The sequence below is a fragment of the Lithobates pipiens genome, unplaced genomic scaffold, assembly GCF_037356315.1.
Source record: "Lithobates pipiens isolate NorthernLeopardFrog02 unplaced genomic scaffold, aLitPip1_a1.2 Scaffold_1, whole genome shotgun sequence".
Lineage (NCBI taxonomy): Eukaryota > Metazoa > Chordata > Amphibia > Anura > Ranidae > Lithobates > Lithobates pipiens.
This window is the reverse complement of record NW_027507685.1, coordinates 234,202,708-234,324,603: the sequence shown is the minus strand read 5'-3', so window position 1 is coordinate 234,324,603 and position 121,896 is coordinate 234,202,708. Positions and strand designations below refer to the sequence as shown.

The 121,896-nt window shown below is 47.4% G+C and overlaps 2 protein-coding genes and 1 non-coding gene across 3 annotated transcripts; all 3 read right to left on the bottom strand.

Annotated features, from left to right (window-relative positions):
* Positions 1-206: 206 nt before the first annotated feature.
* Positions 207-21,326, bottom strand: LOC143987739 (zinc transporter Slc39a7-like). The gene is made up of 5 exons (XM_077486728.1): positions 21,176-21,326; positions 20,937-21,071; positions 17,408-17,539; positions 12,252-12,448; positions 207-5,807 (listed from the first exon to the last, which is right to left on the bottom strand). Exons 1-5 carry the CDS (start codon positions 21,324-21,326, stop codon positions 5,556-5,558), a joined length of 867 nt encoding a protein of 288 aa, XP_077342854.1. The 3' UTR covers positions 207-5,555.
* A 5,956-nt stretch (positions 21,327-27,282) lies between these two features.
* LOC143989834 (small Cajal body-specific RNA 16) lies at positions 27,283-27,440 on the bottom strand. Its single transcript, XR_013277085.1, has one exon.
* Positions 27,441-28,748: 1,308 nt separating this feature from the next.
* On the bottom strand, positions 28,749-78,942 carry LOC143984962 (major histocompatibility complex class I-related protein 1-like). The gene is made up of 3 exons (XM_077484681.1): positions 78,680-78,942; positions 49,716-49,989; positions 28,749-29,103 (listed from the first exon to the last, which is right to left on the bottom strand). The coding sequence occupies exons 1-3, from the start codon at positions 78,891-78,893 to the stop codon at positions 29,100-29,102; spliced, it is 492 nt and encodes a 163-aa protein (XP_077340807.1). The 5' UTR covers positions 78,894-78,942; the 3' UTR covers positions 28,749-29,099.
* Positions 78,943-121,896: the final 42,954 nt, after the last annotated feature.

The following is a 121,896-nucleotide window of genomic DNA, read 5'->3' as shown; positions in this document are numbered from 1 at the left end:
CCTCACCCAGGAGAGCCAACCTACCGCAGTATAACTGTGGCGGCTGGTCCGGAAGCGGTTAAAGGTGGAAAAAGTTCTGAAAAGATTTATCTTCGTCTCATTTTTTTACATCACAAAAACCTGATATTTTAAAGAGTTGTGTGTAGACTTTTTATATCCATTGTAGATTACCAAGAGCAGAAAGAGATACACAAAAGGGACTGAAGCCATTTTCATTTTTTATTCAATTTTCTGTCCTAGTTACTTAAAAAACCAACAAAAAACAAAGATAAAATCCTCCAAAGAACCAACATTAAAAGCTTCCAGCAGCCCATGGAAAGCACTTGTGCATACAGCTGCAATGTCACTGCATGTGAGCCAGGAGGCGCCACCTCTTCATATCACATGTAAGTTCTGTTACCTTTCAGAACAAAAGGACATTGACAAAAAACATACATATAAAAAATAAAAACAGAAAGAAAACAGGTTACACTGTAACGGGTGTTCAGACACTAGCTTCTAGTGCATTCCCTTACTGTTTACAACAGTAGTACAATTCCCTTCAGCTGTTGCTGAACTACAAATCTCAGCAAGCTTTAATGTGACTAAATAGTTCCTCTACAGCTGAATGGGCATAAGGTTTCCATGTCTGGTAGAGACACTTGTTACACATATATATATATATATATATATATACGCATTCTATCACCCCTCCCATCACCTCTAATACCATACAGAATAGAGCAGTTGTGTGACAATTCTTCAGTTTAGTGTCCTAAGGCTGTCTGACCCTTAAACATAATGAACATTGTCTGCTCTCTATCACTTTGTAAACTAAAAAAAAGAAAGGAAGACACACCAATGAAATATTTTATTAATGCCCAACTGAACATTCAGTTTAGATCTGCAAAATACATTGCAGGTGCAAGGTGTGCAAAGTCTCTCACTCTTTTGTATTTTAGAAAACAGCTGCAGCATTAGTAGAAAAGCCTGTCCCCCCACCCCCCGCCAGCATGCTGCAGAGAAGGACCCTTGTTTTCTGTGGGGAAACAGAGCTCTCTAATCAGCAGGGAGCGTGAGCTTTGACGATTGCAGCTATAGGACTGACTCAGCAGGGAATGTTTCAGTCTTCTGCAGTGAGACCGCTGCTTCCAAAGAGAGCGAGGGACCTGCTCTACAGCATGCTGGTAAAATACAGGCTTTTCTGCTCAGGCTGTAGCTGCTTTACACACACAAAAAAAAACCTAAGATTTTACACATTTGCTTTAATGCACTTGGAATATTCTTACCAGATTTAAACTGAAAGTTCAATTAGGCTTTAAAGGAAACCTGTATTATGCAATGGACGGGGGTGTATTCCTAAAAATAAGATTTGCCTGGCCATCTCTAGCTTGAATAATTTGTTGCTTTCATCAGGAATGAAAGTGCTCAGGAGTGTTAAAGGGCTACAACAGTTACATTGTGTATTTTATTTATTTTTAAGATTTTAATAACATTTTCCTGTTTAGTAAAATCACATTTTTCCCCATAGCTCAAATTATTATTATACAGGATTTATATAGCGCCAACATTTTGCGCAGCGCTTTACAAATCTCTATTTTCTTCCTTACATTGGCAACATGTCCCCTATAACATACTGGTATATTCCACTTTCTACATGTGCCCTGCTGTGCCTTGCATATCTGCCGCAAAGTATTATTTTTTTTTTTTAATGCCTCTAACAAAGAAATAATAAATATACCCAACCCTTCCCCACCTGCAGTGCCTAGTAAGGTTGACATCAACCTCTGTCCAGCGAGACGTGGGAATGTAGAGTTCCGCAAATCTGGCCAAGAAGACATTCCCAGCACGGTGTTGGAAGATTTGGCGTAGCATTCACTGGGGCCTTGTTAAACCCTAGAGTGGCATTGCCTATAACAGTGATGGTGAACCTTGGCACCCCAGATGTTTTGGAACTACATTTCCCATAGTGCTCATGCATTCTGCATTGTAGTTGAAGATCATGGGAAATGTAGTTCTAAAACATCTGGGGTGCCAAGGTTCCCCATCACTGCCCTATAACCTCACTGGATCTTGGAGTAGCATTTCCTAAGACCTCATCTAAGCTTGGAGTAAAAGTCCCTTGGACCCTCTACGCCCATGCTGTAGCAAGCTCTGGGACCCTTAGCAGACTTTGAGCCTTGGTTCAATTGCACCCATCCTAATCAGTGTGGTGCCGCACCGATTCCCAAAAGTAGTTTCTGTACTGCTTTTGCTGATTTTGGGGGTGTGAATACCATTGACATCTGTGCAGAAACCCACACAGATATCTCTGAAATCGCCCCCGAAGTCAGGACTGACATGCGAGAATGAAATTGTGCGCGTTCAAATGAACTAGCAAAATTTCATTTCCGCAGTCAGTGTGAACCAGGGCTAAAGTAGCATTCCCTGGAGCCTCCTCAGGGCTTCGAGTGGCATTTCCTAGGACCTCACCAGACCTTGGAGAAGCATTCCCATGGACCTTATAGTACTATACCTAGGATCTCTTTGGAGCAAGATTCCCCTAAGACTTTGTAGCAGCATCCCCTATGACCTTGTCAGAGTCTGGGGTAGCATTCTCAATAACTTTGTCAGATCTTGGAGTAGATTTACTTGGAACCCCCTCAGACCATGGAGTATCGATCCCTAGGACCTTGTCAGACCCAAGAGTATCATTCCCTGGGGCCTCATGAGACTCAGGGGTAGCATTTCCTGGGGCATTGTCAGACCTTCAAGTAACATTTCCCAGGACCTTGCCATAGCATTCCCTTGGACCCTGCAGTAGCATTCCCTGGGAACTCACCAGTTCTTGGAGAAGCAGTCTCTTGGATCAAAGTAGCATTCTCTGGGACCTCACCAGCCCATTGAGAATCATTGCCTTGGACATTATAGTAGTATACCTAAGATCTCCTTGGATTTTGGAGTAAGATTCCCCTAGGACAGTGATGGCGAACCTTGGCACCCCAGATGTTTTGGAACTACATTTCCCACGATGCTCATGCAGGGAAATGTAGTTCCAAAACATCTGGGGTGCCAAGGTTCGCCATCACTGCCCTAGGACTTTGTAGTAGTTTCCCCTAGGACCCTGTAAGACCTTGGAGTAGCATTTCCTGGGACCCCCTCGGACCATGGAATAGCATTCCCTATGACAATGAACTAACATTCCCTGGGACCTCATCAGACCCGGCAGTAGTATTCTAGGACAATGGTTCTCAACCTTATAGTGCCGTGACCCCTTGATACAATTTCCCAAGTTGTGGGGACCCCCAACAGTAAAATTATTTACGATTATTTTCGTAGTGTGGGTTGTCAACACCCAAGGCAAGACAAGTAATTTGTGCCCCTAACACATGGACATTTAGCGTTCCCAGAGTCCCTTCCACTCATACAGTATTAAACCCCCTTATGGTACATTTTAGGATGTACCACTCTCTTTGTTCTCCTTCCTTTCCCTTTTATCTCTCTCTATCCCAATTATTTTCTGCCCCCAGTTTTTATGGCAACTATAATCACAGGTAGTGTTACTCACTGTGTCCCGGGATTCACTGCATCTCCGACTTTGTGGAGTTTCATAGCAGTGACACCTATGCTGAAATCAGGAGATAGGGTCTCCTGACAGCCCCTCCCACTTCACATTCCTCCCCAGTCAGCTGACCTCTAGTCTCTGCCCCCCAGCCATAGGTGGCTGCAAAGAGGCTGAGTGGGTGGCCGTGGGCTCCAAGAACAGCCCAGCTAGGTGGCCACAAAAAGGCTGGGAGAGTGGTGCGGGCTTCAGGAACAGCCCAGGATTCTGTGACCCCTGCCGAATTGTAATTTGACCCCCAGGTTGAGAACCACTGCCCTAGGACCTCATCGGGCCTAGGGGTAGCATTCCCTGGGACCTCATCAGATCTGGGAGTAGTATTCCCTGGGCCCTCTTTGGACCTTTGAGTAACATTTTCCTAGGACCTTGTACTAGCATTTCCATGTACTCTCTTGGACCATGAAGTAGCATTCCCTGGGAACTCGCCAGTCCTCAGAGAAGCATCCTCTTTGACCAAAGAGTAGCATTCCCTGGGACCTAACCAGACCTTGAAGAAGCATTCCCTGGGGCCTTATAGTAGTATACACACTAGGGCCTTGTCAGAATCTGGAGTAGCATTGCCAAGAAATTGGTCAGACCTTGGAGCAGCATTTCCTGGGACCCTACTGGACCATGGGATAGCATTCCCTACGACCTCCCTGGATCCTCGAGTAGCATTCCTAAAACTTCATCAGACCTGGGAGTAGCATACCCTGGAAGGATGAGGATTTCACCCCCTGCACCATGGAAGATGGAGGGAAAAGAAATAAAATGTATTTTTCCCCCATTATAGGTATTTATTTTTTTTATAGCTTTATTTAGAGCGTTTTAGCAAGGTGGTTGGAGCAGCAAAGGTAAACAGCAGACCTTACATACAGTGCAAGGTCCATATAAGTTCACTTCAAGGCATTCTTTCTCATGCACAGCTGTGTTTCCACAGCACCATATAATTCTGTGCCCATGGCCCCTGGTGTCCTCTTCATTTTTGGCAGTTTGATGGGTATAACAACCTGGCCTCCCATCCAAATGGATCTATCAAGCGCAAACTACCATTATCAGGTTTATCTCTTAAGTCTTTTACAGAAAACGGTTTTAATGGCCATTTATGAGACAATCTAGCTGTAGTGTACTTCAACACTCCTGATCATTCACATGCCCTTAAACCAGTGTCAGTTCTACAATTTTATAACTAGGCAAGGACTCTAATACAGTCTGGTCTCCTGTACAGCATTTTGGATAGAGCGGCGAGGGATTCAAATTCTTGTCAGTTTTTATTGCGCTCTGTGCCCCTATTAAGTAGATTCACCCTATTTGTCCTGTTTACCATTATCATTGAAATAAAAGTAAAAGAAAAAGAAAATCCCAAATTTTCGTTTGTCCCCAGAAAAGTAAAAGAGGAGTATCTTCCAATGAGTACACTTCTGATGACCTGGGGGTGCCAAAAGAATTCCCTTCATTTACAGGGATTTCCTCTCACTTCCTGTTTGGCTATGGGACAGGAAGTGAAAGAAATCTCCACAATGGGACAGTACTGAAAAAAATATAAAAAAATCTGCCAGGGGTTATATATGCGAAATGAAAAAAAAAAAAGTTTGGTCTATAGTTCTACTTTAATCTTAGATAAGTGGTAAGCCATGGAATAGCATGAGAAGAAGAAGAAAAAATAAATAAAAAATCTGTCTGGACTGTAGAGCCACAAATGGAAGGTGATTTGAGTCAAGGATATTATGGAAATTCATGTTTAGACAATTATTTGGTCCAGAAGAAAGGAAATCCAGCCTAAAAATAAAGTGTGCAGACCATGATATCATAAACGCCATTGGGGTGAGATAACAAAGTGAAGTCACTCTTGCTCCATAGTGTTGCAAGAGCACCAGGACACCACTAGCATCTGACAATGGCCCCTGGGCGCTCTATTATGTTGCTATTCACCGCGGCACCATGCCCAGCTAGATGACACGCCCAAAATCCTACTCAAACTGTGCAATGCAAAATCCTACTCAAACTGTGCAATGAGGACCATCATGGCAACCCCAAGAAGCAGCCCAATTGTCTCCTTAATGGACTGAGAGGGGCGAGAGTCTTGGAGCAGTTCAGGGATGACGGAGACCGTTGCGATGTAGATAAATCCACCAGCAGTGAAAGGCAGAATCCACAGAGTGGCCGCTTCACCGATGCCTTCTGCCAAGAGGGAGCAGGCAGTGCCTGCCAGAGCACCAAGTGCCGTGCTGAGCTGCAACATCATCGCCTGTAATGGAGAAGAAGCTTAAATTCAATGTGCATCTACAAAACCAGAGACTGATGGGCAGATTGGGTTTGGAGGCAACCTATTCCACCCTCCAGGTAGGAGTGGGATTGTAAACAAAAAAATGAGAGAACCATGGCAAATTAAGTTTAAAAGGTACTGGAGTAGGTGGTGTGACAGAGCGAGGCTCTGTCCCTATGAAATTGGAGGAAAACGAGACGCAGACACAGAGTTTGCATATCTCCAGCCCTGTGTCTGGGTCTTGATGTTAACGAGCAGGGTGTGTGCCCAGCTGCATATAAGCCATATAAATGAAGGGCTGTTGGTGTGGAAGGTGGAGGAGTGTGAACAGCTTGCTGCTGGCTGAAGAGTGGTTTGCCCTGTGGGAGACTGTAGTCCGTGTAAGGGACTGGGAAAGGCTGACAACCTTGAGAGTCAGGAAGACTAAGGAAGCCGGTGAGTCCAGGGGGCTGGAAAGAGTTGACAAATCTGTTGGGAGCAAGCAGAGGAACTGTTGACAATTGAGAGCCAGGTGGCTTGGTATGTTCATTTGTGTACTGAATGAATTTAAACCCCTGCGTGGGATTACTGGATGAACTAAATATTTTTGTTTTCTTATAATAAACGTGGGCTACCAGGCCCTTAACCATAAAACGCCTGCCTGATGTAGACTAAAACGTGCATCTACCAATTGTGCTTAATCACCCCAACATTACAAGTGGTGTTCGAATGCGGGCATGTAGACGGTGGAATCCGGGTCCTTGCTCTATGGTGAGTCGCATCAGGAACTACTGCTAGCTGTGTGTGGCAGCCAGGCGAACAGCATTGCGTATACGTTTATTTGATGGACTGTGTTGCATGCAGGTTGTGTACCTGTGAAGGAAGAATTAAACATCAGATTTTTTTTTTTTCCCTTTCTCTGCTGAGAACTGTTACAAGCTGCTGTGTGCATGTGATTGCAAGGATGAGGCAGTCAAAAAGCAAGAAGTTCATGTTTAATCAAGTTAAAGAGGATGTTGTTCCTGGCAGCCTGAGCCCAAAGGTGCCACAGCATGACGCAAGGAGGCCTCTGCGCTGCATCCGTTGTAGTGAGTGGGGACATGCTGTTGCCCATTGCCCCTTGTCACAGGAATGTTTGTGGAATAACCAAGCTGGATGGGAGGTTGATGAATTCTGGAGCTCATCTACTAATGATTGTGATCAGCTGTGTCCTCAGAAGTGGTATCCAATGGCAACGAGTGAGAGCCAGTCATGGAGGAGATGCCAAGAAGTGAGCTCAGCATGGTCTGAGAAGATGTCTCCACCTTGTAGGACCAGTAAAAAGGGGCCAGTGACATGTGAGACAGCGAATGAATGGTTCAAGCGGAATCGCAAAGAGTCGGGTGCACTGCAAGGGGCTGAGATCTTGGCCTCTGACTATATGCAACCCATGCTGCCTACAGAGGAGGTGGGAGACTTCCTTGTAAGATTTGAAAAAGTTGCTGTAAAGAGAAAATGGCCTAGGGACCGGTGGCCAAAACTGCTGCAAACCTTATTGCGGATAGAGTTCCGGTCGGTTTACCATTTGATGGATGGGGGCCAGGATGACTATCGCAAGTTTAAAGAGGAAATCCTTCTTAGAGGAGAGTTTCATCGTATCATGGGCCGCCAGCAATGCTCCAGGATGGGAGAAGTGTCGCCGGAAGTCCTAGGAATTGGAAATCCAGAGAAAAGTAAGGTTTTCTGTCATGGCCACTTAGGCAAAGGGGTCAGTCCAGAAAGGAGAGTATATCAGCCTGAATCCTGCATGAGGTATAGCCAACCAGCTTTGGAGCGCAAGTCTGCAGTTACCCCTAGCAACAAGGATCTTGTGTTACCTACAGGGGGCGTCAGTGGGTCCAGAAAGGCTGCAGTTTTGCTCCCTGGCCACATGGGGGAGTCAGCCTGTGGAGACACCACACCAGTGAGACAACGCACTCAAGTGAAGGCTATGACATCAGCTGCAGGAACTGGTAAGACTGTTTCAGTTTATGATGCTGAATCCAGTGAAGTGGGAGTATGTCCAGTGGGGAGATCCGCAGTACAAATGGACATAGACTTTCTGCATTGTGCTACCCAGAGCAGTGGGGAGGCGCAGCGTAAAGCCCAACTAGACGCAGGGCTAAAGACTGAAAAGGACATGGGGACTCTGCATATGCCTGCTATGATCCAGCAGATGGCTGGGAAAATTGAGCTAGGGGTGACCAAAACAGTGCTGGTACCATGTTCCCTAGTGACAGCTGCTGCAGGGTTGCCCAGGGAAACTTCCAAGGAGCTTGCAGTGTTGGAGCAGAGAGTTTCCCAGGTCAGCTATGGAGCTGCCCAAATAGGCAAAAGTGCCCCTTTACAGAGAGCAGGTGCTGTGAAGAGTCGCTCAGAGGTTATGGTGACTCATAGACAACCCACAAAAGCAGGAGCTATGTCTACACATAATGAGAATGTTGATGGTCTTGCTGACAATAGTGTTCGCCAATGTGATGTGATTGGTGATTATGATGCTGAGAAATGTGTTTCCTGTAATGTTATGACTGAGCCACACAGTGAGAGAGTGTGGGCGCAGCCCCACAACCCTACGTGTAGCCCAGTGGGCAAGGGGTTAATTCAGCCTGCAAAAGCTGAGTGTACAAAGCTGGATGTGTCTGTAGTGCCACCAGAAAAAGGTGTTCAGAATGATGTGCTGCACCAAGCTTTAGGTGAAGCAACGTTGATAAAAGTGTGGTGTTACAAAATGATGTATATAGAAGTGAGGAATGTGCAGTTGAAGCTAATGAATCCCAGGTTTCTGTGCGGCTTTCTACAGCAGGTGATGCAACGCTGTGGAACGCCCATGGTGGAACCACAATGGACTGGGACAGCTGGGCCAAACAATTGCTAGCCATGCTGGGTAAGGCTAGCTTAAGTAACAAGGGTGTGGACACAACTGCTATGCCAGACAGGGGGATCGCAGAGCCGCCGGTGGTTGAGGGCGTCCTGGTCCCTGCAAAGGCTGCTGCCCTCCACTCTGAAGAAACAGTTCAGGGCACTGGCATCGCAGATGTGTTGTCCACAGCCCCACAGCTAAATGATATTGAGTATCAAAGTGACAGTGTGACTTGTAATGACCTGCAGAGGCTCACCAACACTGGTGCAGAAAGGATAAGTGTGAGACATGTGTCTGACAGCTCTCCAGGGGAGCAACAGGCCGTGATGAGTACCTCCAAGGAGGATGAGGTCTCTTCAAATGTCTCACCCTCTCAACCTGCAGTTGCTGAGCCCCTCCATGTCTTGGACAGGGTAAAGGACCCTAGAAAGTTTTGGTGTTTAGACATTGGATGTTTAGAGATGACAGAAACTTTACTGGAAATGCTAGAGTTGGTAAAAATGAACTTGCTGTATACTTGGGTATCTCCACCGCAGTTGGACCAGGTGGTGCTGCGTAGCACCAATGGGTGGAGCCAAGTGGTACAGGCAGTGCTGGGAAACCTTGACCAACAGTGGAATTGGTGGGACCAATGGTTACCCATTTGGCACAGGATCTCCAGATTCTCTGTGAGCGTACTTCTAGTTATTGATTGGTATGGAAGGCACGCGAGAGAACTGCTTGAGATATCAGAGGTCTCTCCGTCTGATGTGATGACTAGAAACATCTCTGCTGGTGTGGTCCGAGGTGTGGCGGAGCAGTTGTCAGTAGAGGGCGCAGATACTGCCTTACCCGCTAGGCCTCATGAGAAAGAACGGCCCAGAATGGACTCAGCAGTAGCAGAGATGCTTTCTGTCACTGGCCCAGAGGTACAAGTTAAGGTGCCTGGAGACACTGTGGAAGAAAGTGTTAATATTGGTTGCCATAACAATGTAATGTGTATACCTGAAAAAAATGGTTTATGCTTAGGTCAGGGTAGTTTGTTAGAACAGGTACCCATGGAGTGTTGGACAACGGGTGAGATGGAGCTGTGCTATGGTCCCGTCGGATGTAGTCCCTCCTCAGGTCTTCTTCTAACAAACACTGAATTGGAAAGCTGTGATCTGTTAAGAGTTCGTTCTGTAAACAATGATTTGGTTGCAGTGGGTACCAAGAGAAACTGTTTTAAACCTGAAATACCGATGGTGAAGGGTAAAATGGGTATTTGTAAGGTGAAAGGAGGGCTCAAGGAAGGCAGAGTTCCCCCAAGAAAAGTGAATAAGCCCAGGGACCCCAAAAGAAGAGGAAGGCTGAGTATAGGAAAATATAGGAACCTGTTAAGATCCAGGGGGGAATGTTCCTGGAAGCGCACCCGGAAAAAAGGTTGGGCCTACGTGGCTGACAGCCAGCACAGAGGTGTCCCAACCATCATGATGGGTGCTGGTGTTCCTCCCTCCGGATTGAAACAAAGGGGGGGGATATGTGACAGAGCGAGGCTCTGTCCCTATGAAATTGGAGGAAAACGAGACGCAGACACAGAGTTTGCATATCTCCAGCCCTGTGTCTGGGTCTTGATGTTAACGAGCAGGGTGTGTGCCCAGCTGCATATAAGCCATATAAATGAAGGGCTGTTGGTGTGGAAGGTGGAGGAGTGTGAACAGCTTGCTGCTGGCTGAAGAGTGGTTTGCCCTGTGGGAGACTGTAGTCCGTGTAAGGGACTGGGAAAGGCTGACAACCTTGAGAGTCAGGAAGACTAAGGAAGCCGGTGAGTCCAGGGGGCTGGAAAGAGTTGACAAATCTGTTGGGAGCAAGCAGAGGAACTGTTGACAATTGAGAGCCAGGTGGCTTGGTATGTTCATTTGTGTACTGAATGAATTTAAACCCCTGCGTGGGATTACTGGATGAACTAAATATTTTTGTTTTCTTATAATAAACGTGGGCTACCAGGCCCTTAACCATAAAACGCCTGCCTGATGTAGACTAAAACGTGCATCTACCAATTGTGCTTAATCACCCCAACATTACAGTGGATTGATGGAATGTACCATATAGTAGTATGTAGGGGGCTACCAATGGATTGTACCATGTCACTATGTAGGGGGGTGATAGATGGAATGTACCATGTCACCAAGTAGGGGTGCAGTAGAGGCGGTTTGGAATTTCACATGTCTCAGTGACATCAGAGAGGGGTGGAGCAGGGGATGATGTCTCCCCCTGGTGGTAGAGGAGGAAGTACACAGGACACACACTGACCTGCTTGTCTCTCTCTCTGGTCTTCTCTCACATCTTCAGCACACAAGAAGCAGAAATATTAATCCCATCCTCTCCACAAACACTTTCACCTCGAGTCCCTGCCTCCTGTCCTCGCTTCATGGGTGCTACTGTTCTATTGAGAAATGCCTCCCTTCGAAAAATGCCAACGATGGATCTGCACATGTGCAGTACCAAGTGTCACTCCAGCCAATATGTTGATCTGTTGGCGTAACGGCAACACAGCGCATGCGTAGATTGTCTGAGGCATTTTTAGACTGGAGACAGTATTCAAAGCTATGCAAACAGTGGAGGGAGAACGTACTTGTCAGATTGTGCCTCACTGTTGCGGGGCGGGTGCTGTGTGTGCTACAGGGCGGGTTTGGTGTGTTTAACATCGGGTTTTGCCTGTGTCTAAGGGCAGGTTGCAATGCGCACAAAACCCGACCCGCAACAGCGAGACTCAATCTGACAACTACATTCCCCCGCTGTTTGCATAGCGTCAGATAATGCCTTAGACTATGTGTGCATTCGCTGTGTTGACGTGATCAACATATCAGCTGGCGTGACATTTGATACCGTGCATATCTATCAGGGGCATTTTTTGACGGGAGACATATCTCGATAGAACACCGCCATCTTTTCGGCTCCCCCTATAGGGATGAATGGGGGTTGGACTCAGGAAACATGGCAGCTCATCTCAGCTAGGGATCCAGGCCTTCCCAGGACCCCAGCAGACAACGGGGGTGTCACCCTGGTGCGGTCTGCACCCCCATAGTGATGCCACTACCATGAGAATCCTTTATTGAGGAGGTGTGTGTGGCACTTTTACCAAGTAGTTCTCATCAGCTGCCAGGGACACCTCCTAATACATGTGCTGGTGAAGGATTTGTAGTTTTATCACAGGTGGATAGCCAAGGTTGCTAGCCCCTGCCTCCTGCTGATAAGTGCATGATATGGTAGTTTGACAGACAGATATGTTTAATTCATTCAGAAAGAGGAATGGTATTGGATCCCAGAGAAAGTCTGTCTAAGTTGTCACCACCCCTTAGGATAGGGATATGCAATTAGTGGACCTCCAGCTGTTGCAGAACTACAAGTCCCATGAGGCATAGCAAGACGGACAGCCACAAGCATGACACCCAGAGGCAGAGTCCATGATGGGACTTGTATTTTAACAGCTGGAGGTCCGCTAATTGCATATCCCTGCCTTAGGAGAAATGTTCTCTCCTTCCTACTGAAGGAGAAGTGAAAATCATTAGAAGCAGAAGTACAATCTGTTCCTGCATAGCAATACAAACCTTCTTCTTGGTGCAGCCGCTCTGTACTAGGATGGCAAAGTCTCCGATCTCATTGGGTACCTCGTGCAGCAGAATGGTGATGGTGGTAACAATGCCAACGTTGGTGTTGACCAGGAAAGAGGCTCCGATGGCCAAACCATCTGTGAAGTTGTGGGTGAAGTCAGCAGCAAGGTTGAGGTAGCCAGAGACAGTCATATCTGTATGGGGCAGAGGAAAGGGTTAAAGCAGACTTTAATAGAGAGGAACAAATAAACAGGCCAGTCCTAAAAAAGTAAAAACGTTTCTGCTGACCTGCTCAACCTTAAAGTGCAAGTTCCCCTTCACAGAAGATCTGTAATCTTACACTAGGCCCCCTCCCCATCGGGGATCCATTGTAAGTTCACCCTACAGATTTTCTGTAAAGGTGAACTTACACTTTAATTAGGCACTGTTTTGTACAGAAAGTCAGTAGATGGAGCTTCTATTCTAGGTTGAATGTCATGCAACCCACTTACTGTGAGCCCAGGCTGTCACAGACCTACACCCGGGAGGTGTGTCATAAAAAGCTGGTTTCAGTACACACAGCACACCTTTTTGTTTTAAAGAAATAAGTCATCATTGGGTCATTCTGCAGGTCTTTTCTCCCCAGTAAAATGAAGTATGGTGGGAAGGGGTGTGAAGGGCTGGCGGGCTCCTGTAACTGCCACAGCACCCGGTCTCAAGCTTTATATGAAAGAACAAATGCCAGATATCCTTTCAGACATGTTTCCTTGCTGGTCACTGGGTGATGAAATCTGCAGATTTGCTTTGCTTCAGTCTAACAGAGTAACTCAGCAACCAATCAGCAGATTGCACAGATAAAACTGCACCACCTAGTAGCCAGCAGAGATGGACATCCAAGGCCCCTTTCACACTGGGGCGGTGGTGGTGCCAGCGAGAAAGCTTTACCGTCAATTTTGCAGCTCTATTCGGCCACTAGCGGCCGAGAAAGGGTTAAAACAACCACAATGCTGGCGGTATAGCTGCACTGCCCAATTCATTTCAATGGGCAGGAGCGGTGAAGTAACAGTATACACACCGCTCCAAAGATTCTGCTAGAAGGACTTTTCTTAGCGTCCTGCCAGGATCAGTTCTTTCAGGGCGCTTTGCAGGTGCTATTTTTAGCTCTGTTGCGCCTGAAAAGCACCCCAGTGTGAAAGGGGTCTAAAGGAACGCCGAGGATAGGTTCTTTAATATAATGCTCAGGAACAGCAGTACAGTGACTGACACACCCATACTTGCTGAAGAGCAAAAGTAATCTATGGTAGAGAAAGACAATAGCTGGGTGGAGGGGGTCAAGAACGGTCCGGATCAAGTGGAGAGGGGTTTGATCGCTTTTTAAGCAGCTCAGATAGAAAATGAAGGCAGGCTCAAGATAGCTGCTGCACCTTTAAAGGGTTATATTGTAGAGATGTGATTCTGCAGGGGATTGGGAGGAATCTGATTCAACACAGGAGAGGACTTGGTACAAGTGTGGGGGAAACAAATGGTTGAGTTGGAGTTCAGTTTTAAGATAGCCGAGGCTCAGAATATTACAACAATGAACAGCACTTAAAAGAGGAAGTAAAGGCTATTTAAAAAAGATAAAATAAAAATATGCAACCTGCAAGGCAAAGGCATAATGAGCGAGTATGCATAGCAAACTAGCTCATTATGAATAACTTACCTGAGAACGAAGCCTTCCTCCGTCTTCATCTTCACCGCTGCCATGTATCCTGGAGCGACTTCCGGGTCTCGCTGCTCCGGCGCTGTGATTTTCCGGAGCCACGATGACGTCACTCTCGCGCATGCGCACGGGAGCCGACACGAGCGGCATATCGCCGTGATCTGCGGCCTGCCCATTGCACATGCGCCGTTGACAGCGGTGCCTGTCTTTTTGTAAATATCTCCCAAACCGTATAGGTTTAGCAGATATTTCTTGGACCTACAGGTAAGCCTTAATCTAGGCTTACCTGTAGGTCAAAGTGGTTTGTAAGGGTTTACAACCACTTTAAATGCTGCTGGCATTTGATGCATCGGAGATAAACACAGTGCATGAGGCCTTAAGCTGGGAATTGACTATAAAGATAAAGTTTGCACCAGGGATTTTTTTCTGCCTCCACCAGAGCACTCCCATGTCCAAATCTGTGAAGCCTGCTGCACTGCCATCTGTAATAAAGCACTGGCGGCCGTATCAAAGGTGGAGGTACCGCTGCCAGAGCACTCACCGCCGCTAGGGCACCTTCTTGCTGGACAGGGCTGTGGCCATCTCTTTGCTCAATATATGGGGGGGGGGGGCTGTTGATTGATGCTGGAGGGATCTATTCTTGCTGTAGTGGGTCTATTATTGCTTTTACTGCAGTAAAAAAAAAAAACTCACAGGGCTCATACACATGGGCACTTAGAGCTGTACAGTAGCGATGAGCTCATGTATGTTCGGATACATGTCCAAACTATATGACAAGGATGCTGAAAGTGTCTCCGAGCTCACTTTGGCAAGTGTTGGATATTTCAAATTTTTTGCACATTTACTGCAATGCTTTTTATTAACAAATTCTATACAAATTTCTTGCATAGGCTGGAGCTGCACGATTTTGGCTAAAATGAGAATCACAATTTTTTTTGCTCAGAATAAAGATCACAATTCTCAAGGCATAACATCATTCACAATATACAAAGATTGGGCTAACTTTAATGAATTTAAAGGAAAAATTATACAGTAAAGTGTAGAAAAAATAAATAAAAAAATTGTGTTTGAAAGACCAACGTGCAAATACAGCGTGCCATAAAATATTGCAACAACCACCATTTTATTCTCTAGGGTCGCTGCTAAAAAAAAAATGGATATAATATTTGGGGATTTGAGTAATTTTCGAGCAATAAATAATGATTTTAACTTTTAAGCAATAAGTGCCAGAAAAAGGTTTAGTCTTTAACCACTTAAACTTCCCTCATCTACAGGCAGAAGATGTTCATTCCTTTGATCTAAGAAGAAATGTTACTTTGTTTATACTTATTGGTGATGTTGTGATAAAACATGCAAGGCTGCCTGGATTTTTTTCCACAGCTGTGAGAACTCTCTGCACTTATTAGAAAGAATCGTGAAATGCCGTTTTGAAGATCGGGAAGGGAAAAGAACTGCAAATTCAATTCTCAACAATTGTGCAGCTCTAGTATAGGCCCCCAAAATATACTTGGTTCCCTGTTCTCTAAAGGGGCGGTTCTATGGGGTATGTGTCTAGTAGGGTTCGGTTCTATGGGGCAGGACCTGCGCTTTTTTCTGCCCTGCTTTACACAAATATAAAAGCACCAAAAATGTAAAATACATGTAAATATATGTAGAAATTAAAAACATATACAAGTTTTTATATTCAACTAGCATAAGTATCTGAATCTAATGTACAGACATTCAGGAGATGCTGCCACAAATACAGTGCCTTGTGAAAGTATTCGGCCCCCTTGAACTTTTCAACCTTTTGCCACATTTCAGGCTTGAAACATAAAGATATAAAATTTTAATTTTTTGTGAAGAATCACCAACAAGTGGGACACAATTGTGAAGTGGAACAAAATCTATTGGATAATTTAAACTTTTTTAGCAAATAAAAAACTGAAAAGTGGTGCGTGCAAAATTATTCGGCCCCTTTACTTTCAGTGCAGCAAACTCACTCCAGAAGTTCAGCGAAGTTCTCCAGAAGTTCAGCGAGGATCTCTGAATGATCCAATGTTGTCCTAAATGACTGATGGTGATAAATAGAATCAAGTCTCTGTATAAATGCACTTGCTCTGTGATAGTCTCAGGGTTCTGTTGAAAGCGCAGAGAGCATCATGAAGACCAAGGAACACACCAGGCAGGTCCGTAATGCTGTTGTGGAGAAGGTTAAAGCCGGATTTGGATACAAAAAGATTTCCCAAGCTTTAAACATCCCAAGGAGCACTGTGCAAGCGATCATTTTGAAATGGAAGGAGTATCAGACCACTGCAAATCTACCAAGACCTGGATGTCCCTCTAAACTTTCAGCTCAGACAAGGAGAAGACTGATCAGAGATGCAGCCAAGAGGCCCATGATCACTCTGGATGAACTGCAGAGAACTACAGCTGAGGTGGGAGAGTCTGTCCATAGGACAACAATCAGTCGTACACTGCACAAATCTGGCCTTTATGGAAGAGTGGCAAGAAGAAAGCCATTTCTCAAAGATATCCATAAAAAGTCTCGTCTAAAGTTTGCCACAAGCCACCTGGGAGACACACCAAACATGTGGAAGAAGGTGCTCTGGTCAGATGAAACCAAAATCCAACTTTTTGCCCACAATGCAAAACGATATGTTTGGTGTAAAAGCAACACAGCTCATCACCCTCAACACACCATCCCCACTGTCAAACATGATGGTGGCAGCATCATGGTTTGGGCCTGCTTTTCTTCAGCAGGGACAGGGAAGATGGTTTAAATTGAGGGGAAGATGGATGCAGCCATATACAGGACCATTCTGGATGAAAACCTGTTGAAGTCTGCAAAAGACCTGAAACTGGGACGGAGATTTATCTTCCAACAAGACAATGATCCCAAACATACAGCAAAATCTACAAAGGAATGGTTCACAAATAAACGTATCCAGGTGTTAGAATGGCCAAGTCAAAGTCCAGACCTGAATCCAATCGAGAATCTGTGGAAAGAGCTGAAAACTGATGTTCACAAACGCTCTCCATCCAACCTCACTGAGCTCCAGCTGTTTTGCAAGGAATCGAGAGAATTTCAGTCTCTCGATGTGCAAAACTGATAGAGACATACCCCAAGCGACTTGCAGCTGTAATCGCAGCAAAAGGTGGCTCTACAAAGTATTAACGCAAGGGGGCCAAAAAATTTTGCACGCCCCACTTTTCATTTTTTTATTAGTTAAAAAAGTTTCAAAAATCCAATAGATTTTGTTCCACTTCACAATTGTGTCCCACTTGTTGGTGATTCTTCACAAAAAATTAAAATTTTATATCTTTATGTTTGAAGCCTGAAATGTGGCAAAAGGTTGAAAAGTTCAAGGGGGCCGAATACTTTCGCAAGACACTGTATACACCTAAGGGCAGTACTTTAATCTCAGTTGGCTGGTGCCACTTGGTGAACATTGGAAGATGTACAACACATAATGAGAAGCAGTGCAATCACCTGATCGGGGCTTCTCCTCCTTTCCTTTCTTGCCGCCATTATTCTCCGTCTTTCTTTTTCTCACTCCCTCCTTCCCTTCCGATTTCTCATCTTCTTTATCCTTTGATTCACTGGCCTTGGCTTCCTTTGGAGCTGTAACAAAGTAGAACATCTGAGGTCTGCAGTCTGACCTTGTACAATAAAGAGCAATGTGGAAGGACTCAGGGAAGCCAATACGAGTATAGTATACTGAAACCTAACTGGCTTCTAGTGCAGATTGGAAAAAAAAATGAATGATATAGTGTATACAATTACGACACAAATCCTACTGTTATTGAATGTTATTAAACCTGTTGCCGCCCGAACTATAGCTTAATGACGGCTACAGCATGGGGGTTCATTTGCCGGGAGGGCATCTATTGACTTTCTTCTGTAATCACACTTCCTGCACACCCCCCTGCAGCACGCAGGCGGTGCACTGTGATTGCCGAGTCCGAAGGACGCAGCTGATCATGGTAAAAGGGCCAATCACAGCGGCCCTTTACCATGTGATCAGCTGTGTCCACTGACAGCTGATCACGGCTGTGAACACAAGCCGGTTATCGAATTTTTACTCCTCACGCTGTTAGCACGAGGAGAAAAGAATAAAGCCGATAACCGGCTCGTGCTAAAAGGGACATCAGCACTAATTATCAGTGCAGTCCCACCAGTGCCCTCCTATCGGTGAAGTAGAAAAAATGTTTGCAAAATTTTATAACAAAACTATGAAAAAAATATATATTTTTTTTCTTTTTCCCAATTTTCGGTCTTTTTTAGTTTGTTTAGCAAAAAATAAAAACCCAGTGTTGATCAGATATCACCAAAAGAAAGCTTTATTTGTGGGAAAAAAAAAAAAAACTTGCTTAGGGTGCATGTCCGTGCAATTGTAATGAACGCGCAAGCTGAAAATTGGCCTGGGCAGGAAGTGGGTAAATGTGCCCAGTAAGCAAGAGGGTAAAATGACCTTTCCTTTTCAATTTGTAGCGCTGTCATTTTCTGTAAATGCAAGATGGCAACATTTCCCCATTAGGGCCCTGCAGGTGCAGCAGCTGATTGATAATTATGAAACCACTACCATTAGAATAATTTTCCACATGGACACAAACAGGGATTTCTTCAGAATCTGCAATAATGTTTGTTAAAATCCTTGCAATGTACAGAGATCACCCAGATGGGAATTTTTTCTCTCAACAAAAGTAGAGTTACGTGACTTTTGATATCAATGCTTTGTGTACGGATTTGTTACTCCTCTAATTGATCTAAGATAAGCTCCAGTAAAAACATTACATCTTCACAGATCATTTTACAGTGTTTATTGATACCAGTTTGTCTTATTTTTGGATCCATGTATTTGGCTTACTTTCTCTGTACCCAAATTGCGAACTGTTTGATCTGTACCAAATGCTTATACCAACATAAATAATAAACGCATTGAAATAAAATGTGGAGTTACTCTTTAAAAAGGAGTTGTGAACCCTTAACCACTTCAGCCCCGGCCCATAGACATATGACGCCCACAGATGGGATCCCCCATCCTGGGTGGGCGTCATATGACATCCTGATTCCCGGCTGTCTAGGCGACGCACACACCCGCAGCATTGCTCGGAACCCCGGTGCGTGTGCCCCGCGGCCGCGATGTCAGCCGGGCACCCGCGATTGCCCGGGAACACAGCAGGACCGTTGATCTATGTATGTAAACACGCAGATCCACATGCTGTCAGAGGAGAGGAGACCAATGGTGTGTTCCCAGTACAGAGGAACACTGATTGGTCTCCTCCCCTTGTGAGTCCCCCCCCCCCACAGTTAGAATCACTCCCATAGGGAACATATTAACCCCTGCATCGCCCCCTGGTGTTAACCCCTTCCCTGCCAGTCACATTTCCACAGTAATCAGTGCAATTTTATAGCCCCGATCTCTGTGTAAATGTGAATGGTCCCAAAAATGTGTCAAAAGTGTCCGACGTGTCCTCCATAAGTTCACATATGTATGGTGCCCTTTCCAAGGCGATATTTCAAAAGCAGTCCGATGCGTTGTTGTCCACAAATTCAGGTGCAAATTTTTTAAGTGTAGGACACTTCAAATCACACCTGAACCAGACTGAAAATGGCACATATGTGAACTGATAAGCAAAAAATTTGGACTAAATGGGAACCCCACCTAATGTAAATATGTAGTACTCGCTGAATAAATATCGGGAGGGGGGTTTAGTTGCAGCCCTAAAAAGGTGTCTGCTTTACTACTTCATCCAGAATGCAGACACTTCAAGAAAGGAAGTGTGTTACTGGCCAGATCACCAGGTGAGATAAAAAGGAAAAAAGCCAAGAAAAAAAAAAACTCACATTCAGCCACCACATCTAAGGTTTGGTAAGCTGCAATATATTACATTTTTGGTTTTGGGCTTAATACCGCTTTACATTTGTATGAAAAAAAAAAAACTTGCATCACTAAAGTTTCAAGGATTTTGGCATTTTGTGCACTCGGGAAGTTTTTCTATACACTGCCTGCAGGTGGCACTGTCCTCTCTGAAAAAAATGGGGATTTGAAAATGATGCCCAAATCATTTATTACAGCGATTTCTACAGCAATGACAATTTAGGCTCCATTCACACCTGAGCATATAGATTTACTGGCTTTTCAACTTTTTACAAACTTATTTTTAAAGCGTTTTAGAAGCATACTACAGTACAAGCATTTTACAGCTTCAGGCGTTTTTGTTTAGCTAATAGAAAGCAGTAGGGAGAGGAGAGGGAGAGGAGATCGGGGGCGGAGAGATGCTTTTTGAGTGTTTTTCTGCCCAAGTGAGGAGTTTCTATTGAAGTCTATGAGGCTAAAAACGCTTGTAATATGCCAAAAAAGAAAAGCTTGTGAACTTTGAGCAACAGGCATTTTGCTTCAGACGACGGAACGCTCAGATGTGAACAGGGGACATTCATTGAATTGATTACGATTTTAATTGTTGGGCATTTTGGAGCTTCAGAGCTGAGCGTTTTACAAGCTGGAAAAAAAAACCTCTCAGGTGTGAACAGGGACTTCTGCATTATAAAATATTGTACAGTGGAACCTTGGATCACAAGCATAATCCCAGGAGAATGCTTGTAATCCAAAGCACTCTCATATCAAAGCGAATTTCCCAATAGAAGTCAATGGAAACTAAGATAAATCATTCTGCATTGACTTCTATTTCATACAATGCCGCATGTGGCCAGGAAGGAGGGGGGGGCGCAACGGAGAGCCTTGGAAATACTCAGGAACGGACTATGTACATCTGCCCTCATCTTCTTTATCTTCCATACATACACATACTAGGGGGCCAGAGGTGCCAGCAGGGGCCCCCGAGAAGAGGAGGATTGGGGCGTAAGGTAAGTATGACGTGTTTATTATTTAAAAAAATAAAACTTGAACCTTTACAATCACTTTCAATGTGTTACTGGCAACAAAAGCAGGGAGGGCTTGCTGACACTTGTAGTTCCTCAAGGCTGCCGTGATCTAGAAGCTTTGACGCTGACTTACCGTGGGTGTGACCGTGGCTATGGCCATGTCCATCCTCTCCTTTAAGGTGGCGTACAAACTTCTCTACGACCAGGAAGGCGATGATTCCTGCCAGCATCCAGAGGCCGACGGACATCATATGGGCGTGGCTGTGATCTGCCAGAAGAGCACACAGAAACATGGAGAGTCAATACTGAGAAAATACATCACAGCTAGGTTTTGTGTTTTTTTTTCTTCTTTGGGGTAAATCTGTAACCCACCATTGCTGACCTCCTTCTGAACCGAGCTTGTAGCCTGGCTGTGCTGCTGATCCCTGACCAACAAGCATGCAGCAAGTGAAGTCAAATCTCCTGATTTCCATATTTCTCCTGGGTCAGCGACTGAAATTACTGAAGCCAAAAGGACCAACATGACAGTCAGGCAACTAGTGTTTTCAGGTGGTCAGCACCGCCAGCTTACATATGTATTTTAGTACAGGTCATATTTAATTCTTACATTTATTTCGACTGCAACTGACAAACCATATTTCTTGTGACAATTAAAGCAGAATTAAAGTGTTACTAAACCCCCAACAGTAAAATCAGACTGTTTATTGCAGTGAAGCTCGCTTACTATACTCACAGTAGAACCTAAGGTGTTAATCCTCTGCATTGTGTAAAAAGGCTGTTTGGTCCTGTCTTCTCTGATCCTCCCCTTCTTCCACTGTTCCAAATCCATCTCCTGATAAGAGAGAGCTATGGGGGCACTCTGCACATGCTCCCTTTGGTGCATCTTGCTAGAGTTTTTTTTTTTTTTCTTGGGAGAGTGATCAGCACAGGGCCAATCAGCACTGTCCAGACAGAGGGTCAGAGGTCCCACATCCTCATAGGACAGTCAGAGGAGAATGAAAACTCCTCCTACCAGCTTTAACCAGACACTGATAGAAGTTACAAGACTGCTATATACTGCTGATGAGAAAAGGCTTTTAGCAGTTTATATTTACTAAAATAATTTCATTTGCATGTTCTGTGACAGACCAGATATAGTGAATGCAGAGTCCTGGGTTTAGTAACACTCTCACAATCAACATTGAGAGCCGGTTCACACAGGGGCAACTCAGATCCAACTTCAGGTCGCCCCTAGTCCCACCACATGTAAAAATCAATGTAAGTGAATGGAGCCGTCTTAATGCACACTACTGAAGTCGCTCCGACTTCAGAAAAGGTTCCTGTACTACTTCTATCCGACTTGTAGGCGACTGGTACCCGTTGATTTCAATGGAGGTCGCCTCCAAGTCGGATCTCCGTCTATGCGGAGGCGACTCTCACAGAATTATCAGCTCTCAAGAGGGAACTCCACGCCAAATTTATTTAAAAAAATTGGCGTGAGTTCCCCCTCCGAGAGCATACCAGGCCCTTAGGTCTGGTATGGATTTTAAGGGGAACCCCCTACACCGAAAGAACGGCGTGGGGGTCCACCCCAGATCCATACCAGACCCTTATCTGAGCACGCTACCCGGCCGGCCAGGAAAGGTGGTGGGGACTCTCACAATCAACATTAAAGAGGATCTTCACCCTCCATGACAAGTTTACTCCCATCCAAGCCTCCTCCCTTCCGCTGCACAGTATGGGACTTCTTTTGTTTTTCCTAATATTAAAAGCTCTGGTCCGCTCAGAGTAAAGATCAGCTTTAACCAATTTTTAAACCTAAAGCTAGGGCTGGGGGAAAAAAAATCGATTTAAATCTTGAATCGAGTTGAGAGGTCAAATAAATTAAAAATTTAAGCAAAACTAATTTAGATTTTTTTTTTCACCACCGTGCCGGTCCTGATGTGCTGCGGGCAGGAGTTTTTAGGCGAGGCCGCGGCTTCGGCCTAGTCCGCGAGGCTGGACGCCGCGGACTTGCCTAAAGACTCCTCAGGACCGGCAACGGTGTCCATAAAAAAATAATAATATTATTAATAATTTAATATTATTAATAATAATAATAAAAAAAAACTCGATTAGAATCGTGAATCAAGTTTTTTTTTTTCAAAATCGCCCAGCTCGTCCTAAAGCTCCATACACACTATCAGATTTTCTGCTGATTGTTGTCTTCAGATTTACCAAAACCATGTAGTAGAAGGGCCTGCCTGATTGCATACACATTGAAACTTCTATGGTTTGACCTCATATTATATGGTTTTATTAAATCTGAAGGTGGAAAAAAAAAAATCAGCAGAAAATCTGATAGTGTGTATGGAGCTTTATTCTGCTAGTCTTAGTAAATAGATATAGTAAGGTATTTTATAGGGATTGACTGATTATTGGCGGCTGATATTCACTTTAGAAGTATCTGTAAAAATACGGACTGATATTTGCAATATTGCTTCAAGGGGTTGTAGCGGGTTTGATGCCCGCAGCTGCATGCATCACCCCCCGGGACCGTTCTTTAGAGCGCACGGTCGGCTTTATAGTAATAACCAAAGTGGCTCAACAGAGCAAGGGGACTTAAAAATATATATTTTTTTTAATGTACAAAATATCGGCTATCGGCAGGAGAGGTGGTCGAAATATCGGTATCGTATCAGCACCAAAAAACGTTAATCGGTCGATCGCTAGTATTTTATATTTACTTTTTTAACTTATTTTTTTTTCCTCCCGTTGCTTCCTCATTTCGGGCCTAGGCCAAAATTATCTTCAATTATTAAATTGTTATTTATACACCGAATTTCTGCAGCTTTTTAGCAGCTCAGACTTTTTGAATGATAACATTTGAGGCGCTAAAAGTCCAGGACAGTAAAATACCCCCCAAATGACCCCTTTCTGGTAAGTAGATATCCCAAGGCATTTGCTGAGAGAGGCATGTTGAGTCCATGAAGATGTTTTTTATGCCATACATTTTTAAAAATGACAAGTTATTTTAATCACATACAAAGATGTCACGTTACTGAGATATTTCTCACACAGGCCAAGGTTATACACTATATTACCAAAAGTATTGGGACACGTGCCTTTACACACTCATGAACTTTAATGGCATCCCAGTCTTAGTCCGTAGGGTTCAGTATTGAGTTGACCCTCCCTTTACAGCTATAACAGCATCAACTCTTCTGGGAAGGCCGTCCACAAGGTTTAGGAGTGTGTCTATGGGAAGGTTTGACCGTTCTTCCAGAAGCGCATTTGTGAGGTCAGGCACTTATGTTGGATGAGAAGACCTGGCTCCCAGTCTCCGCTCTATTTAATCCCAAAAGTGTTCTAATGGGTTGAGGTCAGGAATCTGTGCAGGCCCAAAACTCGCTCATCCGTGTCTTTGTGGACCTTGCTTTGAGCATTGGCCCAAATCATTTGGTGGAGGGGGGATTATGGTGTGGGGTTGTTTTTCAGGGGTTGGGCTTGGCCACTCAGTTCCAGCGAAGGGAATTCTGAAGGCATCAGAATACCAAGACATTTTGGACAATTTCAGGCTCCCAACTTTGTGGGAACAGTTTAGTGATGGTCCCTTCCCAACATGACTGCGCACCAAAGAACAAAGCAAGGTCCATAAAGACATGGATGAGAGAGTTTGGGGTGGAGGAACTTGACTGGCCTTCACTGACCTGAACCTGATAGAACAGTTTCCGAGGCCCTCCACTACCAGGCTACTACAGACCAAAATGACCCCTTTTTGAAAAGTAGACACTGCAAGGTATTTGAAAATAGGGCGTGCTGACGTCACCGCGTTCTACGCCTAACCCGGAAGTGCGGGCGGCATACGAGAGCCGGCCGGCTCGTTTTCTATTTACACGATTGTTTCCTTCTTTATACATGTGAGTGCAATATTATTTATTTTATTATTTATTAAAGTAAGAGGTTTTACGCTATGCGAGTGCCTTTCTGCTTCTTTATATGATATATGACACCTTCGTTCCGAGTCTGGAGGCTTACATCAAGGATAAAGTTTACTGTGGCTCATGTGACGGCTCATCCAGAACCCCTGTGCTTTTGCCTTGTTGATCTCACTGATACTGAGATCTTAAATTCTGGTAAGCGGCCCCCTTTCACTGGTGGAGGTGATTTCTTGGATTTCTTTTAACACAGAATATTGAGGGTGCCCGCTCCATATCTTCACTTTGGACGAATCCTCACCATCTTTTGATTGTTTTCTCTGGGACTTTTATTGACTTTATTTCTATTATTTTTTTTAAGTCTTTTGTACATTCATTATAATCAGTTGGTGTTTTGTGCTTTATTAACAATTTATGCAATTTTTATGCACAAGGGACATATAATTTATGCTAATTATATTATTGGCACTGGTGATTTTTAATTCTCACCTATACATTTAAGATATTATTCACTGATATAATTATATTTATTTAACATTTTTAAGTAATATTTTTAAGCTATCTTTGCATCTTTTTTGTCACTAATTTCCTTTTGGGATTATAGATTTTTCAATATGCGTGTGATTTAAGTTTTTTGAGTTGAGGTTATTTTTTTTTATTTTTTTTTTGTTTTTTAGCGCAGCTCACCTTTTTCACTTATTTACCGTATATACTCGAGTATAGGCCGACCCGAATATAAGCCGAGGCCCCCAATTTACCCCCCAAAAAACTGGCAAACTTATTGACTCGTGTATAAGCCGAGGGTGAGACATGCCTGTCCATCCCTGTGTGTGTGTCCGTCCATCCCTGTGTGTCCGTCCGTGTGTGTGTGTGTGTGTGTCCATCCATCCATCCATCCCTGTGTGTGTGTGTGTCCATCCATCCATCCATCCCTGTGTGTGTGTGTGTCCATCCATCCATCCATCCATCCCTGTGTGTGTGTGTGTGTGTCCATCCATCCATCCATCCATCCCTGTGTGTGTGTGTCCATCCATCCATCCATCCCTGTGTGTGTGTGTGTCTCCATCCATCCATCCCTGTGTGTGTGTGTATCCATCCACCCCTGTGTGTGTGTGTATCCATCCATCCCTGTGTGTGTGTGTGTCTCCATCCATCCATCCCTGTGTGTGTGTGTGTGTGTGTGTGTGTGTGTGTGTGTGTGTGTGTGTGTGTCCAGCCTACCTGTGTCCCGAGCCTCCGTCCCGTGCCTTGCCTCCGTCCCGTGCCGTGCCTTGCCTCCGTCCCGTGTCGTGCCTTGCCCCCGTCCCGTCCCGTGCCGTGCCGTGCCTTGCCTTGCCTCCGTCCCGTGCCTTGCCAGGATCGCCGCTCTTCGTCGGCGCCTCGGCGGCCATTGTAAAATTCAAAAGCCGCGCCTCCGGCTCCGCCTTCGCCTGTGATAGGCGGAACACTGAATTTCCCAGCAGCCTGTGTTCCGCCTATCACGGACATCGTCTCATCCTCGTCCGTAGTACGAGGATGAGACGATGTCCGTGATAGGCGGAACACAGGCTGCTGGGAAATTCAGTGTTCCGCCTATCACAGGCGAAGGCGGAGCCGGAGGCGCGGCTTTTGAATTATAGAATGGCCGCTGTCTGTCTGCTCGACACGCTGATCGAGCAGGCAGACAGCGATGACTCGAGTATAAGCCGAGGGGGGCACTTTCAGCCTCAAAAAAGAGGCTGAAAATCTCGGCTTATACTCGAGTATATACGGTAGTTTATTATATCGGAGTATTACGATTGGAGTTGCTGCTTGTAGGGAACCTATATACATTTTTGAAAAAAAATAATTTTTTCTGAATAGCGCGGTTTACTTTTTATATCTTATTTGAAAATAGGCCTGGTGAGTATTTTGTAGATCTCATTTTTTTGTCACACAATTTTTTCGTTTTCAGTTTATGTGGCAATAGGGGGTGTTTCAACTGTCCCGGCATTTTTAAGGCCTCAAAAAAAATAAAAATGACGTTTAGGCCCCAGTCACACCTGAGCGTTTTATAGCTTGAAGCCTGAATTCTCTATGGAGAAGGTTCACATCTCCACTCCAAAATGCCTGAAACTTAAACAAGTTCTGGAACTTTTTTTTCTTTTAAAGGCAGATATGGGAGTTTTTCTGCTTTTTACATTGGGGTCCTTTTGACCTACAAAAAATCACGGCAAAAACACAGCAAAATAGCGTGACTTTCTGCTGAAAATGCTACACTCAGGTGTGAATGGAGCCCTATGCCCAGCATTAGGAGTTTCTGCCACACTCCTGATGTTGGGCATACATGTAATGTTCTTTTTTTCGTGAAACGAAAAAAAACAAAAAAAATAAAAGGAAGAGCATAACAGATTCCTCCTTTCACATCGATGTGAATGAAGAGAGCTTTACCAGAAAAGCCGTATGCACAACATTGGAGGAGCCTGTGTATTACCCCTGCAATACAATGATCCCGGTTACAATGCTCTGCAGGCTTTAAACACAAAAATGTATTACATTTTTTAAAAAGGCGGACTATGCCTTTTAAAGCCCAATTGTCGTTTATTTTCTTATTTCATTTTTTCAGATTGTGTGCAGTATTATACATGGACATTAGTCTCTGGGGAATGCCCACACCTGTTACTGCTCAGGGTTCCTCAGTGAAGAGGATCACACCTCAAGGATTACTCTTGGTCACGGCAAGGCTGGCAGATACGTCAATCTGGAGCTGAAACCAAGACCGGTAGCCTGAGGCCGAGTACACACGAGAGGATTGTCCGTCCAACTTAGTCCGCTGAACCGTGTTTCAGCGGACAATCCGCTCGTGTGTGGGCTTCAGCGGACTTTTTCAGCGGACAGTCTGACGGACTTAGTCTTTCGGAATTTCCGTAATTTTGTCCGTCCAAACTTGGTTTCAGCGGACAATCCGCTCGTGAGTAGGTTAGTTCGACGGACTAAGTATGGAGCATGCTCAGAAAGGATTTACACGGCGAAGGTTGCATTGCAGTGTATTGGACGTCGAATTTCTAGTCCCGTCGTACGTGCTGTACACGTCATCGCGCAAGCTTTCGGCGGACTGTCTGTTCATCGTGTGTGGTCAAGTCCGTTCATTCGAAAGTTGGACGGACTGTCTGTCGGATTGTCTGACGAACTTAGATGGGCAGACAATCCGCCCGTGTGTACGCGGCCTTAGGGCTCATTCACTGCGTTTTGTGTCAATCTAAATGCAGCACTATAGTAATCAAGGAGCCCATACTACACACAGCTGAGCCTATCTACAAAAATATGTGCTGTGAAAAAAAAAAAAAGAAAAAAGTAGGCCACCTCTGAGTCCAGGGACGCACAGATCCGCTGATTTTTTGTGTACATGCATACATGCATAAATGTGTATCCATTAAATTGAATGGAATTAGAACTGTACATATCTAAATGCAAGTACTTTAGATACGTGTTGCAGGATTTCCTGCCAATGTGAACCTGCACTCATGTGGAAAAATACGCATATACCCGTGTGAATGGACCCTAGTTGTCGGTTACCCCTGAATATGAAAATGGAGTTGGGATGGGTCAAAAAGGAAAATAACTAGCTGTCTTTTTTTTAACCCGCATGCCAACCGTCTGCCAAAGTTGTACTACGACAGCATGGTTCGGCTGCGCAAATCGCCGTTATGCTACGTCGGTAGCATAAACAGCCACTAGGGAGCGCTTGCGAAGCCGGAGGCGCATGCCCCCCCATGGTGATGAAAGTGCCCAGCGGTCTCAATCGCCACTGGGCTCTTGCGATTGCCCGGGGCACATGGAGTACCAGGAGCTGTGTGTGTAAACCGTCTGTCAGTTCACTGCACAGTCCTATCCCCCCTTCAGATAGAACACTCCCTAGGATACATAGTAACCCCTTCATAAATAAATATATATCTATATATATTTTCCTATTACCCCCCCTTGAGTTATGCTCATAAAAAAAGGGGGGGGGGGGGGTCACACTTACATAGGTCCAGAGTGTCACAGGATCCAGCTTCTCTTTTAACCACTGTGGTGGAGAAGGTGGGGATGGTGGAGCGTCTACGTTGGCCTCACTTTTAGCAGGCTGTTAAGCGGCCTCCTGGGGTAGTGCATCTCCAAACTGCCAGCAGGTTCTGAATGCATCAAGATCATCGTGACCATGACCGTGGTGATCGTGCCCGTGATGGTCCTTGTGGCCGTGCGCATGTCCATGCTCGTGGCAGTGGGCACGTCCGTAGCTGTGCCCATGATGACCTTCATGACTGTGGCCATGGTGAACATCTCCGTGGCTGTGCCCGTGGTGATTCTGAGCCAATGTTGTACACAGCAGATTTACCAGCACCAAGGCCAGCAATGTGGCACAGGACACTCGCTCTCCTTTCTTCCAGATGCGACCCATCTCACCTAAAGGGACAAAAAAAAGAAACGGTGAGGATAGAAGAGAGAACCTCATAGGAAGAGCAAAAACTTTGTTTCTTCTGGGTTCTAAAGCATGACCACTGTGTGAGGGCCTCACTTCACCACCAGACTTTCTAATAAATGTACATGACTGGAGGAACGAGAGAGTCCGTGGGAATGCTGGCTCAATGACCTCAACTGGGAGATTTCACCACTCGAGTCCCTCAAGAGACACAAAGTTCCAATGAGTGAATAATCTACCTGCATCCACCCAACAAATAATTTTGGGTTGACTGGCATATAATTAACCACTTCAGTACTGGGTACTTTCCCCTCTTCCTGCCCAGGCCAATTTTCAGCTTTCAGCTTTGTCGTACTTTAAATGACAATTGCGCGGTCATGCAACGATGTACCCAAAACATTTTTCTCATTTTCTTCCCACAGATAGAGCTTTCTTTTGGTTGTATTTAATCACTTCTGTGTTTTTTTTTTTTTGCTAAACAAACTAAAAAATAAAAAAAGACAGAAATTTGGGGAGGGGGAATTTTTCTTAGTTTCTCCTTCACCGAGGGCACTTATGAGGAGGCACCAATATGTATAATTAATGGGCACTGATAGGCTACACTGATATGCTGCACTGATGGGCACTAATAGATGGCATTGATGAGAAGGTACTAACAGGCGTTACTGATGGGCACCAATTGACATTGTGGTGGGCACCTCTGATGGGGCTGCGCTGATAATCAATGTGTTGATTACCAGTGCTCACCCCACTTTGACAGGAGACCCCGCCGATCGGCATTCCCTGTCCGACCAGAAACTTATCTGTCTTTAAACTTTAAAGCAGAGTTCCACTTTTTTAGTTTATTAAAAGTCAGCAGCTACAAAAAGCAGAACGCTGCTGACTTTGAACGGTCCAGCGATGCGGCCGCATGGAGCCTCGTTCCTCTCCATGGCACCATTATAGGAACTGTGGGCACCCCATCGTGACAGCTGGCGGCTGCTCGGCCAGGCACGCACTACGCATGCGCGAGTTGTGCTGTACTCTGCTAGTGGCCGGGCATTCTTCTGGGACCTGTGATGTGATCCAACAGGATGCCCTTCCCGTTGGATGACAGAAGTGACACCAAACGTCACTTCTGCCCAATGGTCTTAAAATTGACATTTTTTTTTGTTTATTGAAAAAAAAAAAACATTTTTGTATGATCAATAAAAAAGTTTGACAAGGAGAAAAATAAAAAAAAAATATTTTAAACATAAACAATATAAATATATATGACCGGCCGCGTCCAATCACAGCCGGTCACATGTACTGTGCACATTCACGGTGCCTAGGGCGCGTGCAGAGCGGCGATCAGGGATGCCGCTTGTCACCCTGACACAGCCCAAACACGATCGCAGTAAAGAGCCAATGAAATTGGCTCTTTACCACGTGTCCGGCTGTGTCCAATCACAGCCGGTCACAGAATGTAAACAAACCGCGGTAACTAGGGGTGCAACGGATCGTCACCACGTTCGGATCGGTACAAGCCGCGATCCACGGAGCGCTCCACGGTCTCGGCCTTAGGAAAGGCCGCTGCTTCAGCCTAGTTACGAAGTGGCAGCCATCTTGGTGCACCTGTTGGGATTTACAATGTGATCGCTCCGTCCAATGACGGAGCGATCACTTGTAAACAAACCAGTGTGATGACGCCGGTTCCTCTCTCCCCTCTGTGTACAGATCTGTACAGTGGAGGGGAGAGATCATATGGAAGCAGCGATGTGGGCTGCTCTGTGACAAGCACAGTCACAGCCATCCCTCAATACCCTGCCAATACTCTGCAATGCAATACCCTGCCAATACTCTGCAATGCAATACCCTGCCAATACTCTGCAATGCAATACCCTGCCAATACTCTGCAATGCAATACTCTGCCAATACTCTGCCAACGGTACTCTGCAATGCAATACCCTGCCAATGAAATACTCTGCCAATACTCTGCAATAACCTGCAATGCAATACCCAGCAATAAGCTGCCAATACTCTGCAATACCCTGCAATACTCGGTAATACCCAGCCATACTCAGTGATAGCCAGCCGTACCCAGCCATCATGCTCAGCCAATATTACAATGGGGGAGATGACGTGGATATTACAGTGGGGAGATTGTGGATATTACAGTATGGGACTATATGGTGGTGGAATTTTCACAGGTTTTTGCAAATTCAGTTATTTGCTGATCCGAAAAATGATCCGATCCATGACTCTGATCCGAGGAATGATCCGATCCGTGAGTTTTTTGATCTGTTGCACCCTTAGCGGTAACGAGATGTTACCGGGTTCTCCTCCTCACACACTTTCTTGACTACGCTGCTATGGGCTCTAGCCCCAGATCTTTTGCAGACCTAGCAATGCCCCTGGTCAGGAGTAAAGGAGACAAAGAACTTTACTCCAACATTTCCATCCAAAGAAAACATGCGCACTTTACACGTCTGCCCGCTACTGAAAAAAAAGTTTTTGTATGGTGGTCACCGATAGAAAATGGAAATATGGCGGAACACGGCATGCCGCGGTGACAACTTTCCACCATATCAGTCTCCGGTCACAGCTGCGTGTTCCGGTAATGCGCACAGAAATGGACGTTTCCACGCAATCCTGGAACATGCAAAAATACGAGCCTTGCACTTGTAGTGCCATTTATTGTAAATGCCCCCCCAAAACGTGAGACCCCAAAACAAGAAATGTGGGCAAAATGCGTGGGATATAAATCAAAGTGAAACGCGCCATCAGATACTTGTGGGGCACAGGAAAACACACTGAAATCAATTGTGGGGCGCTATGCTTGTTGGGTGTTTGTGAAATTAAGAAAGGTCCCGGTCACACCTCTGACATACACCTTGATGGCAAACTATGGAATGCTGGGAGAGCAGGAATCAGCAAAAATCACCAACACTGAAAGGGTTCAAATGACTAGCTGAGCGCTCACCCCTCCCCCCCATAGCCCCCCATGTGTAATGTGTTTCACTCTTGATTATACCAAGTCCCCACCATCCCCCGCATACCAGATAAAAGATAAAATAGGAATAAAGACCAACTTTTTTTTTCCCATTTACAATAGAGGTGAGGGGGACTATAACCCCTGTCAGGTTTTATTTGCCATCTGTGTCCCCATTGGGGGGGATTTCCCTTCACTTCCTTTCCCATAGACAAAAAAAGAAGTGAGAGAAATCCTCCCAAAGTGACATCACCCCTGGGTGTCACCAGAACTAGTGTCCACATTGGAAGATTTCCCCTCTAATTCCTGTTCCGTGACAACCCAACACCTGGCATTTTCTTTCACTTTTGTTGGTAAATAGAGAGACTGAATCTCCCTAAAGGGGTGCAGACAGCAATAAAAACCTGACAGGGGATCTAACCCCTCTCCACTCCATCCAACACTAACAATAAACGGGATTTCCTTTAGTTATACTGAAAAGCCGAGTTCTGAGCAAAATTTTACTTTTAGATAAAAATCCCCCTATAATCCTCATGCTTGATGTATTCTAGTAAAGGAATGCTGCAAACGAAGGTCTGTTTTGTATTTTTGCACCATTGATTTCTTACTTTTGTAAGTCCCAGCAGGCCGCAGCCATCTCATGTGTGGGCATCTGAAGCCAGACTGTATCTCTTCCTGTATTCCATGCATGCTGGTTACCCAGAATGCACCTCCAGATCTCGCACATGCTCAGAGCAGCACGAGCAGTGTAATAGGTTGTCGGTTGGGTTTCCATAGCAACAGCAGTCTCAGACGAAGTTGTCAGTTATTTTGCAATTCACAAAGTTGACAAATAAGGACGTGGCCCCTTTAAGAAAAATTGTCAGTTATTTTTTCAAAAAAAAAAAAAAAAAACTCTGCCGATGATGTCATCGACTGGGCCACTATATATGCAGACGCACGGACGTCAGACAGCAGAATCTCATAGGAGACTGAGCGTTGAGGACGTGCCTCTGATCTCTCCTGAGATTTTTCTTGCAATTTGATTGGATTTGATTTAATTCAATTCAATTTCTTTGCGATTTCTATAGTACATTTAAAGAGTGTTTCTTTATTCTTAATAATGAACCGATTTAAATGTAATCAGCTTCTTTCTCTGAAAAACACCAAAGAGAAACCCAGCGAAGGAAGGTCAGCTATTGTAGGAGGTATCGGTGACCAGCCTGCAGATACTCCAATCACAATGAAGAGGACCCGGACGTTTGTACGCCGCTGTCTCAGAGCCCTTGTTGGATGTTTCGGATTCGGCTGCAAAACCAATGGACATCACCAGGAGACCGACACAGAGACTGGTGAGTAATATTGATAGTGATAGATACAAAAAGTACACTGGAGAAGTCACCTACACTCATGGGGCAGAGCAGTGCTGCCAACCTACCAGATTGAGATTTACTGACACAACACCCAAAATGTACTGGCACAGACACGTGTTTACTGACATTTCCAAAAGTTACAAAATGACAAAATGGCAGTTTTAAGTGCAAACTAGAAAATGCATTTCCTGGAGAAAATGGGTGGGAATGCTGAATAGCATGAAAACTGCCCATCATATTCCTCTATTATAAATCAGTACATGGTGTGTCTGTGCCCTCCCCCACTGCCCATCACTGTGTATAAGACGTGTTGGTAACCATGGAAACAAAGCAGACAACAAAAGCCTGGCTGCCCTAAATTTAACCACTAGGCGTCCGCTCTATAGCCGAAAGACAGCTGAAGCGTGGACGCCAATTGCCGAGAGGCCGTCCCTGGACATCTTCCTGTTTACTTCCGCAATGCGCGCTCCCGCGAACGCACATCGGGGAAGTTCTGTGCTGGCCGTGTCCCCCGGACACAGCCAGTCACAGATCGCTGTAAACGGCCAATAACAGCAGCCGTTTACAGAGCGATCGGCGTGCCCAATGAGAGATGATCTCATATGTTTACATAGCATGGCATACATGGCATGGCTTACATAGCATGTTTACATGTTTACTAGCAGCTGCAGCGGCCGTAAGTATTGTCCCCAGTGTGCCATCTGACCCCAGTGTGCCACCTGTCAGTGCCCTCTGTCCCCAGTGCCACCTGTCAGTGCCATCTGTCCCCAGTTTCATTTGCCCCAGTGCCACCTGTCAGTGCCATCTGTCCCCAGTGCCACGTATAAGTGCCATCTGTGATCAGTGCCACATGTCATCAGTGCCACATAGTGGCATCTTTCATCAGTGCCATATCACTGTCATCAGTGCCACATATTAGTGCCATCTGTCATCAGTGTCATGTGTCAACAGTGCCACGTATCAGTGGCATCTGTCATCAGTGCAGTGTCAAAGAATTGTGGGAAAAAAATGACAACACCAAAAAGCTCCCCATGCCTCTTACTAAATACCTTGGAATGTCTACTTTCAAAAAAGTGGTCACTTAGGGGGTATTTGTACTTTCCTGGCTTGTTCGGGTCACAAGAAATGTGACCAGTACATGAGATCTGATTAATTTTGTATGATTTGCACCATAGCTTGTAGACTCTCTAACTTTCACAAAGACCAAATAATATCCACTAATTTGGGTTATTTTTACCAAAGATATGTAGCAGTATAAATTGTGGCCAAAAATCATGGAAAAAAATATCATTTGCAAAATTTTATTACAGAAACAAAGAAAAATGCATATTTTTTTCAAAATTTCGGTCTTTTTTCTTCATTTATAGCGCAAAAATTAAAAAACCCAGAGGTGATTAAATACCACCAAAAGAAAGCTCTATTTGTAGGGAAAAAAGGGCAAAAAATTCATTTGGGTACAATGTTACATGACTGTCATTCAAAGTGTGAGAGCACCAAAAGCTGAAAATTGGTCTGGGTACGAGGGGTGTTTAAGTGCCCAGTTGTCAAGTGGTTGACGTCATTTTCTGCCGCGATATTGCGGCGGACAGATCAGACACTTTTGACACCATTTTTGGGACCAGTGACATTTATACAGCAATCCGTGCTATAAAATGCACTGATTACTAGGGGTGCAACGGATCAAAAAACTCACGGATCGGATCGTTCCTCGGATCAGAGTCACGGATCGGATCATTTTTCGGATCAGCAAATAATAATTTAATTTGCAAAAACCTGTGAAAATTCCACCACCATATAGTCACCACTGTAATATCCACAATCTCCCCCGCTGTAATATTGGCTGAGTATGGCTGGGTACGGCTGAGCATAGCTGAGCATAGCGGAGTACGGCTGGGTACGGCTGAGCATGGCTGAGTACGGCTGGGTACGGCTCAGTATGGCTGGGCACAACAGAGTATGGCTGAGTACGGCTGAGTACAGCTGAGTATGGCTGGGTACCGCAGGGTATCGCTGTGTATTGGCAGGCAGGGTATCGCAGAGTATTACTAGAGTGTTGGCAGGGTATCGCAGAGTATTACTAGAGTGTTGGCAGGGTATCGCAGAGTATTGCTAGAGTATAGGCAGGGTATCGCAGAGTATTGCTAGAGTATTGGGGTATTCCAGAGTATTGCTAGAGTATTGGCAGGGAATCGCAGAGTATTGGGATATTGCAGAGTATTGGCAGGGATGGCTGCTTCCATCTCAGGATCTCTCCCCTCCACTGTACAGATTAATACAGAGAGGGAAGAGAGGAACCGGCGTCATGACGTCGGAGCAAACACAGTGTAAACAGCATGGGTGTAGAAAGATGGCTGCCGCTTCGGAGCTAGGCTGAAGCCGCGGCCTTTCCTAAGGCCGAGACCGCGGAGCGCTCTGTGGATCGCAGCATGTGCCGATCCGAGCGGGGTGGCCCGTTCGGATCACGGATCAGTGACGATCCGTTGCACCCCTACTTATCACTGTATAAATGTCACTGGCAGGGAATGGGGTTAACTACTAGGGGGTGATCAAAGGGTTAAAGCGAGAGTTTCGCCAAAGAATAATTGCTCTCGCTCTAACGATCGTGGCGATACCTCCCATGTGTGTGAACACCGGTTTCATATGCGGGCGCTGCTCACGTATGCGGTCGCTTCTGCACGCGAGCTCGGCTGGATGGGCGCGTTTTTTTTTTTATATTTATTTTAGCTTTTATTCTTAATTTTCCCACTGTGCTCTAAAAAAATTAAAAAAAAATTGTGTCACTTTTATTCCTATTACAAGGAATGCAAACATCCCCTGTAATAGGAAAAAAAAAAAAAGCATGACAGGGCCTCTTAAATATGAGATCCGGGCTCACATCTCATATTTACACAAAATGCAATAAAAAATAAAAAAAAACTTGTTTGAAAAAAACTAAATAAATAAAAAAAGTTTCTTTAAGAGCTATGGGGGGGAAGAGACGTTTTGATGTCACTTCTGCCCTCCAGTGGTATGGAGACGGGTGGGGGCCATCTTCCCCTCACTCAGCTCCATACCACACACGGTAGCAGAAGCTGCCGGCGGCTCCGGTAAGCGGTGGAGGGCATCGGAGCATGGCAGGAGGGGGGGTCCTCTCCCGCAGCCAATAAAAGGGATCTCATGGCAAATCCGCCGCAGAGACCACTTTTATCTGACCGCCCGCTAAAGAAAAAAAAATAGCGGGGTTATGGTAGCTAGCTCTGCCATAACAACGATATTCCTCTTCAAAGTACTGGCGTATAACGACGGCCGGCGGTCCGTAATTGGTTAAAGACAGAGATAACAGCAGAAATAACCCCTTGCCAATAGTGATGGAGTTCAGGACATCTCCATAACATATGTATTAAATTAGCCAGCCCAATATTACATCTACGACAAAGAGGGGTATCTTTACGCTGCCATTTAAACAAATATCTTAGAGGTATTATAAGTCCTGTGTGAAATGAATAGTTGGTTTACTTTCTGTGTGGAAGATAAAGAGACTATGGGCAGTGTGGGCAATGCCGCCTCCCAATCACCATCCGATATGGACCCAGATCTCTTTTACATGGAGGAAGTGGCTGCGACTGTGCAGCTGTACGTTCTAATCATTTTCAATGGACTGCCTGCATGTAGCACCTGAAAGTTACAGATGCTGCAAAAACGCTCCGTTCATGCTATATGGGCGTCATCACCCTTATATTCACGGCCAGACAGACAGACAAAACGAATGCAAATAAAACAGTGCTAATTAATTATCCATGAGCGTTTTATTATGCACTATCCCTTTCACCTAAGTGTCTGTGCTCCTAAAGCCGGCAATACACAGAATTTTGGCCAGTTCAGCAGGGACCAGCCGAGATTCTAAACATGTGCAGGCTGATTACATCAGATGTTTCATGCGATTATTGCCAGCTAGTGGGTCGGGATGAGTGGCAGGCAACCAGCATCTTTATAGGAAGGCCAACAATAGTGATCCTTGTGTCCCTGTCATGTCAAGTTTATTCATTGTCCCTGGCACAAGATTTTTGAACTGTTCTCTCTATAATTTGAAGTTAAAAAAATATATGAAATGTAGGTGAAGGTGCTAAATCTAATTCTTCTTTTTTTTTATTGAAGATGTATGCGGTATTAACTGCAGACAAGGCTCACACAGCATGCCTGTCGTCTATTACATTCAGACTCCACCAGAGTGCTCCGCAGGCGATGCCGCTCCACCAGAGCGCGCCCCAAGCGAGGCCGCTCCACCAGAGCGCGCCCCAAGCGAGGCCGCTCCACCAGAGCGCGCCCCAGACGAGGCCGCTCCACCAGAGCGCGCCCCAGATGAGGCCGCTCCACCAGAGCGCGCCCCAGACGAGGCCGCTCCACCAGAGCGCGCCCCAGACGAGGCCGCTCCACCAGAGCGCGCCCCAAGCGAGGCCGCTCCACCAGAGCGCGCCCCAGACGAGGCCGCTCCACCAGAGCGCGCCCCAAGCGAGGCCGCTCCACCAGAGCGCGCCCCAAGCGAGGCCGCTCGACCAGAGCGCGCCCCAGACGAGGCCGCTCCACCAGAGCGCGCCCCAAGCGAGGCCGCTCCACCAGAGCGCGCCCCAGACGAGGCCGCTCCACCAGAGCGCGCCCCAGACGAGGCCGCTCCACCAGAGCGCGCCCCAAGCGAGGCCGCTCCACCAGAGCGCGCCCCAGACGAGGCCGCTCCACCAGAGCGCGCCCCAAGCGAGGCCGCTCCACCAGAGCGCGCCCCAAGCGAGGCCGCTCCACCAGAGCGCGCCCCAAGCGAGGCCGCTCCACCAGAGCGCGCCGCAGTCGATTCCGCTCCACCAGAGCGCGCCCCAAGCGAGGCCGCTCCACCAGAGCGCGCCCCAAGCGAGGCCGCTCCACCAGAGCGCGCCCCAAGCGAGGCCGCTCCACCAGAGCGCGCCCCAAGCGAGGCCGCTCCACCAGAGCGCGCCCCAGACGAGGCCGCTCCACCAGAGCGCGCCCCAAGCGAGGCCGCTCCACCAGAGCGCGCCCCAAGCGAGGCCGCTCCACCAGAGCGCGCCCCAAGCGAGGCCGCTCCACCAGAGCGCGCCCCAAGCGAGGCCGCTCCACCAGAGCGCGCCGCAGGCGATGCCGCTCCACCAGAGCGCGCCCCAAGCGAGGCCGCTCCACCAGAGCGCGCCCCAAGCGAGGCCGCTCCACCAGAGCGCGCCCCAAGCGAGGCCGCTCCACCAGAGCGCGCCCCAGACGAGGCCGCTCCACCAGAGCGCGCCCCAAGCGAGGCCGCTCCACCAGAGCGCGCCCCAGACGAGGCCGCTCCACCAGAGCGCGCCCCAGACGAGGCCGCTCCACCAGAGCGCGCCCCAAGCGAGGCCGCTCCACCAGAGCGCGCCCCAGACGAGGCCGCTCCACCAGAGCGCGCCCCAGGCGAGGCCGCTCCACCAGAGCGCGCCCCAAGCGAGGCCGCTCCACCAGAGCGCGCCCCAAGCGAGGCCGCTCCACCAGAGCGCGCCCCAAGCGAGGCCGCTCCACCAGAGCGCGCCCCAGACGAGGCCGCTCCACCAGAGCGCGCCCCAGACGAGGCCGCTCCACCAGAGCGCGCCCCAGACGAGGCCGCTCCACCAGAGCGCGCCCCAAGCGAGGCCGCTCCACCAGAGCGCGCCCCAGACGAGGCCGCTCCACCAGAGCGCGCCCCAGACGAGGCCGCTCCACCAGAGCGCGCCCCAGGCGAGGCCGCTCCACCAGAGCGCGCCCCAAGCGAGGCCGCTCCACCAGAGCGCGCCCCAAGCGAGGCCGCTCCACCAGAGCGCGCCCCAAACGAGGCCGCTCCACCAGAGCGCGCCCCAAGCGAGGCCGCTCCACCAGAGCGCGCCCCAGACGAGGCCGCTCCACCAGAGCGCGCCCCAGACGAGGCCGCTCCACCAGAGCGCACCCCAGACGAGGCCGCTCCACCAGAGCGCTCCCCAGACGAGGCTGCTCCACCAGAGCGCGCCCCAGACGAGGCCGCTCCACCAGAGCGCGCCCCAGACGAGGCCGCTCCACCAGAGCGCGCCCCAGACGAGGCCACTCCACCAGATTGCGCCCCAGACATAGAGAAACCAAAACGTCATGTTCGCTTTACGCTTCCTCCAGGTCATGAAGATGATAATAGACCAAGGCGAAAGCACTTCTACATAAAAAAAGTAAAACGTCATGTTCACTTTTTGCTTCCCCCAGAGCCACGAAAAAGCCAGAAAGACATACAGAAAAAAAACCTAAGACCGCGAAAGCCATCACCCCCCCCTCCCTGCAGGACTACCCTCGATGTTTATGAACCAAAGAAAAAGAACCAAAACAACAAAAATAGAAAAAAAAATAAAAGACAGTACGAGTTGGAGTAGCTGTGAAGGGAGGACGGAAGCCAGTACATTTTTTCTTTCCTGCAGTCATGTGTTGGACCAGCTTTGAGGGGAGGTTGGAGACAAGAAGACTTATTATTTTCTACAGGCGTGTGTTGGATCGGCTAAGGGGAGGTTGGAGGCCGATAGACCTTTTCTTCACGAGAGTGTGCCCCAGGCGAGGCCGCTCCACCAGAGTGTGCCCCAGGCGAGGCCGCTCCACCAGAGTGCGCCCCAGACGAGGCCGCTCCACCAGAGTGCGCCCCAGACGAGGCCGCTCCACCAGAGTGTGCCCCAGGCGAGGCCACTTCACCAGAGTGTGCCCCAGACGAGGCCACTCCACCAGAATGCGCCGCAGATGAGGCCACTCCACCAGAGTGCGCCCCAGACTTAGAGAAACCAGGCATGTGTTGGATCGGCTAAGGGGAGGTTGGAGGCCGGTAGACTTTTTCTTCATGAGAGTGTGCCCCAGGCGAGGCCGCTCCACAGGAATGTGCCCCAGGCGAGGCCACTTCACCAGAGTGCGCCCCAGGCGAGGCCACTCCACCAGAGTGCGCCCCAGGCGAGGCCACTCCACCAGAGTGCGCCCCAGGCGAGGCCACTCCACCAGAGTGCGCCCCAGGCGAGGCCACTCCACCAGAGTGCGCCCCAGGCGAGGCCACTCCACCAGAGTGCGCCCCAGACGAGGCCACTACACCAGAGTGCGCCCTGGAAGACTTTTCTTTTTCTGCAGGCGTGTGTTGGATCGGCTGTTAGGGGAGGTTGGAGGCCGATAGACTTTTTCTTCACCAGAGTGCGCCCCAGGCGAGGCCAGTACACCAGAGTGCGCCCCAGGCGAGGCCAGTACACCAGAGTGCGCCCCAGACGAGGCCACTACACCAGAGTGCGCCCCAGACGAGGCCACTACACCAGAGTGCGCCCCAGACGAGGCCACTACACCAGAGTGTGCCCTGGAAGACTTTTCTTTTTCTGCAGGCGTGTGTTGGATCGGCTGTTAGGGGAGGTTGGAGGCCGATAGACTTTTTCTTCACCAGAGTGTGCCCCAGGTGAGGCCACTCCACCAGAGTGTGCCCCAGGCGAAGCCACTCCACCAGAGTGTGCCCCAGGCGAGGCCACTCCACCAGAGTGCGCCCCAGGCGAGGCCACTACACCAGAGTGCGCCCCAGGCGAGGCCACTACACCAGAGTGCGCCCCAGGCGAGGACACTACACCAGAGTGCGCCCCAGGCGAGGACACTACCTTAGAGTGCGCCCCAGACGAGGCAACTGCACCAGAGGGCGCCCCAGACAATGCCACTCCACCAGAGTGCGCCCCAGACGAGGCCACTCCACCAGAGTGCGCCCCACACGGGGCCACTCCATCAGAGTGCGACCTAGACATGGCCACTCCACCAGAGTGTGACTTCTACATAGAGAAACCAAAATGTCATTTTGGCTTTACACTTCCTCCAGGGCATGAAGATGATAATCAACCAAGACAAAGCCACTTCTACATAAAAAAATAAAACGTTGTGTTCGCTTTATGCTTCCTCCACAGCATGAAACTGATACGACGAAAAAATGGCGCTCGCTGTCAGAAAGATAAAAAGAAAGAAATTCAAAGACCACGAAGATCACCCCCTCCCCCGCAGGGAGATCCCCTGCTTGCTGTCACAAGGAGGGGGTGGATTGGGGGGAAAGAGGGGGCAGATATTGAACATGTTATACCCTAAATATGGATGTTCAGAAAGGTGAACTTATCCCTTAAAGTTCTGCTTTTTCAGAATATCTAATATACTTTAGTGTTCATGAACTGGGTATTGGCTCACTTAAACTGTATTAAACCCCAAAACAAAAAAATTAATATATTGCAGCTTACCAATCATTAGATGTTGTAGCTGCAATCATTTTTGGATAGGCTTTCCTCCCTTTGTTTTAACCTAGTGATCTGGCCAGTAACACACTTCCTGTATTAGAGCACCCCTACTCTGGATGAAGGAGAACAGGGGGGCACATTTGGACAGCTGCACTGTCAATCCTGGGAAGGCGAATGTTAAGCCGCGTACACACGGGCGGACTGTCTGGCCAACTTAGTCCGTCGAAACACATTTCAGCAGACAGTCCGCTCGTGTGTGGGCTTCAGCTGACTTTTTCAGCGTGCAGTCTGGCGGACTAAGTATTTCGGAATTTCCGTAATATTGTCCGTCGTACTTTGGTTTCAGCGGACAATCCGCTCGTGAGTAGGCTAGTTCGATGGCCTAAGTATGGCGCATGCTCAGCAAGGATTTACACGGTGAAAGGTTGCATTGCTGTGTATTGGACTTCCTATTTCTAGTCCCGTTGTACGTGCTGTACACGTCATCGCGCAAACTTTCGACGGACAGTTTTGCATCCGTGTGTGGTCAAGTCCGTTCATTCGAAAGTAGGACGGACTGTCCGTTGGATTGTCTGACGGACTAAGTTGGCCATACAGTCCGCCCGTGTGTACGCGGCTTTAGATGGACTAGGCCAGTTTAAGGTGGTGCAGGCCACAGGAGGTTCGAGGATGGGATTTTTGTTGTTTTTCTGGAATAATAAAGCTTCCCTTGCATTGGATTTTATGGTGTGCCACCGGCTTATTTGTTTTGATTATACAAAGAGATGTTTTGGATCCTTGTAGATTTTTAAAAGCTGTGCTCCAATTTAACCAATTGCAGACCACCCACCATACATACAGTATCTCACAAAAGTGAGTACACCTCTCACATTTTTGTAAATATTTTATTATAACTTTTCATGTGACAAACTTGAAAAAATCACACTTTGCTACAGTGTAAAGTAGCGAGTGTACAGCTGATATAACAGTGTCAATTTAGGGTCCCCTCAAAATAACTCAGCACACAGCCATTAATGTCTAAACCGCTGGCAACAAAAGTGAGTACACCCCTAAGTAAAAATGTCCAATTTGGGCCCAATTAGCCATTTTCTATCCCCGATGTCTTGTGACTCGTTAATGTTACAAGGTCTCAGGTGTGAATGGGGAGCAGGTGTGTTAAATTTGGTGTTATCGGTCTCACCCTCTCATAGTATTGAATAGGAATAGTCAGAGCACATTGAGATAACCGCCATTTCCTTTGAGAAAAATTCCTAAAACAATTTTTTTTCAGTTAACCCTTGACAACTCTTTAAACAAATGTCAGTGGAGCCCAAATGCATACATTTTAATACTTTAAGGCTGGTTGCACACGGGAGTAAAAAAAAAAAATATATGTTTTTACTGAGATACATTGTGGTCTATGGGACAATGCACACAGTAAAGATCAGCAATACAGCGTTGAGTACAGAGCAGTAAAACAAAAATAAAATGTTACATTTGAGTGCAGTAATATACTCGTGTGTTTACTCATTCCATGTTTTTTTATTTTATTTTTTTTTTTATTTAAGTATAAATTGTTTTCAATCAAAATGTATTATTAAGGTTTTCTGATGTAGAAAAGACAGGGCTTAAAGTGATTGTAAATGATCTCCTTGTAAAACAACTCATTCACTTGAAAATAGAAATGAAAGGCAAAACATTTGTGTGTAGATATAAAAAATACATTACACAGTGCCTTGAAAAAGTATTCACACCCCTTGACATTTTCCACATTTTGTTATGTTACAACCAAAAACATAAATGTATTTTATTGGGATTTTATGTGATCGACCAACACAAAGTGGCACATGATTGGGAAGTGGAAGGAAAATGATAAATGGTTTTGAACATTTTTTTACAAATAAATATGTGAAAAGTGTGGGGTGCATTTGTATTCAGCCCCCCTGAGTCAATACTTTGTAAAACCCCCTTTCGCTGCAATTACAGCTGCAAGTCTTTTTGGGGGTGTCTCTACCAGCTTTGCACATCTAGAGAGTGACATTTTTGCCCATTCTTCTTTGCAAAATAGCTCAAGCTCTGTCAGATTGGATGTTGAACGTCCGTGAACAGTAATTTTCAAGTCTTTTACAGATTCTCAAGTGGATTTAGGTCTGGGCTTTGACTGGGCCATTCTAACCTATGAATATGCTTTGCTCTAAACCATTCCATTGTAGCTCTGGCTGTATGTTTTGGGTCGTTGTCCTGCTGGAAGGTGAACCTCCGCCCCAGTCTTAAGTCTTTTGCAGACTCTAATGCCGCGTACACACGAGCGGAATGTCCGTCAGAAAAAGTTAGACGGAAGCTTTTCATCGTATATTCCGATCGTGTGTATGCCTCATCTGACTTTTTTTTCCGAAAACTCTGATGGACCTATAAATAGAACATGTTTTAAATCTTTCCGACAGAACCAATTCCTATTGGGAAAACCGCTCGTCTGTATGCTGTTCCGACGGACCAAAAATGACACATGCTCTGAAGCAAGTACGAGACGGAGGCTATTGGCTACTGGCTATTGAACTTCCTTTTTCTAGTCCCATCGTACGTGTTCTAGACGTTCGGACTTTGGTGTGATCTTGTGTAGACAGAGTTTATTCCGACGGGGAAAACCGGTCGTGTGTACGCGGCATAACAGGTTTTCTTCCAAGATTGCCCTGTATTTGGCTCCATCCATCTTCCCATCAAATATGACCAGCTTCCCTGTCGCTGCTGAAGATAAGCATCCCCACATGATGCTGCCACCACCATGTTCCACGGTGGGGGTGATGTATTCAAGGCCCTCTGAGGGCTTCACAGAACAGCTGTATTTATACTGAGATGAAATTACACACAAGTGGACTCAATTTACTAATGTAGCACTGACCCCCGAAGGAGCTCCTGAGTTTGTTTGGGCCTGTACTCTGCTATTAAACCCCCACTGAATTCGCTCAATCCCCTTGACACAGCTATGGTGCGATGTTGGTGTGAAGCGAATAACCCCACAATCTGCAGTATAAACACAATATACCTTTGTTATTACCTGGGTATCACCTGCTGTAAAGGAAACAACACTCCACACCAATGTTACTTAAAGGAGAACATATGTTTACTGAAACCAGTGTAACTTTCTGAGAAAGAGTCCACAGGGGAATCTCCCTGATGTTTTAAAATGGCGGATTTTGAAGCGCCGACAACACCAGGTTCAAATCCCATGGGGGTAATGGTGGACACACCGGAGGGACTACGTGTCGTACCCCCTGAACGAAGGTACTCACTAAGGCATCACGAGTGTGATGCCAGGGGTCATTGAAAAAAAAGACAGCCAAAGCTGAAATTTGCCATTGATGGTGCTTAATGCCAATCTCTTGCTGGAGAAACAGCAGGATCCTGGATATGGAAAAGGAGCGTGGATGCCATCCTTTCTCCTCACACATGGAGATGTAGGCTTTCCAGTTACAATGCTATTTCTTCCGAGAAGATTTCCGTGCCCTCAACATAGTTGGAATCACCAAGTCCGACAGACCCCGGTTCCTCAACACCTGGCTCTTAATAGCCATGCCGTTAAAGCCAGCGATGGTAAAGCAGGATAAAAGATTTGACCTTAAGATAGAAGGTCCTTTCGCAACGGCAGTCGTCAGGGAACATCTGCCACCAGACGCACCAGGGCCGCTGAGGCCAATCTGGGGCAACCAGGATTAGTGGAATCCCCTCGGCTTCCCCTCTGCGAAGCAGACGTGACAACAGTTTTAGTGGAGGTAAGGCGTAGATCAGCTGGTACTGATCCCACGGAGCCACCAGCGCATCTGACGCATCTGCCCACGGATCTCTTGTCCTGGACACGAATCTTGGCACCTTCCGATTGAGACGGGAGGCTAATAGATCCACATCTGGTGTGCCCCACTTCAGGCACAGCAGCCTGAATATCTCCGGATGCAACGCTCATTCTCCTGGGTCCAGCATCTGTCGACTCAGATAGTCCGCCTGCCAATTTTCTACCCCTGGGATGTAAATGGCCGACAGGGCCAGTAAGTGCCACTCTGCCCACCGAAGTATGTGAGCGACCTCCCGAGCAGCGGCTGAGCTTCTGGTTCCCCCTTGGTGATTTATATATGCCACAGCCGTGGCGTTGTCCGACTGGATCCTGATCGGACGCCCTTGAAGACTCATCGACCATGTGTGGAGGCACAGCTTGATCACTCTCAATTCGAGCAGATTGATCGACAACTCGGATTCCTCCGTCGACCAGAGTCCCTGAGCCGACTGAATCCCCATCACTCTACCCCAGCCGGATAGACTGGCGTCCGTAGTGATCACCGTCCATTTCAGAGAAAGGAACGATTTTCCGGACTGAATCACCGGGGACCTCAACCACCAGATCAGAGAGTCCCTGACTGGCTGGCTCACCTGGATCTGTTGATCCAGGGACAACTGAGATTTGTCCCATTTCAACAAGATCTCCTTCTGCAGTACTCTGGTGTGGAACTGAGCATAAGGTACTGCCTCCAAGGAGGCTACCATGAGTCCCAGTACTCGCATGCAAAAGCGGAGCAACGACCACTTGCGGAACAACAGTAATTTGACCGCAGATCTGAGAGTCTGCAATTTGTCTGAAGGGAGAAAAACTCTCGCTTCCCTGGAGTCCAATAGCAAACCAACCTAGGTACTCCAGACGCTGGGTCAGCACAATCATCGACTTCTTTAGGTTCAGCAGCCACCCAAATTCTTGAAAGGTCTGCATGGTGATCGCCACATCCTCCTCTAATTCTGAGGCAGAAGGTGCTCTCAGGAGGAGATCGTCCAGGTAGTCCACGATCGAGATCCCGCGTTGTTGCAGCAATGCCAATACTGGAGCCAGCACTTTGGTAAAGACTTGGAGGGCTGATGCCAGGCCAAAGGGAAGAGCCACAAATTGGTAATGGGCTTCCCTGACTGCCAAACGTAGAAATTTTTGATGCCAAAGGCATATGGGTATGTGCAGTTACACATCCTGGATGTCTAAGGATGCCAGGGAGTCCCCTTGATGGAGTGCAGCGACTACTGAGCGATCTGATTCCGTTCTGAACCTCTGCACTGTTATAAAGTGATCGAGGGCTTTCAAGTCCAAGATTGGACGTATCCCTTCCTTCTTGGGAACCACAAACAGATTTGAGTAGAATTCCTGGAAGCGCTCCAATTCCGGAACTGGTACAATCACCCCCTGATTCAGCAAGTCCTTTACCGCCCCCAACAGGGCCTCCAGCGAACCGGGGATACGGGTATGCTGGAGGGGAAGAATCCATTTGGTGGTCAAGAGAGAAACTATCTTGTAGCCTGTGGTTTTTATTTTTTGTGCTATAAAACTAAAAAAAAGCGTCAATTTTGAAAAAAAACGCATTATTTTTTGCTATAGTAAATATCCCCCAAAATGATATAAAAAAAACTTGTTTTTCCTCAGTTTAGACCGATACGTATTTTTCTACATATTTTTGATAAAAAATAAATTCAAAATAAGCGTTTATTGATTGGTTTGCGCAAAAGTTATAGCGTCTACAAAATAGGGGATAGTTTTATGGTATTTTTAATAAAAAAATCTTTATTAGTAATGGCGGCGATCAGCGACAATTTTGGCATGATTTTGGGACCATTCACATTTATACAGCAATCAGTGCGATTAAAATTGCATTGATTACTGTGTAAATGTGACTGGCAGTGAAGGGGATAACACTAGGTGGCGCTGTAGGAGTTAAGTGTGTCCTGGGGAGTGTTTGTAACTATAGGGGGGATGGGCTAGCTGCAACACATCACTTTTCATAACGCCCGATCACAGGGAGCTATGATCAGTGACACTGTCACTAGGCAGAACTGGGAGATGCTTGCTTACATTAGCATCACCCCGTTCTTCCTCTCCGTGAGACAATCGCGGGTCTCCCCACGGATATCGAGTCCAAGGGAACCGCGACCCGACACACAAAGCTCCCGGCCGGCGGCGCACACGCAGGCAAACTTAAAGGGATGTATAGGTACGCCCATTTGCCCAGCCGTACCATTCTGCCGACGTACATCGCTGTGCGCCGGTTGGGAACCGGTTAAACTGACGCAGTGCCGTATCGCAAAAAATTGCCTGGTAAGCAGCCAAATCTTCCGGTCTGTAAGTGGTTAATGTGGGAGTAAACTCCCAGGTATAATTTTTACCTATAGGCAAGCCTTATTATAAACTTACCTATTAGGTACTGTAAGTATATCTCCTAAATGTGAACTGTTTAGGAGATATTACATTTAGATGCAGCTGGTGATGTCTCCAGCACATGCTCTCTGTAGTAATGGCATAACCGTGCCGTTTTTTCAGAGCCACGCCATAAACAGCAACTCCCGAGTACATGCATCATCGCCGGCTCGGCCATTCATATAGCAGAAGCCCGTGAACCCGGAAAAAAGACCAGGTGAAGATTGAAGCGCGTTCAGCGGTGACACGCACCTCTGGAGGGCTTTGTTTTCAAGTAAGTCCTGAATAATGTGCTAGTAAGCGATGCATACTAGCACATTAGGACTTAAAGCGGTTCCAAAGGCTTTTTATCTTAATGCATTCTGTGTGCAGCAGTCCCCCTAATATTTACCTGAGCCCCATCTCGATCCAGCGATGACGCACGAGAGACTAGGCTGTCTGGGACGCTCTTGCCACTCAAAGTCGCATCGCGCTTGCTTTACCATTCGTACACACGTGCGTTTCCAAACGCATTGACAACTTGCAAGAAATTGCTTTCTTTCGCCGCGCATTTTTAAAACGGACAGCAATGTGCGTCACCTTTGCCTTACCATCCAGGCTGCATTCTCATTTGCGCTTTTCCAAACCCACAGCAGCCTGCACAGAAGTTGCGTGCTTTGCCTTGAGTTTTGAAAAACGCAAAGCAACGTGCATCATGCTTGCAATACCATTTGTTTGCATCTGCACATTTCTGAACGCATGACAACTCGCAAGTAAAATGAATGCTTTGGCATTCGTTTCAAAAACACGTGGCAACCCGGACCAAAAGACACGCACTTTGCCTTACATTTCAAAAACACGTAGCAATGTGTGTCACGCTTGTGTTACCATTAATTTGCTTCTGTCTGTTTATAATCGCATGGCAACCCACATGGCAATGTGAGTCACACTTGCAGTACCATTTAGGATGCGTTCTCATCTGCGCATTTCAAAACACGTGACAACCCGCACAGAAAACACGTGACAACCCGCACAGAAAACACGTGACAACCCGCACAGAAAACACGTGGAAATGCGCTTATGTTACAATTAGTTTGCATCTGCGTGTTTCAAAGCGCACGGCAACCAGCAAGAAAATGCATGCTTTGCAGTGCGCTTCACATGTGTTGCACTTGTGTTACGATTTGTTTGTATCTGCGTGTTTACGAGTGTTGGGTGGAGTGACACTTGTTGGACATTTCTAGGATTGGGTTGTTATGTATTGTATGGTGTGTAGATCGCACACATTGTATGGTGTATTATACACTCAGTGTTGGACTTTCTCCTATGACATGTAGAAATCCTGAGAACTCTCCCAGTATCGGGGTGCAGGGAGTGGATCATACTGGGGGGTGAAGACTCGGTGGGACACGTGTGATGGAAGCAGTCATAGGAAGAGAAGATCTATAGAGGTGACTGATCTCTGAGGAGAACCCCGAGATCCTGGAGGAGTCATTGCGGGGGAGGGGAGATTATTCTTACATCACCCCAATACTTACCGATGTGACCGGACAGATCCCGACATCTACACACTGGAAGACATGAATGGACACAGACTGGGATGGACAGACTGATCATCGCTGACAGACAGATTCTCAGGATGAATCCCTATTGGTGGGATGAGAAGAAACGCCCACTTCACAAAACCCCACCCACTTCTAGGCCAAGGTCTCTCCAGGCTGTATTGGGTCCTATTAGAAGGAGTGGGTGTGGTTTCAGGTGTCAGTGGGTGTGGTTATCAGAGAGGTGGGAGGAGTGTGTGATGATGTAGGAGGTGCTGTGTATACAGATAGAATGTATAGAGAGTATACAGAGGATGTATATAATACAATGTATATATATAGTGTGCGCTCACCTCTCCAGATCTCCTCTCCCGTACTCTATGGATCTCTTCAGGTATGGAATACAGAGATTCTCCAGATAATTCTTCTGTCTCTCCCCCCATCTCTCCTCCGGACTGTCCCATCTCTGTGTGGAGATCTGAGCCTCATTCATGGTCGGGATATAGATCCATCTCTGTGTGTCCAGATATATGAAATCTCTCCCATCATATCCGAACTGGAAATACCCCTCAGTGGTGCCGTCATCTCTCAGCTCACAGCCGGACATCACCTGGAAGGAATGGATCCCTGCAGAGAGAAGAGGAAGATGTGACCTGGGATCAGAGGAAGTGATGTGTGTAATGTGTGATCACATGACATGTATAGTACAGACACTGAGCATCACTCTGTATATTTCTATACTCACCATCCTCCTAATCATCTGTAGAGCGGGGAGAACTACAAGTCCAAGCAATCCCCCTCAGACACATCCTGAGGAGCAGAGGAAGAGGGATCCGCCATCCTGCTCCCCCCTACCGCTGTGTACAATCACCCCGGGGTGGAGCGCTAATCCGCCTGAGGAAACCGGGTCACATGACCGGAAGAACCAATAGGAATGGGGAGAAAACACATCATGGGAGAAATCTGTACAACCAGGAGATCGCTGAGAAGCTGCTGATCGCTGATTGGATGCTCAGAGCTGTCAATCACCCCTACATCCAATGAAAGGTCTTCATCCAACTTATTAGCTAATGTTTCCCCTCAAACACCAAGTCTGTCAGAGAGACGAGGAACGTTCCATCCTATAGGGGGGGGGGGGGATGAATTCATTATACAACACTGATCGTGCTGATCACCGACGGACACCAACCAGGAAAGGTCATGTCATACCGAGTGTATACTGTCAGTGCACACAGCGTTCAGGGAGAGTTCAGGAAATACAAACTTCATTCCAATCCTACAGAGAACACTGAGGACTTTATATAGAAATGAGGAGAGGAGAGGAGAGGAGTGTACATTGTGTGTTATCAGAGGTCATCTCATACCATCCCCCCATCATCTCATACCATCCCCCCATCATCTCATACCATCCCCCCATCATCTCATACCATCCCCCCCATCATCTCATACCATCCCCCCATCATCTCATACCATCCCCCCATCATCTCATACCATCCCCCCATCATCTCATACCACCCCCCCCATCATCTCATACCATCCCCCCATCATCTCATACCATCCCCCCATCATCTCATACCACCCCCCCATCATCTCATACCATCCCCCCATCATCTCATACCATCCCCCCATCATCTCATACCATCCCCCCATCATCTCATACCACCCCCCCCATCATCTCATACCATCCCCCCATCATCTCATACCATCCCCCCATCATCTCATACCATCCTCCCATCATCTCATACCATCCCCCCCATCATCTCATACCACCCCCATCATCTCATACCACCCCCCCATCATCTCATACCATCCCCCCATCATCTCATACCATCCTCCCATCATCTCATACCATCCCCCCATCATCTCATACCACCCCCATCATCTCATACCACCCCCCATCATCTCATACCACCCCCCATCATCTCATACCATCCCCCCATCATCTCATACCATCCCCCCATCATCTCATACCACCCCCATCATCTCATACCACCCCCCCATCATCTCATACCACCCCCCATCATCTCATACCATCCCCCCATCATCTCATACCATCCTCCATCATCTCATACCATCCCCCCCATCACTCATACCACCCCATCATCTCATACCACCCCCCCATCATCTCATACCACCCCCCATCATCTCATACCATCCCCCCATCATCTCATACCATCCCCCCATCATCTCATACCACCCCCATCATCTCATACCACCCCCCCATCATCTCATACCACCCCCCATCATCTCATACCATCCCCCCATCATCTCATACCATCCCCCATCATCTCATACCATCCCCCCATCATCTCATACCATCCCCCCATCATCCTCATACCATCCTCCCATCATCTCATACCATCCCCCCCATCATCTCATACCACCCCCATCATCTCATAACACCCCCCATCATCTCATACCACCCCCCATCATCTCATACCATCCCCTTTATCACATACCACCCACCCCCCATCATCTCACCATCCCCCCATCATCACATACCACCCCCATCTCATACCATCCCCCCATCATCACATACCACCTCCATCTCATACCATCCCCCCCATCATCTCATACCATCCCCCCCATCATCACATACCATCCTCCATCTTAATCCTTATACCATCCCCCTCATCAGCTCATAACCTACCCCATCATCTGATACCATCCTCCCCCCATCATCACATACCACCCTCATCATCACATACCACCCCCCCATCATCACATACCACCCTCCATCATCTCACCATCCCCCCACCATCACATACCACCCCCCCATCATCACATACCTCCCCCCCATCATCACATACCATTCCCCCATCATCATATCATAGCATCCCCCATCATCTCATACCATCCCCCCATCATCTCATACATCCCCCCATCATCTCATACCATTCCCCATCATCTTATACCACCCCCCATCATCTCATACCATCCCCCCCATCATCACATACCATCCCCCATCTTAATCTTATACCACCCCCCTCATGAGCTCATAACTCCCCCCCAGCATCACATACCATCCCATCCCCCCCATCATCTATACCATCCCCCCATCATCATCTCATACCATCCCGCCCATCATCATCTCATACCATCCCCCATCATCACATACCACCCCCCATCATCTCATACCATCCCCCCATCATCTCATATCATCCCCCCATCATCTATCATCCCCCATCATCTCATATCATCCCCCCCATCATCTCATACCATGCCCCCCATCATCTCAACCATCCCCCCCATCATCTCATACCATGCCCCCCATCACTCATACCATCCCCCCCATCATCTCATACCATCCCCCCCCATCATCTCATACATCCCCCCTCATCATCTCATACCACCCCCCATCATCTCATACATCCCCCATCATCTCACCATCCCCCCCATCATCTCATGCCACCCCCCATCATCTCAAACCATCCCCCACCATCTCATACCATCCCCCCATCATCACATACCATCCCCCATCATCTGATATCATCCCCTCATCATCTCATACCATCCCTCCCATCATCTCATACCATCTTCCCATCATCTCATACCACCCCCCCATCATCTCATACCATCTCCCCCATCATCTCATACCATCCCCCATCATCTCATACCATCTCCCCATCATCACATACCACCTCCATCATCTCATACCATCCCTCCATCATCTCATACCACCCCCCCATCATCTCATACCATCTCCCCCATCATCACATGCCACCCCCCCATCATCACATACCATCCCTCCCCTCATCATCTCATATTATCCCCCCATCATCACATACCATCCCCCCATCATCTGATACCATCGCCCCCATCATCTCATACCATCCCCCCATCATCTCATACCATCTCCCATCATCACATACCATCCCTCCATCATCTCATACCATCCCTCCATCATCTCATACCATCCCTCCATCATCTCATACCACCCCCCCCATCATCTCATACCATCTCCCCCATCATCACATGCCACCCCCCCATCATCACATACCATCCCTCCCCTCATCATCTCATATTATCCCCCATCATCACATACCATCCCCCATCATCTGATACCATCGCCCCCATCATCTCATACCACCCCCCCATCATCTCATACCATCCCCCCCATCATCTCATACCACCCCCCATCATCTCATACCCTCCCCCATCATAATTTCATACCACCCCCCCATCATCTCATACCATCCCCGCATCATCTCATACTATCCCCCCATCATCTCATACCATCCCCCCCCATCATCTCATACCATCCCCCCCATCATCTCATACCATCCCCCCCCATCATCTCATACCATCCCCCCCATCATCTCATACCATCCCCCCCATCATCTCATACCATCCCCCCCATCATCTCATACCACCCCCCCCCCCATCATCTCATACCATCCCCCCCATCATCTCATACCATCCCCCCCATCATCTCATACCATCCCCCCCATCATCTCATACCACCCCCCCCCCATCATCTCATACCACCCCCCCCATCATCTCATACCATCCCCCCCATCATCTCATACCATCCCCCCATCATCTCATACCATCCCCCCATCATCTCATACCATCCCCCCATCATTTCATACCATCCCCCCATCATCTCATACCATCCCCCCCAACATCTCATACCATTCCCCCATCATCTCATACCATCCCCCCATCATCTCATACCATCCCCCCCATCATCTCATATCATCCCCCCCATCATCTCATACCATCCCCCCCATCATCTCATACCACCCCCCATCATCTCATATCATCCCCCCATCATCTCATACCATCCCCCCCATCATCCTCTGTACAGTGATAGGATCCTCCAAACAACACTGGCCACTTACCTCTGTACATTAACAGGATCCTCCACACAGCACAGCTCCAACTGCTGGGGAACTACAAATCCCATCCCTGCCCCACACTCAATGAGGGAAGAAAGTCACCAGGGAGATGGCAATGCCTGCTGGGACTTGTAGTTCTACTGCAGCTGGAGATCTGTTGTTCTCCTATCACTGATATAAAGGAAATGTCTGCTGTCACTGGGATTCCTGTCTGCTGGGATCTGTTTATGTAATAACTGTCCTGTGCAGCTGACGGGTTTTACTAGAACCAGGACCTGTTATCCCGGATCACATCCATCACTATTCATAGGGAGATCTGTATTGTAGAAGGAGCAGAAAATACATTGGAGGACACTTCATCTGAATGGTCAGACTTCATGGAAACCTCAACTCAGGGGAATATGGCGGCTGCCATTGCTGACCTCCTGAGCATACCATCTGCCTGGCTGTCACTGGGCTCAGTGCTTTCCAAGTCCCTGACCTGGAAGAAGCATGCAGCAAGTAAAGTGAGACTTTCTACTTTCTGCAAACTTATTCTGGGTCAGTGATTTATATAATATGAGCTCCATTGGATCAGCATGAAAGCCAGGCAATCAGCATTTTCTAAAGTAAATCACACAGAATAGACAGCAGTCTGAGAGGTAAACCGCAGCGCTCCATCCTGAGTGCAGTAGGGGGCGGTGCGGTGCACAATTCGGTGCATCACACAACATCCCTTTTTTCATCACTGAACTTTATTTGAAGTGGACAAATGTACACCTCATTCATGTCACTGTTCAGCAGCTTGTGATGTGATCCTGTACAGTGACATGCGATCCTCTACGGGGACATGCAATCCTCTACGGGGACATGCGATCCTCTACGGGGACATGCGATCCTGTACAGCGACATGCGATCCTGTACAGTGCACTGTAATAAAATACAGCATGCCTGCATTTTATCACAGCCCACTGAAGCAAAGCTTTAGGGTGCATTACAGTGTGAATGAGGTTCACAGGTAACAATTGTGGTGTGTGTCATTTTACAATGCAGAAAAACGCAAATCACTGCACTGTGTGAGTCTAAAGATCAGAAATGCCGACATGTTTCTTATTGTAAATATCAGATATTGAAGCCTTAGGCTCGGGTCACACCGATGCAGTTTACTTTTGATCTCTGCAGTGCTTTTGTGGTGTGTTTTACATTTTTGCACAAACGTTTTTAAAGCATTTTTCACGTTTTCATGTTTCAAGTTTCAAGTTTTTTTTATTGCGTTTTGCATTCTTTATGCTTTTTATTGAGCAGATAAAAAAAAATACGCACTACACGCGTTTCTGATGCTTCTCAAATTAAGTCCACTGAACTAAAAATGCACAATTTTGCATTTAAAAAAAGTCCTTGACCCTTTTCAAAAATGTGGTGACTGAAAAACGCACAGATGTGATCGTGTCCCATAGGAATCCATGTTATATGGACTGTAGGGCGTTTCTGGAAAGAAGTACTAAAGAACACAGAGGTGTGACCCAGGCCTAGAGCCGGCCATAGACATGGGATGATCGTCACCCGATCGTTCTGTTAGTTGTCAGATTAATAAGCTCAATTGATCTAATAGGACGATTGTGTTCCCATAATAAGAATTCCATTCAATGGGGTCCATGAGAACTGCATTGATCCCAATAATCCCGGCAATGATCCTCACTGCGATTAGTAATTCATAGGATTGATCCCGGGATCACACTGAGCTGCGGGAATGAAAAGGGGCGGGTTCAGCGATTTCATTCCGCATGTCAGTCCGATGATTTCAGCGACATCTCTGCGTTTTCTTGCACAGATGTCTATTGAAATCACACCTAAAATCGCCAAATCTAGCACAGAAACTACTTTTGGGAATCGGTGCAGCACTGATTCGGAGGGTGCCATTGCCGGAAATAGCTGCCGATTTGGCATGCGATTTGACATATCAATGTGAACCAGGGCTGAAGAGCATCTAATTAAATAATCTCTGAGATGTCTGCTGTCCATCTGTCTACCTTCTCTTCATAGATCCGAATCTTCCATCCATATCATCCGGGGGGGGGACAAGGAGGGGGCAGGGCCCGGGGAAGCTCTATTATAGGGCCCCATTCACATCTGAATTACTGGCAGAGTCGTACAATTCTGCTACACTGGAAAATCGAACAAAAATGTGCAACATGCGTTTGGGAGCCATTATTCTTAATGACACTCAAAAAATTGGGCATTTTGTCACATGAAATATGCTCCAAAAAAGATACAGAAGATACTTTGTCAGAACACAATAGCTCAGCGGGGGAGATCGCTGTACTAACATTAGACTGTTAGTACAGGATCTCCTCCTCAGCTCTTGAGGGTTTTTTTCATTTAGCCCACTGGGTTTAACAAGAAAACTGATAGTGTGTTCTTGGCTTTATACTCGATGTGAGTGATATCTCACTAATTATGCTGATTTATAAAGATAGTGCAAACTCTAGCTAAGTCTGGGTTCACACTATGAAACCGCACAGGAATCACCTATGAATCGCAATTCCTGTGCAATTCAAATGCGATTCAGTGCAGTGCGATTTGAGTCGATTCATTTTGAATAGGCTGAAAATTGCACTACATCGCATACAAGTAGGGCATGTACTACTTCTGGAAGCGCAATGCAACCGGATCGCATAGTAGTTTTATACCGTGTGATCTGATGCAGACAAATGCACTGCGTTTGTGACCTGCGTTTGCGGTGTCATTATCATAGCACTGACACCCGCTGCAGATCACAAGGGCAGTGCAATCTGAACTCAGTGCGGGAAACGCAAACGGATTGCTGTTTTCTGAGCCACGTTCAGGTGTGAAGTCACAAGCCGATTGGCTGAACTTAGGGTCGCAAGCCGATTGGCTGATCATCAAGTCGCAAGCCGATTGGCTGAACATCAAGTCGCAAGCCGATTTGCTGAACTTCAAGTGGCACGCCGATTGGCTGAACTTCAAGTCGCGCGCCGATTGGCTGAACTTCAAGTCGCGCACCGATTGGCTGAACTTCAAGTCGCAAGCCGATTGGCTGAACTTCAAGTCGCAAGCCGATTGGCTGAACTTCAAGTCGCAAGCTGATTGGCCGAACATCAAGTCGCAAGCCGATTGGCCGAACATCAAGTCGCAAGCCGTTTGGCTGAACGTCAAGTCGCAAGCGATTGGCTGATCATGTCGCAAGCCGATTGGCTGAACTTCAAGTCACAAGCCGATTGGCTGAACTTCAAGTCACAAGCCGATTGGCTGAACTTCAAGTCGGAAGCCGATTGGCCGAACAAGTCGGAAGCCGATTGGCCGAACAAGTCGGAAGCCGATTGGCCGCACATCAAGTCGCAAGCCCATTCGCCAAACATCAAGTCGCAAGCCCATTGGCTGATCAAGTTCCAAACATATATTTTTTTTTAGCAAAGACCTTCAGAATACAATGGCGGTCGTTGCAACTTTGTATCTCGTGCGGTATTTGCGCATCAATTTTTCAAACAAGCTTTCTTTTTTAAACAGTTTTGTGCTAAAAAAACAAACAAAAAAACAGTAAAGTTAGCCCATTTTTTTCGCATAATGTGAAAGATGAAGTTATGCCGAGTAAATAGATACCTAACACGTCACGTCGCAAGCCGATTGGCCGGAACTTCAAGTCACAAGCCGATTGGCCGGAACTTCAACTTGCAAGCCGATTGGCCGAACATCAAGTCGCAAGCCGATTGGCTGAACATCAAGTCCCCAAACATATATGTTTTTTTAGCAAAGACCCTAGAGAATACAATGACGGTCGTTGCAACTTTGTATCTCATGTGGTATTTGCGCATCAATTTTTAAAACAAGTTTTTTTTAAAACAGTTTTGTGCTAAAAAAACTAACAAAAAACAGTAAAGTTAGCCCATTTTTTCCGCATAATGTGAAAGATGAAGTTATGCCGAGTAAATAGATACCGAACATGTCACGTCGCAAGCCGATTGGCCGAATGTCAAGTCGCAAGCTGATTGGCCGAAACTTCAAGCCGCAAGCCGATTGGCCAAAACATCAAGCCGCAAGCCGATTGGCCGAAACTTCAAGCCGCAAGGCGATTGGCCAAAACTTCAAGCTGCAAGACGATTGCCTAAAACTTCGCTGCAATCCGATTGGCCGGAACTTCAAGCCGCAAGCCGATTGGCCGAAACGTCAAGTCGCAAGCCGATTGGCCGAAACAAGTCGCAAGCCGATTGGCCGAAAATTCAAGTCGCAAGCCGATTGGCAAAAAACAAGTCGCAAGCCGATTGGCCGAACAAGCCGCAAGCCGATTGGACAAAACTTCAAGCCGCAAGACGATTGCCCAAACTTCATGCCGCAATCCGATTGGCCGAAACGTGAAGTCGCAAGCCGATTGGCCGAAACTTCAAGTCGCAAGCCGATTGGCCGAAACTTCAAGTCGCAAGCCGATTGGCCGAAACTTCAAGTCGCAAGCCGATTGGCCGAAACTTCAAGTCGCAAGCCGATTGGCCAAAACTTCAAGTCGCAAGCCGATTGGCCGAAACTTCAAGCCGCAAGCCGATTGGCCGAAACTTCAAGCCGCAAGCCGATTGGCCGAAACTTCAAGCCGCAAGCCGATTGGCCGAAACATCAAGCCGCAAGCCAATTGGCCGAACTTCAAGCCGCAAGCCGATTGGCCGAACTTCAAGTCGCAAGCCGATTGGCCAAAACATCAAGCCGCAAGCCGATTGGCCAAAACTTCAAGCCGCAAGCCGATTGGCCGAAACTTCAAATCGCAAGCCGATTGGCCGAAACATCAAGCCGCAAGCCGATTGGCCGAAACATCAAGCCGCAAGCCGATTGGCCAAAACATCAAGCCGCAAGCCGATTGGCCAAAACATCAAGCCGCAAGCCGATTGGCCAAAACTTCAAGCCGCAAGCCGATTGGCCGAAACTTCAAGTCGCAAGCCGATTGGCCGAAACTTCAAGTCGCAAGCCGATTGGCCGAAACTTCAAGTCGCAAGCCGATTGGCCGAAACTTCAAGCCGCAAGCCGATTGGCCGAAACATCAAGTCGCAAGCCGATTGGCCGAAACTTCAAGCCGCAAGACGATTGGCCAAAACTTCAAGGCACAAGACGATTGCCCGAAACTTCAAGTCGCAATCCGATTGGCCGAAACGTCAAGTCGCAAGCCGATTGGCCAAAACTTCAAGTCGCAAGCCGATTGGCCGAAACTTCAAGCCGATTGGCCGAAACTTCAAGCCGCAATCCGATTGGCCGAAACGTCAAGTCGCAAGCCGATTGGCCGGAACTTCAAGTCGCAAGCCGATTGGCCGAACATCAAGTCGCAAGCCGATTGGCTGAACATCAAGTCCCCAAACATATATGTTTTTTTTAGCAAAGACCCTAGAGAATACAATGACGGTCGTTGCAACTTTGTATCTCATGTGGTATTTGCGCATCAATTTTTAAAACAAGTTTTTTTTAAAACAGTTTTGTGCTAAAAAAACTAACAAAAAACAGTAAAGTTAGCCCATTTTTTCCGCATAACGTGAAAGATGAAGTTATGCCGAGTAAATAGATACCGAACATGTCACGCCGCAAGCCGATTGGCCGAATGTCAAGTCGCAAGCTGATTGGCCGAAACTTCAAGTCGCAAGCCGATTGGTCGTAACATCAAGTCGCAAGCCGATTGGCCGAAACTTCAAGTCGCAAGCCGATTGGCCGAAACTTCAAGTCGCAAGCCGATTGGCCGAAACTTCAAGTCGCAAGCCGATTGGCCGAATCTTCAAGTCGCAAGCCGATTGGCCGAACAAGTCGCAAACCCATTGGTTGAATATCAAGTCGCAAGCCCATTGGCTGATCAAGTTGCAAGCCCATTGGCTGATCATCAAGTCGCCAAACATATGTGTTTTTAGCAAAGACCCTAGAGAATACAATGGCGGTCGTTGCAACTTTGTATCTCGTGCGGTATTTGCGCATCAATTTTTCAAACAAGTTTTCTTTTTTAAACAGTTTTGTGCTAAAAAAATAACAAAAAAACAGTAAAGTTAGCCCATTTTTTTCGCATAATGTGAAAGATGACGTTATGCCGAGTAAATAGATACCTAACATGTCAGGTCGCAAGCTGATTGGCCGAACAAGCCGCAAGCCGATTGGACAAAACATCAAGCCGCAAGCCGATTGGCCGAAACATCAAGCCGCAAGCCGATTGACCGAAACTTCAAGCCGCAAGCCGATTGGCCAAAACTTCAAGCCGCAAGCCGATTGGCCGAAACATCAAGTCGCAAGCCGAATGGCCGAAACTTCAAGTCGCAAGCCGATTGGCCGAAACTTCAAGTCGCAAGCCGATTGGCCGAAACTTCAAGCCGCAAGCCGATTTGCCGAACTTCAAGTCGCATGCCGATTGGCCGAACTTCAAGTCGCAAGGCGATTGGCCGAACTTCAAGTCGCAAGCCGATTGGCCGAAACATCAAGCCGCAAGCCGATTGGCCGAAACTTCAAGCCACAAGCCGATTGGCCAAAACTTCAAGCGGCAAGACGATTGGCCGAAACGTCAAGCCGCAAGCCGATTGGCCGAAACGTCAAGCCGCAAGCCGATTGGCCGAAACTTCAAGTCGCAAGCCGATTGGCCGAAACTTCAAGCCGCAAGCCGATTGGCCGAACCTCAAGTCGCAAGCCGATTGGCCGAACTTCAAGTTGCAAGCCGATTGGCCGAACTTCAAGTCGCAAGCCGATTGGCCGAAACATCAAGCCGCAAGCCGATTGGCCGAAACTTCAAGCCGCAAGCCGATTGGCCAAAACTTCAAGCCGCAAGACGATTGCCCAAAACTTCGCCGCAATCCGATTGGCCGAAACGTCAAGTCGCAAGCCGATTGGCCGAAACTTCAAGCCGCAAGCCGATTGGCCGAAACTTCAAGCCGCAAGCCAATTTGCCGAACTTCAAGTCACAAGGCGATTGGCCAAACTTCAAGTCGCAAGCCGATTGGCCGAAACATCAAGTCGCAAGCCGATTGGCCGAAACTTCAAGCCGCAAGCCGTTTGGCCGAACTTCAAGCCGCAAGCCGATTGGCCGAAACATCAAGCCGCAAGCCGATTCGCCGAAACTTCAAGCCGCAAGACGATTGGCCAAAACTTCAAGGCGCAAGACGATTGCCCGAAACTTCAAGTCGCAATCCGATTGGCCGAAACGTCAAGTCGCAAGCCGATTGGCCGAAACTTCAAGCCGCAAGCCGATTGGCCGAACTTCAAGCCGCAAGGCGATTGGCCGAAACTTCAAGCCGCAAGCCGATTTGCCGAACTTCAAGTCGCAAGGCGATTGGCCGAACTTCAAGTCACAAGGCGATTGGCCAAACTTCAAGTCGCAAGCCGATTGGCCGAAACATCAAGTCGCAAGCCGATTGGCCGAAACTTCAAGCCGCAAGCCGTTTGGCCGAACTTCAAGCCGCAAGCCGATTGGCCGAAACATCAAGCCGCAAGCCGATTCGCCGAAACTTCAAGCCGCAAGACGATTGGCCAAAACTTCAAGGCGCAATCCGATTGGCCGAAACGTCAAGTCGCAAGCCGATTGGCCGAAACTTCAAGCCGCAAGCCGATTGGCCGAAACTTCAAGCCGCAAGCCGATTGGCCGAAACTTCAAGCCGCAAGCCGATTGGCCGAAACTTCAAGCCGCAAGCCGATTGGCCGAACTTCAAGCCGCAAGGCGATTGGCCGAAACTTCAACCCGCAAGGCGATTGGCCGAACTTCAAGTCGCAAGCCGATTGGCCGAACTTCAAGTCGCAAGCCGATTGGCCGAAACATCAAGCCGCAAGCCGATTGGCCGAAACATCAAGTCGCAAGCCAAAACTTTAAGCCGCAAGCCGATTGGTCAAAACTTCAAGCCGCAATCCGATTGGCTGAAACATCAAGTCGCAAGCCGATTGGCCGAAACATCAAGTCGCAAGCCGATTGGCCGAAACATCAAGTCGCAAGCCGATTGGCCGAAACTTCAAGTCGCAAGCCGATTGGCCGAAACTTCAAGTCGCAAGCCGATTGGCCGAAGAATACAATGACGGTCGTTGCAACTTTGTATCTCATGTGGTATTTGCGCATCAATTTTTAAAACAAGTTTTTTTTTAAAACAGTTTTGTGCTAAAAAAAACTAACAAAAAACAGTAAAGTTAGCCCATTTTTTCCGCATAATGTGAAAGATGAAGTTATGCCGAGTAAATAGATACCGAACATGTCACGTCGCAAGCCGATTGGCCGAAACTTCAAGTCGCAAGCCGATTGGTCGTAACATCAAGTCGCAAGCCGATTGGCCGAAACTTCAAGTCGCAAGCCGATTGGCCGAAACTTCAAGTCGCAAGCCGATTGGCCGAACAAGTCACAAACCCATTGGTTGAATATCAAGTCGCAAGCCCATTGGCTGATCAAGTTGCAAGACCATTGGCTGATCATCAAGTCGCCAAACATATGTGTTTTTAGCAAAGACCCTAGAGAATACAATGGCAGTCGTTGCAACTTTGTATCTCGTGCGGTATTTGCGCATCAATTTTTCAAACAAGTTTTCTTTTTTAAACAGTTTTGTGCTAAAAAATAACTTCAAGCCGCAAGGCGATTGGCCCGAAACTTCAACCCGCAAGCCGATTGGCCGAACTTCAAGTCGCAAGCCGATTGGCCGAAACATCAAGCCGCAAGCCGATTGGCCGAAACATCAAGTCGCAAGCCAAAACTTTAAGCCGCAAGCCGATTGGTCAAAACTTCAAGCCGCAATCCGATTGGCTGAAACATCAAGTCGCAAGCCGATTGGCCGAAACATCAAGTCGCAAGCCGATTGGCCGAAACATCAAGTCACAAGCCGATTGGCCGAAACTTCAAGTCGCAAGCCGATCGGCCGAAACTTCAAGTCGCAAGCCGATTGGCCGAAACTTCAAGCCGCAAGCCGATTGGCCAAAACTTCAAGCCGCAAGCTGATTGGCCGAACAAGTCGCAAGCCCATTGGCCGAACATCAAGTCGCAAGCCCATTGGCTGAATATCAAGTCGCAAGCCCATTGGCTGATCATCAAGTCGCCAAACATGTTTTTTTAGCAAAGACCCTAGAGAATACAATGGTGGTCATTGCAAATTTGTATCTCGTGCGGTATTTGCGCATTAATTTTTCAAACAAGTTTTCTTTTTTAAACTGTTTTGTGCTAAAAAAACAAACAAAAAAAAGTAAAGTTAGCCTATTTTATTCGCATAATGTGAAAGATGAAATTATGCCGAGTAAATAGATACCTAACATGTCACGTCGCAAGCCGATTGGCCAAAACATCAAGTCGCAAGCCGATTGGCCGGAACTTCAAGCCACAAGCCGATTGGCAGAAACTTCAAGCCGCAAGCCGATTGGCCGAAACGTCAAGTCGCAAGCCGATTGGCCGAAACAAGTCGCAAGCCGATTGGCCGAAAATTCAAGTCGCAAGCAGACTGGCAGAAACTTCAAGTCGCAAGCCGATTGGCCGAAACTTCAAGTCGCAAGCCGATTGGCTAAACAACTCGCAAGCCGATTGGCCGAACAACTCGCAAGCCGATTGGCCGAACATCAAGTCGCAACCCCATTGGCCAAACATCAAGTCGCAAGCCCATTGGCTGATCAAGTCGCCAAACATATATTTTTTTAGCAAAGACCTTCAGAATACAATGGCGGTCGTTGCAAATTTGTATCTCGTGTGGTATTTTTGCATCAATTTTTCAAACAAGCTTTCTTTTTTAAACAGCCCATTTTTTTCGCATAATGTGAAAGATGAAGTTATGCCGAGTAAATAGATACCTAACACGTGACGTCGCAAGCCGATTGGCCGGAATTTCAAGTCGCAAGCCGATTGGCCGAAACTTCAAGTCGCAAGCCGATTGGCCGAAACTTCAAGTCGCAAGCCCATTGGCCGAATCTTCAAGTCGCAAGCCGATTGGCCGAACAAGTCGCAAACCCATTGGTTGAATATCAAGTCGCAAGCCCATTGGCTGAATATCAAGTCGCAAGCCCATTGGCTGATCATCAAGTCGCCAAACATATGTGTTTTTAGCAAAGACCCTAGAGAATACAATGGCGGTCGTTGCAACTTTGTATCTCGTGCGGTATTTGCGCATCAATTTTTCAAACAAGTTTTCTTTTTTAAACAGTTTTTTGCTAAAAAATAACAAAAAAACAGTAAAGTTAGCCCATTTTTTTCGCATAATGTGAAAGATGACGTTATGCCGAGTAAATAGATACCTAACATGTCAGGTCGCAAGCTGATTGGCCGAACAAGCCGCAAGCCGATTGGACAAAACATCAAGCCGCAAGCCGATTGGCCGAAACATCAAGCCGCAAGCCGATTGGCCGAAACTTCAAGCCGCAAGCCGATTGGCCGAAACTTCAAGCCGCAAGCCAATTGGCCGAACTTCAAGTCGCAAGCCGATTGGCCGAACTTCAAGTCGCAAGCCGATTGGCCGAAACATCAAGCCGCAAGCCGATTGGCCAAAACTTCAAGCCGCAAGCCGATTGGCCAAAACTTCAAGCCGCAAGCCGATTGGCTAAACTTCAAGCCGCAAGCCGATTGGCCGAAACTTCAAGTCGCAAGCCGATTGGCCGAAACTTCAAGTCGCAAGCCGATTGGCCGAAACTTCAAGCCGCAAGCCGATTTGCCGAACTTCAAGTCGCAAGGCGATTGGCCGAACTTCAAGTCGCAAGGCGATTGGCCAAACTTCAAGTCGCAAGGCGATTGGCCAAACTTCAAGTCGCAAGCCAATTGGCCGAAACTTCAAGCCGCAAGCCGTTTGGCCGAACTTCAAGCCGCAAGCCGATTGGCCAAAACATCAAGCCGATTCGCTGAAACTTCAAGCCGCAAGACGATTGGCCAAAACTTCAAGGCGCAAGACGATTGCCCGAAACTTCAAGTCGCAATCCGATTGGCCGAAACGTCAAGTCGCAAGCCGATTGGCCGAAACTTCAAGCCGCAAGCCGATTGGCCGAAACTTCAAGCCGCAAGCTGATTGGCCGAAACTTCAAGCCGCAAGCCGATTGGCCGAAACTTCAAGCCGCAAGCCGATTGGCCGAAACTTCAAGCCGCAAGCCGATTGGCCGAAAACGTCAAGTCGCAAGCCGATTGGCCGAAACAAGTCACAAGCCGATTGGCCGAAAATTCAAGTCGCAAGCAGACTGGCCGAAACTTCAAGTCGCAAGCCGATTGGCCGAAACTTCAAGTCGCAAGCCGATTGGCAAAAAACAAGTCGCAAGCCGATTGGCCGAACAACTCGCAAGCCGATTGGCCGAACAACTCGCAAGCCGATTGGCCGAACAACTCGCAAGCCGATTGGCCGAACAACTCGCAAGCCGATTGGCCGAACATCAAGTCGCAACCCCACTGGCCAAACATCAAGTCGCAAGCCCATTGGCTGATCAAGTCGCCAAACATATATTTTTTTTAGCAAAGACCTTCAGAATACAATGGCGGTCGTTGCAAATTTGTATCTCGTGTGGTATTTTTGCATCAATTTTTCAAACAAGCTTTCTTTTTTAAACAGCCCATTTTTTTCGCATAATGTGAAAGATGAAGTTATGCCGAGTAAATAGATACCTAACACGTGACGTCGCAAGCCGATTGGCCGGAATTTCAAGTTGCAAGCCGATTGGCCGAACTTCAAGTCGCAAGCCGATTGGCCGAAACATCAAGCCGCAAGCCGATTGGCCAAAACTTCAAGCCGCAAGCCGATTGGCCAAAACTTCAAGCCGCAATCCGATTGGCCGAAACGTCAAGTCGCAAGCCGATTGGCCGAACTTCAAGTCGCAAGCCGATTGGCCGAAACATGAAGCCGCAAGCCGATTGGCCGAAACATGAAGCCGCAAGCCGATTGGCCGAAACATGAAGCCGCAAGCCGATTGGCCGAAACATGAAGCCGCAAGCCGATTGGCCGAAACTTCAAGCCGCAAGCCGATTGGCCGAAACTTCAAGCCGCAAGCCGATTGGCCGAAACATCAAGTCGCAAGCCGATTGGCCGAAACTTCAAGTCGCAAGCCGATTGGCTGAAACTTCAAGTCGCAAGCCGATTGGCCGAAACTTCAAGCCGCAAGCCGATTGGCCGAAACATCAAGCCGCAAGCCGATTGGCCGAAACTTCAAGCCGCAAGCCGATTGGCCAAAACTTCAAGCCGCAAGACGATTGCCCAAAACTTCGCCGCAATCCGATTGGGCGAAACGTCAAGTCGCAAGCCGATTGGCCGAAACGTCAAGTCGCAAGCCAATTGGCCGAAACTTCAAGCCGCAAGCCGATTGGCCAAAACTTCAAGCCGCAAGCCGATTGGCCGAAACTTCAAGCTGCAAGCCGATTGGCCGAACTTCAAGTCGCAAGCCGATTGGCCAAAACATCAAGCCGATTGGCCGAAACTTCAAGCCGCAAGCTGATTGGCCGAACAAGTCGCAAGCCCATTGGCCGAACATCAAGTCGCAAGCCCATTGGCCAAACATCAAGTCGCAAGCCCATTGGCTGATCAAGTCGCCAAACATATGTTTTTTTAGCAAAGACCGTCAGAATACAATGGCGGTCGTTGCAAATTTGTATCTCATGTGGTATTTGCGCATCAATTTTTCAAACAAGCTTTCTTTTTTAAACAGCCCATTTTTTTCGCATAATGTGAAAGATGAAGTTATGCCGAGTAAATAGATACCTAACAGGTGACGTCGCAAGCCGATTGGCCAGAACTTCAAGTCGCAAGCCGATTGGCCGAAACTTCAAGCCGATTGGCCGAAACTTCAAGCCGATTGGCCGAAACTTCAAGCCGATTGGCCGAACTTCAAGCCGCAAGCCGATTGGCCGAACTTCAAGTCGCAAGCCGATTGGCCGAAACATCAAGCCGCAAGCCGATTGGCCAAAACTTCAAGCCGCAAGCCGATTGGTCGAAACTTCAAGTCGCAAGCTTATTGGCCGAACAAGTCGCAAGCCCATTGGCCGAACATCAAGTCGCAAGCCCATTGGCTGAATATCAAGTCGCAAGCCCATTGGCTGATCATCAAGTCGCCAAACATATGTTTTTTTAGCAAAAACCCTAGAGAATACAAATTTGCAATGACCACCATTGTATCTCGTGCGGTATTTGCACATTAATTTTTCAAACAAGTTTTCTTTTTTAAACTGTTTTGTGCTAAAAAAAACAAACAAAAAAAAGTAAAGTTAGCCTATTTTTTCGCATAATGTGAAAGATGAAGTTATGCCGAGTAAATAGATACCTAACATGTCACGTCGCAAGCCGATTGGCCAAAACATCAAGTCCCAAGCCGATTGGCCGAAACTTCAAGCCGCAAGCCGATTGGCCGAAACGTCAAGTTGCAAGCCGATTGGCCAAAACTTCAGTCGCAAGCCGATTGGCAAAAAACAAGTCGTAAGCCGATTGGCCGAACAAGTCGCAAGCCGATTGGCCGAACAAGTCGCAAGCCGATTGGCCGAACAAGTCGCAAGCCGATTGGCCGAACAAGTCGCAAGCCGATTGGCCGAACATCAACTCGCAAGCCCATTGGCTGATCAAGTCGCCAAACATATATTTTTTTTAGCAAAGACCTTCAGAATACAATGGCGGTCGTTGCAAATTTGTATCTCATGTGGTATTTGCGCATCAATTTTTCAAACAAGCTTTCTTTCTTAAACAGCCCATTTTTTTCGCATAATGTGAAAGATGAAGTTATGCCGAGTAAATAGATACCTAACATGTCACGTCGCAAGCCAATTGGCCGAACAAGCCGATTGGCCGAAGTCGCAAGCCGATTGGCCGAAACATCAAGTCGCAAGCCGATTGGCCGAAACGTCAAGTCGCAAGCCGATTGGCCGAAACGTCGTCGCAAGCCGATTGGCCGAAACTTCAAGTCGCAAGCTGATTGGCCGAAACTTCAAGCCCCAAGCCGATTGGCTGAAACTTCAAGTCGCAGGCGAGGCGAGGCCGCTCCACAGGAGTGTGCCCCAGGCAAGGCTGCTCCACCAGAGGGCGCCCCACACGGGCCACTCCACCAGAGTGTGACTTCTACATAGAGAAACCAAAATATCATTTTGGCTTTACACTTCCTCCAGGGCATGAAGATGATAATCAACCAAGACGAAGCCACTTCTACATAAAAAAATAAAACGTTGTGTTCGCTTTATGCTTCCTCCAGAGCATGAAACTAATATGACGAAAAAGTGGCGCTCGCTGTCAGAAAGATAAAAAGAAAGAAATTCAAAGACCACGAAGATTGGGGGGGAAAGAGGGGGCAGATGTTGAACATGTTATACCCTAAATATGGATGTTCAGAAAGGTGAACTTATCCCTTAAAGTTCTGCTTTTTCAGAATATCTAATATACTTTAGTGTTCATGAACTGGGTATTGGCTCACTTAAACTGTATTAAACCCCAAAACAAAAAATGTAATATATTGCAGCTTACCAATCATTAGATGCTGTAGCTGCAATCATTTTTTGATAGGCTTTTCTCCCTTTGTTTTAACCTAGTGATCTGGCCAGTAACACACTTCCTGTATTAGAGCACCCCTACTCTGGATGAAGGAGCACAGGGGGGCACATTTGGACAGCTGCACTGTCAATCCTGGGAAGGGGAGTGTTAGATGGACTAGGAGATTTAGATACACTAACCATTTGAAGCCAAACTCCTGCTAATACATTAGAAGATGATTAGCCCAGTTTAAGGTGACGCAGGCCACAGGAGGTTCGAGGATGGGATTGTTGTTGTTTTTCTGGAATAATAAAGCTTCACTTGCATTGGATTTTATGCTGTGCCACCGGCTTATTTGTTTTGAATATACAAAGAGATGTTTTAGATCCTTGTAAATTTTTAAAAGCTGTGCTCCACTTTAACCAATTGCAGACCACCCACCATACATACACTATCTCACAAAAGTGAGTACACCCCTCACATTTTTGTAAATATTTTATTATATCTTTTCATGTGACAAACTTGAAAAAAAATCACACTTTACTACAGTGTAAATTTAGGGTCCCCTCAAAATAACTCAGCACACAGCCATTAATGTCTAAACCGCTGGCAACAAAAGTGAGTACACCCCTAAGTGAAAATGTCCAAAATTGGGCCCAATTAGTCATTTTCAATCCCCGGTGTCTTGTGACTCGTTAATGTTACAAGGTCTCAGGTGTGAATGGGGAGCAGGTGTGTTAAATCTGGTGTTATCGCTCTCACTCTCTCATACGGTCACTGGAAGTTGAACATGGCACCTCATGGCAAAGAACTCTCCGAGGGTATGAAAAAAAGAATTGTTGCTCTACATAAAGATTGCGCAGGGTGGCCAAGACCATACAGCGGTTTAACAGGACAGGTTCCACTCAGAACAGGCCTCACCGTGGTCGACCAAATAAGTTGAGTGCATGCGCTCAGCATCATATCCAGGGGTTGTCTTTGGGAAATAGACGTACGAGTGCTGCCAGCATTGCTGCAGAGGTTGAAGGGTGGAGGCTCAGCCTGTCAGTGCTCAGACCATACACATCACACTACATCAAATTGGTCTGCATGGCTGTCGTCTCGGAAGCCTCTTCTAAAGATGATGCACAAGAAAGCCTGCAGTTTTCAGAAGACAAGCAGACTAAAGCCCTGTACACACGAGCGGACTTTTCAACATTCAAAGTCTGACGGAATGATTCCAGCAGACTATTCGATCGTGTGTGGGCTGCAACGGACTTTTGATTCGCAAAAGTCTGACAGACTTTAGAAATGGAACATGCTTCAAATTTTTCCGCCAGAACTCTGCCGGACCCAGTTCCTACCGAAAAATTCGCTCGTGTGTATGCTATTCCGACGGACTAAAACCGACGCGAGGGCAGCTATTGGCTACTGGCTATGAACTTCCTTATTCGAGTCCAGTCGTACGTCATCACGTTCGAATCCGTCGGAGTTTGGTGTGATTGTGTGTGGCCAAGTCCGCTCATTCGAAAAGTTCGTCAGAACTCTGTCGGAACTCCGTCAGAACTCCATCGAAAGTCTGTCAGACTTAATCCCTCGAAAAGTCCGCTCGTGTGTACTCGGCATAAGGAAATGCATTACTAGAACCATGTCCTGTGGTCTGACGAGACCTTATTTGGTTCAGATGGTGTCAAGCGTGTGTCATGGCAACCAAACGAGGAGTACACAGACAAGTGTGTCTTGCCTACAGTCAAGCATGGTGGTGGGAGTGTCATGGTCTGGGGCTGCCTGAGTGCTTCTGCAACTGGGGAGCTACAGATCATTGAGGGAACCATGAATGCCAACATGTACTGTGACATACTGAATCAGAGCATGATCCCCTCCCTTCAGAGAATGGGCCACAAGGCAGTATTCCAACATGATAATGGCCCCAAACACACCTCCAAGATGACCACTGCCTTGCTAAAGAAGCTGAGGGTAAAGGTGATGGACTGGCCAAGCATGTCTCCAGACCTAAACCCTATGGAGCATATGTGGGGCATCATCAAATGGAAGGTGAAGGTCTCTAACATCCCCCAGCTCTGTGATGTCATCATGGAGGAGTGGAAGAGGACTGCAGTGACAACCTGTGAAGCTCTGGTGACCTCCGTGCCCAAGAGGGTTAAGGCAGTGCTGGAAAATAATGGTGGCCACACAAAATATTGACACTTTGGGCCAAATTGGACATTTTTACTTAAGGTTGTACTCAATTTTGTTGCCAGCGGTTTAGACATTAATGGCTGTGTGTTGAGGTATTTTGAGGGGACAGCAAATTTACACTGTTATACAAGCTGTACACTCACTACTTTACATTGTAGACAAGTGTCATTTCTTCAGTGTTGTCACATGAAAAGAAAGAAGAATAAAATATTTTCAGAAATGTGAGGGGTGTACTCACTTTTGTGAGATATTATATACTGTGTCAGGCGGCCGTTCTGTGCCAGATCATGTACCTAGGAGCCCAGCGGCGTGGACCAGGGACGTGATGACCACTGGCACCTGTAGATTAGACATTACACAGGCAGAACATCAGTCTGCAAATGTAAACAAGGCATGTCGCTGTTCTGTCAGGGAAGGGAAGGCATTGATAGCGTCCAAAAAAACACATAGGTGATTAAATGCCACTAAAAGAAAGCTCTATTTGTGGGAAAAAAATGACATCAATTTTATTTGGGTGCAGCGTCACACAATCGCGCAATTGTCAGTTAAAATAATGCAGGGCCGCGTCGCAAAAAAAAAGGTCACGGTCATGAAGGGAGGTAAATCTTACAGAGGGCAATATTTTTTTTTGTTTATATATATATATATATATATATATATATATATATATATATATACACACACTACATTGCTTGATGGAGATGGATGGTGAACAGAATTGGGTGGAGAGAGCCGAGCTCAATCATTCTAAAATCTCTCAACACAACAAGAACCTTTCATAGACCAGTCAGCGCTCCTCCACTATGAATAGATGTGGGCTTCACATTCTGAAACTGAAGGCTCTTTGCTTTGTTGGCAAATTTTGGACAATTTACACTTGTAATATTGCAGAGCAATTTCACTCAGTCATTTCCAAATCATAGATAATGGCCCAAAATACAGAATGTGTAAAATAGACGGAATGATTGCAAGCTCCAACTAATAGTTTTATGAAACAAGAATTTGAATTTACACATTGGACTCACAGGAACTAATTAACACCATTTTTACCAGTTACAGCAAAGATCTCATAGGAGTTATTGACTAACCATCCTCTAAACGTCCTATATTAATTGCAAACGGAATAGTCAGAGCCCATTGAGATAACCGCCATTCCCTTTGAGAAAAATTCCTAAAACTATTTTTTTCAGTTAACCCTTCACAACTCTTTAAACAAATGTCAGTGGAGACCAAATGCATACATTTTAATACTTTAAGGCTGGTTGCACACGGGAGTAAAAAAAAAAAGGTTTTACTGAGATACATTGTGGTCTATGGGACAATGCACACAGTAAAGATCAGCAATACAGCGTTGAGTACAGAGCAGTAAAACAAAAATAAAATGTTACATTTGAGTGCAGTAATATACTCGTGTGTTTACTCATTCCATGTTTTTTATTTTTTTTTATATTTTTTTATTTGAGTATAAATTGTTTTCAATCAAAATGTATCATTAAGGGTTTCTGATGTAGAAAAGACAGGGCTTAAAGTGATTGTAAATGATCTCCTTGTAAAACAACTCATTCACTTGAAAATAGAAATGAAAGGCAAAACATTTGTGTGTAGATATAAAAAATACATTATACAGTGCCTTGAAAAAGTATTCACACCCCTTGACATTTTCCACATTTTGTCAGGTTACAACCAAAAACGTAAATGTATTTTATTGGGATTTTATGTGATCGACCAACACAAAGTGGCACATGATTGGGAAGTGGAAGGAAAATGATAAATGGTTTTCAATTTTTTTTACAAATAAATATGTGAAAAGTGTGGGTGCAATTGTATAGCGCCCCCCTGAGTCAATACTTTGTAGAACCCCCTTTCGCTGCAATTACAGCTGCAAATCTTTTTGGGGGTGACTCTACCCGCTTTGCACATCTAAAAGAGTGACATTTTTGCCCATTCTTCTTTGCAAAATAGCTCAAGCTCTGTCAGATTGGATGTTGAACGTCCGTGAATAGCAATTTTCAAGTCTTTTACAGATTCTCAATTGGATTTAGGTCTGGACTTTGACTGGGCCATTCTAACCTATGAATATGCTTTGAACTAACGCATTCCATTGTAGCTCTGGCTGTATGTTTTGGGTGAACCTCCACCCCAGTCTTAAGTCTTTTGCAGATTCTAATGCCGCATACAAACAAGTGGAATATCCATCAGAAAAAGTCAGACGGAAGCTTTTCATTGTATATTCCGATCGTGTGTATGCCTCATCTGACCTTTTTTTCCCGAAAATTCTGATGGACCTAGAAATAGAACATGTTTTAAATATTTCCGACGGAACCAACTCCTATCTGGAAAAACGGCGCATGCTCTGAAGCAAGTACGAGACGGAGGCTATTGGCTACTGTACTTCCTTTTACTAGTCCCATCATACGCATTCTTGACGATCGGACTTTGGGGTGATCTTGTGTAGACAAGACAGTTTAAGTGCAACTCCGTCAGATAAACCTTCAGAGTTTATTCCGACGGGAAAATCGGTCGTATGTACGCAGCATAACAGGTTTTCTTCTAAGATTGCCCTGTAATCCATCTTCCCATCAAATCTGACCAGCTCCCTGTCCCTGTTGAAGATAAGCATCCCCACATGATGCTGCCACCACCATGTTCCACGGTGGGGGTGATGTATTCAAGGCCCTCTGAGGGCTTCACAGAACAGCTGTATTTATACTGAGATGAAATTACACACAAGTGGACTCAATTTACTAATGTAGCACTGACCCCGGAAGGAGCTGCTGAGTTTTTTTGGGCCTGTACTCTGCTATTAAACCCCCACTGAATTTGCTCAATCCCCTTGACACAGCTATGGTGCGATGTGGGTGTGAAGCGAATAACCCCACAATCTGCAGTATAACCACAATATACCTTTGTTATTACCTGGGTATCACCTGCTGTAAAGGGAACAACACTCCACACCAATGTTACTTAAAGAAGAACATATGTTTACTGAAACCAGTGTAACTTTCTGAGAAAGAGTCCACAGGGGAATCTCCCTGATGTTTTAAAACGGCGGATTTTGAAGCGCCGACAACACCAGGTTCAAATCCCATGGGGGTAATGGTGGCCACACCAGAGGGACTACGTGTCGTACCCCCTGAACGAAGGTACTCATTAAGGCATCACGAGTGTGATGCCAGGGGTCATTGAAAAAAAAGACAGCCAAAGCTGAAATTTGCCATTGATGGTGCTTAATGCCAATCTCTTGCTGGAGAAACAGCAGGATCCTGGATATGGAAAAGGAGCGTGGATGCCATCCTTTCTCCTCACACATGGAGATGTAGGCTTTCCAGGTACGATGCTATTTCTTCCGAGAAGAAGATTTCCGAGCCCTCAACATAGTTGGAATCACCAAGTCCGACAGACCCCGGTTCCTCAACACCTGGCTCTTAATAGCCATGCCGTTAAAGCCAGCGATGGTAAAGCCAGCGATGGTAAAGCAGGATGAAAGATTTGACCTTAAGATAGAAGGTCCTTTCGCAACGGCAGTCGTCAGGGAACATCTGCCACCAGACGCACCAGGGCCGCTGAGGCCAATCTGGGGCAACCAGGATTAGTGGAATCCCCTCGGCTTCCCCTCTGCGAAGCAGACGTGACAACAGTTTTAGTGGAGGTAAGGCGTAGATCAGCTGGTACTGATCCCACGGAGCCACCAGCGCATCTGACGCATCTGCCCACGGATCTCTTGTCCTGGACACGAATCTTGGCACCTTCAGATTGAGACGGGAGGCCAATAGATCCACATCTGGTGTGTCCCACTTCAGGCACAGCAGCCTGAATATCTCCGGATGCAAAGCCCATTCTCCTGGGTCCAGCATCTGTCGACTCAGATAGTCCGCCTGCCAATTTTCTACCCCTGGGATGTAAATGGCCGACAGGGCCAGTAAGTGCCGCTCTGCCCACCAAAGTATGTGAGCGACCTCCCGAGCAGCGGCTGAGCTTCTGGTTCCCCCTTGGTGATTTATATATGCCACAGCCGTGGCGTTGTCCGACGGGATCCTGATCGGACGCCCTTGAAGACTCATCGACCATGTGTGGAGGCACAGCTTGATCACTCTCAATTCGAGCAGATTGATCGACAACTCAGATTCCTCCATCGACCAGAGTCCCTGAGCCGACTGAATCCCCATCACTCTACCCCAGCCGGATAGACTGGCGTCCGTAGTGATCACCGTCCATTTCAGAGAAAGGAACGATTTTCCGGACTGAATCACCGGGGACCTCAACCACCAGATCAGAGAGTCCCTGACTGGCTGGCTCACCTGGATCTGTTGATCCAGGGACAACTGAGATTTGTCCCATTTCAACAAGATCTCCTTCTGCAGTACTCTGGTGTGGAACTGGGCATAAGGTACTGCCTCGAAGGAGGCTACCATGAGTCCCAGTACTCACATGAAAAAGCGGAGTAACGACCACTTGTGGTACAACAGTAGTTTGACCACAGATCTGAGAGTCTGCAATTTGTCTGAAGGGAGAAAAACTCTCGCTTCCCTGGAGTCCAATAGCAAACCAACCTAGGTACTCCAGACGCTGGATCGGCACAATCACCGACTTCTTTAGGTTCAACAGCCACCCAAATTCTTGAAAGGTCTGCATGGTGATCACCACATCCTCCTCTAATTCTGAGGCAGAAGGTGCTCTCAGGAGGAGATCGTCCAGGTAGCCCGCGATCGCGATCCCGCGTTGTTGCAGCAATGCCAATACTGGAGCCAGCACTTTGGTAAAGACTCAGGGGGGCTGATGCCAGGCCAAAGGGAAGAGCCACAAATTGGTAATGGGCTTCCCTGACTGCCAAACGTAGACATTTTTGATGCCGAAGGCATATGGGTATGTGCAGGTACGCATCCTGGATGTCTAAGGATGCCAGGGAGTCCCCTTGATGGAGTGCAGAGACTACTGAGCGATCTGATTCCATTCTGAACCTCTGCACTGTTACAAAGTGATTGAGGGCTTTCAAGTCCAAGATTGGACGTATCCCTTCCTTCTTGGGAACCACAAACAGATTTGAGTAGAATCCCTGGAAGCGCTCCGATTCCGGAACTGGTACAATCACCCCCTGATTCAGCAATTCCTTTACCGCCCCAACAGGGCCTCCAGCGAACCGGGGATATGGATATGCTGGAGGGGAAGGCCAAGATAGAAACTATCTTGTAGCCTGTGGTTTTTATCTTTTGTGCTATAAACTAAAAAGAAGTGTCAATTTTGAAAAAAAACACATTATTTTTTGCTATAGTAAATATCCCCCAAAATGATATAAAAAAAACTTGTTTTTCCTCAGTTTAGACCGATACGTATTTTTCTACATATTTTTGATAAAAAATAAATTCAAAATAAGCGTTTATTGATTGGTTTGCGCAAAAGTTATAGCGTCTACAAAATAGGGGATAGTTTTATGGTATTTTTAATAAAAAAATCTTTATTAGTAATGGCGGCGATCAGCGACAATTTTGGCATGATTTTGGGACCATTCACATTTATACAGCGATCAGTGCGATTAAAATTGCATTGATTACTGTGTAAATGTGACTGGCAGTGAAGGGGATAACACTAGGTGGCGCTGTAGGAGTTAAGTGTGTCCTGGGGAGTGTTTGTAACTATAGGGGGGATGGGCTAGCTGCAACACATCACTTTTCATAACGCCCGATCACAGGGAGCTATGATCAGTGACACTGTCACTAGGCAGAACTGGGAGATGCTTGCTTACATTAGCATCACCCCGTTCTTCCTCTCCGTGAGACAATCGCGGGTCTCCCCACGGATATCGAGTCCAAGGGAACCGCGACCCGACACACAAAGCTCCCGGCCGGTGGCGCACACGCAGGCAAACTTAAAGGGATGTATAGGTACGCCCATTTGCCCAGCCGTACCATTCTGCCGACGTACATCGCTGTGCGCCGGTTGGGAACCGGTTAAACTGACGCAGTGCCGTATCGCAAAAAATGGCCTGGTAAGCAGCCAAATCTTCCAGTCTGTAAGTGGTTAATGTGGGAGTAATTTTTACCTATAGGCAAGCCTTATTATAAACTTACCTATTAGGTACTGTAAATATATCTCCTAAATGTGAACTGTTTAGGAGATATTACATTTAGATGCAGCTGGTGATGTCTCCAGCACATGCTCTCTGTAGTAATGGCATAACCGTGCCGTTTTTTCAGAGCCACGCCATAAACAGCAACTCCCGAGTACATGCATCATCGCCGGCTCGGCCATTCATATAGCAGAAGCCCGTGAACCCGGAAAAAAGACCAGGTGAAGATGGAAGCGCGTTCAGCGGTGACACGCACCTCTGGAGGGCTTTGTTTTCAAGTAAGTCCTGAATAATGTGCTAGTAAGCGATGCATACTAGCACATTAGGACTTAAAGCGGTTCTAAAGGCCTTTTATCTTAATGCATTCTGTGTGCAGCAGTCCCCCTAATATTTACCTGAGCCCCATCTCGATCCAGCGATGACGCACGAGAGACTAGGCTGTCTGGGACGCTCTTGCCACTCAAAGTTGCGTCGCTTTTGCTTTACCATTCGTACACACGTGCGTTTCCAAACGCATTGGCAACTTGCAAGAAATTGCACACTTCGCCGTGCATTTTTAAAACGGACAGCAATGTGCGTCACCTTTGCCTTACCATCCAGGCTGCATTCTCATTTGCGCATTTCCAAACCCACAGCAGCCTGCACAGAAGTTGCGTGCTTTGCCTTGAGTTTTGAAAAGCGCAAAGCGAAGCGCATCATGCTTGCAATACCATTTGTTTGCATCTGCACATTTCTGAACGCATGACAACTCGCAATTAAAATGAATGCTTTGGCATTCGTTTCAAAAACACGTGGCAACCCGCACCAAAAAACACGCACTTTGCCTTACATTTCAAAAACACGTAGCAATGCGTGTCACGCTTGTGTTACCATTAATTTGCTTCTGTCTGTTTATAATCGCATGGCAACCCACATGGCAATGTGAGTCACACTTGCAGTACCATTTAGGATGCGTTCTCATCTGCGCATTTCAAAACACGTGACAACCCGCACAGAAAACACGTGACAACCCGCACAGAAAACACGTGACAACCCGCACAGAAAACACGTGACAACCCGCACAGAAAACACGTGACAACCCGCACAGAAAACAAGTGACAACCCGCACAGAAAACATGTGACAACCCGCACAGAAAACACGTGACAACCCGCACAGAAAACATGTGACAACCCGCACAGAAAACAAGTGACAACCCGCACAGAAAAAACACGTGATAACCCGCACAGAAAAAACACGTGACAACCCGCACAGAAAAAACACGTGATAACCCGCACAGAAAAAACACGTGACAACCCGCACAGAAAAAACACGTGACAACCCGCACAGAAAAAACACGTGACAACCCGCACAGAAAAAACACGTGACAACCCGCACAGAAAAAACACGTGACAACCCGCACAGAAAACACGTGACAACCCGCACAGAAAAAACACGTGACAACCCGCACAGAAAACACGTGACAACCCGCATAGAAAACATGTTACCATTAGTTTGCATCTGCGTGTTTCAAAGCGCACGGCAACCAGCAAGAAAATGCATGCTTTGCAGTGCGCTTCACATGTGTTGCACTTGTGTTACGATTTGTTTGCATCTGCGTGTTTACGAGTGTCGGGTGGAGTGACACTTGTTGGACATTTCTAGGATTGGATTGTTATGTATTGTATGGTGTGTAGATCGCACACATTGTATGGTGTATTATATACACTCAGTGTTGGACTTTCTCCTATCAGGTGTCAGTGGGTGTGGTTTCTCAGAGAGGTGGGAGGAGTGTGTGATGATGTAGGAGGTGCTGTGTATACAGATAGAATGTATAGAGAGTATACAGAGGATGTATATAATACAATGTATATATATATTGTGCGCTCACCTCTCCTCTCCAGATCTCCTCTCCCGTACTCTATGGATCTCTTCAGGTATGGAATACAGAGATTCTCCAGATAATTCTTCTCTCTCTCCCCCCATCTCTCCTCCGGACTGTTCCATCTCTGTGTGGAGATCTGAGCCTCATTCATGGTCGGGATAAAGATCCCTCTCTTTCCCATCATATCCGAACTGGAAATACCCCTCAGTGGTGCCGTCATCTCTCAGCTCACAGCCGGACATCACCTGGAAGGAATGGATCCCTGCAGAGAGAAGAGGAAGATGTGACCTGGGATCAGAGGAAGTGATGTGTGTAATATGTGATCACATGACATATATAGTGTGTATAGTACAGACACTGAGCATCACTCTGTATATTTCTACACTCACCACCCCCTAAACATCTGTAGAGCGGGGAGAACTAGAAGTCCCAGCAATCCCCCCTCAGGCACATCCTGAGGAGCAGAGGAAGAGGGATCCGCCATCCTGCTCCCCCCTACCGCTGTGTACAATCACCCCGGGGTGGAGCGCTAATCCGCCTGAGGAAACCGGGTCACATGACTGAAAGAACCAATAGGAATGGGGAGAAAACACATCATGGGAGAAATCTGTACAACTAGGAGAGCGCTGAGAAGCTGCTGATCACTGATTGGACGCTCAGAGCTGTCAATCACCCCTACATCCAATGAAAGGTCTTCATCCAACTTATTAGCTAATGTTTCCCATCAAACACCAAGTCTGTCAGAGAGACGAGGAACGTTCCATCTTATAGGGGGGGTGGGGGGGATGAATTCATTATACAACACTGATCGTGCTGATCACCGACGGACACCGACCAGGAAAGGTCATACCAAGTGTATACTGTCAGTGCACACAGCGTTCAGGGAGAGTTCAGGAAATACAAACTTCATTCCAATCCTACAGAGAACACTGAGGACTTTATATAGAAATGAGAAGAGGAGAGGAGAGGAGTGTACATTGTGTGTTATCAGAGGTCATCTCATACCATCCCCCCATCATCTCATACCATCCCCCCATCATCTCATACCATCCCCCCATCATCTCATACCATCCCCCCATCATCTCATACCATCCCCCCCATCATCTCATACCATCCCCCCATCATCTCATACCACCCCCCATCATCTCATACCATCCCCCCATCATCTCATACCACCCCCATCATCTCATACCATCCCCCATCATCTCATACCATCCCCCCATCATCTCATACCATCCCCCCATCATCTCATTCCATCCTCCTATCATCTCATACCACCCCCCATCATCTCATACCATCCCCCCCATCAATCTCATACCATCCCCCCATCATCTCATACCATCCCCCCATCATCTCATACCACCCCCATCATCTCATACCATCCCCCCATCATCTCATACCATCCCCCCATCATCTCATACCATCCCCCCATCATCTCATACCATCCCCCCATCATCTCATACCATCCCCCCATCATCTCATACCACCCCCCATCATCTCATACCACCCCCCATCATCTCATACCACCCCCCCATCATCTCATACCATCCCCCCCATCATCTCATACCACCCCACCCCCCATCATCTCATACCACCCCCCCATCATCTCATACCATCCCCCCCATCATCTCATACCACCCCCCATCATCTCATACCATCCCCCCATCATCTCATACCATCCCCCCATCATCTCATACCATCCCCCCATCATCTCATACCATCCCCCCATCATCTCATACCATCCCCCCCATCATCTCATACCATCCCCCATCATCTCATACCACCCCCCCATCATCTCATACCATCCCCCATCATCTCATACCATCCTCCCATCATCTCATACCATCCCCCCATCATCTCATACCATTCCCCCCATCATCTCATACCATCCCCCATCATCTCATACCATCCCCCCATCATCTCATACCACCCCCCCATCATCTCATACCACCCCCATCATCTCATACCATCCCCCCATCATCTCATCTCACCCCCCCATCATCTCATACCATCCCCCCATCATCTCATACCACCCCCCCATCATCTCATACCACCCCCATCATCTCATACCATTCCCCATCATCTTATACCACCCCCCATCATCTCATACCATCCCCCCATCTTAATCTCATACCACCCCCATCATCTCATACCACCCCCCTCATCATCTCATACCACCCTCCTATCATCTCATACCACCCCCCCATCATCTCATACCACCCCCCATCATCTCATACCATCCCCCCATCATCTCATACCATCCCCCCATCATCTCATACCACCCCCATCATCTCATACCACCCCCCCATCATCTCATACCATCCCCCCATCATCTCATACCACCCCCCATCATCTCATACCATCCCCCCATCATCTCATACCACCCCCCCATCATCTCATACCATCCCTCCATCATCTCATCTCACCCCCCCATCATCTCATACCACCCCCCATCATCTCATCTCACCCCCCCCCATCATCTCATACCATCCCCCCATCATCTCATACCACCCCCCCATCATCTCATACCATCCCCCCATCATCTCATACCATCCCCCCATCATCTCATACCACCCCCCCATCATCTCATACCATCCCCCATCATCTCATACCACCCCCCATCATCTCATACCATCCCCCATCATCTCATACCACCCCCCCATCATCTCATACCATCCCCCCCATCATCTCATACCATCCCCCCATCATCTCATACCATCCCCCCATCATCTCATACCACCCCCCCATCATCTCATACCACCCCCCCATCATCTCATACCATCCCCCCATCATCTCATACCACCCCCCATCATCTCATACCATCCCCCCATCATCTCATACCATCCCCCCTTTATCACATACCACCCCCATCATCTCACCATCCCCCCATCATCACATACCACCCCCATCTCATACCATCCCCCCCATCATCTCATACCATCCCCCCCCATCATCTCATACCATCCCCCCATCATCACATTCCATCCTCCATCTTAATCTTATACCTTCCCCCCTCATCAGCTCATAACCTACCCCCATCATCTGATACCATCCTCCCCCCCATCATCACATACCACCCCTCATCAACTCATACCATTGCCCCATAATCATATCATAGCACCCCCCATCATCTCATACCATCCCCCCATCATCTCATACATCCCCCCATCATCTCATACCATCCCCCCATCATCTCATACCATCCCCCCATCATCTCATACCACCCCCCATCATCTCATACCATCCCCCCATCATCTCATACCATCCCCCCATCATCTCATACCATCCCCCCATCATCTCATACCACCCCCCCATCATCTCATACCATCCCCCCATCATCTCATACCATCCCCCCATCATCTCATACCATCCCCCCAACATCTCATACCATCCCCCATCATCACATACCATCCCCCATCATCTTATACCACCCATCATCATCTCACCATCCTCCCCATCATCACATACCATCCTCATCATCTCATACCATCCCCCCATCATCACATACCATCACCCCATCTTAATCTTATACCACCCCCCCTCATGAGCTCATAACCTCCCCCCAGCATCACATACCATCCCATCCCCCCATCATCTCATACCATCCCCCCATCATCATCTCATACCATCCCCCCATCATCATCTCATACCATCCCCCCTATCATCACATACCATCCCCCCATCATCACATACCATCCCCCCATCATCACATACCACCCCCCATCATCACATACCACCCCCCATCATCTCATACCATCCCCCCATCATCACATACCATCCCCCATCTCATACCATCCTCCCATCATCATCATACCACCCCCCATCATCACACACCATCCTCCCATCATCTCATACCACCCCCCCATCATCTCATACCACCCCACCCCATCATCTCACCATCCCCCCATCATCTCAAACCATCCCCCACCATCTCATACCATCCCCCATCATCACATACCATCCCCCCATCATCTGATATCACCCCCTCATCATCTCATACCATCCCACCCCATCATCTCATACCATCTCCCCATCATCTCATACCACCCCCCCATCATCACATACCCTCCCTCCATCATCTCATACCACCCCCCCATCATCTCATACCATCCCTCCATCATCTCATACCATCTCCCCCATCATCACATGCCACCCCCCCCATCATCACATACCAACCCCCCATCATCTCATACCATCCCTCCATCATCTCATACCATCACCCCCATCATCACATGCCACCCCCCCCCATCATCACATACCATCCCTCCCCTCATCATCTCATATTATCCCCCCATCATCACATACCATCCCCCCATCATCACATACCATCCCCCCATCATCTGATACCATCGCCCCCATCATCTCATACCACCCCCCCATCATCTCATACCATTCCCCCCATCATCTCATACCATCCCCCCATCATCTCATACCACCCCCCATCATCTCATACCATCCCCCCATCATCTCATACCATCCCCCCCATCATCTCATACCATCCCCCCCATCATCTCATACCACCCCCCATCATCTCATACCATCCCCGCATCATCTCATACCATCCCCGCATCATCTCATATCATCCCCCCATCATCTCATACCATCCCCCCCATCATCTCATACCATCCCCCCATCATCTCATACCATCCCCCCATCATCTCATACCATCCCCCCATCATCTCATACCATCCCCCCCATCATCTCATATCATCCCCCCATCATCTCATATTATCCCCCCCATCATCTCATACCATCCCCGCATCATCTCATACCATCCCCCCCATCATCTCATATCATCCCCCCATCATCTCATATCATCCCCCCATCATCTCATATCATCCCCCCCATCATCTCATACCATCCCCCCATCATCTCATACCATCCCCCCCATCATCTCATACCATCCCCCCCCATCATCTCATACCATCCCCTCCATCTCATACCATCCCCCCCATCATCTCATACCACCCCCCCCCATCATCTCATACCATCCCCCCATCATCTCATACCATCCCCCCATCATCTCATACCACCCCCCCATCATCTCATACCATCCCCCCATCATCTCATACCACCCCCCCATCATCTCATACCATCCCCCCATCATCTCATACCATCCCCCCCATCATCTCATACCATCCTCCCATCATCTCATACCATCCCCCCATCATCCTCTGTACAGTGACAGGATCCTCCAAACAACACTGGCCACTTACCTCTGTACATTAACAGGATCCTCCACACAGCACAGCTCCAACTGCTGGGGAACTACAAATCCCATCCCTGCCCCACACTCAATGAGGGAAGAAAATCACCAGGGAGATGGCAATGCCTGCTGGGACTTGTAGTTCTACTGCAGCTGGAGATCTGTTGTTCTCCTATCACTGATATAAAGGAAATGTCTGCTGTCACTGGGATTCCTGTCTGCTGGGATCTGTTTATGTAATAACTGTCCTGTGCAGCTGACGGGTTTTACTAGAACCAGGACCTGTTATCCCGGATCACATCCATCACTATTCATAGGGAGATCTGTATTGTAGAAGGAGCAGAACATACATTGGAGGACACTTCATCTGAATGGTCAGACTTCATGGAAACCTCAACTCAGGGGAATATGGCGGCTGCCATTGCTGACCTCCTGAGCATACCATCTGCCTGGCTGTCACTGGGCTCAGTGCTTTCCAAGTCCCTGACCTGGAAGAAGCATGCAGCAAGTAAAGTGAGACTTTCTACTTTTTGCAAACTTATTCTGGGTCAGTGATTTATATAATATGAGCTCCATTGGATCAGCATGAAAGCCAGGCAATCAGCATTTTCTAAAGTAAATCACACAGAATAGACAGCAGTCTGAGAGGTAAACCGCAGCGCTCCATCCTGAGTGCAGTAGGGGGCGGTGCGGTGCACAATTCAGTGCATCACACAAATTCCCTTTTTTCATCACTGAACTTTATTTGAAGTGGACAAATGTACACTTCATTCATGTCACTGTTCAGCAGCTTGTGATGTGATCCTGTACAGTGACATGCGATCCTCTACGGGGACATGCAATCCTCTACGGGGACATGTGATCCTGTACAGTGACATGCGATCCTCTACGGGGACATGCGATCCTCTACGGGGACATGCGATCCTCTACGGGGACATGCGATCCTGTACAGTGCACTGTAATAAAATACAGCATGCCTGCATTTTATCACAGCCCACTGAAGCACAGCTTTAGGGTGCATTACAGTGTGAATGAGGTTCACAGGTAACAATTGTGGTGTGTGTCATTTTACAATGCAGAAAAACGCAGATCACTGCACTGTGTGAGTCTAAAGATCAGAAATGCCGACATATTTCTTATTGTAAATATCAGATATTGAAGCCTTAGGCTCGGGTCACACCGATGCAGTTTACTTTTGATCTCTGCAGTGCTTTTGTGGTGTGTTTTACATTATTGCACAAACGTTTTTAAAGCATTTTTCACGTTTTCATGTTTCAAGTTTCAAGTTTTTTTTATTGCGTTTTGCATTCTTTATGCTTTTTATTGAGCAGATAAAAAAAAATACGCACTACACGCGTTTCTGATGCTTCTCAAATGAAGTCCACTGAACTAAAAATGCACAATTTTGCATTTAAAAAAAGTCCTTGACCCTTTTCAAAAATGTGGTGACTGAAAAACGCACAGATGTGATCGTGTCCCATAGGAATCCATGTTATATGGACTGTAGGGCGTTTCTGCAAAGAAGTACTAAAGAACACATAGGTGTGACCCAGGCCTAGAGCCGGCCATAGACATGGGATGATCGTCACCCGATCGTTCTGTTAGTTGTCAGATTAATAAGCTCAATTGATCTAATAGGACGATTGTGTTCCCATAATAAGAATTCCATTCAATGGGGTCCATGAGAACTGCATTGATCCCAATAATCCCGGCAATGATCCTCACTGCGATTAGTAATTCATAGGATTGATCCCGGGATCACACTGAGCTGCGGGAATGAAAAGGGGCGAGTTCAGCGATTTCATTCCCGCATGTCAGTCCGATGATTTCAGCGACATCTCTGCGTTTTCTTGCACAGATGTCTATTGAAATCACACCTGAAATCGCCAAATCTAGCACAGAAACTACTTTTGGGAATCGGTGCAGCACTGATTCGGAGGGTGCCATTGCCGGAAATAGCTGCCGATTTGGCATGCGATTTGACATATCAATGTGAACCAGGGCTGAAGAGCATCTAATTAAATAATCTCTGAGATGTCTGCTGTCCATCTGTCTACCTTCTCTTCATAGATCAGAATCTTCCATCCATATCATCCGGGGGGGACAAGGAGGGGGCAGGGCCCGGGGAAGCTCTATTATAGGGCCCCATTCACATCTGAATTACTGGCAGTCGTACAATTCTGCTACACTGGAAAATCGCACAAAAATGTGCAACATGCGTTTGGGAGCCATTATTCTTAATGACACTCAAAAAATTGGGCATTTTGTCACATGAAATATGCTCCAAAAAAGATACAGAAGATACTTTGTCAGAACACAATAGCTCAGCGGGGGAGATCGCTGTACTAACATTAGACTGTTAGTACAGGATCTCCTCCTCAGCTCTTGAGGGTTTTTTTCATTTAGCCCACTGGGTTTAACAAGAAAACTGATAGTGTGTTCTTGGCTTTATACTCGATGTGAGTGATATCTCACTAATTATGCTGATTTATAAAGATAGTGCAAACTCTAGCTAAGTCTGGGTTCACACTATGAAACCGCACAGGAATCACCTATGAATCGCAATTCCTGTGCAATTCAAATGCGATTCAGTGCAGTGCGATTTGAGTCGATTCATTTTGAATAGGCTGAAAATTGCACTACATCGCATACAAGTAGGGCATGTACTACTTCTGGAAGCGCAATGCAACCGGATCGCATAGTAGTTTTATACCGTGTGATCTGATGCAGACAAATGCACTGCGTTTGTGACCTGCGTTTGCGGTGTCATTATCATAGCACTGACACCCGCTGCAGATCACAAGGGCAGTGCAATCTGAACTCTTTGCTGTTTTCTGAGCCACGTTCAGGTGTGAAGTCACAAGCCGATTGGCTGAACTTAGGGTCGCAAGCCGATTGGCTGATCATCAAGTCGCAAGCCGATTGGCTGAACATCAAGTCGCAAGCCGATTTGCTGAACTTCAAGTCGCAAGCCGATTGGCTGAACTTCAAGTCGCGCGCCGATTGGCTGAACTTCAAGTCGCGCGCCGATTGGCTGAACTTCAAGTCGCAAGCCGATTGGCTGAACTTCAAGTCGCAAGCCGATTGGCTGAACTTCAAGTCGCAAGCCGATTGGCCGAACATCAAGTCGCAAGCCGTTTGGCTGAACGTCAAGTCGCAAGCGATTGGCTGATCATGTCGCAAGCCGATTGGCTGAACTTCAAGTCACAAGCCGATTGGCTGAACTTCAAGTCACAAGCCGATTGGCTGAACTTCAAGTCACAAGCCGATTGGCCGAACAAGTCGGAAGCCGATTGGCCGAACAAGTCGGAAGCCGATTGGCCGAACAAGTCGGAAGCCGATTGGCCGAACAAGTCGGAAGCCGATTGGCCGCACATCAAGTCGCAAGCCCATTCGCCAAACATCAAGTCGCAAGCCCATTGGCTGATCAAGTTCCAAACATATATGTTTTTTTAGCAAAGACCTTCAGAATACAATGGCGGTCGTTGCAACTTTGTATCTCATGTGGTATTTGCGCATCAATTTTTAAAACAAGTTTTTTTTAAAACAGTTTTGTGCTAAAAAAAAACTAACAAAAAACAGTAAAGTTAGCCCATTTTTTCCGCATAATGTGAAAGATGAAGTTATGCCGAGTAAATAGATACCGAACATGTCACGTCGCAAGCCGATTGGCCGAATGTCAAGTCGCAAGCTGATTGGCCGAAACTTCAAGCCGCAAGCCGATTGGCCAAAACATCAAGCCGCAAGCCGATTGGCCGAAACTTCAAGCCGCAAGGCGATTGGCCAAAACTTCAAGCTGCAAGACGATTGCCTAAAACTTCGCCGCAATCCAATTGGCCGGAACTTCAAGCCGCAAGCCGATTGGCCGAAACGTCAAGTCGCAAGCCGATTGGCCGAAACAAGTCGCAAGCCGATTGGCCGAAAATTCAAGTCGCAAGCCGATTGGCAAAAAACAAGTCGCAAGCCGATTGGCCGAACAAGCCGCAAGCCGATTGGACAAAACTTCAAGCCGCAATCCGATTGGCCGAAACGTGAAGTCGCAAGCCGATTGGCCGAAACTTCAAGTCGCAAGCCGATTGGCCGAAACTTCAAGTCGCAAGCCGATTGGCCGAAACTTCAAGTCGCAAGCCGATTGGCCGAAACTTCAAGCCGCAAGCCGATTGGCCGAAACATCAAGCCGCAAGCCAATTGGCCGAACTTCAAGCCGCAAGCCGATTGGCCGAACTTCAAGTCGCAAGCCGATTGGCCGAAACATCAAGCCGCAAGCCGATTGGCCGAAACATCAAGCCGCAAGCCGATTGGCCAAAACATCAAGCCGCAAGCCGATTGGCCAAAACTTCAAGCCGCAAGCCGATTGGCCGAAACTTCAAGTCGCAAGCCGATTGGCCGAAACTTCAAGTCGCAAGCCGATTGGCCGAAACTTCAAGCCGCAAGCCGATTTGCCGAACTTCTAGTCGCAAGCCGATTGGCCGAACTTCAAGTCGCAAGGCGATTGGCCAAACTTCAAGTCGCAAGCCGATTGGCCGAAACATCAAGTCGCAAGCCGATTGGCCGAAACGTCAAGTCGCAAGCCGATTGGCCGAAACTTCAAGTCGCAAGCCGATTGGCCGAAACATCAAGCCGCAAGCCGATTGGCCGAAACCTCAAGCCGCAAGCCGATTGGCCGAAAATTCAAGCCGCAAGCCGATTGGCCAAAACTTCAAGCCGCAAGCCGATTGGCCGAAACATCAAGTCGCAAGCCGATTGGCCGAAACTTCAAGTCGCAAGCCGATTGGCCGAAACTTCAAGCCGCAAGCCGATTGGCCGAAACGTCAAGTCGCAAGCCGATTGGCCGAAACATCAAGTCGCAAGCCGATTGGCCGAAAATTCAAGCCGCAAGCCGATTGGCCGAAACATCAAGTCGCAAGCCGATTGGCCGAAACTTCAAGCCGCAAGACGATTGGCCAAAACTTCAAGGCACAAGACGATTGCCCGAAACTTCAAGTCGCAATCCGATTGGCCGAAACGTCAAGTCGCAAGCCGATTGGCCAAAACTTCAAGTCGCAAGCCGATTGGCCGAAACTTCAAGCCGATTGGCCGAAACTTCAAGCCGCAATCCGATTGGCCGAAACGTCAAGTCGCAAGCCGATTGGCCGGAACTTCAAGTCGCAAGCCGATTGGCCGAACATCAAGTCGCAAGCCGATTGGCCGAACATCAAGTCCCCAAACATATATGTTTTTTTTAGCAAAGACCCTAGAGAATACAATGACGGTCGTTGCAACTTTGTATCTCATGTGGTATTTGCGCATCAATTTTTAAAACAAGTTTTTTTTAAAACAGTTTTGTGCTAAAAAAACTAACAAAAAACAGTAAAGTTAGCCCATTTTTTCCGCATAACGTGAAAGATGAAGTTATGCCGAGTAAATAGATACCGAACATGTCACGCCGCAAGCCGATTGGCCGAATGTCAAGTCGCAAGCTGATTGGCCGAAACTTCAAGTCGCAAGCCGATTGGTCGTAACATAAAGTCGCAAGCCGATTGGCCGAAACTTCAAGTCGCAAGCCGATTGGCCGAAACTTCAAGTCGCAAGCCGATTGGCCGAATCTTCAAGTCGCAAGCCGATTGGCCGAACAAGTCGCAAACCCATTGGTTGAATATCAAGTCGCAAGCCCATTGGCTGATCAAGTTGCAAGCCCATTGGCTGATCATCAAGTCGCCAAACATATGTGTTTTTAGCAAAGACCCTAGAGAATACAATGGCGGTCGTTGCAACTTTGTATCTCGTGCGGTATTTGCGCATCAATTTTTCAAACAAGTTTTCTTTTTTAAACAGTTTTGTGCTAAAAAATAACAAAAAACCAGTAAAGTTAGCCCATTTTTTTCGCATAATGTGAAAGATGACGTTATGCCGAGTAAATAGATACCTAACATGTCAGGTCGCTAGCTGATTGGCCGAACAAGCCGCAAGCCGATTGGACAAAACATCAAGCCGCAAGCCGATTGGCCGAAACATCAAGCCGCAAGCCGATTGGCCGAAACTTCAAGCCGCAAGCCGATTGGCCAAAACTTCAAGCCGCAAGCCGATTGGCCGAAACATCAAGCCGCAAGCCGATTGGCCGAAACTTCAAGCCGCAAGCCGATTGGCCAAAACTTCAAGCCGCAAGCCGATTGGCCGAAACTTCAAGTCGCAAGCCGATTGGCCGAAACTTCAAGCCGCAAGCCGATTTGCCGAACTTCAAGTCGCATGCCGATTGGCCGAACTTCAAGTCGCAAGGCGATTGGCCGAACTTCAAGTCGCAAGCCGATTGGCCGAAACATCAAGCCGCAAGCCGATTGGCCGAAACTTCAAGCCACAAGCCGATTGGCCAAAACTTCAAGCGGCAAGACGATTGGCCGAAACGTCAAGCCGCAAGCCGATTGGCCGAAACGTCAAGCCGCAAGCCGATTGGCCGAAACTTCAAGTCGCAAGCCGATTGGCCGAAACTTCAAGTCGCAAGCCGATTGGCCGAAACTTCAAGCCGCAAGACGATTGGCCGAACCTCAAGTCGCAAGCCGATTGGCCGAACATCAAGTCGCAAGCCGATTGGCTGAACATCAAGTCCCCAAACATATATGTTTTTTTAGCAAAGACCCTAGAGAATACAATGACGGTCGTTGCAACTTTGTATCTCATGTGGTATTTGCGCATCAATTTTTAAAACAAGTTTTTTTTAAAACAGTTTTGTGCTAAAAAAAACTAACAAAAAACAGTAAAGTTAGCCCATTTTTTCCGCATAATGTGAAAGATGAAGTTATGCCGAGTAAATAGATACCGAACATGTCAAGTCGCAAGCTGATTGGCCGAAACTTCAAGTCGCAAGCCGATTGGTCGTAACATCAAGTGGCAAGCCGATTGGCCGAAACTTCAAGTCGCAAGCCGATTGGCCGAAACTTCAAGTCGCAAGCCGATTGGCCGAATCTTCAAGTCGCAAGCCGATTGGCCGAACAAGTCGCAAACCCATTGGTTGAATATCAAGTCACAAGCCCATTGGCTGATCAAGTTGCAAGCCCATTGGCTGATCATCAAGTCGCCAAACATATGTGTTTTTAGCAAAGAACCTAGAGAATACAATGGCGGTCGTTGCAACTTTGTATCTCGTGCGGTATTTGCGCATCAATTTTTCAAACAAGTTTTCTTTTTTAAACAGTTTTGTGCTAAAAAAATAACAAAAAACCAGTAAAGTTAGCCCATTTTTTCGCATAATGTGAAAGATGACGTTATGCCGAGTAAATAGATACCTAACACGTCATGTCGCAAGCTGATTGGCCGAACAAGCTGCAAGCCGATTGGACAAAACTTCAAGCCGCAAGACGATTGCCCAAACTTCATGCCGCAATCCGATTGGCCGAAACGTGAAGTCGCAAGCCGATTGGCCGAAACTTCAAGTCGCAAGCCAATTGGCCGAACTTCAAGTCGCAAGCCGATTGGCCGAAACATCAAGCCGCAAGCCGATTGGCCGAAACTTCAAGCCGCAAGCCGATTGGCCAAAACTTCAAGCCGCAAGCCGATTGGCCAAAACTTCAAGCCGCAAGCCGATTGGCCGAAAACTTCAAGCCGCAAGCCGATTGGCCGAAACTTCAAGCCGCAAGCCGATTGGCCGAAACTTCAAGCCGCAAGCCGATTGGCCAAAACTTCAAGCCGCAAGCCGATTGGCCGAAACATCAAGGCGCAAGACGATTGCCCGAAACTTCAAGTCGCAATCCGATTGGCCGAACTTCAAGCCGCAAGACGATTGCCCGAAACTTCAAGGCGCAAGACGATTGCCCGAAACTTCAAGTCGCAATCCGATTGGCCGAACTTCAAGTCGCAAGCCGATTGGCCGAAACATCAAGCTGCAAGCCGTTTGGCCGAAACATCAAGCCGCAAGCCGATTGGCCGAAACTTCAAGCCGCAAGCCGATTTGCCGAACTTCAAGTCGCAAGGCGATTGGCCGAACTTCAAGTCACAAGGCGATTGGCCAAACTTCAAGTCGCAAGCTGATTGGCCGAAACATCAAGTCGCAAGCCGATTGGCCGAAACTTCAAGCCGCAAGCCGTTTGGCCGAACTTCAAGCCGCAAGCCGATTGGCCGAAACATCAAGCCGCAAGCCGATTCGCCGAAACTTCAAGCCGCAAGACGATTGGCCAAAACTTCAAGGCGCAAGACGATTGCCCGAAACTTCAAGTCGCAATCCGATTGGCCGAAACGTCAAGTCGCAAGCCGATTGGCCGAAACTTCAAGCCGCAAGCCGATTGGCCGAAACTTCAAGCCGCAAGCCGATTGGCCGAAACTTCAAGCCGCAAGCCGATTGGCCGAAACTTCAAGCCGCAAGCCGATTGGCCGAACTTCAAGCCGCAAGGCGATTGGCCGAAACTTCAACCCGCAAGCCGATTGGCCGAACTTCAAGTCGCAAGCCGATTGGCCGAACTTCAAGTCGCAAGCCGATTGGCCGAAACATCAAGCCGCAAGCCGATTGGCCGAAACATCAAGTCGCAAGCCAAAACTTTAAGCCACAAGCCGATTGGTCAAAACTTCAAGCCGCAATCCGATTGGCTGAAACATCAAGTCGCAAGCCGATTGGCCGAAACATCAAGTCGCAAGCCGATTGGCCGAAACATCAAGTCGCAAGCCGATTGGCCGAAACTTCAAGTCGCAAGCCGATTGGCCGAAACTTCAAGTCGCAAGCCGATTGGCCGAAGAATACAATGACGGTCGTTGCAACTTTGTATCTCATGTGGTATTTGCGCATCAATTTTTAAAACAAGTTTTTTTTTAAAACAGTTTTGTGCTAAAAAAACTAACAAAAAACAGTAAAGTTAGCCCATTTTTTCCGCATAATGTGAAAGATGAAGTTATGCCGAGTAAATAGATACCGAACATGTCACGTCGCAAGCCGATTGGCCGAATGTCAAGTCGCAAGCTGATTGGCCGAAACTTCAAGTCGCAAGCCGATTGGTCGTAACATCAAGTCGCAAGCCGATTGGCCGAAACTTCAAGTCGCAAGCCGATTGGCCGAAACTTCAAGTCGCAAGCCGATTGGCTGATCAAGTTGCAAGACCATTGGCTGATCATCAAGTCGCCAAACATATGTGTTTTTAGCAAAGACCCTAGAGAATACAATGGCAGTCGTTGCAACTTTGTATCTCGTGCGGTATTTGCGCATCAATTTTTCAAACAAGTTTTCTTTTTTAAACAGTTTTGTGCTAAAAAATAACAAAAAAACAGTAAAGTTAGCCCATTTTTTTCGCATAATGTGAAAGATGACGTTATGCCGAGTAAATAGATACCTAACATGTCAGGTCGGAAGCTGATTGGCCGAACAAGCCGCAAGCCGATTGGACAAAACATCAAGCCGCAAGCCGATTGGCCGAAACTTCAAGCCGCAAGCCGATTGGCCGAAACTTCAAGCCGCAAGCCGATTGGCCGAACTTCAAGTCGCAAGCCGATTGGCCGAAACATCAAGCCGCAAGCCGATTGGCCGAAACTTCAAGCCGCAAGCCGATTGGCCGAAACTTCAAGCCGCAAGCCGATTGGCCGAAACATCAAGTCGCAAGCCGATTGGCCGAAACTTCAAGTCGCAAGCCGATTGGCCGAAACTTCAAGTCGCAAGCCGATTGGCCGAAACTTCAAGTCGCAAGCCGATTGGCCGAAACTTCAAGTCGCAAGCCGATTGGCCGAAACTTCAAGCCGCAAGCCGATTTGCCGAACTTCAAGTCGCAAGGCGATTGGCCGAACTTCAAGTCGCAAGCCGATTGGCCGAAACATCAAGTCGCAAGCCGATTGGCCGAAACATCAAGTCGCAAGCCGATTGGCCGAAACATCAAGTCGCAAGCCGATTGGCCGAAACTTCAAGCCGCAAGCCGTTTGGCCGAACTTCAAGCCGCAAGCCGATTGGCCGAAACATCAAGCCGATTCGCCGAAACTTCAAGCCGCAAGACGATTGGCCAAAACTTCAAGGCTCAAGACGATTGCCCGAAACTTCAAGTCGCAATCCGATTGGCCGAAACGTCAAGTCGCAAGCCGATTGGCCAAAACTTCAAGTCGCAAGCCGATTGGCCGAAACTTCAAGCCGCAAGCCGATTGGCCGAAACTTCAAGCCGCAAGCCGATTGGCCGAAACTTCAAGCCGCAAGCTGATTGGCCGAAACTTCAAGCCGCAAGCCGATTGGCCGAAACTTCAAGCCGCAAGCCGATTGGCCGAACTTCAAGCCGCAAGGCGATTGGCCGAAACTTCAACCCGCAAGCCGATTGGCCGAACTTCAAGTCGCAAGCCGATTGGCCGAACTTCAAGTCGCAAGCCGATTGGCCGAAACATCAAGCCGCAAGCCGATTGGCCGAAACTTCAAGCCGCAAGCCGATTGGCCGAAACTTCAAGCCGCAAGCCGTTTGGCCGAACTTCAAGCCGCAAGCCGATTGGCCGAAACATCAAGCCGATTCGCCGAAACTTCAAGCCGCAAGACGATTGGCCAAAACTTCAAGGCTCAAGACGATTGCCCGAAACTTCAAGTCGCAATCCGATTGGCCGAAACGTCAAGTCGCAAGCCGATTGGCCAAAACTTCAAGTCGCAAGCCGATTGGCCGAAACTTCAAGCCGCAAGCCGATTGGCCGAAACGTCAAGTCGCAAGCCGATTGGCCGAAACAAGTCACAAGCCGATTGGCCGAAAATTCAAGTCGCAAGCAGACTGGCCGAAACTTCAAGTCGCAAGCCGATTGGCCGAAACTTCAAGTCGCAAGCCGATTGGCAAAAAACAAGTCGCAAGCCGATTGGCCGCACAACTCGCAAGCCGATTGGCCGAACAACTCGCAAGCCGATTGGCCGAACAACTCGCAAGCCGATTGGCCGAACATCAAGTCGCAACCCCATTGGCCAAACATCAAGTCGCAAGCCCATTGGCTGATCAAGTCGCCAAACATATATTTTTTTTAGCAAAGACCTTCAGAATACAATGGCGGTCGTTGCAAATTTGTATCTCGTGTGGTATTTTTGCATCAATTTTTCAAACAAGCTTTCTTTTTTAAACAGCCCATTTTTTTCGCATAATGTGAAAGATGAAGTTATGCCGAGTAAATAGATACCTAACACGTGACGTCGCAAGCCGATTGGCCGAATGTCAAGTCGCAAGCTGATTGGCCGAAACTTCAAGTCGCAAGCCGATTGGTCGTAACATCAAGTCGCAAGCCGATTGGCCAAAACTTCAAGCCGCAAGCCGATTGGCCGAAACATCAAGCCGCAAGCCTATTGGCCGAAACTTCAAGCCGCAAGCCGATTGGCCAAAACTTCAAGCCGCAAGCCGATTGGCCGAAACTTCAAGTCGCAAGCCGATTGGCCGAATGTCAAGTCGCAAGCTGATTGGCCGAAACTTCAAGTCGCAAGCCGATTGGTCGTAACATCAAGTCGCAAGCCGATTGGCCGAAACTTCAAGTCGCAAGCCGATTGGCCGAAACTTCAAGTCGCAAGCCGATTGGCTGATCAAGTTGCAAGACCATTGGCTGATCATCAAGTCGCCAAACATATGTGTTTTTAGCAAAGACCCTAGAGAATACAATGGCAGTCGTTGCAACTTTGTATCTCGTGCGGTATTTGCGCATCAATTTTTCAAACAAGTTTTCTTTTTTAAACAGTTTTGTGCTAAAAAATAACAAAAAAACAGTAAAGTTAGCCCATTTTTTTCGCATAATGTGAAAGATGACGTTATGCCGAGTAAATAGATACCTAACATGTCAGGTCGGAAGCTGATTGGCCGAACAAGCCGCAAGCCGATTGGACAAAACATCAAGCCGCAAGCCGATTGGCCGAAACTTCAAGCCGCAAGCCGATTGGCCGAAACGTCAAGCCGCAAGCCGATTGGCCGAACTTCAAGTCGCAAGCCGATTGGCCGAAACTTCAAGTCGCAAGCCGATTGGCCGAAACTTCAAGTCGCAAGCCGATTGGCCGAAACTTCAAGTCGCAAGCCGATTGGCCGAAACTTCAAGTCGCAAGCCGATTGGCCGAAACTTCAAGCCGCAAGCCGATTTGCCGAACTTCAAGTCGCAAGGCGATTGGCCGAACTTCAAGTCGCAAGCCGATTGGCCGAAACATCAAGTCGCAAGCAGATTGGCCGAAACATCAAGTCGCAAGCCGATTGGCCGAAACATCAAGTCGCAAGCCGATTGGCCGAAACATCAAGCCGCAAGCCGATTGGCCGAAACTTCAAGCCGCAAGCCGTTTGGCCGAAACATCAAGCCGATTCGCCGAAACTTCAAGCCGCAAGACGATTGGCCAAAACTTCAAGGCTCAAGACGATTGCCCGAAACTTCAAGTCGCAATCCGATTGGCCGAAACGTCAAGTCGCAAGCCGATTGGCCAAAACTTCAAGTCGCAAGCCGATTGGCCGAAACTTCAAGCCGCAAGCCGATTGGCCGAAACTTCAAGCCGCAAGCCGATTGGCCGAAACTTCAAGCCGCAAGCTGATTGGCCGAAACTTCAAGCCGCAAGCCGATTGGCCGAAACTTCAAGCCGCAAGCCGATTGGCCGAAACTTCAAGCCGCAAGCCGATTGGCCGAACTTCAAGCCGCAAGGCGATTGGCCGAAACTTCAAGTCGCAAGCCGATTGGCCGAACTTCAAGTCGCAAGCCGATTGGCCGAAACATCAAGCCGCAAGCCGATTGGCCGAAACTTCAAGCCGCAAGCCGATTGGCCGAAACTTCAAGCCGCAAGCCGATTGGCCGAAACTTCAAGCCGCAAGCCGATTGGCCGAAACTTCAAGCCGCAAGCCGTTTGGCCGAACTTCAAGCCGCAAGCCGATTGGCCGAAACATCAAGCCGATTCGCCGAAACTTCAAGCCGCAAGACGATTGGCCAAAACTTCAAGGCTCAAGACGATTGCCCGAAACTTCAAGTCGCAATCCGATTGGCCGAAACGTCAAGTCGCAAGCCGATTGGCCAAAACTTCAAGTCGCAAGCCGATTGGCCGAAACTTCAAGCCGCAAGCCGATTGGCCGAAACTTCAAGCCGCAAGCCGATTGGCCGAAACTTCAAGCCGCAAGCCGATTGGCCGAAACTTCAAGCCGCAAGCCGATTGGCCGAAACTTCAAGCCGCAAGCCGATTGGCCGAAACTTCAAGCCGCAAGCCGATTGGCCGAACTTCAAGCCGCAAGGCGATTGGCCGAAACTTCAACCCGCAAGCCGATTGGCCGAACTTCAAGTCGCAAGCCGATTGGCCGAACTTCAAGTCGCAAGCCGATTGGCCGAAACATCAAGCCGCAAGCCGATTGGCCGAAACATCAAGTCGCAAGCCGAAACTTTAAGCCGCAAGCCGATTGGTCAAAACTTCAAGCCGCAATCCGATTGGCTGAAACATCAAGTCGCAAGCCGATTGGCCGAAACATCAAGTCGCAAGCCGATTGGCCGAAACTTCAAGTCGCAAGCCGATTGGCCGAAACTTCAAGTCGCAAGCCGATTGGCCGAAACTTCAAGTCGCAAGCCGATTGGCCGAAACTTCAAGCCGCAAGCCGATTGGCTGAAACTTCAAGCCGCAAGCCGATTGGCCGAACCTCAAGTCGCAAGCCGATTGGCCGAACTTCAAGTCGCAAGCCGATTGGCCGAAACATCAAGCCGCAAGCCGATTGGCCGAAACTTCAAGCCGCAAGCCGATTGGCCAAAACTTCAAGCCGCAAGCCGATTGGCCAAAACTTCAAGCCGCAAGCCGATTGGCCGAACTTCAAGTCGCAAGCCGATTGGCCGAAACATCAAGCCGCAAGCCGATTGGCCGAAACTTCAAGCCGCAAGCCGATTGGCCAAAACATCAAGTCGCAAGCCAATTGGCCGGAACTTCAAGCCACAAGCCGATTGGCAGAAACTTCAAGCCGCAAGCCGATTGGCCGAAACGTCAAGTCGCAAGCCGATTGGCCGAAACAAGTCGCAAGCCGATTGGCCGAAACAAGTCACAAGCCGATTGGCCGAAAATTCAAGTCGCAAGCAGACTGGCCGAAACTTCAAGTCGCAAGCCGATTGGCCGAAACTTCAAGTCGCAAGCCGATTGGCAAAAAACAAGTCGCAAGCCGATTGGCCGAAACAAGTCGCAAGCCGATTGGCCGAACAACTCGCAAGCCGATTGGCCGAACAACTCGCAAGCCGATTGGCCGAACATCAAGTCGCAACCCCATTGGCCAAACATCAAGTCGCAAGCCCATTGGCTGATCAAGTCGCCAAACATATATTTTTTTTAGCAAAGACCTTCAGAATACAATGGCGGTCGTTGCAAATTTGTATCTCGTGTGGTATTTTTGCATCAATTTTTCAAACAAGCTTTCTTTTTTAAACAGCCCATTTTTTTCGCATAATGTGAAAGATGAAGTTATGCCGAGTAAATAGATACCTAACACGTGACGTCGCAAGCCGATTGGCCGAATGTCAAGTCGCAAGCTGATTGGCCGAAACTTCAAGTCGCAAGCCGATTGGTCGTAACATCAAGTCGCAAGCCGATTGGCCGAAACTTCAAGTCGCAAGCCGATTGGCCAAAACTTCAAGCCGCAAGCCGATTGGCCGAAACTTCAAGTCGCAAGCCGATTGGCCGAAACTTCAAGTCGCAAGCCGATTGGCCGAAACTTCAAGTCGCAAGCCGATTGGCCGAAACTTCAAGTCGCAAGCCGATTGGCCGAAACTTCAAGTCGCAAGCCGATTGGCCGAAACTTCAAGCCGCAAGCCGTTTGGCCGAAACTTCAAGCCGCAAGCCGATTGGCCGAAACTTCAAGCCGCAAGCCGATTGGCCGAACTTCAAGTCGCAAGCCGATTGGCCGAACTTCAAGTCGCAAGCCGATTGGCCGAAACATCAAGCCGCAAGCCGTTTGGCCGAAACTTCAAGCCGCAAGCCGATTGGCCAAAACTTCAAGCCGCAAGCCGATTGGCCGAAACATCAAGCCGCAAGCCTTTTGGCCAAAACTTCAAGCCGCAAGACGATTGGCCAAAACTTCAAGCCGCAAGCCGATTGGCCGAAACATCAAGCCGCAAGCCGATTGGCCGAAACATCAAGTCGCAAGCCGATTGGCCGAAACTTCAAGTCGCAAGCCAATTGGCCGAAACTTCAAGCCGCAAGCCGATTTGCCGAACTTCAAGTCGCAAGCCGATTGGCCGAAACATCAAGTCGCAAGCCGATTGGCCGAAACATCAAGTCGCAAGCCGATTGGCCGAAACTTCAAGTCGCAAGCCGATTGGCCGAAACTTTAAGTCGCAAGCCGATTGGCCGAAACTTCAAGTCGCAAGCCGATTGGCCGAAACTTCAAGTCGCAAGCCGATTGGCCGAAACATCAAGCCGCAAGCCGATTGGCCGAAACTTCAAGCCGCAAGCCGATTGGCCAAAACTTCAAGCCGCAAGACGATTGCCCAAAACTTTGCCGCAATCCGATTGGCCGAAACGTCAAGTCGCAAGCCGATTGGCCGAAACTTCAAGTCGCAAGCCGATTGGCCGAAACTTCAAGCCGCAAGCCGATTGGCCGAAACTTCAAGCCGCAAGCCGATTTCCCGAACTTCAAGCCGCAAGCCGATTGGCCGAACTTCAAGTCGCAAGCCGATCGGCCGAAACATCAAGCCGCAAGCCGATTGGCCGAAGCTTCAAGCCGCAAGCCGATTGGCCAAAACTTCAAGCCGCAAGCTGATTGGCCGAACAAGTCGCAAGCCCATTGGCCGAACATCAAGTCGCAAGCCCATTGGCTGAATATCAAGTCGCAAGCCCATTGGCTGATCATCAAGTCACCAAACGTTTTTTTAGCAAAGACCCTAGAGAATACAATGGTGGTCATTACAAATTTGTATCTCGTGCGGTATTTGCGCATTAATTTTTCAAACAAGTTTTCTTTTTTAAACTGTTTTGTGCTAAAAAAACAAACAAAAAAAAGTAAAGTTAGCCTATTTTATTCGCATAATGTGAAAGATGAAGTTATGCCGAGTAAATAGATACCTAACACGTCATGTCGCAAGCCAATTGGCCGGAATTTCAAGACGCAAGCCGATTGGCCGGAACTTCAAGTCGCAAGCCAATTGGCCGGAACTTCAAGTCGCAAGTCGATTGGCTGAACATCAAGTCCCCAAACATATATGTTTTTTTAGCAAAGACCCTAGAGAATACAATGGCGGTCGTGGCAACTTTGTATCTCGTGCGGTATTTCCGTATCAATTTTTAAAACAAGTTTTTCTTTAAAACAGTTTTATGCTAAAAAAACAAACAAAAAAACAGTAAAGTTAGCCCATTTTTTTCGCATAATGTGAAAGATGAAGTTATGCCGAGTAAATAGATACCTAACACGTCATGTCGCAAGCCGATTGTCCGGAACTTCAAGTCGCAAGCCGATTGGCCGAAACTTCAAGCCGCAAGCCGATTGGCCGAAACTTCAAGCCGCAAGCCGATTGGCCGAAACTTCAAGCCGCAAGCCGATTGGCCGAACTTCAAGTCGCAAGCCGATTGGCCAAAACATCAAGCCGCAAGCCGATTGGCCGAAACTTCAAGCCGCAAGCTGATTGGCCGAACAAGTCGCAAGCCCATTGGCCGAACATCAAGTCGCAAGCCCATTGGCTGAATATCAAGTCGCAAGCCCATTGGCTGATCATCAAGTCGCCAAACATGTTTTTTTAGCAAAGACCCTAGAGAATACAATGGTGGTCATTGCAAATTTGTATCTCGTGCGGTATTTGCGCATTAATTTTTTCAAACAAGTTTTCTTTTTTAAACTGTTTTGTGCTAAAAAAAACAAACAAAAAAAAGTAAAGTTAGCCTATTTTTTTCGCATAATGTGAAAGATGAAATTATGCCGAGTAAATAGATACCTAACATGTCACGTCGCAAGCCGATTGGCCAAAACATCAAGTCGCAAGCCGATTGGCCGGAACTTCAAGCCGCAAGCCGATTGGCCGAAACTTCAAGACGCAAGCCGATTGGCCGAAACTTCAAGACGCAAGCCGATTGGCCGAAACAAGTCGCAAGCCGATTGGCCGAAACAAGTCGCAAGCCGATTGGCCGAAAATTCAAGTCGCAAGCTGACTGGCCGAAACTTCAAGTCGCAAGCTGACTGGCCGAAACTTCAAGTCGCAAGCCGATTGGCCGAAACTTCAAGTCGCAAGCCGATTGGCCGAAACTTCAAGTCGCAAGCCGATTGGCAAAAAACAAGTCGCAAGCCGATTGGCCGAAACAAGTCGCAAGCCGATTGGCCGAACAACTCGCAAGCCGATTGGCCGAACAACTCGCAAGCCGATTGGCCGAACATCAAGTCGCAACCCCATTGGCCAAACATCAAGTCGTAAGCCCATTGGCTGATCAAGTCGCCAAACATATATTTTTTTTAGCAAAGACCTTCAGAATACAATGGCGGTCGTTGCAAATTTGTATCTCGTGTGGTATTTTCGCATCAATTTTTCAAACAAGCTTTCTTTTTTAAACAGCCCATTTTTTTCGCATAATGTGAAAGATGAAGTTATGCCGAGTAAATAGATACCTAACACGTGATGTCGCAAGCCGATTGGCCGGAATTTCAAGACGCAAGCCGATTGGCCGGAACTTCAAGTCGCAAGCCAATTGGCCGGAACTTCAAGTCGCAAGTCGATTGGCTGAACATCAAGTCCCCAAACATATATGTTTTTTTAGCAAAGACCCTAGAGAATACAATGGCGGTCGTGGCAACTTTGTATCTCGTGCGGTATTTCCGTATCAATTTTTAAAACAAGTTTTTCTTTAAAACAGTTTTATGCTAAAAAAACAAACAAAAAAACAGTAAAGTTAGCCCATTTTTTTCGCATAATGTGAAAGATGAAGTTATGCCGAGTAAATAGATACCTAACACGTCATGTCGCAAGCCGATTGGCCGGAACTTCAAGTCGCAAGCCGATTGGCCGGAACTTCAAGTTGCAAGCCGATTGGCCGAACTTCAAGTCGCAAGCCGATTGGCCGACCATCAAGTCGCAAGCCGATTGGCTGAACATCAAGTCCCCAAACATACAGTGGTGTGAAAAAGTGTTTGCCCCCTTCCTCATTTCCTGTTCCTTTGCATGTTTGTCACACTTAAGTGTTTCGGAACATCAAACCAATTTAAACAATAGTCAAGGACAACACAAGTAAACACAAAATGCAATTTGTAAATGAAGGAGTTTATTATTAAAGGTGAAAAAAAATTCAAACCATCATGGCCCTGTGTGAAAAAGTGATTGCCCTCTTGTTAAAACATACTATAACTGTGGTTGTCCACACCTGAGTTCAATTTCTCTAGCCACACCCAGGCCTGATTATTGCCACACCTGTTCACAATCAAGGCATCACTTAAATAGGAGCTGCTTGACACAGTAAGGTCCACCAGAAGATCCTTAAAAGCTACACATCATGCCGAGACCCAAAGAAATTCAGGAACAATTGAGAAAGAAAGTAATTGAGATCTATCAGTCTGGAAAGGGTTATAAAGCCATTTCCAAAGCATTGGGAATCCAGCGAACCACAGTGAGAGCCATTATCCACAAATGGCGAAGACATGGAACAGTGGTGAACCTTCCCAGGAGTGGCCGGCCGCCCAAAATTACCCCAAGAGCGCAGCGACGACTCATCCAAGAGGTCACAAAAGACCCCACAACAACGTCCAAGGAACTGCAGGTCTCACTTGCCTCAGTTAAGGTCGGCGTTCATGCCTCCACCATCAGGAAAAGACTGGGCAAAAATGGCCTGCATGGCAGAGTTCCAAGGAGAAAACCACTGCTGAGCAAAAAGAACATCAAAGCTCCTCTCAATTTCTCCACAACACATCTTGATGATCCCCAAGACTTTTGGGACAACATTCTGTGGACCGATGAGACAAAAGTGGAACTCTTTGGAAGGTGTGTGTCCAAGTATATCTGGCGTAGAAGGAACACTGCATTTCATAAAAAGAACATTATACCAACAGTAAAATATGGTGGTGGTAGTGTGATGGTCTGGGGCTGTTTTGCTGCTTCAGGACCTGGAAGACTTGCCGTGATAAAAGGAACTATGAATTCTGCTGTCTACCAAGAGATCCTGAAGGAGAATGTCCGACCATCTGTTCGTGTACTCAAGCTGAAACGAACTTGGGTTCTGCAGCAGGACAATGATCCTAAACACACCAGCAAGTCCACCACCGAATGGCTGAAGAAAAACAAAATGAAGACTTTGGAGTGGCCTAGCCAAAGTCCTGACCTGAATCCTATTGAGATGTTGTGGTATGACCTTAAAAAGGCCGTTCATGCTCGAAAACCCTCTAATGTAACTGAATTAGGACAATTCTGCAAAGATGAGTGGGCCAAAATTCCTCCAGGACGCTGTAAAAGCCTCATTGCACCTTATCGCAAACGCTTGGTTGCAGTTGTTGCTGCTAAGGGTGGCCCAACCAGTTATTAGGTTTAGGGGGCAATCACTTTTTCACACAGGGCCATGATGGTTTGGATTTTTTTTTCACCTTTAATAATAAACACCTTCATTTACAAATTGCATTTTGTGTTTACTTGTGTTGTCCTTGACTATTGTTTAAATTGGTTTGATGTTCCGAAACACTTAAGTGTGACAAACATGCAAAGGAACAGGAAATGAGGAAGGGGGCAAACACTTTTTCACACCACTGTATATGTTTTTTTTTAGCAAAGACCCTAGAGAATACAATGACGGTCGTTGCAACTTTGTATCTCATGTGGTATTTGCGCATCAATTTTTAAAACAAGTTTTTTTTAAAACCGTTTTGTGCTAAAAAAAACTAACAAAAAAACAGTAAAGTTAGCCCATTTTTTCCGCATAATGTGAAAGATGAAGTTATGCCGAGTAAATAGATACCGAACATGTCACGTCGCAAGCCGATTGGCCGAAACTTCAAGTCGCAAGCCGATTGGTCGTAACATCAAGTCGCAAGCCGATTGGCCGAACAAGTCGCAAACCCATTGGTTGAATATCAAGTCGCAAGCCCATTGGCTGATCAAGTTGCAAGCCCATTGGCTGATCATCAAGTCGCCAAACATATGTGTTTTAGCAAAGACCCTAGAGAATACAATGGCGGTCGTTGCAACTTTGTATCTCGTGCGGTATTTGCGCATCAATTTTTCAAACAAGTTTTCTTTTTTAAACTGTTTTGTGCTAAAAAAAACAAACAAAAAAAAGTAAAGTTAGCCTATTTAATTCGCATAATGTGAAAGATGAAATTATGCCGAGTAAATAGATACCTAACATGTCACGTCACAAGCCGATTGGCCAAAACATCAAGTCGCAAGCCGATTGGCCGGAACTTCAAGCCGCAAGCCGATTGACCGAAACGTCAAGTCGCAAGCCGATTGGCCGAAACAAGTCGCAAGCCAATTGGCCGAAAATTCAAGTCGCAAGCCGATTGGCAAAAAACAAGTCGCAAGCCGATTGGCCGAACAAGCCGCAAGCCGATTGGACAAAACTTCAAGCCGCAAGACGATTGCCCAAACTTCATGCCGCAATCCGATTGGCCGAAACGTGAAGTCGCAAGCCGATTGGCCGAAACTTCAAGTCGCAAGCCGATTGGCCGAAACTTCAAGTCGCAAGCCGATTGGCCGAAACTTCAAGTCGCAAGCCGATTGGCCGAAACTTCAAGCCGCAAGCCGTTTGGCCGAAACTTCAAGCCGCAAGCCGTTTGGCCGAAACTTCAAGCCGCAAGCCGATTGGCCGAAACTTCAAGCCGCAAGCCGATTGGCCGAACTTCAAGTCGCAAGCCGATTGGCCGAACTTCAAGCTGCAAGCCGATTGGCCGAAACATCAAGCCGCAAGCCGATTGGCCGAAACTTCAAGCCGCAAGCCGATTGGCCAAAACTTCAAGCCGCAAGCCGATTGGCCGAAACATCAAGCCGCAAGCCTATTGGCCGAAACATCAAGCCGCAAGCCTATTGGCCGAAACTTCAAGCCGCAAGCCGATTGGCCAAAACTTCAAGCCGCAAGCCGATTGGCCGAAACTTCAAGTCACAAGCCGATTGGCCAAAACATCAAGCCGCAAGCCTATTGGCCGAAACTTCAAGCCGCAAGCCGATTGGCCGAAACTTCAAGCCGCAAGCCGATTGGCCGAACTTCAAGTCGCAAGCCGATTGGCCGAACTTCAAGCTGCAAGCCGATTGGCCGAACTTCAAGCTGCAAGCCGATTGGCCGAAACATCAAGCCGCAAGCCGATTGGCCAAAACTTCAAGCCGCAAGCCGATTGGCCGAAACATCAAGCCGCAAGCCTATTGGCCGAAACATCAAGCCGCAAGCCTATTGGCCGAAACTTCAAGCCGCAAGCCGATTGGCCAAAACTTCAAGCCGCAAGCCGATTGGCCGAAACTTCAAGTCGCAAGCCGATTGGCCGAACTTCAAGTCGCAAGCCGATTGGCCGAAACTTCAAGTCGCAAGCCGATTGGCCGAAACTTCAAGCCGCAAGCCGTTTGGCCGAAACTTCAAGCCGCAAGCCGTTTGGCCGAAACTTCAAGCCGCAAGCCGATTGGCCGAAACTTCAAGCCGCAAGCCGATTGGCCGAACTTCAAGTCGCAAGCCGATTGGCCGAACTTCAAGTCGCAAGCCGATTGGCCGAAACTTCAAGTCGCAAGCCGATTGGCCGAAACTTCAAGCCGCAAGCCGATTGGCCGAACTTCAAGTCGCAAGCCGATTGGCCGAACTTCAAGTCGCAAGCCGATTGGCCGAAACATCAAGCTGCAAGCCTATTGGCCAAAACTTCAAGCCGCAAGCCGATTGGCCGAAACATCAAGTAGCAAGCCGATTGGCCGAAACTTCAAGTCGCAAGCCGATTGGCCGAAACTTCAAGTCGCAAGCCGATTGGCCGAAACTTCAAGTCGCAAGCCGATTGGCCGAAACTTCAAGCCGCAAGCCGATTGGCCGAAACTTCAAGCCGCAAGCCGATTGGCCGAAACATCAAGCCGCAAGCCGATTGGCCGAAACTTCAAGCCGCAAGACGATTGCCCAAAACTTCGCCGCAATCCGATTGGCCGAAACGTCAAGTCGCAAGCCGATTGGCCGAAACTTCAAGCCGCAAGCCGATTGGCCGAAACTTCAAGCCGCAAGCCGATTTCCCGAACTTCAAGCCGCAAGCCGATTGGCCGAAACATCAAGCCGCAAGCCGATTGGCCGAAGCTTCAAGCCGCAAGCCGATTGGCCGAAACTTCAAGCCGCAAGCTGATTGGCCGAACAAGTCGCAAGCCCATTGGCCGAACATCAAGTCGCAAGCCCATTGGCTGAATATCAAGTCGCAAGCCCATTGGCTGATCATCAAGTCGCCAAACATGTTTTTTTAGCAAAGACCCTAGAGAATACAATGGTGGTCATTGCAAATTTGTATCTCGTGCGGTATTTGCGCATTAATTTTTTCAAACAAGTTTTCTTTTTTAAACAGTTTTGTGCTAAAAAAACAAACAAAAAAAAGTAAAGTTAGCCTATTTTATTCGCATAATGTGAAAGATGAAATTATGCCGAGTAAATAGATACCTAACATGTCACGTCGCAAGCCGATTGGCCAAAACATCAAGTCGCAAGCCGATTGGCCGGAACTTCAAGCCCCAAGACGATTGGCCGAAACGTCAAGTCGCAAGCCGATTGGCCGAAACAAGTCGCAAGCCAATTGGCCGAAAATTCAAGTCGCAAGCCGATTGGCAAAAAACAAGTCGCAAGCCGATTGGCCGAACAAGCCGCAAGCCGATTGGACAAAACTTCAAGCCGCAAGCCGATTGGCCGAAACTTCATGCCGCAATCCGATTGGCCGAAACATCAAGCCGCAAGCCTATTGGCCGAAACTTCAAGCCGCAAGCCGATTGGCCAAAACTTTAAGCCGCAAGCCGATTGGCCGAAACTTCAAGTCGCAAGCCGATTGGCCGAAACTTCAAGTCGCAAGCCGATTGGCCGAAACTTCAAGTCGCAAGCCGACTGGCCGAAACTTCAAGCCGCAAGCCGTTTGGCCGAAACTTCAAGTCGCAAGCCGATTGGCCGAAACTTCAAGTCGCAAGCCCATTGGCCAAACATCAAGTCGCAAGCCCATTGGCTGATCAAGTCGCCAAACATATGTTTTTTTAGCAAAGACCGTCAGAATACAATGGCGGTCGTTGCAAATTTGTATCTCATGTGGTATTTGCGCATCAATTTTTCAAACAAGCTTTCTTTTTTAAACAGCCCATTTTTTTCGCATAATGTGAAAGATGAAGTTATGCCGAGTAAATAGATACCTAACAGGTGACGTCGCAAGCCGATTGGCCAGAACTTCAAGTCGCAAGCCGATTGGCCGAAACTTCAAGCCGATTGGCCGAAACTTCAAGCCGCAAGCCGATTGGCCGAACTTCAAGCCGCAAGCCGATTGGCCGAACTTCAAGTCGCAAGCCGATTGGCCGAACTTCAAGTCGCAAGCCGATTGGCCGAAACATCAAGCCGCAAGCCGATTGGCCAAAACTTCAAGCCGCAAGCCGATTGGCCAAAACTTCAAGCCGCAAGCCGATTGGTCGAAACTTCAAGTCGCAAGCTTATTGGCCGAACAAGTCGCAAGCCCATTGGCCGAACATCAAGTCGCAAGCCCATTGGCTGAATATCAAGTCGCAAGCCCATTGGCTGATCATCAAGTCGCCAAACATATGTTTTTTTAGCAAAAACCCTAGAGAATACAAATTTGCAATGACCACCATTGTATCTCGTGCGGTATTTGCACATTAATTTTTCAAACAAGTTTTCTTTTTTAAACTGTTTTGTGCTAAAAAAAACAAACAAAAAAAAGTAAAGTTAGCCTATTTTTTTCGCATAATGTGAAAGATGAAGTTATGCCGAGTAAATAGATACCTAACATGTCACGTCGCAAGCCGATTGGCCAAAACATCAAGTCGCAAGCCGATTGGCCGAAACTTCAAGCCGCAAGCCGATTGGCCGAAATGTCAAGTTGCAAGCCGATTGGCCGAAACAAGTCGCAAGCAGACTGGCCGAAACTTCAAGTCGCAAGCTGACTGGCCGAAACTTCAAGTCGCAAGCCGATTGGCCAAAACTTCAGTCGCAAGCCGATTGGCAAAAAACAAGTCGCAAGCCGATTGGCCGAACAAGTCGCAAGCCGATTGGCCGAACAAGTCGCAAGCCGATTGGCCGAACAACTCACAAGCCGATTGGCCGAACATCAACTCGCAAGCCCATTGGCTGATCAAGTCGCCAAACATATATTTTTTTTAGCAAAGACCTTCAGAATACAATGGCGGTCGTTGCAAATTTGTATCTCATGTGGTATTTGCGCATCAATTTTTCAAACAAGCTTTCTTTCTTAAACAGCCCATTTTTTTCGCATAATGTGAAAGATGAAGTTATGCCGAGTAAATAGATACCTAACATGTCACGTCGCAAGCCAATTGGCCGAACAAGCCGATTGGCCGAAGTCGCAAGCCGATTGGCCGAAACATCAAGTCGCAAGCCGATTGGCCGAAACGTCAAGTCGCAAGCCGATTGGCCGAAAAGGCCGTCGCAAGCCGATTGGCCGAAACTTCAAGTCGCAAGCTGATTGGCCGAAACTTCAAACACCAAGCCGATTGGCTGAAACTTCAAGTCGCAGGCGAGGCGAGGCCGCTCCACAGGAGTGTGCCCCAGGCGAGGCCGCTCCACAGGAGTGTGCCCCAGGCAAGGCTGCTCCACCAGAGGGCGCCCCACACGGGCCACTCCATCAGAGTGTGACCTAGACATGGCCACTCCACCAGAGTGTGACTTCTACATAGAGAAACCAAAATATCATTTTGGCTTTACACTTCCTCCAGGGCATGAAGATGATAATCAACCAAGACAAAGCCACTTCTACATAAAAAAATAAAACGTTGTGTTCGCTTTATGCTTCCTCCAGAGCATGAAACTAATATGACGAAAAAGTGGCGCTCGCTGTCAGAAAGATAAAAAGAAAGAAATTCAAAGACCACGAAGATTGGGGGGGAAAGAGGGGGCAGATGTTGAACATGTTATACCCTAAATATGGATGTTCAGAAAGGTGAACTTATCCCTTAAAGTTCTGCTTTTTCAGAATATCTAATATACTTTAGTGTTCATGAACTGGGTATTGGCTCACTTAAACTGTATTAAACCCCAAAACAAAAAATGTAATATATTGCAGCTTACCAATCATTAGATGCTGTAGCTGCAATCATTTTTTGATAGGCTTTTCTCCCTTTGTTTTAACCTAGTGATCTGGCCAGTAACACACTTCCTGTATTAGAGCACCCCTACTCTGGATGAAGGAGCACAGGGGGGCACATTTGGACAGCTGCACTGTCAATCCTGGGAAGGGGAGTGTTAGATGGACTAGGAGATTTAGATACACTAACCATTTGAAGCCAAACTCCTGCTAATACATTAGAAGATGATTAGCCCAGTTTAAGGTGATTCAGGCCACAGGAGGTTCGAGGATGGGATTTTTGTTGTTTTTCTGGAATAATAAAGCTTCACTTGCATTGGATTTTATGCTGTGCCACCGGCTTATTTGTTTTGAATATACAAAGAGATGTTTTAGATCCTTGTAAATTTTTAAAAGCTGTGCTCCACTTTAACCAATTGCAGACCACCCACCATACATACACTATCTCACAAAAGTGAGTACACCCCTCACATTTTTGTAAATATTTTATTATATCTTTTCATGTGACAAACTTGAAAAAAAATCACACTTTACTACAGTGTAAATTTAGGGTCCCCTCAAAATAACTCAGCACACAGCCATTAATGTCTAAACCGCTGGCAACAAAAGTGAGTACACCCCTAAGTGAAAATGTCCAAAATTGGGCCCAATTAGTCATTTTCAATCCCCGGTGTCTTGTGACTCGTTAATGTTACAAGGTCTCAGGTGTGAATGGGGAGCAGGTGTGTTAAATCTGGTGTTATCGCTCTCACTCTCTCATACAGTCACTGGAAGTTGAACATGGCACCTCATGGCAAAGAACTCTCCGAGGGTATGAAAAAAAGAATTGTTGCTCTAGATAAAGATTGCGCAGGGTGGCCAAGACCATACAGCGGTTTAACAGGACAGGTTCCACTCAGAACAGGCCTCACCGTGGTCGACCAAATAAGTTGAGTGCATGCGCTCAGCATCATATCCAGGGGTTGTCTTTGGGAAATAGACGTACGAGTGCTGCCAGCATTGCTGCAGAGGTTGAAGGGTGGAGGCTCAGCCTGTCAGTGCTCAGACCATACACATCACACTACATCAAATTGGTCTGCATGGCTGTCATCTCGGAAGCCTCTTCTAAAGATGATGCACAAGAAAGCCTGCAGTTTTTAGAAGACAAGCAGACTAAAGCCCTGTACACACGAGCGGACTTTTCAACATTCAAAGTCTGACGGAATGATTCCAGCAGACTATTCGATCGTGTGTGGGCTGCAACGGACTTTTGATTCGCAAAAGTCTGACAGACTTTAGAAATGGAACATGCTTCAAATTTTTCCGCCAGAACTCTGCCGGACCCAGTTCCTACCGAAAAATTCGCTCGTGTGTATGCTATTCCGACGGACTAAAACCGACGCGAGGGCAGCTATTGGCTACTGGCTATGAACTTCCTTATTCGAGTCCAGTCGTACGTCATCACGTTCGAATCCGTCGGAGTTTGGTGTGATTGTGTGTGGCCAAGTCCGCTCATTCGAAAAGTTCGTCAGAACTCTGTCGGAACTCCGTCAGAACTCCATCGAAAGTCTGTCAGACTTAATCCCTCGAAAAGTCCGCTCGTGTGTACTCGGCATAAGGAAATGCATTACTAGAACCATGTCCTGTGGTCTGACGAGACCTTATTTGGTTCAGATGGTGTCAAGCGTGTGTCATGGCAACCAAACGAGGAGTACACAGACAAGTGTGTCTTGCCTACAGTCAAGCATGGTGGTGGGAGTGTCATGGTCTGGGGCTGCCTGAGTGCTTCTGCAACTGGGGAGCTACAGATCATTGAGGGAACCATGAATGCCAACATGTACTGTGACATACTGAATCAGAGCATGATCCCCTCCCTTCAGAGAATGGGCCACAAGGCAGTATTCCAACATGATAATGGCCCCAAACACACCTCCAAGATGACCACTGCCTTGCTAAAGAAGCTGAGGGTAAAGGTGATGGACTGGCCAAGCATGTCTCCAGACCTAAACCCTATGGAGCATCTGTGGGGCATCATCAAATGGAAGGTGAAGGTCTCTAACATCCCCCAGCTCTGTGATGTCATCATGGAGGAGTGGAAGAGGACTGCAGTGACAACCTGTGAAGCTCTGGTGACCTCCGTGCCCAAGAGGGTTAAGGCAGTGCTGGAAAATAATGGTGGCCACACAAAATATTGACACTTTGGGCCAAATTGGACATTTTTACTTAAGGTTGTACTCAATTTTGTTGCCAGCGGTTTAGACATTAATGGCTGTGTGTTGAGGTATTTTGAGGGGACAGCAAATTTACACTGTTATACAAGCTGTACACTCACTGCTTTACATTGTAGACAAGTGTCATTTCTTCAGTGTTGTCACATGAAAAGAAAGAAGAATAAAATATTTTCAGAAATGTGAGGGGTGTACTCACTTTTGTGAGATATTATATACTGTGTCAGGCGGCCGTTCTGTGCCAGATCATGTACCTAGGAGCCCAGCGGCGTGGACCAGGGACGTGATGACCACTGGCACCTGTAGATTAGACATTACACAGGCAGAACATCAGTCTGCAAATGTAAACAAGGCATGTCGCTGTTCTGTCAGGGAAGGGAAGGCATTGATAGCGTCCAAAAAAACACATAGGTGATTAAATGCCACTAAAAGAAAGCTCTATTTGTGGGAAAAAAATGACATCAATTTTATTTGGGTGCAGCGTCACACAATCGCGCAATTGTCAGTTAAAATAATGCAGGGCCGCGTCGCAAAAAAAAAGGTCACGGTCATGAAGGGAGGTAAATCTTACAGAGGGCAATATTTTTTTTTGTTTATATATATATATATATATATATATATATATATATATATATATATATATATATATACACACACACTACATTGCTTGATGGAGATGGATGGTGAACAGAATTGGGTGGAGAGAGCCGAGCTCAATCATTCTAAAATCTCTCAACACAACAAGAACCTTTCATAGACCAGTCAGCGCTCCTCCACTATGAATAGATGTGGGCTTCACATTCTGAAACTGAAGGCTCTTTGCTTTGTTGGCAAATTTTGGACAATTTACACTTGTAATATTGCAGAGCAATTTCACTCAGTCTATTTCCAAATCATAGATAATGGCCCAAAATACAGAATGTGTAAAATAGACGGAATGATTGCAAGCTCCAACTAATAGTTTTATGAAACAAGAATTTGAATTTACACATTGGACTCACAGGAACTAATTAACACCATTTTTACCAGTTACAGCAAAGATCTCATAGGAGTTATTGACTAACCATCCTCTAAACGTCCTATATTAATTGCAAACGGAATAGTCAGAGCCCATTGAGATAACCGCCATTCCCTTTGAGAAAAATTCCTAAAACTATTTTTTTCAGTTAACCCTTGACAACTCTTTAAACAAATGTCAGTGGAGACCAAATGCATAAATTTTAATACTTTAAGGCTGGTTGCACACGGGAGTAAAAAAAAAAAGGTTTTACTGAGATGCATTGTGGTCTATGGGACAATGCACACAGTAAAGATCAGCAATACAGCGTTGAGTACAGAGCAGTAAAACAAAAATAAAATGTTACATTTGAGTGCAGTAATATACTCGTGTGTTTACTCATTCCATGTTTTTTATTTTTTTTTATATTTTTTTATTTGAGTATAAATTGTTTTCAATCAAAATGTATCATTAAGGGTTTCTGATGTAGAAAAGACAGGGCTTAAAGTGATTGTAAATGATCTCCTTGTAAAACAACTCATTCACTTGAAAATAGAAATGAAAGGCAAAACATTTGTGTGTAGATATAAAAAATACATTATACAGTGCCTTGAAAAAGTATTCACACCCCTTGACATTTTCCACATTTTGTCAGGTTACAACCAAAAACGTAAATGTATTTTATTGGGATTTTATGTGATCGACCAACACAAAGTGGCACATGATTGGGAAGTGGAAGGAAAATGATAAATGGTTTTCAATTTTTTTTACAAATAAATATGTGAAAAGTGTGGGTGCAATTGTATAGCGCCCCCCTGAGTCAATACTTTGTAGAACCCCCTTTCGCTGCAATTACAGCTGCAAATCTTTTTGGGGGTGACTCTACCCGCTTTGCACATCTAAAAGAGTGACATTTTTGCCCATTCTTCTTTGCAAAATAGCTCAAGCTCTGTCAGATTGGATGTTGAACGTCCGTGAATAGCAATTTTCAAGTCTTTTACAGATTCTCAATTGGATTTAGGTCTGGACTTTGACTGGGCCATTCCAACCCATGGATATGCTTTGAACTAACGCATTCCATTGTAGCTCTGGCTGTATGTTTTGGGTGAACCTCCACCCCAGTCTTAAGTCTTTTTCAGATTCTAATGCCGCATACAAACAAGTGGAATATCCGTCAGAAAAAGTCAGACGGAAGCTTTTCATTGTATATTCCGATCGTGTGTATGCCTCATCTGACCTTTTTTTCCCGAAAATTCTGATGGACCTATAAATAGAACATGGTTTAAATATTTCCGACGGAACCAATTCCTATCTGGAAAAACGGCGCATGCTCTGAAGCAAGTACGAGACGGAGGCTATTGGCTACTGTACTTCCTTTTACTAGTCCCATCGTACGCATTCTTGACGATCGGACTTTGGGGTGATCTTGTGTAGACAAGACAGTTTAAGTGCAACTCCGTCAGATAAACCTTCAGAGTTTATTCCGACTGGAAAATCGGTCGTATGTATGCAGCATAACAGGTTTTCTTCTAAGATTGCCCTGTAATCCATCTTCCCATCAAATCTGACCAGCTCCCTGTCCCTGTTGAAGATAAGCATCCCCACATGATGCTGCCAGCACTATGTTCCACGGTGGGGGTGATGTATTCAAGGCCCTCTGAGGGCTTCACAGAACAGCTGTATTTATACTGAGATGAAATTACACACAAGTGGACTCAATTTACTAATGTAGCACTGACCCCGGAAGGAGCTGCTGAGTTTTTTTGGGCCTGTACTCTGCTATTAAACCCCCACTGAATTTGCTCAATCCCCTTGACACAGCTATGGTGCGATGTTGGTGTGAAGCGAATAACCCCACAATCTGCAGTATAACCACAATATACCTTTGTTATTACCTGGGTATCACCTGCTGTAAAGGGAACAACACTCCACACCAATGTTACTTAAAGAAGAACATACGTTTACTGAAACCAGTGTAACTTTCTGAGAAAGAGTCCACAGGGGAATCTCCCTGATGTTTTAAAACGGCGGATTTTGAAGCGCCGACAACACCAGGTTCAAATCCCATGGGGGTAATGGTGGCCACACCGGAGGGACTACGTGTCGTACCCCCTGAACGAAGGTACTCATTAAGGCATCACGAGTGTGATGCTAGGGGTCATTGAAAAAAAAGACAGCCAAAGCTGAAATTTGACATTGATGGTGCTTAATGCCAATCTCTTGCTGGAGAAACAGCAGGATCCTGGATATGGAAAAGGAGCGTGGATGCCATCTTTTCTCCTCACACATGGAGATGTAGGCTTTCCAGGTACGATGCTATTTCTTCCGAGAAGAAGATTTCCGTGCCCTCAACATAGTTGGAATCACCAAGTCCGACAGACCCCGGTTCCTCAACACCTGGCTCTTAATAGCCATGCCGTTAAAGCCAGCGATGGTAAAGCCAGCGATGGTAAAGCAGGATGAAAGATTTGACCTTAAGATAGAAGGTCCTTTCGCAACGGCAGTCGTCAGGGAACATCTGCCACCAGACGCACCAGGGCCGCTGAGGCCAATCTGGGGCAACCAGGATTAGTGGAATCCCCTCGGCTTCCCCTCTGCGAATCAGACGTGACAACAGTTTTAGTGGAGGTAAGGCGTAGATCAGCTGGTACTGATCCCACGGAGCCACCAGCACATCTGACGCATCTGCCCACGGATCTCTTGTCCTGGACACGAATCTTGGCACCTTCCGATTGAGACGGGAGGCCAATAGATCCACATTTGGTGTGCCCCACTTCAGGCACAGCAGCCTGAATATCTCCGGATGCAAAGCCCATTCTCCTGGGTCCAGCATCTGTCGACTCAGATAGTCCGCCTGCCAATTTTCTACCCCTGGGATGTAAATGGCCGACAGGGCCAGTAAGTGCCGCTCTGCCCACCAAAGTATGTGAGCGACCTCCCGAGCAGCGGCTGAGCTTCTGGTTCCCCCTTGGTGATTTATATATGCCACAGCCGTGGCGTTGTCCGACTGGATCCTGATCGGACGCCCTTGAAGACTCATCGACCATGTGTGGAGGCACAGCTTGATCACTCTCAATTCGAGCAGATTGATCGACAACTCAGATTCCTCCATCGACCAGAGTCCCTGAGCCGACTAAATCCCCATCACTCTACCCCAGCCGGATAGACTGGCGTCCATAGTGATCACCGTCCATTTCAGAGAAAGGAACGATTTTCCGGACTGAATCACCGGGGACCTCAACCACCAGATCAGAGAGTCCCTGACTGGCTGGCTCACCTGGATCTGTTGATCCAGGGACAACTGAGATTTGTCCCATTTCAACAAGATCTCCTTCTGCAGTACTCTGGTGTGGAACTGAGCATAAGGTACTGCCTCGAAGGAGGCTACCATGAGTCCCAGTACTCGCATGCAAAAGCGGAGCAACGACCAATTGCGGTACAACAGTAGTTTGACCGCAGATCTGAGAGTCTGCAATTTGAAGGGAGAAAAACTCTCGCTTCCCTGGAGTCCAATAGCAAACCAACCTAGGTACTCCAGATGCTGGGTCAGCACAATCATCGACTTCTTTAGGTTCAGCAGCCACCCAAATTCTTAAAAGGTCTGCATGGTGATCGCCACATCCTCCTCTAATTCTGAGGCAGAAGGTGCTCTCAGGAGGAGATCGTCCAGGTAGCCCACGATCGAGATCCCGCGTTGTTGCAGCAATGCCAATACTGGAGCCAGCACTTTGGTAAAGACTTGGAGGGCTGATGCCAGGCCAAAGGGAAGAGCCACAAATTGGTAATGGGCTTCCCTGACTGCCAAACGTAGAAATTTTTGATGCCGAAGGCATATGGGTATGTGCAGGTACGCATCCTGGATGTCTAAGGACACCAGGGAGTCCCCTTGATGGAGTGCAGCGACTACTGAGCGATCTGATTCCGTTCTGAACCTCTGCACTGTTATAAAGTGATTGAGGGCTTTCAAGTCCAAGATTGGACGTATCCCTTCCTTCTTGGGAACCACAAACAGATTTGAGTAGAATTCCTGGAAGCCCTCCGATTCCGGAACTGGTACAATCACCCCCTGATTCAGCAATTCCTTTACCGCCCCAACAGGGCCTCCAGCGAACCGGGGATACGGGTATGCTGGAGGGGAAGAATCCATTTGGCGGTCAAGAGAGAAACTATCTTGTAGCCTGTGGTTTTTATTTTTTGTGCTATAAAACTAAAAAAAAGCGTCAATTTTGAAAAAAAACACATTATTTTTTGCTATAGTAAATATCCCCCAAAATTATATAAAAAAAACCTTTTTTTTCCTCAGTTTAGACCGATACGTATTTTTCTACATATTTTTGATAAAAAATAAATTCAAAATAAGCGTTTATTGATTGGTTTGCACAAAAGTTATAGCGTCTACAAAATAGGGGATAGTTTTATGGTATTTTTAATAAAAAAATCTTTATTAGTAATGGCGGCGATCAGCGACAATTTTGGCATGATTTTGGGACCATTCACATTTATACAGCGATCAATGCGATTAAAATTGCATTGATTACTGTGTAAATGTGACTGGCAGTGAAGGGGATAACACTAGGTGGCGCTGTAGGAGTTAAGTGTGTCCAGGGGAGTGTTTGTAACTATAGGGGGGATGGGCTAGCTGCAACACATCACTTTTCATAACGCCCGATCACAGGGAGCTATGATCAGTGACACTGTCACTAGGCAGAACTGGGAGATGCTTGCTTACATTAGCATCACCCCGTTCTTCCTCTCCGTGAGACAATCGCGGGTCTCCCCATGGATATCGAGTCCAAGGGACCTGCGACCCGACTCACAAAGCTCCCGGCCGGTGGCGCACACACAGGTAAACTTAAAGGGATGTATAGGTACGCCCATTTGCCCAGCCGTACCATTCTGCCGACGTACATCGCTGTACGCCAGGTATAATTTTTACCTATAGGCAAGCCTTATTATAAACTTACCTATTAGGTACTGTAAGTATATCTCCTAAATGTGAACTGTTTAGGAGATATTACATTTAGATGCAGCTGGTGATGTCTCCAGCACATGCTCTCTATAGTAATGGCATAACCGTGCCGTTTTTTCAGAGCCACGCCATGAAGCAAGTCCCGAGTACATGCATCATCGCCGGCTCGGCCATTCATGTAGCAGAAGCCCATGAACCCGGAAAAAAGACCAGGTGAAGATGGAAGCGCATTCAGCGGTGACACGCACCTCTGGAGGGCTTTGTTTTCAAGTCCTGAATAATTTCCTAGTAAGCGATGCATACTAGCACATTAGGACTTAAAGCGGTTCTAAAGGCCTTTTATCTTAATGCATTCTGTGTGCAGCAGTCCCCCTAATATTTACCTGAGCCCCATCTCGATCCACCGATGACGCACGAAAGACTAGGCTGTCTGGGACGCTCTTGCCAATCAAAGTCGTGTCGCGCTTGCTTTACCATTCGTACACACGTGCGTTTCCAAACGCATTGGCAACTTGCAAGAAATTGCACGCTTCACCGCGCATTTTTAAAAAGGACGGCAATGTGCGTCATCTTTGCCTTACCATCCAGGCTGCATTCTCATTTGGGCATTTCCAAACCCACAGCAGCCTGCACAGAAGTTGTGTGCTTTGCCTTGAGTTTTGAAAAACGCAAAGCAACGCGCATCATGCTTGCAATACCATTTGTTTGCATCTGCACATTTCTGAACGCATGACAACTCGCAAGTAAAATTAATGCTTTGGCATATCGTTTCAAAAACACGTGGCAACCCGCACCAAAAAACACGCACTTTGCCTTACATTTCAAAAACACGTGGCAATACGTGTCACGCTTGTGTTAGGCTGCTTTCACACGGGGGCGGTATTCAGGCGTTACAGCGCTAAAAATAGCGCCTGTGTAGAGCCTGAAAAAAACCGGCCCCTTTCACTCCAGTGTGAAAGCCGGAGGGCTTTCACACTGAAGCGGTGCGCTGGCAGGACAGTGAAAAAAGTCCTGCTAGCCGCATCTTTGGAGCGGTGAAGGAGCGGTGTATTCACCGCTCCTATACCACTCCTACCCATTGAAATCAATGGGACAGCGCGGCGATACCGCCGGCAAAGTGCCGCTGCAGCGGCGCTTTGCGGGCGGGTTTAACCCTTTTGCGGCCACTAGCGGGGGTTAAAACCACCCCACTAGCGCCCGCAGACCGCTGCTAAAACGACAGTAAAGCGCCGCTAAAAATAGCGGCGGTTTACCGCCGACGCCCGCACCGCCCCAATGTGAAAGCAGACTTACCATTAATTTGCTTCTGTCTGTTTATAATCGCATGGCAACCCACATGGCAATGTGAGTCACACTTGCAGTACCATTTAGGATGCGTTCTCATCTGCGCATTTCAAAACACGTGACAACCCGCACAGAAAACACGTGACAACCCGCACAGAAAACACGTGACAACCCGCACAGAAAACACGTGGAAATGCGCTTATGTTACCATTAGTTTGCATCTGCGTGTTTCAAAGCGCACGGCAACCAGCAAGAAAATGCATGCTTTGCAGTGCGCTTCACATGTGTTGCACTTGTGTTACGATTTGTTTGTATCTGCGTGTTTACGAGTGTTGGGTGGAGTGACACTTGTTGGACATTTCTAGGATTGGGTTGTTATGTATTGTATGGTGTGTAGATCGCACACATTGTATGGTGTATTATACACTCAGTGTTGGACTTTCTCCTATGACATGTAGAAATCCTGAGACCTCTCCCAGTATCGGGGTGCAGGGAGCGGATCATACTGGGGGGGTGAAGACTCGGTGGGACACGTGTGATGGAAGCAGTCACAGGAAGAGAAGATCTATAGAGGTGACTGATCTCTGAGGAGAACCCCGAGATCCTGGAGGAGTCATTGCGGGGAGGGGAGATTATTCTTACATCACCCCAATACTTACCGATACGACCGGACAGATCCCAACATCTACACACTGGAAGACATGAATGGACACAGACTGGGATGGACAGACTGATCATCGCTGACAGACAGATTCTCAGGATGAATCCCTATTGGTGGGATGAGAAGACACGCCCACTTCACAAAACCCCACCCACTTCTAGGCCAAGGTCTCTCCAGGCTGTATTGGGTCCTATTAGAAGGAGTGGGTGTGGTTTCAGGTGTCAGTGGGTGTGGTTATCAGAGAGGTGGGAGGAGTGTGTGATGATGTAGGAGGTGCTGTGTATACAGATAGAATGTATAGAGAGTATACAGAGGATGTATATAATACAATGTATATATATAGTGTGCGCTCACCTCTCCAGATCTCCTCTCCCGTACTCTATGGATCTCTTCAGGTATGGAATACAGAGATTCTCCAGATAATTCTTCTCTCTCTCTCCCCATCTCTCCTCCGGACTGTCCCATCTCTGTGTGGAGATCTGAGCCTCATTCATGGTCGGGATATAGATCCCTCTCTGTGTGTCCAGATATATGAAATCTCTCCCATCATATCCGAACTGGAAATACCCCTCAGTGGTGCCGTCATCTCTCAGCTCACAGCCGGACATATTCTGGAAGGAATGGATCCCTGCAGAGAGAAGAGGAAGATGTGACCTGGGATCAGAGGAAGTGATGTGTGTAATGTGTGATCACATGACATGTATAGTACAGACACTGAGCATCACTCTGTATATTTCTACACTCACCACCCCCTAAACATCTGTAGAGCGGGGAGAACTACAAGTACCAGCAATCCCCCCTCAAGCACATCCTGAGGAGCAGAGGGACAGGGATCCGCCATCCTGCTCCCCCCTACCGCTGTGTACAATCACCCCGGGGTGGAGCGCTAATCCGCCTGAGGAAACCGGGTCACATGACTGAAAGAACCAATAGGAATGGGGAGAAAACACATCATGGGAGAAATCTGTACAACCAGGAGATCGCTGAGAAGCTGCTGATCACTGATTGGATTCTCAGAGCTGTCAATCACCCCTACATCCAATGAAAGGTCTTCATCCAACTTATTAGCTAATGTTTCCCATCAAACACCAAGTCTGTCAGAGAGACGAGGAACGTTCCATCTTATAGGGGGGGTGGGGGGGATGAATTCATTATACAACACTGATCGTGCTGATCACCGACGGACACCGACCAGGAAAGGTCATACCAAGTGTATACTGTCAGTGCACACAGCGTTCAGGGAGAGTTCAGGAAATACAAACTTCATTCCAATCCTACAGAGAACACTGAGGACTTTATATAGAAATGAGGAGAGGAGAGGAGTGTACATTGTGTGTTATCAGAGGTCATCTCATACCATCCCCCCCACCATCATCTCATACCATCCCCCCATCATCTCATACCATCCCCCCCATCATCTCATACCATCCCCCCCATCATCTCATACCATCCCCCATCATCTCATACCATCCCCCCATCATCTCATACCATCCCCCCATCATCTCATACCACCCCCCCATCATCTCATACCATCCCCCCATCATCTCATACCATCCCCCCCATCATCTCATACCACCCCCCCATCATCTCATACCACCCCCCATCATCTCATACCATCCTCCCATCATCTCATACCATCCTCCCATCATCTCATACCATCCCCCCATCATCTCATACCATCCCCCCCATCATCTCATACCACCCCCCCCATCATCTCATACCATCCCCCCATCATCTCATACCATCCTCCCATCATCTCATACCATCCCCCCATCATCTCATACCATCCCCCCCATCATCTCATACCACCCCCCCCATCATCTCATACCATCCCCCCATCATCTCATACCACCCCCCCATCATCTCATACCATCCCCCCATCATCTCATACCATCCCCCACCATCTCATACCATCCCCCCATCATCTCATACCATCCCCCCATCATCTCATACCACCCCCATCATCTCATACCACCCCCCATCATCTCATACCATCCCCCATCATCTCATACCATCCCCCCATCATCTCATACCATCCCCCATCATCTCATACCATCCCCCCCATCATCTCATACCATCCCCCCATCATCTCATACCACCCCCCCATCATCTCATACCATCCCCCCATCATCTCATACCATCCCCCCCATCATCTCATACCATCCCCCCATCATCTCATACCATCCCCCCATCATCTCATACCATACCATCCCCCCATCATCTAATACCATCCCCCACCATCTCATACCATCCCCCCATCATCTCATACCATCCCCCATCATCTCATACCATCCCCCCATCATCTCATACCACCCCCCCATCATCTCATACCATCCCCCCATCATCTCATACCACCCCCCATCATCTCATACCATCCCCCCATCATCTCATACCATCCCCCCCATCATCTCATACCATCCCCCCATCATCTCATACCATCCCCCACCATCTCATACCATCCCCCCATCAGCTCATACCATCCCCCCATCATCTCATACCATCCCCCACCATCTCATACCATCCCCCCATCATCTCATACCATCCCCCCAATCATCTCATACCATCCCCCCATCATCTCATACCATCCCCCCATCATCTCATACCATCCCCCCCATCATCTAATACCATCCCCCCATCATCTCATACCACCCCCCCATCATCTCATACCATCCCCCCACCATCTCATACCATCCCCCCATCATCTCATACCATCCCCCCATCATTTCATACCATCCCCCCATCATCTCATACCATCCCCCCATCATCTAATACCATCCCCCACCATCTCATACCATCCCCCCACCATCTCAT

Coding starts and splice junctions, on each gene's coding strand:
- LOC143987739 (XM_077486728.1), bottom strand. CDS start 21,326: ATGTTGGTCCTTTTGGCTTCAGTAATTTCAGTCGCTGACCCAGGAGAA. Junction 21,072..21,175: donor TCAGAAGGAGGTCAGCAATG/GTGGGTTACAGA, acceptor CTCTTCTGGCAG/ATCACAGCCACGCCCATATG. Junction 12,449..17,407: donor GGAGGAGAAGCCCCGATCAG/GTGATTGCACTG, acceptor TGCCCCATACAG/ATATGACTGTCTCTGGCTAC.
- LOC143984962 (XM_077484681.1), bottom strand. CDS start 78,893: ATGACGGCACCACTGAGGGGTATTTCCAGTTCGGATATGATGGGAAAG. Junction 49,990..78,679: donor AGGAGATCTGGAGAGGAGAG/GTGAGCGCACAA, acceptor TTCTCTCTGCAG/GGATCCATTCCTTCCAGGTG.